Genomic DNA, 140,179 nt, shown 5'->3' with positions numbered 1-140,179 from the left:
CGTACGAGTTATAGTTTCAGTATCACACAGTGTTGCCATAATAAACTATTCTCATGTGTTCCAGCATAAGAGATGCTTAGAAAATATTGGTTGTTTCTTTAATTTTCTTGCAAAAACCAACATAAATGTAGTCCTAAAACAATTTTTAGGGTCTATCAAGTTGTGAGCGTCTTTCATGATCAATTTGCATTTTTAAACTTCATTTTTTCTATGAAGATTTTATTATAAATTTTTTTAAACCCCCTATTTCTCTCGTGTATATTTTGTTTTCAGTTTAATTTTTTTCCTAGAACAAACCGTTGTGACTGTATAAAAAAAACTTTCTGGAGCAACAGGAACAAATTTTTGAGAGAAAGAGAAATTCACCGGTCAACTCAAATTTCAAATTTTGTACTATGCAACTAAAGAAGTTGATAAAATATACAAAAAATTGCCCTGTATTTTTCAAATACTCCCAAATTGGATATTCTAATAAGAATACCGTTTTTTCATATCCATCGTATTTGAGCAACACATAATATTTAATTCCACATCTATCTTGTAATTAAACCGAAAATGAAAATAATGCTGTTCAAACCAGTTTTTCCGACGTTCACCTTTTGCTAAAGTTGATTCGGTTAAATTGAGTAATTCCCTTGATTTTCATAAGAAAAACGTTCCTATTTAAAAAGAAAATTATTACCAATTCAACACATTTAGTCAAACAGTATTAAAAGGCCTATAACACAGTGCATAGTGTAGCGGCGCCATCTCGTGTATACGCTTATCACTAGGGCTTGGCGTTGATTGTATTGCATTGGTAGTAGTGCTGTAATATGGTGCGGTATTCTCTGTCAAAAAAGATGTTTACTAGGTGAAAAGTCGAAGAACGGATAATAATCGGAATCAATATTGTGGCGAACATTAAGCAAAAACCGAATAAACAAATCGTGTATTTCGTTCAATAGTCATTGGAAAAACAATAGAAGAATGTCAAAAAGACGTGGTGAGTAATTAGATGCCAGTGACAAAAGAAATGTGATTTTATTTTAATGTTTTGTCGAATTTATTGGATAGCAACCGAAGTCGTTGTGGCTCGTGGCCGTTTAAAGGGAGCATTACAAGATATAGCAAATGTGAATGACGATGATGATGATTTGGACTCGAAACCGAGTCGTGGTCGACCGCCGAAGCGTGCAAAGAAAGAGCCAACACCACCGCCTCAGCCAACGGTCCAACACAGTTTCATCATGAAATTGTTTGATCGCTGCGTTGACCTCGCCAAATACAATGAAAACACGGCATTGTATCCGATATGCCGGGCGTGGATGCTCAATCAACCACGATCCAATCAAATTATCAAGTAAGTACAACGAAGAAAAATCACAATAATTCCACTTTTACTCACTGCTCGGCCTATTTTGCAGCTACAAAGCGAGAAAAGAGATTCCAATTGTGAAACGTGAACAGAATGATGATCTGTTGGATGACATCAAAGCAGACCGTGTGACTGAAGTCACCGATTTGCCACCATGCAAAAAAGTCGATGTTTCACGAATACCGCCACCATTGCCGTTCCAGAAAAACGCCAACAGCACGGCCAATGTGGATAAAGTGAGTTTGAGCGATTTTTTTCTAAAAATTAAATGTCAATTGAGAAACTAAATTTCACATACACTAAGTGTCTCTGAATCGTATGTTTTGAATCAGAACTTGAACTAGAATCATTTATGTCCTAATCTCTTTTGATTTATTGAAAAGAAATGAGTTAAAAATCATTCAAAACTCCATTTTCTCCACAGGGATTTGACGGTCCAAAACTCGATCGTGAGGAGCTGTTGTCATCGTGGAAAGATCGATGGGTGGAAGTGCGCAAAAAATGGATGGACCACACAAAAGAATACGAAGACAAGAAGCACGGCGTCAATATGGCCATTCTAGAGACGCTGTACAAGAAATAAAAGCGGCTTTGATTTTCCCTTATTCAAGTCATCGCAATCGGATGATGTAGATTTTATTGCCAATTTTAATTTAATCAATCGAAAATGTAATTTGAACATGTGACGAGTGTATTTGCGAATATAAATTCGATATATTTCTATTTGGGTGTTCTCTCTTTATCTCCTTCAGCAAAATGAAAATCGATTTCGATTTTTCAATTTACCTCAATTGATTTTCATTTTGGTGTATTTAGTTTCTCTATGTACAACCGATTTTTATTTTTGTTCTTTGCGATTTTTCTCTACTTCAAAATGAATGTCGACGAAACGGAAAGATGAAACGTACAAAAGAATATAGATTTTTTTTTATATAAATTAATAAAAACTGAACAGAGTACATTTTACATAACTTATGAGCTATTTGTTGTTTTTTATTCGTTGCATTGTGTTTGATTCCATTCGGTAAGAAAAAATCTATAAGATTCCTGGAATGATAGCGCGTCGTTCTTTTGGATAATTTTTGAACGTTCCCAAGTACCATTTGTGTGTAAGCCAAGCATTTTCAATTTGATTGCTAACCACCCATAAGAAGACCCAGATCCATGAGATGTTTGGCAACAAGATGACGGTCAATGCTGTGTACATAACGATCTCCCAGAACATATGCGGCGATGAGACAAAATCAAAGAAACCACCCTGTGGCATCAAATGCTTTTCAGTTACAACGGCACCTGTGACAAACGAATTTGTATCATTAGCGAATAGTACAACATGAATATTATTTTGGAATAGGCTTAGAAATCTCTGAAAAATGCTTATAACTAAAATTACGAATAATCTTCTTTTTTCAAGCCAAAAACTCCTAGCCTATTGTTCTCAATCTTAATGAAGAAGAAAAAGAAAAATTGCAAAATATCCCGCAAAAAAGTTACCTGAGCGATTTTTACGTAGGTTGGCGAGCATCAAATTGGCGCGTAGCTGTTGGAACCATCCCAAGAAGAATAACGTCATCATGGACAAGTGTCTTGGTAGAATCATATCGAACTGAATGTATGTAACGTCTTCTGGGTTTGCATTGTGTACGAATCCCGGTGCACGGCTGATGATAGCAAGGAATGCGCCAAAGTAATGCAAATAACCGACCAAATAGTGTGTAAAGTTGATTTTGGCTTGTTTTGAAAAGACTTGAATGTACTGTGTTTCATAGAAGCGCCGAGCACATTGCAATGTGAGTAAAAATGTTGCCTGGAGTGCGGTGAATGCAGACACTGTGTGGAGTGGGCAAAAAAAAGGTAAACACAAAAGAAAAATCAATTTCGAAATTCGTTGAAATTCGCTGTTATCAATGAATGTTGTACGTTACTTACTGGTTACGCTACGATCTTTGCCGTACAAAAAGTCTAGCGCATCGATAATAAATGCAGGCACAGTGGTGCCCAGCACATACAAGTTAAATGTTAGTCCAAATATTAGAATAGCCCACACAATGGCAAACACATAGAAATGTTTGAAATATGATTTCGGCACCTCGAACGCTTGCACCACGCGTGACGGTTCACCTTTGTATGCATGCTTACCGTAGCGGAATGTTTGCAATAGCACCGGCGATATGTTGCTTTCGCTGATATTTATGCCAATGGCAAACACAACGATTGTGAATGTGAAATAAATAAATATCAAGTCGATCCAACTGATCCAGCTGAACATGATTGGTTTCGGTGTTTTAACGAATGAACAAAGAAAAAAACACAAATCTTCAAAAATCACAGCGTTTGTGAATGAAACACACCCGTGACTGAATGGTGTGTTGACGACAATGTTCCGGAATGCACTGTTGTCCGACTATGATGATCGATCAATCGTTGCGTGTCTCTGTCTATGGAACAAAAAGTCAAATAGTAAATAATTGATTAGTGTTTATTGCTTGACTAGTCACTTTTTTTGGTTAATGTCTAATTGTAATTTATTGCCGGCAATTTCTGTGTTACTGCTGCCGTCTATGTGCCATCACATGAAATTAACCGATTTGCATTTGTCGACACTTAGACACACACACATACACGTATGCATTTTATCAACTATTTCAAGTTCAAATGATAACACATACACACACACAGCCTATGAATGGACAACAAATTTCTCTTGACTATCACAACCGAAATTTTATTCCCACAGTTAATCGACGAGATGACGACGAATTATGTTTCAGTTTTGTTTTGGACTCTGTTCATCACTACATTGTGCCTTTCCAATTCAAACACGCTTGTTTATCTGTTTCTTTCTAATGCGCTACTCGCTTTGTGTGCTGTGCTGTGTGTTTTGTTTGCTTGGTGACTGGCTCCGAAAAAGCGATTAAGACCTAATTTATGTTTTTGCAGAGACACATCTCACCCAAAAACCAACCGACGACTAGACTGCTTTTGTTTTACACGCACCAATCAGCTTTTCCTAACTCATTTGATATTATGCATAAAATCAAATACGACTACGGCTATGGCTCTTTTTCATGCTTGCCACTTTCTTTGACCTCATTTTATCACAGAGATGAGAAATTCTATGTGTGCGATTCGATTCGTTTGTTCGTTTCATTTCTCTACCATTCGGTTAACCGTACGGTATTGCACTAGTGCATGCGATTGTGTGCGCGCGCTCATTCACTAGTTTGTTGCGGCTGTGTTTTTTTTTTATTGCTTTCATTCATAAAATACGCATCACGTTCAATCGGTCAAAATCACTACACTCTCTTATTGCTGCTGTTTTTAATTACCTGCTTCTTTTTTGATATGCTCACGAGAGTAGATATGCTTTAGTTTTCATTCCAAATTTAATTCAATTATTTCCGTTGGTTTGGAATTTTTCCTGTGCAATTCAATGTTTCGATAGAATGATTTTTTGAATTGGAATATCGTTTTTTTAACTGATTTGAGAAAAAATTGGCTCAAATAGAGAAATTGTCTTGATTTTTATTTATTTTTAGATGTTCCAAAATGTTTAAAAATGTTCAATTCTACCGGAAAAAAGGAAATTTTTAATTTTTTTCAAAAGTGTCTGAAAAAAAAGTTAAGAAAATTGATTTTAAAAGGAAAACATTGAATTGAAACAATTGCAATATGAAAAAGTATGGCAAACACTATTGAATTCGAATTTCGATCGAAGACTTGAAGACAATTTTGCGTACTGATTAATGATACGTGACCAGAGTTAGCTTTTTATCCGATTTTCGAACTGATTTATTGGTTCAAACACATTAGATTGATGTTGATTTAAATTCTTGTTCTGATTTTCTGTGATTGATTTTCCCACAGTTCTGTGATTTAGTTGAATGTTTTATCTATTTTGTTTTTTTCATTATTTCATTTCATTCAAGTTGAATGTACCAGAAAAAAAAGAACACAACGAATTTTGATCGAATTATGTCGCTGACTTTTTCTTCTGAATAAATTAGACGATACGCTCAATTGGTCACGTAGAAGAAATTGGCAGAAAAGAATCATGTTTGACCAAAATACGAATTGAGACAAATTCCAGAGAAAAAAATCAATAAAATACATAATCATTTGGCTTATCTGATTCTCGCATCATTTGCTGCGATAACACAAAATTGCGTACCGCCGTCTCTTGTTCCTCTTCTGTTCTAACAATTGTTCTTTGTCGTATTCTTTGTTGCTAACATTTTATTCCTTTTTCTTTCTTTTTCTAAACTGAGGCTCACCCGTGTGAAAAAAATAGTAACTGAGCAGTCAGTTAACTAATTTTGGGCAAAAATGACTTACTTTGATTGACATTTCAGTACAAAGTGTAGTGTAAGTCTATCATAGTTAATTGATATCATTTAAAGTTACAAGCCAATCTAAGTTGCTTCATTTGGGACCAAGTGATTTTCTTAGAACAAAAACATAAATTCAATCAGTCAAAAGTCAACTGAAGTTATAGTCAGTCAGTCATTTTTTTTTTCACACGGGCATGCCAAGTTCGAATTCATCTTGGCTAGGGGCTAGGAACAAGTTGTGAGATTCACATAGATTCGCATATATTCATGCGTTCGTGGCTTTATTATTGTTGTTGTACACTCACTGCGCTGCGAATGTCCCGTATACACAATCACACGAATTCACAAATATTCGTACGGATTCGTCTCAAGCGCTTGTGTTATTACCCCCTAGCATCTTGGTATTTCGATTCAAACTGTACATTTCACATTTAATATTTCCATTCAAACTGTAAACGATTAAAACTTTTAACTGCTTAAAATGTCAACGGCCACTTTTTCGAATAAAATAATTTATCAAATGAAAAAAAATTCTAACACGATTTCAAAATGAAAAAAAATCACAAAAAAGTCCCATGAATTGTCATGACTTTTGTTAACTGTAACGAATAAATAGCTTTGAATAATTACTCCTTGAATTTTTTTTGAATATTTTTTCTGTTAATTATGCCTATAATGTTTCTATTTATTTCACTGAAAAAAAAATTTACTCACCAGAAAACAGTGAGTGCAGCAATAAACGAAACCAAATTATGCAATGAAATCAAAAGTGAATATAGAAATAACAAATGATAAAGTGCATATCAAACAAATAAATTACCGAAGAGTTGAGTATTTGTTCGTGAGTGGCTTAAATCCGAATGAGATACAGTTGCTAGAGAGCGAATTGTGGTTAACGTGTTGAATGTGTTGTCCAAACTGATCAAAATTGAAAAGGTATGATGATTGCCTAGCGACAAATTTAGACGAATACATTAAAACATAATGGCCAAAATAACAACAACCCGACAGAGATAGAGAGAGAAAAGAAACAGAGAAGAGACGAGAAAAAAAACACAACAACTGAATGAGGAATCTCTTTGGTTGTCGTTGTTACATTCATCAGTAGCGCTAATAATATTATAGAGAGGAAAAAAAAAGAAGGTAATCGGCAAACAGAGAGCAAATCGCTTGACATGAGTAAAAGTAGCAAATGGTTGAGTGAAAGAAATGCGAAAAAAATTAGACCGAGCAGCAAATGCGAAAGAGACAACCGAAAAATACAAACGATTTCATCCGGAGTTAGGAAATGATTTCGGTTTCTATTGGATTGTTGTTTGTAATTTGCATGAATTTTTGGGCATGGGCCAGTGTGTTAGCCAGATTACATTCCAGTTGTGAACAACAACAACAAAAACAAAAGATATGGTGATACATATACGATGTGGGCCGACGAATAATTTTTTTTTCTTTCCGTTTCACCCGTAATTCATATTTTGTTAAAAACGAAACAGAAATTTCGATGATTTTTTACATCTTTCGATGCAAATGGCGAAACTGGATTTTTTTTTGGCCATATCATCTATAAATCGTAACTTTTTATTTGTATCTCATTGCAGACGCTTCGAAAACCAGATTTCCGTTCAGGCGTCGCATGAACAACATTAAGAACAACACGTATACCCGTATCTCATTAGAGAATACTGGTAATAATCATTTCTAGTCGATTGAAATAAATTACGCGCAAAATAATCGAAACAACGTTCTAACTGGATATTAAAGAACGATACTACGCAGGGCATAGACGAAGGAGAAAAAAAACGATGATGAAACAAGATTTGATGAAGTACAAATTTCGCAACGGGTCCAATGAGACGAATATTTGAAATAAATATACAAATCCCGTTCAGAATGTAAATGCAATTTTGCTCACGAGCAAACGATGTGTTTATATTGGATATTCTCATCGCATGGCAGCGAAGCACAACAACAAAATTGTTGGCCGAAAATTAATTCAAAAGTCTCCATTCGAAAAATCCTATTTACAAAACGGACAATCATTCCCGCTTACACTACCACAAGCAACTTGAACATGTTCCGGTATAACGTGCTCTCGTCTAAATATATGGACTTCATCTAAAGTTAAAGCAAATGAATATGTGTATGTAATCGAAGTGGAAGTGGTGCATTGGTTTCATACATTTTGTGTTCGGTCGTTGTTTGAGTACATTCCATAATATTGACACCAGGATATAATGAGAATTTCTCATTGAGATATGGACAAATCGGTCAAAATATGCCTGGCAGCAACTAAAAAGTCATTAAGACTATGCGCTAAAGTGCTGTCAAACGGCAAACATCGAGCAATGGACTTTCATTAAAAAAAAAAAGAAAAAGAAATCAAGCACTCAAAACACACAATTCTGACAGAATGATGCGCTGTGATAGCGTTTGCTGTGTATGTATGTGCTCCATCCCAAAGTGGATGCTGCTTATGGTGTAGTTGTGTGCGTATGACACTGTAAGGGATGGATATCTCAAGTGAATGGAAAACTTTACATCTCACCGCACGCAAAAGCTCTACGACCCCTCATTCATTTTCTTTTTCTCAATTTGTATTTGCGTTAAGCGATTGTGTACATCCCGAGAAAATTCATTGTGAACTTGTGCTTTCCGCACATACAACACAAAAAAAAACAACAACAAAAAATCAAACTGAACTAAAAGTGGAAGTTTCATTTCAGTTCAGTTCAAGAGAGGATAGTAAAAAAAAGGTGATTGGAGAGCGACAGCGGAAATTTTCAAGTGTACTTTTTCGATGCGTATATGTGTGTATCTGTGTGTATGTGCGCGCGTGAAATTGTGAATAGCAAAAACACTCGTGCTTGGTCATCATTATCGTCATAACGTATCTAATTCAGCATCATTTTCACTCGCCTGTCACACAAGCATACCGAAAATATACATTTTCTATACTTTCCACTTTTCTCTTCATTTGCACCATTAATTTTCTTTCGGCGACACTTTTTTGTTCTCCTTTTCTTCGAGTGTTTTTCTTTCCGATTTTGGTTCTCAATCTTCTTGCAATTCATCGTATCTTCCTTCTGAAAATCACGCTTTCTTCGCAATTTTTCACGCGGTGGGCTTTTTTATTCGGTTTATTTTCGAACGGCATTCTCTTGTGGAAAAACACGAGCGACTGTATCGCATTGCGCCCAAACAATTAAAAAGATAATAAGGTACAAAAAAGAAGAGTAAGAAACAATAACCCACGACACGAACATGAATCGAAACGTTTAAACCAAAACCGTTCAGTTCGTATCGCATCCGACATTTTCTAAATCACCCAAGACTGATTTCGTAAGAAAAAAAACAGTTTTTCCCGCACCGCGAATACAAAGCGGTGATTCACTAGTCATAAGCTATACAAAACAAAAACAAACAATTACTACTAAAATCGAATTTAAATGGAGCGTAATATATCAGCCGAAGAAGCAACCATTCTATCCTGTGAACGACCAAAGGTAAGAATTTATATACAGTAAGAAATAAACTGAAGGTGAATTAATTTCGATGTGATTCGATATTGCTGTTTACTAAATTTGATGTTTTGTTGGTTCGATGTCACACAGCATGGGGCACATCTGATCGATTCGTATTATGATTGTCCAACGTGCGCTTATTGGCTTGCCGAAGCAGTGTCCCAGTGTAATGAGAAAACGTGCCGGAAATGCATCTCACCATTTCGCAATGAGTAAGTGATTTCTAATTTACGTAGGTGACTAGATATTTCAATTTTTGTACAAAATTTTTACCATGCTATTAAATGACCGTTCGCTTACATTTGATTCATTTCTTATTGAACTCACAAGAAAATTGAAAATGTGAACATTTTCACAATTAATCTTAGAACAAAATACACGAGAAACAGAAACCAATCATACTAATTGAATTTCCATTGCAAACAGGCAATCAATTCCATACTCGCCGGTGAACAGTGAGCAGAAATCACTGAATAACGGTGGCGGCAGCGATATACGATCGGGACGCGAAAGCTATGATGTGTTGAAATGTTGTGACAATATCAAAACAACAACCGAATCAAATTCACCACTGAATCGATGCATGGTCCGGTATCGAGACGATGACTACATCGATTGTAAGTTTTCATCATGCGGTTGCAACTTTCGCACCACCGACTTGAATCAGATCAACATTCACAATGACGAAAATGTTCACCGTCATATGAACGTAAGGGGAATTTGTATTTTTTTGGGATTCGTTTTTGATTTTTTCTTGTGATTTTCTACACTGTTTTTTGATATCAAAAGTTTCACATTATTCAAATTTTCCATGCAAATTTGTTTTTTGTCTAATCTTGAATTTAAATTTAAATTTTTTTTGATAAATTGCCCAATATTTGTCCAACTTGCAGATGATGTTGATGCAAATCACGACCAATTCAAATGAGTTGAAAACATCGTTGCACTCATTGAACAAGAATGAGATAGAAAACCATCAAAATGGTTCGGAAGCGTGTCCATTGGAGATGAAAAAGATGCATGACCGTGTGGCATCGCTGGAGAAAGAGTTGCGCGATTACAAGTTGGATGTAAAGCGTTTAACTATGGTCATAAGTAAGATCAGTATTTCGAATTTGCGTGATCGTTTCGGTACATTGGTGTGGCAAATCGATGATTTTGAAACGAAAGTGCAAACGATGCTCACCAATCCAATGACAATGTTCTACAGTCCGGATTTCTACACCGATCCAAATGGTTATCGATTTTGTGGCCGCATCAGCATTTCTCAAAAATCAAAAGTAAAAGACACGCTCAGTTTCCATGTGCACATGATGCAATCGGAGAATGATTTTCACTTGTGTTGGCCATTCCGTGGGTGCATTCAAATCTTCATGATTCACGATGACAGCAAACAGACGCAACGCGATAAAATCATGACCAACGAAAAGAGTACCGCGTTTCAGCGGCCCAGCAGCGAGATCAGTGCACACAGCTTTGGCTTTACCGAGTATGCCAACATCAATAATATCATCAATGAGGGATTTTTAATTGATGGCAAACTCACCATTAAACTGCACATTAGCATCGTATGAAAGTATCCAACATGTGAACTCTGCTCGAATTTCGATTGAAACAAAAAACCAAAAATAACGTAGAAAAATGTCTTTTTGTATATGCTTTAGTAGTCTCTAGTTGATAGAAATGAAAGAAAACCAAAAACAAAAAAAATACTTTGAGCCATTATGCTCGAAAATTTGTAAGTCAAATTGATCGTTTTTTTAACACGTTGATGGAATCGACGTTTCTGATTTTGTTGCAGCGAAATACCGAAAAACACTCAATATTATAGATGTTGTTGTTCGGATTTTCATAAACTCTACCCGTAGCTAATAAGTAGACAAATGTGAGACATTCTGTTTCCAAAGACCGTCCGATGTGTGAAATTATTTTTTGTTTTGTTCTTTCGTTTAGGCAAATTATCCCGAGCACATGATATATTATCTATTTACATATATCAATTCCCCGTAGAAAAGCTGCCAAAGAACAATAACGCAGTTGGATGAACAATACAATTTCTAGAAATTTTACACGACAAAATAATGAACATACAAGCTATTATTAATATCCTCCCGACGCCATATTGTAAATCTGGGTGAAATTTAATTCAACACAAAATTAGTAGCAGTCTTTTTTTTTAGAACCACACGAACCAAACCAAATTCCATTAATGGAATACCTTGTTCTTGCTGTGTGTATCCATTTGAGACGTGAATAAATGTCATTGACACAGAATGTTTTTGTCGCGCCACATGCAATACGTGTTTGATTTTGAAAAATTTCCAGCTTGAATTGTCGTGCTTCATTTTTTTTTTTGAACAGTTGCAGCGATATTATTTTAAAACCCTTTCTTTAAGGTAATTAAAACTAATTGGATAATTCAACTTGCATTTTTGAGTTGACAAGAATTTTTGGGGAAAAAAATTTGGTCTAATCGATTTTTGAACGGATTTAAAGTCTGTTTTTCTGTAAAGTTTTCACAAGTCCAATTGATCAAAAATTCAAATTTTCATTTTAAAAAACTCACTCAAGTTAAAAAAAAGAAGCGGTCAGATTTTACATCTGGCACATTAAAAACGATCAAATTCAAAATTATCAGAAAAAAGTACAAAAAAGGAGACAAAAACTGAAATTTTCCCCGAAAAAAATGAAATAAAATTTGATGAAATGAATGTGAACAAAAATAAAAATCTCTCTATTCCCTTCAAAAAAGATCCCCCAATCAAAACGTTTGCAAACGTTGCTTTTGAATAATTTTCCCCTGTTAATTGTTTAGAATGAAACGAAATGTTGTTAAGTTTTTTTTCTTCTTGGTTACAATGTGTGTGTAATCAGAGATTTATTTGAAATGACTCTCAAATGCCATGTGAATGGTATGCACAAAAAAACATTAAAATTGGAGCATTGAAATTGATTTCGGTTGCTGTTCAAACATACATTGAATGTGTGTGTGAAATTCATAGATCAAACGGAGATTTCATTGAATTGTGTACACAAGTTGTGAAGATTGAAAAAAAAGTGGTTGAAATAAGCTATCCGTATTACCTAATTACTTAAAACAAATGTGTTTAATGAACGACTGGACCGAGTGGTTCGCTGCGAATGGCTTGAAAATCCAGCCGGCTATCGATTGCTTCGTCTATTTGTCCGATGATGGCAATGTTGTCACCGCGAATGATATGCAGCCCAAGAACGACTTGTTCGATTCCGTTTGCCGTTGAGAACACACGTTCGTGTGATTCGTCCAATATTACGTTAATCGTTTGATCGAATCCTTTAAGTGTGCCAACAAAATTGCGACCATCGGCTGTTATAATTGACACGGTGTTGTTGACAAACGAATCAAGAGCCGATGCCATCTTACTAAAACTGATGTTTAAAAGAAAACTTATCATTCGAAGAAAGAAGGAGAAAATAAATGTAAATTGATTACCTGCAGAAATCTCAAAAGTAATCCTCGTGCTGTGGATCAAAATTAAATCGAATTTTCGATGAGCGAGTGTGTGGAAAAAAACAAACTGCGACTTTGTTTGAGTCGTTTGAGGCTATGTACAGTTGACAGACGGTTTACATGACGATTAACCGCACGAATAGCCTTGAATAGGCCTTTTTCCGAAACGTCATCGGTGATAGTTCCATTTCATACGAATATGATATACGACAACGGAGTGGGACATACATATCCGTGTGAATTGGGTTTTTTCAATGAATTGTTTTACAGTGAGACATTGTAATCGTCGTGAAACTAGAATTTATATTACATGAATATTAGCTATTTCATTTCGATTCGAATTGAATTTGGTGCAATTTCAAAAATAAAAGTAGTATAGTTGTTGGTTTTTGTTAATTCGTCGTTGTTTTCGTGGATTTTTTTCTAACATTGAGAGAAAGAAAAATATTTTGGAGTGAAAGATAACATAACATACACATAAAAAAACAGGTAAAGCACCCAAAAAAAAATGAATGATGACTATGTGTGCGACGTTTGTTTTCATCAAAAATGCTAATCATTGAACTAACATCTCTTTCTACGCGTTAATTAAACGGCGCCACTCATTAAAATTTCAATGTTTTTCTTCCTTGATTGCAGAGAGATTATTGCATCCAATGAATTAAAATCAGCAGAAAAATGGATAGTGTCGCAAATTTTCGAAATGCAACAATTAGTGAGCCGAGAGTGTTTGGCCCTCAGCAACAAGGCATACAGACGGCATTAGGTCGAGTGCCAGTGACAAACACGAGTAGTTCAATTCAAAACAGAGCAACACAAAATATGGGTGCACCACCCGTTCCACCGAAACCCTATTCCAATACACAACAGTCTTCGATGTACGGCTCACCAATGGGCATGTATTCAAATTCATACATGGGTAGCGCATATTCACCCTACGGCATGAATCCGTATGGAATGAGTCGATATGGAATGTACGGCGGTGGCATGTATGGTGGAGGTGGAGGAATGGGTATGTATGGCAATCAAATGCGCGATCCATTGGATCCAGAAAGTCGATTCATTCAGCTGGCTGAAGAGAGCTCCCGCCCGGCATTCCAAAGTATCGAATCGTTGGTCATGGCCATCGGTAACATTGCAGCCATGCTTGATTCCACATTCTTTGCACTGACCAGCTCGTTTCGAGCGATATTGGGCGTTGCAGCCAACGTTGGCCAGCTTCGTGGCGTTTTTGCACAGTTTTGGTCCACATTCGCACTGATACGAGGTGTCACCTGGCTGTATAGAAAGTATGTTTGTCACCTTCTTCTTCACTTGACTCTCCTTCATTTTGATTTTTCTCTATTCCATTCGCTTTTGGTCAGATTATTGTATTTACTTGGCTTCAGTAAAGTGGATCCATCGACGGCACGATTCAATGAAATCTTTTCAGCAGCTGCAAAAGGTACCCAACTTCCAGGCACATCGGATGCCAGCCCACCAAAGAAAGTGTCCGCTTGGCCAATTCTCACATTCTTAAGCCTGATATTCGCCACACCGTATCTCATCATGAAATTAATCGGACAAGTCTCAACAACAGCCATTGAGGAATGTAAGTTGATCTCAACGAATTTATCAACATGTTTTTCGTTGATTTAGTACGATGCAAAAAGAAATTAGAACTAAATTTTACTGCTTTTCTTTCGATGCAATAATTTTTGATCATGTAAAATAGAAATTATTAGAAAAAAAAAAATCGGAAAATTGAAGGAAAAAATTACATTCAAAGAAAAAAGAATTGGAATACTTTCAAATTTTGTTAATCGAATGACACATATTTTTTTGGGATATTCATAACGACTGGGACCTAGAAATTTTTTTCTGTTCGATTTTAATTTGAAGAGAAAAATTCAAATGAAATTTTTCAATCAAAATTGGCTTTTCTCATTGACTTTTCCTAAATTTGTGTATTTCTTCAAATAATTTTCAAATTCAATTCTTTTTGCATCGTTTGTCCAATTTTCGATTAAAATTTGTGATAATTCGACCATTTTTTTTAAATAAATTTATTTCATTTGCTACTTTTTTGTTAGTTTTGCACTGAAAAACTAATAAATTTTCCATCTTATTGTTTTCTTTTTAGCTCGTAATCCGCAAACATGGGTGAAACCATATGCTGGTGAAGCCGTTTATAATTATAAGGCGACGAGTCCGCATGAGTTGAGCATTTATGCTGGACAATTGATTCAGTTGGCACCGCGTGAAGTGCAGCAAACACACAAACTTCTAAATACCGGATGGGCATTGGCAACTGTTGACGATAAGACGTCTGGATTGGTGCCAATTAATTACGTTCGACGAGTAGAAGCAAAGCAATTTGCCACACCATCACAAGCAGCGGCAACGGAGTCAGAAGCCGCCATAGTAAATCAGCCAGATATAAACATTGCTGCACCTGAAATACCATGTGAACATGTGATGGAAAAAGATGCCGAACCAATTCAATCGAATTTCATCGAAACAAACCGCCAAATGTACGACAATAAATTGCCATCAAATGAAATAATCAACGAGAGTACGCACATAGACCCTGTGATACTCGATGATATTAAAGACCTTTGAATTGACGATTAAAATTTGCGGTGGCATCTATTCCAAAGCACGTTGGAATATCCAACGAACATTCCGACGATAAACAGAACAAATGTAGAATATTTTAGCATTGGGTGACAGTTAGCTAAATGGCTTAGCATTTGATGACAAAAAATAATTCATCAGCTTAATTAATTTGGTCACAAAAAATAAATTGGAATTGGATTTTATTCACACTCTCGTTCTTGTGTAGAATTAAAAAAAAATCTATTTAAATAGGAGATAGCTTTGCTTAGGAATAATGTGATTCGCAATGGATTTGGAGCAAACGGAGAAAATATACTGGCATTTTTTTATATACAAATCTTGTGATTGTTATTTTCCTTCAATTTCTGGTCGTTTTTCCTCAGCTGTTGGTGAATCAGCACGGTCTATTCATGAAAAGGTCTATTTGGAGATGACAGGTTAAAATGGAAAAGAGCCTTTACTACGTGAATGTCATCTTACAAAGGTAGAGAGGCCATTAAATTCGTTATTTCTATCCATTGGATACACTGAAAATTCGCGTCGTCCGCAAGCTGGTCTATCAAGTGGATTCTGAATATTCTAACACAGCATCTCTAATTTCAAATAATGGGTTCTAACAATGAATCTTCTTCAAGTGGTGTCGCAACGACGTCGTCATCTTTACCTCTGCCTCCGAAAAAAAGAAAGACATCAACAGATGACTCTCCAATCTCAAACTCAACTTCTGATTTGATTGATAAACTTGCCACTTTTTCTGGAGAAGTGCGCAAAACGGTTTTATCGTAAGTTATAAAAAACAAAATTACATGAGCAATTCATTTCTACCCAAGGAGCGATTGTTAACGCAAATATATCCATTACCAGCGTATGTAAACGATTGAACAGAAGCTGGTTAGCGTTCCGAATGTTCATACAGTTGGTTTACACTGAAATTTCATTCCATTTAAACGGAAAAAAAGACTAAAAACGTTACATCTTTTAACGTTAAAAATGACTAAATTGCAATCTTCTAATTCATTTCTACACATTTGATATTTTTTCAGAAAATCAAATGAGGCGAAATTAGACAAATTGATTCGATTATTGCACACGGCGGATTTTGCAACTGAAACGCTTCAAAGAATTTGGTACGATGAGAATGCGAGATTTTTATGGAAAGGTGAAATATTATTTTTTCTGTTTTGTTCTTCTTTCCAGTAGTATGATCGAAGAAGTGAAAAAAGGAGTGGAAGAAGAAGCCCCGGTCGATTTGGAATCATTTTATCAACTGGAAATGAAATCTTCACCAAAAAAACAGATGTCGGAGAGTGCCAATCGCATCGCTGCTCTTAACGTTAGCATTGGAATTTTCTTGGGTGTTGTAATTACCGAAGTTATGTAAGCCACACAATATTGTTCGATAAAATTCAATTGTCTCTACAACATTGATTTCTTTTAGTCTATGTACCAAAGCAGAAACTAAATCAATGTGTCGGGGAAAAAGATCGAGATTGGAACGTTTGTTAGAATATACCGAAGACTATTTGCAGGCGTTAAAACCTGATTCGTATGTTATGAAATGGAATATTCAATAGCTTCATTACTACAATTCTTTTACTTCCACTTTATAGAGAAAAAATTCAGGCTGCAATGAGAAAAATTGATCAAAATTACGCACCAAAGCGCTTTTGTTCAAATCTAGTGCTATCGGGCGAAGAATTGGAGACAGTTCAAATGATGCGTGAAAAACCCCAATCAAAAAAACAATTTAAAGAAATACGCGATTATTATAATAAAAAATGAAGATGACGAACCTTGATCAGAAACATATCGAACCAATCCAATCGAATTTCGTTGAAACAATTAACGAAGGTACGCAAATACCTGATGATAATAAAGACCTTTGAACTAAGGATTAACAATTCCGACAAACAAAACAAATGCAGTGACAGTGAGCCAAGTGGCTTAGCATTCAGTTGTAGCATAGGCATCAGCTTCAGTCACAAAATGAACAAAGAAATTGAAATTGGATTTTATTTACGATCTCTCGATGTAGCATTTATAGAAAAAATCATATTGTATTTAAATAGGAAATAGCTTTGCTCAGGAATAATGTAATTCGCAACGGAATCGGAAGAAATGATGAAAATATACTGACATTTTTTGTACACAAATCTTGTGATTGTTGTTTTCTTCCAATTTGTGATCATTTTTTTCTTCAGTTTCTGGTGAATCAGCTCGAAAAGCCGATTCATGAAAACGCCTATTTGGAGATGACAGGTTAAAATGGAAAAAAAGCCTCTACTACGCAAATGTCATTCCTTTTCATCAACACTGGTGCTATAGAGCACACGTTTTCAGTGTTTTGCTTCAGTAAAATTGTAGTTTGAGCCTCTGAATTTTCACAAAATCAACTCGTTTGCGATACAAATCATCAACGAATCATCAAAAATGGTAAATTTTATTCAAATTTTCTATGTTTACCTCGGCATGTGTTAGATTTATCAAATTGTTTACTCGATGGTCAGCCAACATGTGTTATCATAACCACAACAAATGTTTACCTTCCGTTCATTCGACAGTAACAATAACACGTTTAGCATCATTTTTGGTCGATTTTAGCTATTTTTATAAGTTTAAATTGAAAAATAACTAACATATTCGATCTGTTGTTCTTTCTAGCCGAAAAAGTCGAAGCGTTGTTTCATCGACAAAAAGAATGCGGTCACATTTCATCTCGTGCACCGTTCCCAACAAGATCCATTGATTGCCGATGAGACAGCACCACAGCACGTTCTTCTTGAATCCAATGCACAACCGACACAAGTGAAAAAGAATGAGGTAAGGTTTTCCCATAGGAGAGGATTTTATTTTGAAAACGAAAATTGATTCGAACCAATTCTAAAGCGCAATGCGTTATTGCCTGGTTCTTCTATTAATCAATTGAAACTTCACATTTTTGCCAAAATACATTCATTCATATTTATGTGCTTTAATTCCATTTGCTTCATTTTCAGACACCAGAGGAGCGCAAAAAGCGAAAAACCGAAGAGCAAAAGTATGGCATTTACTTCGATGATGACTATGATTACCTTCAGCATTTGCGAACGAAAGAAGAGCATAGTGATGTGCACTGGGAATATATTCCGCCGGCAAATTTGAAGAACAAACCCAATGAGGAAGGTGAATCGAAAGCAAAATCTGTGGGTTTTGCATTGCCATCGTCGGTGTTTGCTTCGGAATTCGAGGAAGATGAAGGTTTATTGCGTAAGGCAGCTTTACATGTGGGTCCGCGACCCGATTTGGATCCGGACATCGTAGCTGCACTTGATGACGACGTTGAGTTCGATAAGCCAGACGATGACATCGATGATTATTTCATGGAATTGGCTGCGGGTGGCCAAGAAGGGTGTGATGATTACGAAGAGGGTGATTTTGATGGTGATTACGATGAATATAGCGATATGGATTCAAATTTTGATGGTCAAAGCTTTGACGGAGATGAAGATGAAAATGGTGATCGCTTAGCACCGCTTCGTGGATGTCGAATGCCAAACTTCGACGATGGCGAAGAAACCAAATCCCGTTTCACCGAGTACTCAATGTCAAGCAGTGTGATTCGGCGCAACGAGCAGCTGTCATTGCTCGACGATCGCTTTGAGAAATTCTACGAAAACTATGATGATGACGAACTTGGTGCATTGGACATGGAAGAAATTGAAGGTCACGTTGAAATGTCGGACGATCTGCTGAATCAATGCATGGTTGAATTGAATCGTGATGGTAATGAATTGCCCTATGATAAAAAATGGGATGAACAACGAATCAAAAAGATGCTTGAAGAAGAATCGTCCGAAGAGGAAATGGTCGAGCTGGAAGTTAACGAAGATGAACCCGGCAAGAAATGGGACTGTGAGAGTGTGTTGACAATGAACTCAAATGCATACAATCATCCGAAATTGATCAGCGAACCACGTCGTCGCAAAGGCTCCAAAATTGTTATCAATCCGAAAACGGGGGTACCAATGAACGTGTTCAACGGCGAAAACACACAATTGACACTCAAATCAGTGGCCAAATTCAACACAGATAATATGTAAGTTGAATATGACATTGACTCTTCCGCAAACAACGTTTGTTTCCTTTTTTTTACTTTGAAAAGATCGAAATTTATTGATTGCATTCATTTTTCAATTGAAAATTAAAATAAGAATTGAAAATATTCAGAAAAAAATTGGAAAAGCTTGAAATGGTCCAGTAAAAATAGTAAAACACATGGATGAACTATAATTTTTAAGTAATTTTTTTTTACCTCTTTCCACAGAAATAATGCCTCAAAAACGGGACCCAAATCGTTATGTGATCAAAGCGTATTGTCAACCCTAAGCGTATTATCGATAAGACCAAAAGATGAAGCGCCAGAGGAGAAGCGTCAACGAAAACGTTTGTTGAAGGAATATCGAACTGAGCGTCGTATTGAGAGGAAAGCAAACCAAGACGCCTTCAAGGAGGAAAAGAAACGTCAAACTCAAATTGGCTTGAATAATAGGAACAATTTACAGGGCAACCGAATACTGTAAATCGGGCCATTTCTACCTCTCGTTCCATTTTTTAAGGCTACAATAAATTTTACTATTATTTAAAGAAAAACAAACTCTTTCATTTATCCCAGAAACAAAATTCGAATGAAATACCCATCAATAAGCAACCAAGATCCAACCGAATAGTTGAAATGACAACATTTTTTTGGTAAATTTAAACAGATGTCATCTGTCAGATGCTTTCTAGTCAAATGGAAAATTCTTATTTCTGGTCAGATGCAAAATATGGAGATGATTATTCGATAAATGATTCGAAAACCATCAAGTCGATACAGTCTTGAGAAGTGAGATGGCCAGCTGTTCGATGTAAATTTTCATAGATATTAGCATTTTCTTCGCCCAAAAATGAGTCCAAAAATCCTTCTTACAACACAAACTATGGCTACCTGGTATAGCAAGATGTGTCAATTATCTCGAATAACAACGAATTTTTCAACCAACAAATTTGCATCTGCCAATCCACTGTTTAATTTAATATGGCATTATTAGAACATTACCTGTAGATGAAATCCAGCGATACTGTCTGAAAAAATGCACCAAAAGAATAATTCAACGAAGGGAAATAAGCTCAATACAAAAAAGAGCAGACGCGAATGGTTTTTTTTTTTTTTTTTGGTTCGTTACTTTTATATTTGTTGATTTTTTGTAGTTGTTTCATCTTTATTTCAATTGTATTGTGATTTTTTGTTTTTACTTCTTTTTTTTTGTTGGTTTTATACATGCAGCTCTATAGTTATTCATAAATTTTGCATTGTTATAAGTAATATTCTAAATTAATGCGATATTTAGATTTGTTGTTGTGTTTGCGCCATATAATTCATGTCTATTATTTTGTTGTTGCTATATACCTTATTTGAACCCGTGAGCATAAAAACGAATTACAAAAAAATCCCCGATCAAAATGCAACATAGATTTGTCGGCGTAACATACCAGTGTACAATTTGTTCCGAATTGAACGAGTAACAAAAAGGTGTTTGTTTAGCTTTGTTCGGTGACGTTTTTATAAGTCATTTTTATGCGCACGGGTTCATTTAACCTACAAGTTAATTTGTTTTTATTGGTTCAGCACGTATTAAATTGTGTGTTTGTGTGTTATAAATCTGTGTTTAGTTGTTGTTGTTGCGACAGCTGTTCGGCTCGTAAAACGTCGTTTAAGTTGGTGGATTAATTATTCGTCTTTCGTCAAATGTTATTGTCAAAAAAATGAGTGAGAGCTTGATCTATTGAAAATAGAACATATTTCAAGGGAAGATTTGTAATGCATTGAGTTGTGGCTCATGGCCAGTGGCAATGCAACTTGGTTTTGCCTGTTTTATATCTCTCTCTGTGTGTGTTTTATTTTTGGAGGCTGGGGAGAATCAGTGAACGCAACAACAGTACCTGATGTGGCTATAACATCTATATGTTTCACATTTAGACCACTCTTTCTCTCTCTCTGGTTTCTTCTCACGCTCATCTAGACGTGTCTAACGTTTTGTTCATCTATCAAATGTCATCTGTGTGGTGTGTTTTTCATTCATTTCCTTTACATTCCTACGACTAAGTATCATGACATACTTCATATAAATATATACTCGTAATATTGATTTCATTTCCATACTAAAATTCTACGATGTTACACATGTTCTCTTTAGGTTTTTTTTTCGCTCCGTCGAGTGGGTTTTTCTATCGATCGTTTGCCGCTACGATCACAGCAATGCTATGCGTCGATTGTTGATTGTATGTCGGTTTGTCTATGTGTTTTTGCTACATCGCGCAACGTGGAAGTGCACACACTCGACACAAGTATATATCTCTAGCTTACGGGGACAAAAAATTTCTAGATAAATTTTCAAAGCAAATATCGTATAACAAACGTTGAGATAAGAAAAGCTACCGAAAAAAAGAAATGGAAGTGATTGATGACACATAGAAAATGTAATAAATAGTTTCTATTATTTTCTTCTTTTTTTCCTCTGACTAGGTCGTTTCATTGATCACTACGTGTGTTGTTCTTTTCTTGAGGAGAGGGAAGGGAGATGGGAATTGGTTATATTCCATTTATTTTTTTACTCTTTATTTCCTTTTCGTTTTTCTTCATTCAACACAAACATTTTTAATTCCTTCTTCTTCTTCTACTTCTTTTTTCGTCTTGCCGAATAAACAAATTCGCATTCACTTTTCGTGGCAATAATCACAATGGCTTTTATGCACGTATAAAAAAAATGAAACACTAGGTCACTAGCGTACTATTCACATACAGATTTATCTAACCGACTAAAAACTTCACAATTGATTGGTTTTTTTTCTTCTTTCATTTAATCTCTCTTCTTCTTCTTTCACTATGCGATTCTGTTCGTTTATTTCGTTTCGTTTTCTTGTTTCAAATTGCGTCGCAACACAAATCGCATTTCATGCATCGTTTCATAAGTAAAAATATCGCAATTTTCTTAAATCAAAATGGCATTTCTATTAAAAATTATTAGTGATTTTTGGATGTGTGTATGTGTGGTTTTTTTTTTATTGTTGTTGCAAAGCTTCAGAGAGGTTTGCTATTGTTTTTATTTGAGTCAAATGAGCTTAAATCACTTAAAAATCGATTTTTGTTATATATCTAAAATGTTTATTCAACGATATTATTTTTGGGGGAGAGAGGCCTTCTCCAAGAAGAGGAGTGGCTACTTCGATTGTGTGTTTTCTTCTTCGACGGAAGTTAAAAGTTGTGTTGCATTAAAAGTTGAAAGCATACCATCAAAATGGACTAGGTGTCCGTTTTGACCGAAGGATTCATTTCATTCGCCCTTTTTACTGGCCGCGGGTTGGGGGAGAGTTTATAATTTTGAATTTTCTTTCATTCCTTCATCATTAATTTTGAGATAATAATTTAAAAAAGAAAAACAAACACATTCTTTCACTTGTCTATATCCTAAAATCTATTCCGTTTTACAAATTCACTCCAATTCCAATTGTTATTCGCTTTTTTTGGTTTTTGTTCCGCTAAAAAAAAAAAAAATATGAAAAAGATCAATGCATTCAGGAGAGAATTTTTTTTTCTTCAATTTTGTCAATTAATTTCCCAAAGTTAAAAATGTTTTATCAATTTCGTTTTGTTATCACCGAATATCACCAAAAACTTAAATGTTGCATATTTTTCTCGTTATAATTCGCATCGCGCTTTGCTTTTCTTTTATTACTTCTTTCCATATCCTAATTAAATTCCATTGTTAATTACTACTCCTAAAATGTTCCTTTAGTTAATCACTGTTGAGGGCAGTTTTTGTTTTTCATTTATTTATTTTTATTCAAATGGGAAGGGCTCTAAGAAACTAACAAGCATGGCTTTTTTTTTCTTAAATTTGCCTTACGGAGATTTGATCATCACATACGACTATTTTGCATTAGAAGAGTTTTAAAGCTTTTATGCAGATTTTCCTTTTCGGCGGAGCTGAACATGTTTTGACCATTTTGACGAATTGATTTTGATGCCAGAGTGCACAGTGACAATAAATGGCAACAGTATTCAGTGCAAAACCATTAAATTTAATTATCTCAGTGGGCAAAAAATCGCATTTCAGTACGAATGTGCACTACTTTTGGTGTGGTGGTCATAATAGCAAGCCTTGATGTAAATTTTGGGTCAAAAACTAACTGCTGAGCGTTTGAAATCAAATTGTCGATTCCATTAAGGTTGCCCTGTCTTCTTAGGGTAATCTTTAGTAATGATTGACATCCAATTGAAATGAATTGATCGCTGACATTTTTTCTTAAATCTTGTCAATATGGCTATGGTCGCGTTTCGCATTCTGAAAATAGGTAGACTTCCTATCATAAACGTTGAACTTAGAATGGGCGGAACCGGTCTCCTTTCAAAACTTTTTTTTTTCTTAATTTGCTGAGAGTGTTCTAGTCCTAACTTGGCATTGAGTTACGTTATCGATAAAAGACTGGGAAATTAAAAAGATTGTCAAATGTGAAGACAACTTAGAAACGTGTTGAATCGAGCGACAAAAATACTTTGCAAACTATTTTGTCATTCAAGCAATCTAATAAAGTGAAATTTGATACTGAAGACGCAAACAACTTTCTTTTGAAAACGTTTTGTTGTTTACGTGCGGAATTGTAAATAATCACTACAATTTTTCCATTGCACATCCTATGACAGCCAACGGGATAAGTGCAAGGCTCGCACTGTGAAAACAGTTGAAATTTCGTCGTCTTTTCAATGTTACGATTCTATTTTGTTCCAAATCAACTCAACCATCCGCCTCAATTTAACACAATCAATTTGTTGCATTTTCTTTGTCAAACATCAAAACATTTTAAACATGAAATGGAAATCTGCGTAAGAAATGAATATGGCACATTTAAAATGATCCTCTAGGATAAATGTGAATCCTGTTTAATACAAGCCTTCTATGTACAAATGAAAACAAATCCAAATATACATATTGTTTAACTATTTCGATGAAAAAAACGTGAGATTTGAGCTGACATTTAAAAAACATTTACAGCCAGCCAAGATGCTTTGGTGTGCGGTTCGGTAATTCAGTGTGTGTGTTTATTGAAATTTAAAAAAAAAAATCACCTCTTCCCATTTTTGTGATAAAATCACAGCGATAAGCTTTTTTGTGCTTGAATTCTAAATGGTGCAAATGATGCACTGTTTTAAGAAAGAAATCACAACTGCATTGTTTGTAGGAATCATAATGTTCACCAAGAAAGAAAAACAAAATTCATAAATTTCCAATTAAAATCAACTGCATCTCTGTACAGAGAGTGTTTGAGTGAGTGTTTGTGTCTGCTTTGAGCATAAACTCTCGATGCCATTCAACATTTCTATATCCGTTCCATCACAAAATGTTCCGAACGAACAACGGAAACAAAAGTATATAAATATCGTTTAATTCAAATAAATTTTCTTTTCGAGAGATCGAATTTCCAAACTGAGACAAAAGCAAATTAAAAATGACTTATTCCAAACGTGTTGTGTCCGTTTTTTTTTTCTTCTTCCCTTTTTCATTAAAAAGTAGTAAAACATGAAGTTGCAAAGATCTCAAGCGTTTTTGCCCCTTGAAAAATGCTGGGGCCTAAAATGAATAAATACAATATAATTCAATTCAACTTTTTTGTTTTCCTTTTCTTTTCTTTGTTTGTTATTCTTTGTTATCGTGAGCTATTCGCTTCTACCTTTCCTATATGCCTTCCTATAAAATTTCTTCTTTTCTTTTTCTTTTCGTTTTTATTTTCGTTCGTGGTTCGCTCAAAATAATAATTAAAAAATTTAAAAAAATAACAGCTTTCTATATATCTTGGATGAAGGAGAAAGAAAAACAAGAAGAATGAAATGAATAAATTTGTCGCACGCATATCTTTCCGTGTGGGAGACAAAGAAAAATTGCGATGAGTTTGTGTTGTGTTCAAATTCGATTTTAAGTTTAAATTTTGAACGGAAGAGCTATTTTGCAACACATACAAACACGAAATGAAAAAAAAAAAATTATTTTATCAGTTAACAATTATTTTACCCGTGATATTGACTCTCATTTCATTCATAATATGAATTGGGCGGCCACTTAAGTGGCCACGCTTCATTTTCTATTTGGTGTGCTCGAGTAGTTGCAATTATATTGAGTACGCAATGCATTTCATTTTGGTTTCATTTTTTTTTTCATCTATTTATTATCTCTAGAGTGTGTGTTTGTGTGTAAAACTGTTTCGCATAGTAATTTTTTTTTCATCGGTAGCTCTATAAAATGTTATAATGCGTATTTGCTTTCGAAAATTTTCAATGGTTGCTTGCGCTTTTGTTTTTTTTTCCTTTTTCTTTTTCTTCTTCATAAAAACATCCTTTCATTTTCTTGTCTCTTCAAATGTTGTCCGTCATTTTCATCAATTATGTTTTTGTTTTTAAAATTTTGACCATTTGTGTCATCGTCAATGTGATGGTCACTGGTTTTGACGCAATTCTACAATACATTACAAAATGAACAGAAAAAAATGGTTGATTTTGTTCAGCAATAGATCTAAACTAGATAAACATAATTCTAATAGACTAACGTAGTTTTTGTTGTTTGTTATTATTCAATATATTTCTTATAAATACTCGCGATCGGACGCGATTTAAGATTTTCTCTCTTTTGCTGCTCGTCACATTGGTTTTTTTTTTGTCAGCGACCATTTGTCGCATCCCGTTTTGCCGGCTCATTCGATAGAGTTTACAGGGGGAGTGGTTTGGAATATTTTGCTCGTTGGTTCAACTCGAACCAAAGTTGCTTGGTTTCAGTGCGTTGATGTTCGATATGTTGTGCATTACGGTCATTCTAAACCAATGTGGTGTTACCTATTTTCATTGTTGCCCTTTCTATTTCTCACTTGGAAGAACTGATGGCACATTTTTGGTGTAATTTTACAATATTTTTCCCGTTTTATTCTGCATTTTTATGGTCAGATTAAGTCTTGATAAGGTGTGAGTTGGTGTATGGTGTTCATCTATTTACTATTGACAGTATTACTGTATGTATGTGTGTGATTGGATATTTGGAAGTTTGTGATCGCCGCTTTTCTGTAGAAAAAAAAAATCCCTGCTTGAAGCGCCTATGCATCGCGTTGCGGCTATGGCAAAATTATTTTGTATTTACATTGCCAGCATTTGTACGATCCGGTTGCATTGGCGATGCTATTTGCGCTCCACTCAACTGCTGCAGATCCGATACGTACCTGGATGTTAAGTGAAAATCAAATTTAAAACCTGGTTTTTGAATGGATTCATATCCAATTCGAACAGAATATCATCTCATTTTCCAATGTACCTTAAGTCACACACTTGGCCAGTGGCCGCATCATAAACGGTACCCGTTTCCGATGTGGCATTGATTGTTGATCCCATATCGCCCGCTGCAACACTATTTATCGTTGCGATGCTATTCGCTGTTGTTCGATTATCACGATGCACTCGATTGTGGTGTCTGAAATGGAACAATTTTTTTTTGTTCATTAAAATGTTGGTTTTAGCACAACCAGAAGTGCCTTTGCATACATGATGTTGTACAATTGTATACTTGAGTATATTTAACAACTTGTTAATAACAACCTCAAAATAAAACGTTGGACACATTAATTTTCAATTCAAATAACACCGAAAAAAACAACAACCGTCAAACCTTTTTTCCAAAACTTTCATTTTCCAATTAAATGGCATTAAAATCTACATTACCTAATCAAATAGCTATCCCGTATGAATGTTCGTCCGCAAATGTTACATTCGTAATTTTGACCCGCTGAATGTGTGCGAATGTGAACGGCGAACTGAGCTTTGCTCGTGAATGTCATGGAACAACGATCACAGCTTAAAGGTTTTTCAGACACATGCGACCATCTGTAAATGCGAAATGTGTTTGCGTTAGAATGATGGAATTGAAAGTAAATTGACATTTTTTGTAGTCAATATTTTGTATGATATTCAAAATAAGAAGAAAAAAAAGAGGCAATTTTCATGACGAAAAGTTGTCAACAAACGAAAACTTATTTTTTTTATGAAAGAAAAAAAAAACTTTTCAATTTACCAGAAATAATTCTGAAGATACCAAAAAATTGATCATAAAATTAATAAAAGGAAATTTATCATAAAATTGATCAAAGACTCACCTGTGAGCAGTCACATAGCTCTTAACGGCAAATGTTTTATTACAAATATCGCAGGCGTACGGTCTCTCACCTAAAGTAGTTTGATGCGAAGTGGTTGGGTTTGGTGTGAAATAGAATGGAAAATTGATCAATGTTTATGTGAAAAATTGATTGAAAGGAGGAGATGAAGGGCGGTGTGCATGCATTTGGAAAAACAAATTCGAATGATTTAGTAAAAAAAAAAACAGGATTTAGAGGCACGCGGCGTGTGTATTAAAGTTGTAGCGGCTGATTCTAACCATATGAGAATCTCAAATGAAAATCATGTTAAAAATAGTGAACGAAGTGTCATATGTGGAAGTAGAACTAAAGTCCGCGACATGGTTTCAAATATCAAGAACCCATTTGGAGGAGAGTTTTTTTCTCTTCCTTTTATTCGTTTTCAAATCAAAATAATAACGACGATATTGATTCTAATATGTTTAGAACGTTTGTGGCCTTTTGCGGTAGCAAATTTGCATGTGATAAGATTAATTGCATTTGCGACCCGTATCCATGAGCCGCTTGTCTTTTTTTCAATTTTTTTCTGTAATATTAGAAGAGAGAGAGAGGGAGGTACACCTGCCTGTATGAATTCGTTTGTGAATGTTCAATGACGATTTCTGCGTAAAACGTTTATTGCACATCTCGCATTGGAAGGGCCTTTCGCCAGTATGGATTCGCATATGGATGTCTAAATACGGTTTTCGACAAAATGCGGCCGGACATTGCACACATTGGAACGGCCTTCCTTGCACTGCATGCCGTTTTTGGTTCGGTTTTATTTGTTTTGTGTTTTTTTTTTTGGGGGATGTGACGGCGTTCCAACGGTTTGAGAAATATTGTGTTCGGAGTTTTTTCAAGTATTTGAAAATGTTTGAGCAAAGTACAGACAGGCCCACGGAGAGTATGTGTGTGTGTGTGTGAGAGAGAGAGAAGAGAGAAAGAAATGGAGAAAGAGAGAAAAAAGAGCAAAAACACAGAAAAAAAATCATAATTAGTTGTTTTTTTGTGGTTGAATGTCTTTCTAAAGTGAAATTTGTTTCGTTAAAACAATTTGAATTAAGTGAAAAAAAAATTATATCTGTTATATGTAAGTGAATGGTGGTGGTATGCGTTGGAACGAAATTTTCTTGCTTCGATAATCGTTTTTTTTTCTCTTTAATATTTGAATCAATTTTCCGGTTTTGCTTTGTCTTTTTTTTTGTTTCTTCATTTTCAATCAATTTCAATGGAAATTTCGATCCAATGCAAGTGTGTGATTTCAAATGGTTAAGATAATGGAGGCTGAAATGAATTGATGCGAATGACTACACTTTTGTGGGTGGGAAGGGGATAATCGAAAAACTCGTCTCTAGACACTGTTTTTCTGCATGTTTTTCCACCTCCTTGAAAAATGCAATCTCACACCAATTCAAGTTTGTTTTCAATAATTTATTTTTTATTCGTTTGGTTGATTAATTTGTTTTTCGATTTTTGGAAGTGATAATTTTGGAAGAGCAGATGATTTACTGAATTTTATTCAGAAAATGAGTGCTAATTATGTGGACATTGGAAAATTTGGACATTTTCTTAGTTTTCCAATGAATATGTCGAAATTAGCACGAAAAAAAAAAATGTAGACAAAAAATGGCGAATTCATATAAATGACACGATGAAAGCAAGACCTAAACTTATAACAACTGATTCAATAATTGTGACAGAAAATACTTTGAGCAAAAAAGAAACAAATAAAGCCGCGAGCAAGTGTAACACAACTCAGCGGAAGAGTAACACTTTTGAGCGGAAAAGCCATTTTTTGCATTTTTAGTGGAAAGAAATGAAGACACCTTGTCTTTGGAATTTTTGAAGTTCTTTTGATGATCTACACAATCCCGAAAACACCTAATCGTTATCTATTTTCAGTAGTGAGAAAAAAGCAACAAAAAAACAGGATTTACGCTCAATGCTGAGTTGTTTCACTTTTGCTCCAAGAGCAACTCAAATGATCCAAGAGCAACTCAAATTAATCACAATAAAATGGTTTTGGACAATAATTGCTGTTATCGTCACAACGAATGTGCCAATATGAGATATGAATAACTTGAAAAAAGAAATAAAAACATAATTCCAAACAGAGAAAGATAAATAATCATCATTAAATCCAATCAAAAAATTTTGCGTGGGCTGAGTTCGCTCTTGGTTTTGTTTGGGAAATAAAATTTCCAATGTCCAATTATACAGACAGATCTTAAACTGTGAGGCAATCGAACGAATTTCGCGAAAAATATTGCCGGTTTCAATAATTATTGAAGCTTATAAGCTATCACCTACTTATAAGAAGGGCGTTGATATACCGAATAAAAGAAAAAAATGAACATTTTCAAGGAAGGATATTTTCTTCTATTTCCAGTAAATCATCTACTTTACGAATCATTGATTGCGTTGGGCATTTGAAATGCGTCAGAAAGCAAAACAAAAAAAAGTGAGAGAAAAAAATTGGCAATTACGTCAAAACTGAAGTAAACAAAGATCGCATTGAAAACAAGTCGCAATTTCGAAGAAAAAAAAAAGCTGAACCAAATTAACGAAAAATATTTCTTTTACTTTCTCGAACAATTTATTAGCGAAAAAAAGAATTCAGATTGTTCTAGACTGATGGTTTTAATTTCATTCGACTGTTGTTGTTTTGTTTTCGGAAAGTAAAGAGAGAAAAAAAAAACTGTAAAAATTGTGTGTTGTTGGTGTTTTGTTTTGTTAGTATTGGTTTGTTTGTTTGTTTGGCTACAATACCCGCTGTATGGCTGAGTATATGCAAATTAAGGGCACATTTTTGTGAAAACGTCTTCAGGCAGGTGGTACACTGGAACGGTCTATGGCCTGTTGATTTGAATACACATAGATATTTAGACATGATTGTTGTTGTTGTTTGCTGTTTTCATTCACAATAAATTTTTGGTTTTTGAAAAAAAAAATTTAATTGTATAATTTGTATTTTCTTTTCTTGATTCCGAATTTCTTTTGTCAAATGTTCCAAAAGTATGTGTGAATGTGTGTGTGTATGTATGTGTCAGCTTACAGCTATGATTTTCTTTATATTAGTTTAATAAATAAGTGTGAAAGAGAGAAAAAAATATTAAATAAGGATTTTGGAGAAACCAGTCTCTTTTTTTTCTCGGAAGGCTTGAATTATTATTTTCCACATTTGTTTTTTCTTTCTTTCTTGAATAAGTACGGATTTCTCATTGTCGCAAAGTGGTGTGAACATTTCACAGATGAAGAGAGAAGAGAGTGAGAGAGCGTTGAAGCCATTTTTGAGAAACCAGCCATTCATGCCACGAAAAACAAAGAACTTTACAGGCAATAAGAAATGAATAGGTAAGAAATGTGAAACAAATAACCAATTGAAACTGATTTACATTTCAAATAAATCATTTCATTCAAAGATATGGAATTGAATTGAAGCAATACGACGGCCATCGGTTTATTGAGACAATAGAAACTTCTTTTTTTTTTGAATAGAAGTGTTGAATTTATGTTTAAACTTGTAAATATATTTCAAACATATGCATGTTCACGTGATGCATCATGTTTGAAAACATGAATGAGTTAAGAAAAAACCAAAGAATCAATTCGAATTGTTGAGTTAAAAATCGAATCATTGACCATTGTCAATAGGCAATTCATTTCAAATTAAAATTGAATCTAGATTTAAAGCGGGCAAATTGAATGTAGTCCAAAGGTCGTCTTGAAGTGCCGAAGATCCTTGTGTATTGCCTTAGTATAATTATATAAATTAATACCTCTGTGAGTTGCAAATGATTTAAATGCCATTCAACATATTGAATACAGTCAAAATTCACAGTCAGTGAAGGAAAAAAGCAAGGAAAAATGAATCCGGTGGAAAAAGAGAATCCTGCAAACCATTTATTTATGTGACCAAACACCAACCGTAACCGCAACCACAAAGCCGATGACCGTTTCAAGTTTCTTTTGTAAACTCTGTTGTCTGTGTGATTCATGGACAATGAATCATGGTGAATTACTCGTTTTAAATTCCATTTTTCCACATTATTTGGACCAAAATGAAATATTGAACAGTTTGATTTTGAATGAATTTGCACTGAAATCGACGTCTCCCGTGAATTCCCAAAAATTGGTGTATTTTGTGTGTATTGGAAAACAATTGAAAGGATAGAAGTAGGCAAAACGAAATACATATTAGAATCATATCGATGAAAAGAGACCAACTAAGTCATTGATTGGTTAATAAACTGAAGCAAAATCAAATGAGAAAAGAAATGACCAATAAATGTGACCAATAAAAAATATGATTATAATCTATGTCTGTCTTACGGAAATCACGTGGATTTGGTCGTTTGAACAAAAACAAAATTTCGATTTGAAAAACTAAAAACTAAACGAAAGTGAAAAAATAGATGTGTGTAAAAAAACCGAACAAAATTCTACCAAAAAGAAAAGATACGGTGAAGTCAATTTGTTTGGATCGATTGTGCATTGCAAGCGGCGCACAATATAATGTTTCATGTTGCTATTGTTGTCGATGTCAATTTTCATACGTGATTTTTTTGTTTGTACTAATATCATTATTGTTCGAAAGCTACAGAAGCAGCAAGGCAATAAAGATATAGTGAAGAGAGGTAGAGAGAGAGAGAGAGATAATAACGCTAGATGTGGTGGGAACGAAAGGGTTGGAGAGAGTATGAGTGTGTATATATAGAGTGGAGGGTATGAAGGGAGGGCAAATGGTAAAGGAGTCAATGGAATAATGTAATGAGCATTGCGTGACTGACCTGTGTGAATTCGTTTGTGAATATTCAGCGTTGATCTCTGCGAGAATCGCTTTGAACAAATCTCACATTCGAATGGCCGTTCGCCAGTGTGTGTGCGCTGATGGATATCGAGATACGGCTTACGACAAAATGCGGCCGGACACAATTCACATCGAAACGGTCGATTTCCAACTGCTCTCATCGAATTTCGTGTTTATTTTTCGTTTTGTTTTTCGAGTATGTGTTTATGGATTGTGGCGTGGCGGTGGTGAATGCAGAAAAAAGGTTGACCGGCAAGCGTATGAATGGAGTTATTTATTTCATTTGTTTTGATTCGATTTAAATACCAAAGCGATAGTAATTTAGCATGTTTGTCGCGCGCATGCATCGATTGAATCAGTGTGTGTATATATGTGTGTGTATGTGTGTGGTGATTAAATGCATATTATTTATTTTTTTGGTTTTGATTTTAAATTGTTGATTAAATTGATGATTTACGAATGATCCGATTACGTGAAATGGTCCGATGTCACCCGAAAAGAGCATTGACGGTCAGCAAAATGATCAAACACACCCGAAAAAAAAACAAAAGAAGAAGAACAACAGTTTTAGTAAATCAGAAATTGAATGTAAATCTATTGGGTTTTTGATTGTCTATCTGCTGATTTTAATTAAGCTATTTGAGCGCTATCACTTTTGTGAGCTTTTTTCTTAGTTCTTCTAGCCTAGTTTATCCTGGATATGAATGAGCTTGATTCCGATTTTGTTTTGATTTATCGTCAGAAATGATTTTTCGATCTAAAATCCATTGAGCTGAAAAGCGACTGAAGCGAAGAAAAATTTGAAACGACTCAAGTGTTTCCAAATTGAAATTCTTAAATTTCCAAATTGAAAGCTTCTCAGTGCACAATTAAGGTAAAGAATTTTAATTCAAATCCGATTTGTTTCCCTCTTTTGGCTTTTGCTCTGAATCAAAAATCTTCCTTTTTCCCTATTATTTTATTCTTTCTTTTGATATTAAATTATTTCGCCTTTTCTTTTCCACCTAATTCATTCATCAAAATGTAAAACGATTCATCTAATCATGAGTTAGTTCCAAAAAAAAAACTGCTTACAATCTAAAGCACAATGGAAGAAAATGCATAATCTCAACAGAAAAAAAGTTATATAAAAAAATGCTTTTGTTTGGTAAATAGTTTGTTTACAAGACTGACCGGTATGTATGGTTTTGTGGATGTTTAGCGACGATTTCTGTGTGAAACGTTTTAAACAAACTTCGCATTCGAAAGGTCGCTCACCGGTATGCGTTCGCTAGAGTGTCGGTTAAAAATAGATATAGAGAAAATTAGGAAAAACGGCAAAAAAATGAACACCGAAACGTACATGCAGTCAGAAGTACGTATGTGACTTGTATAAAATAAAAATGACAAAACGAAAAAAAAAAGGTTTGATATTGAGAGAAAAATGGTTTTTTTTCGGAACCGGACGTACCATGTGTATATCGAGGTAAGGTTTGCGCGCAAACGCAGCTGGGCACTGTTCGCATTGAAAAGGCCGTTCCTGAACTGTTCCACGTCCAATACCACACAAAACAATAATTCATTGTAAATTTCACTTGGTTCAAAGTAATTGTTTTTTTTTTTAATTTGATTAAAAAATGAAAGAAAAAAACTTATCGACTAATCAATTTTGGGGGAGAGTAGAATGTAACAAGTCAAATGGCATTCGAACAGAAGCAGACAGTACGTATGAGCATATATGATGGGAAAAGCTTTGCAAAGCATTCAAGTTGCGTCGTTGTTGAATTGACGATGTGTTCAATGAACTGCACTCGATGCATTGAACGCATGAGGGCAGTGTGTTGCATGCATTTCAAGTCAATCGAACAAGCACTCGAAACACACCGAATAAGCAATCAAAAGCTATTCAATTTTTAGTTAGTAAATGATAACATCACAAGTAAATGAATGGCAAATAGCAAGCAAATGAATATGTGTGCGTTTGTGTCGTTGTTTGAAACAAGAAATAAGTTTGAGCATCGCTAGATAATAAGACCAAACGATTCGATATACAACAATGATTTATTAGTAACATTGACAACCGACAGCGTACAACTTGATTCAATAACTTCAAATGGCATTCATTTTATACACATATATCAAACATTCATGCACAAATTTAACATTCAAATGCGCTATTGATGAACGAAATGATTTTCGATTTACTGACGACAGTTATGGAAACGCTAATTCATAAAATCGTACTAACTACATGTTGCAATGAATCGTAACTACTCGGCAAGTTGCTTCCATCAATTTTCTAACTGCACTTTACCTCTTAACTAACAAATAGTTGGACATTTCAATGAGCTTTTACTTGAAAAACCTCTTTTTGGAGGGGCTTTTTCTGAAGTGTCATTCAATTTTACCAATTTTCCTCTGTCCTTTGATCTAATATGTTCAACGTGCAAAGATGAGTTCAAAAGATCTTCAAAACTTCATTTCTTTTTGTTTTAAAAGCGTTTTTTTTTTTTCATTAAAATTCCTTTCAGTTTGGTCCTCTACTTTTTAGAGTAATAATGATATTGTTTTTCACCGATCTTCCACAACAATGTTCACTGTTCAGTTCATGTGTTTTTTTTTTTTTGAATGAGCTATTGAGTTTCGAAGTGTCTTTTCATTTGCTCAATAATGGTTTTGAAGTTAAAATGCCAAAGGAAAGCTCCCAACTTGAATACAACAAAATCATAAATGTTTTTGATCAGTTGTTAAAACTAGCACTAAAAATGCATGCAAAATCATTTTGAATTCAATGAAAGTATTTTAGCTTCAAAATTCTGTAATCAGTTCAGTTTTCTTTTGGGACCGGGTTTAATTTCAAAGAAAAAAATCTTGGTGAACAATACGAGTAACACGATATCTTAAACTAGAGTTGAATAGTAGCCCATGAAAAAAGTACAGCCATGTATGCGCCGTGTTGATGGTGTATATCAGGTGTGAGCCAAGATTTGCGCCCAATTCACACCACACATCAAACATCATACACCACTGAAATGTTTAAGGCTCGGCGCAAATTGGTGTGAGCTGTCGTTCCAACGTCCATTCATATTGGATGAAACGATTATGACGGCTCACACCAATTTGCGCCGAGCCTTATATGTTTTCAGTTATGTATGGTGTATGGTATGGATTGAGCGTAAATCTCGGCTTACACCTGGTGTACACCATGTCAACATTACGCATATACGGCTGTACATCTGATGTACTTTTTTTCATGGGAGAGTCTAAACTAGATCTCTTGAGTGAGATGCATCAAAATACCCGACTCAGGTTAGGCTGAGATATATCAAAATTTGTGGAGAACGCGATTGAACTGCCTGATACCTTTGAAGCCAATATACTTAATCAACTTCTAATTGTAACAAAGAGCATGAAGCAATGATGCCAATTACATCTAATCAATGAGCACAAAATGCGTATGAATGACATTCAAACAGAATTACATGTAGTGTGCAAAAATAAAGGCGAAAACTAATGAAAAAACCATCTTCTCACTAATCATGTCGCTAGCATATAAATACGATATGTACAACAAAAAAAAAACGAATTTGATTTGTGAATGAACTTGTATCATTCCAACGATATAAAGAAACGAAAAAAAAACATAGGTGATAGAGACACCGTAAATAAAATTCCAAAGTGAGTACAGGGAAAATGCATTAAAAACGGTCAACTAACCAGTGTGAATTCGCTTGTGGATATTGAGCGTTGATTTTTGTGTGAAACGTTTCAGACAAACTTCGCATTGAAACGGACGTTCTCCAGTGTGGATTCGCTGAAATATGCACGAAAAGACATAGAGAAAAAGAAAAGATGGAAAAAGAGAGAGAAAAAAAAACATTACGAACGGGAAATCATTAAATGCTGTAGGGGAGATCAACCCGTTAACGACCAAGCAAAAAACAAACACATGTCTTTTTTTCTGCAGAAAAGCCGTCCAATGGAATGCGGTGGAGATTTGTGTATGTGTCTGCGTGTAACATAATTCTTTGATCGCAAATGGGTTAACGGGAAATTCGGATCGAACGTACCATGTGTATGTCAAGATATGGTTTCCGGCAGAATGCAGCATTACACTGTGTGCACTGGAACGGTTTATGCATGCTCCAATAACCTGAAACACACAAAGAATTTTTATATCGAAAGTGATGGAAATAAAAAAAAAACGGACCAACGTTCAAATACACACATAGCTAAAAACAAATGACGAGCAAATAGAGTATAAGATATAAGCATGATGTGAGAACCAATTTGCAAAACACAATCAATTTTTTTTTTGTCTGATATACATATAGATATTTGTTTGTTTGTTTGATGATGATTTGGATGTTGTTGTTGTTGTTGTTCGTTCATGAAAAATACACCGAAATAAAAATAAAAAAGAAAAATTATACATGTGAACGAGATGAAATCAACACAAATGAATGAACAAATGCACGAATCAATGAGCGTTTTCAAAAGAACACACCGAATCAATAAATTATCCAGCCAAATCAAATGCATAACAAATTAAATGAGTGAAATATAATACAAAGAGATTCACGCAATTCAGCCGAGCGACAATTTTATCACACGACGCCGGCGCTCTCTTTTCACAATGATGAAGACGACGATTGAATTTGGCAACGAAAAAAAAAATTATTCTGATGATGATGATGGCAAATAAAGCAACCGATAGATTCAATCCCAGTTCAACTGTTTCACTTGAGGGTTTGATTTTTTTTTCTGTCTCTTCAAGTCAATTGAGAAAAAAAGCTATTTTTTCTTCCATGAATTCATCCTCCCAAAAGCTAAAGCTTTGAAAGTAATACAAATGTTTATTGCTTTTACTCAGCTTTTGGCATTCTTTTGATTTTCTTTCCTTTTTTTCCTTTTCATTCGTTTTTTTTTTTCATCAATTAATGATGAATTTATTGGTAGTTAATTTACATTCACATTGATAAAGCATAGAAAGTTCGATAATTCCAACCAAATGTACCCCCAATTGATAAATTGTAATTGGTACAAAAGTCGGTTTTTCTTCCTTTCTAATGAATGAATGAAGAAAATGGGTACATCAGATGCATAAGCGAAATGGAACAGTTGAATTGGGATATAACACCGAAAAAAAAGTTGTTTCCAAATGATGACCCTGAATAAACGTCTAAACATATGAACATGAGAAAATTAGTTAATTTGATCAATAGAACAAAACCAACCGAACAGCGCGGCGAAATGGTGAGCCATAATGAAAGATTGAAAAAATCCATGGACTGTTAACAAGAACGTTAACTTGAATGATAAACAGAAACATTTTCGAATCAGAAGTTTCCAAAGTTTAACTGTAAACAATGCTGTTTGCGACAAGTAGCTTGTCCTTCAAAAGTAGCTTAGCTACTTCGATCAATGTCTCTCTCGTTTTCGATTGATCAAATCATTTTAGTGAATTTCATGGCAATGTTAGAAAAAAATAAGCCGATGCAGTCGATAAAAAAGCGAGAATTTGAAAAAAAAAAACCCATAAAAATCCCATGTTAAATCAAAAACTGGTCACTAAAATAAATTGATATTGTGATGTGAAATGAAATTTACAGCGAATATCGTCTATAGCATTGCTTCGTATAAAATTGGATGATGGATACAGAAGGTGTACAAAACATGAGACGAAGACTGTGATCGGATGTCAACCGAAAAGTTATCGTCTCTTGACTAGACACAACAGCAAATTGAGTTATGGCTACCACAAATCAGATGATTTCGAGCACGAACTGTGATTAGACACATTGGATGCGAGAAAATGACAATGAAATGTGTAGAACGAAAAACGAATAATGAGCGTTTGCAGTGAATGAACACGAAATGAACGATTTGTTTGCGAAAAAAAAGTGGCGAAATGTAAAGAAACTCAAATAGAAAAACAATTTAAAATTAAAATGACAAATGTGTATGTGTATGTATAGGTGTGTGTGTGTGTGTGTGTGTGTGTGTGTGTGTTCAAGAAGACGATTAAAGCAAAAATGAAGAGAGAGAGAGAGAGGGAGAGAGAGAGAGAGTGAGATAAAAAGACAAATCTTTCTCTCAGTTTTTGTTTGAACAAAAAAATGAAATAGACGAAAATAAATAGAATCAAACACCGTAACGAACCCGTATGAATTCGTGTGTGCAATGTTAGAGCGCACTTCTGCGTAAATGTCTTCAGACACTGCCCGCACTGGAACGGTCGTTCGCCTATCAAAATCAAAATAACACAAAATTTGTTGATTTTTGGTTTGTTGTTCGACTTTTTGTTGCTAAGAATTTGGTTTTTCTAGTTTGTTATTGTTTTGTTCTGCTGTTGAACTTCTGCATTGCAAAATTTTATATTTGTATTTGATGTTAGAATTTGTTTTTTGTTTTTGGAATAAAGCGTTTATAATTGATGATTCGTGTTCTAAATCGTTTACTGACTCCAGATAATAATCATTTTTTTTTTACTCTTAATCTATGCAAACGAACATTAAAATGATAAATAGCGAAAATCGCAATCGCTTAACGTTGAAAATAAAATCAATCAATTCACAAGGAATTGCAAATTCGAACAAAAAAGATGAATCCAACTGAAAAAAATCGTGAAAATTGTTTTCGGAGAAAAAAAAGTTACGGAATTTTGTTTTGTTCGATACGAACTAAACAGAAATCGAAAAAATCAGCGTATAATAATGTTGAATTGACGTTAATAGAAGAAAAATTGAATGAAACTCAATTCAAAACGAAACTCAAGAAAAACAAGGTTGGTTCCTAAAATTCACGTAGATGTTTGTGTATGTTTGTCATTAGCGTAGCCGTGGTTTTTTTTTCCTCTTCCTAGTAACCAACTCTATCAAATTGCAAGACTTCCGATAGCTCTGCGCATCGTTGGATACAAGATGAGGGCAGATAATGGATGGTCTGCCCCCATTGGTTCAAATTTTGGTTAAAAATTGTTGACTGACCTGTGTGAATCCGTTTGTGAGTATTTAGCGATGATTTTTGACTAAATCGTTTCAGACAGAGATCACATTGGAAGGGTCTTTCCCCGGTGTGTGTTCGCATGTGAACTTCGAGATACGGTTTTCGGCAAAATGCAGCATCGCAAACCTGTTGCCGAAAATCGAGATCAGAGAAAGAAGAGAGAGAGAGAGAGAGAAATCGAATTACAATTTTCATTTGGATATGAATGCCCTCGCATTTGGAAAACCGAATCCACGCAATTTGCGTAGCGAGCGAATGAAACGGAGTAAAAAAGGATGATTTTTTTTTGTATTTTCCCGTTTGGTTGTACATACTCACCGTACAAGCAAATGGTTTCGTTCCCGAATGCAATTTCATGTGCACATAATAACTGCTGGCCGATGACAGCATTTTGCCGCACACTTTACACGCTTGTGGCTTGCTTCTTGTATGCGTGGCATTCGTTTGCGGCGTTATCGACATTTGAAGACCAGTATTTATTTCTTGTTTGGTTGCATCCGATGCCGAAGACATTGGAGTATCCGGTGGTTGCGACTATTCAAAAAAAAAAAAAAACAACAAAATCAAACGGATTGATATGATTAGTGCTGGTTTCAATGTGGACGAAAATCAATCTAGCGAAAAACGAACAAGCATTTCATTTGAGCGCATTTGAAACAACATTTCGAACCGGGTTTCCGAATCGAATCACATTTCAAAATTGCCATTTTCAAAGGTGAACACTCGCAGCTACGCCTCTAACAGAAAACACAAATGGTTTCTCCTACAACAACAATGAACTTTTTTTCGAAAAATAGTCGATTGTAAACGGTATCATTTTGGATAGGAATTACCTCTTCGTTTGTTTGCTCATTTTCGCCTGGAAGTCGATTCCTCCAATCCAGTGTGGGATTTTGCTGTAAATAATTGATTCAAGTTTATTCATTTCAGGCAATGTCTAAATAAAACCAATCGAAACAATTGGCAATGCAATTTTAATGCGAATGCTCGACACTTACGAGAAGCAATTGTGCGGGTATATCTTTCACATGTTGCAATGTTAAATTTGTGATAACCGTTTGCTGAGGCTGTTGTTGTTGTTGTTGTTGCTGCTGCTGCTGCTGCTGTTGTTGTTGCTGTTGAGGTTGCTGCTGTTCCGTGCGAGAAAGACGCTTTAAATATTAAATTGCAACAAGAAAACCATTTTAAAGTTAAAATCGTGTTTTATCAAAATCACATCCCGACGGATTTAAGAAGCAATGCCGAGAGTGGCGGTGGAAATGTTTGAAATTGGCCTTTACGTCAGATGAAAAACCAAGTAAATTCGATTAAATTGGCACACAATTATTCGATTTGTGAAGAAAAAAATGTTCTTCATGGATTTCAAACTTCGAAGTATTCTTCCTTCGATTTCGAGGTAAACGCAACAGATTGCTGAGAAATATTCGACGGTAACCTCAGAAGAACATATATTTCAGTCGAAAAAAAATTATTTTCATAACAATGTCAACAATTAGGCGGGATTTTAACACGTGACACAATCATGTTTGTATCAAATATGGGGAAAATGATTGTCACGAAGTGTCACATACGTTTAAAAACGTCTCGATTCGTGAAAAATATCTCGTCACACAAATATACGTAGAAATTAGTACAATAAAAAAATGTCTTACCTCCTGTTGCTGTTGCGGCTGCGATTGTTGTTGCTGCTGTTGCTGTTGCTGTTGAGCCTGCTGAGGTTGTTGTTGTTGCTGTTGTTGTTGTGGAGCCATAGGCTGAACCATCTGAGGTGGTGGTTGTGGCGGACATGTCGTTGTCGAATAGAATGCCATCGGTTCAGCTTTGATTTGTTGCTAAAAATTCGAATTGGAACATTAGATTTCATTGTTGTCTATTGTTTGTCAAAATTTCGTTGCGATTTTCGTTCACGATGAAATTATCATTTCGGATGGTTAGAAAAAAGTTCAAATGAAATTTGTCTCCAAAATGACGAAACAAATCTTCTTTAATTTGATTCCAAATTCCATTTTCATAAATTGCGGTAAAAATGAGGATGAAAAGAAATAGCAACACTCACCTCAAACATTGAGATCGTGGCCAGCAAATCGCTGGTTGGGGGGACGGGCACACCATGCCTGCCGACCCCCCAGTGCGCTGGAAAACTAATTTTGAAGCCGGGTATATGTCGATCGCCATAAAAATTCGATTGTTCGATGGAAATTGCGCATTTTCTTACATCAACACATTTGTATTCGTCACCATTCAGTTAGTTTTGCGTCGTTTGTTTATTTTTTCTGTTTGTTCAATAGAAAATCGATGTTAGCTTATAAAATGGATGATTTTTCTTTTGGCCAGATGTCTTTTCTATATGGATGTGATATTCATATCTGATTGTTAACTATGTTCCATAATTAAGTGTACTGTGTACTGGGAACTGTGAAGAGAAAGAGAAATACCATATTAATTGCTAAGTGGCGTGAAACATGAAGAGTAGATATGATTTGTTGTGTTTGACAGCCGGTGAAATTGCGTCGTCAAAAAATTCGAAGCTTTTAATCTTCCCCTGTCTCTTTCTCGCCACAAATTGTCAACCATATGATTAAAAGAAATGACGCATAAAATACACCACGAAATCCATTTAACGAAAGCTTTGAGACACATCAAAACGAACTAAGACATAAAAATGTATGTGTGTGTTTGTGTCTGCTTGATTGGATACTTCAATTAATAATAATCATAATAAATGCCCGATGCAAATGAACGTGTACATGGAAAGTGGCCGCCGGAGGCAGACGAGGTAGACATATACAACACGTAGTTCGATGGATGTGTAGCTGCAGCAGAAACGGTGGCACTAACGACGACAACATGGTCGTGTATGTGTATAATAATGTTCATATATTTATTGTTGCAATACCGGTAAGAGAGTCAGTCGCGTTCAGACACATCACTCAGACGACCTTGACAACCACACAAAACCAATAAGTACACATGCAAATAATACACATAGACGACGACAACGACGACAACGACGACAACGACGACAACGACGACGACAGCAGCAGCTGGCTTCCCATTCATAACACATAACACACCATAATAATATCAAACTTCAATGATTACAAGGAATTTTGCATCACACAATGCACAGTGGACACGCATCGTCACTTTCTTTTTGTTTCTTTTACAGCTTTCGGTTGTGCTCTGTGTCTTTTTCACATTAACTCACTCCTTCTTGTGAGAATATCCTTTCATTCGATCTTACTCACCTTTGCTCTCTGTCTATTTCTCTTTCTTTCACTCGCACATACTCTTTCTCTCACTTTTTTTCGACGCGTTTTGAAATTTGGCCTCAGAAATGAATCAATCGTCCAAAACTATCCGGCAATTGTTCTATTAACAGAATTTGAGTAAAAAAAAAAGTGTTATTCAATTTTGACAAACATTTCGATGTATGCATAACCTCACACAGAGTCTTTTTTCTTGTTGCCCTGCTTGGTTCCATGTCTATTTGAGAATCATCGGCGCGAAAAAGGCCGACAAACTTTTTATTCGATGATTTGAAATTAGAAAAACGGGCCGAAGAAGTAGAAGGAGAAGCAAAAAGCACTCGAACAGAATATTCGTTGAATCACAAGACACATCAATTGGCTGTCGCAACAACACATTTCGCAACATGCCCATTTCCACTGCTCATCCAAAAGAGAAAGTTTTCACAGGCTTCGTAAAAGTGCATAGTCTGCCTCGCTGTGTCTATACATAAAATCACATGAAATGTATGTATGTGTGTGTGTGTGTGTGTGTGTGTGTGTGCTGGCATGCACTAGGACTATTTTTAGATGGAACATGGTTCTCGACCAATGGATTTTCATCAATTTAAACTGTTTCACAAAGTGTGTTTTTTTTCTGTGATGGGCCGAGTGTCGGTAAATATTGGAAAATTTTGCGAAAATTTACGGTGAAACGATGAGAGATATTGTCATCATTGATTGCATAACCAAGCATATTGGATGTGCTTTGGAATAAATTTGCGTTCATTATCAGTTTGACTAGAAACACACAGTTTGGGACACAATTTTTGGAACACACAGATGGAGAGAGACACCGGTGACATTTCGTCGGAAGTGGTACTAAGAGTTCAAGCTCATCGATTTGCCGAAGTCGGCCTAAAGTCAATATTGAATCAATGGGATATTTTGTTGGTATTCAAATGAATAACCTTTTCGCGGAAAGTGGTCTTGTTTGCTTGGAATTTGCATCATTCACGCGAGTAATGCTATGCAATAAGTTTTGAGAGGATGAGGGAGAGAAGGAGAGCTCACATGAATCGACAGCCAAAATCATTTCTAGACACAGTGTTTTTTGCCCCTCATTAAAATCGATCGAATATGCAAAAATGCTCGAGACCAAACGAATCGAAATTCAATGAGACGTAATAGACATATAGACCAAAGAGAATAGCCGAACAGAAGAGACAAACCGACAAAAAGCCAAAATCATGTGCCATAATTATTGATTGTTGACAAACCCAAAAAGATAAAACAAACATAAAAGTGGACGAGACTCAAATCGTATAAATAGAAATGAGGCGTTTCAATGTGCTGCTTTTTTTTCGTTCGTTTTCTTCTTCTCTAGTTTTGGTTTGTGTCGAGAGAATGAGAGAAATCGTTAATGGTTTGATGTGGCGTCGAAATCTTTGTGCTTGGTCACGTCCATGGAAAATGCGGTCAGTTTTTGGGGGGTTGATTTTGGCCACATAATTCCAGGAAAGCCAAAGTTAATCTCTTCATTTATTACCACCACTTTATAGCTTGAGCTTTTCATATCGTCGACTCTCTTTGTCATCGCTTTTTTTTCGTTGACACACACACACACACACACACACACGGCCACTCTCGCAGTTTCTTCTTCGCATTGCCTCGATCTATTGAAATGTTGGGCTGAACCGAATTTTATTACTTTGCGTCTAGTTCAATTGGATCTACTTTTCTGGTGGTGCCGATAAATTTATTAGGCCAACCGGAATATTTTTTTTATTGAGCCGCACGCATACGCAGCGTGTCATAACTAAATAGCGAAAAGCGGCACCGTTTATCAAATTACATGAATCATATACGATACAAAATGATTTGAAATCGGTTGCTAAAGGCGAGACATGTTCGATAATTGTTCGTCGTATTTTAAGATATGTGATGCGATAAAATAATGCAATAATAATCATATTCTCGCTGCCGAAACACCAATCGACCGTGTTCATTGACCGAAATCGATAAATTTTTGGTGAAGAAGACAGAAATTATCCCAAAAACAAAGCACTAGAATTCAACTGTTGCCGCACAGTTATTATAGCTGCGGATATCTTAAATTTTTAGCACGGATTTGTTGTAATAGCGTCGTTTACTTTTTTGTTGTCAACTATTTGTGTGGATGCGGTGCGCAGAACTGGTGACAGCTTGAGGCGCAACTGTGATGTCAAGTGCAATGTACCTGTTTCATGCTTTGCGGCTACTAGATTCACCAGATTAGTGAATGAAACAAAAGCTAGAGATGAAAAGAAAAAAACTCCAATGCAAACAAAAAAAATTTGACAAATAGACAAAAATCCCAAACGATGCCCACTTGCTACTTGGTATTATACCGAAATGTTAAAGACATTTCATTTCGATGGATCCAATTTTCGAGAACTGTTAAATTGTTCTATTCGAAGGTGAACAAGTAGAAACGAATGATTTTGAACGCTATAGAAAATTAGATTTCAATAGAAGATTACATTGAATTTCGAAACAAAAACAAAATGATTCGCGGCCAATGTCAATGCTAGCATTTCAAATAATCCATGCTTGAAATGTGAGCATCATAAAAAGAAGAAGCTTTTTGAAGCAAACAATTTGTGAGCCATTTTGTGGTGGAAACATATTTTCGCAGAAAAAACCTTGTGAAAACAAAATGAAAGCATTTTTCGGTAAAAAATAATTTGTTCCAATGAAAATCGCTTTTGTGCGTTTTTCTAGAAAAGAATGAAAACAAACCAGGATAAAAAAAAAATTATCAAGCGATAATGATTTGAATTTGGATCAAGTAGATTTATAAATAACGTCATGATACCACAAAAAATGGTTCGATACAATATGGTAGAACAGGTGATAGAGACTATATTATAGATATGTAGATTATAATAAAATTACGTTTGTTTCTCCATCAATTCATGTCATACAAACACATAAATCGATTTAATTATTAACGCTCAGCTTGAAATTATTCATATGGTTCAGTTTCCATGCTGAAGCATTGATTTTTTGTACATTTTACTTTGCTAAGAAGAATTTCCGGCTTTATCAGCTGATGAGTGAATTCTACGATCGACAAAAAAAAAACCGTTCATTGGTTCTCATGGAAAATGAGTCGCGTCCTCGACTGGGATAGAGAGAAAAATGCGGAACTTTTATTATGTGGCCAATTGCTGTGTACCCGTACTGGTCTTAAATTTTAAATGAGCCGACGGAAAGTTTTCAAAATTGAAACTACTGCTGCGTGGTTGTCTACTGAGCGAATGGGAAAAATCCCGAGCAGTGAGTGAATGAATTTATACTCCAGTTCACACGTATCACATATTAATAAGGGCGCTGACGCAGTATTGTGTTGTAAAGACATGATGCGATGGCTCCTGTTCATCCACATTGCCAGAACCTAAGATACTACAAAAATTACTATACCCCTTCATGAACATGATTTTTTCATCGAATAAATAGCGTCTCGCTTTTTCTGTGTGTCTCTCATATATATAAACTCTTTTTTCGTTCGTTCGCGCGCGCGGTCTATCCATTGAAATGGACACAAAAATGGTTCGCTGTGTCCATGCAGGGTTCATGTTCATGTGCCGTGCGTATGAGTATTGAAAATGCGACGACGACGACAACGACGGAGTCTTGCCACACACAACACATGATTCGGTGTGCATATATACCAGTTTGCCGTCTCAACCGATACACACTGTGAGTCATTTACATTCGTTTATATGAAATCGATTTTTCTTTCTGCTGCTACTCTCACATTCTCTTTCACTTTGCCATCCTTTCTCTCTCTCTCTTCTTTTTTTTCTCCATCTCGCACACTTCGACCCCAAAATGCGACCGGCGTTTCGTTTGAAAAGCGGAACAAAAATAATTATTGAATTCAAAACGAAGTTGTTGTTTGAAACTATGCAATGAAAAGGGATTTTGAGTCTGGTTAAGTGTTCTTTTTTGGTGCGTGTCTCATAGTTTAACTAATGAGCTAATTTCTTTCGAATGAAAGAGAAACAAAAATATCGAAGCGAAAATATAATTAGTAATTATTTCGCACTGACTCTTTGAACTCGGTAAAAGAATTTCGATTGAAATGATGCGGAAGCTTTTGAAATGCATATATGCTTTCAATTTCATGATGGAAAAATTACCACTTGAAAAAAGAAAATGAGGCCGGTTTGCGTGAGCGTACGGGTGCGTATTTTTGGATCGCGTGCTTAGATAAAATTCAAGTTTTACTTACATCGATTTTCTATGCAGATGAATTCTTGTGCGAGAAAGAGAGGGAGAGAGAGAGAGAGAGAGCGAGAGAGTGCCCGCCAAAGAAATCGACGACGATTTGTTGATGAATAATATATGTACGTAAGCAGTGAGGACATTAATTTCCGCCAGATAACTTGAAAATAGGTTTTGGATTCGCCTATGCCTCACCATGTAGTCACGATATCGAATAAATTTTTCAATCAACTCGATTTCAGCGTACCGATAACAAGGCCATCACCAAACCAAAGAATATGTATATAGTTGAATGAGAGACAGTTGATTGATAGCAATTGAAATGGAATGGCATGAATAATCACTGCCTGAAATTAGCGTTGTCAAGAAATCAGCGTCAAAATTGAGTGCGTGTGTGAGTGAATGTTTTTAGTGTGCGCCTGTGTATGAAGGTTTGTGAAAAGCCTGCGGCTGAAATGAAATTGAGTTTGAAAAACCCAGAGCATTGGAAGCCAACTAAATGAAGGAAAATATTCCAAAGATATCAAGGTTTCGCCCCATCTCTCTCACCCACAAACCAAGAAGAAAAAACGAATTCCAAACTAAACAATGTGATTCAATTTCTGTCGCCGATTAGATGAAAGCTTTTGGATCCGTTTTCTTTTTCCATCGACAAAATGCATTTTAATTTTTATGCAAAGATATTCCGGCATTTTTTCTTCCGGCATTTTTTCTTCCGGCATTTAATTTTGTCTGTGTATGCATTCGGGGACTGTGACTCTTTTTTTTCACCACATGTTCTGTGGAAAAATGTCAAAAATATGAAAGAGAACAAAAAACTAGCAAACAAAAATCCATCCGTCGATGATATCTCAATGCTATAGTATGGACCAAAGTGACAGATGTCACACGGAGGATATGACACATTTGGTTTGATTTGTATCGATGCAGTTATACTGAACTTGTAACGTTCATTTTTCTTTCCACTTTCGTCGTATCGTTCACACACTCAATCACAGCATCAGCATCACCATCGATGGATGCAATGGCACACAGCAAAGAAAAAAAAGAACCGAAAGTAGAAGGAAAAAAAGTGTCCAGATTTGGCCATAAACCAGGCAATCCAACAGCACATACACTCTATGTTTTATAATGATATTTGCATTTTCTATACGTCAGCCAGCGTTTGCCAACATGAGCATCAAAAACACGCGAAAACAATAATGACGACAGAATGAGAAAAGATAAAAAAATGGGTATATATGCATTACACAATGCACAGCAGCACATACAAAATCGAGTGGATCAAACACAACACAGCAACAATAACAATGGAAAAAAATAACACTGCTGCACAAAGTGCCCGAAAATAATATAACCAAACAAAAAGTGGATGTACACAATTCGCAGTCTGTTTTTTTTTTAATCCTCACTTTCTCGCACAAAACACACTTGGTCCGAGTTTGCTGTTGATGTTGCCTATATTATTGCTATTTGGTTATGAACACCGCACCGAAAAAAAACACCACTCTCGACACACACACGGCAATGAAAGAGAAACAACATTCGGGAGAAACGAACAAACCGAGAAAAAATAGCGACAACTACACTGTGGTTGCCTGTACCAGCAGCAGTACCACAACCGCTCTTCTGTGCGCCACGACCGAAAGAACGAAAAATTCCGAAAACGGGATTTTTGTATGTAGGATTGTAGAACAAAAGATGACACATACAGTTCGAAACACGGCAAACAAATAGTATGTTGTGTATGCTAGCACAGCATGAAGTACAAACAGTATACTCAGCCGCGTTTCGCTCTCCAGTTGGATAGAGGCGAACAACATCGACGACAACGACAACGGCTTGAGAAAAAAAAACGAGAAATATTTCGGCAACGATGATGTCGGCACACAACGATACACACTCACACACATGCAAACGAATCGGCAACGACAAAAACGCCAAAGCGTCGTTGTAATGTAGGAAAAACCATAACACACATACACACACTGAGTGCCGTGCTGTATATACTATAGAGATATGTATACTACTCTGCGAGAAAAATTCGTAATTTTCACCGACGTGCTTTGCGATATGTCATTTGAACGTTCGTTGTCGAAATGAGACAAAAGAGGTACACAGCTTTTTTTCAATGGGGATGTTTGATACACCGTAGTTCTTTTTTTTTTAAAGGAGACGACGGTGCCATCGAGGTTAACGTGTCTCTGAAAATTAAAAGTCCTCGGTAAAAGCTGTTATCCGAAACAACTGGTCAATTCTTTCTCTTTCTCTCTCTCTCTCTCTCTCTCTCTTTCTATCTCTCTATCTCTGTCTCGCTTTCTCTTTCCGACCTCTGGAGAATTTTGCCGCTTGAAAGGGCTTTTTATGGTAGTTTCTGCTGCTACTAGTGCAGTTACGCTCCACTCTATCTATATAGCATAGAATACATACACCAACAACCAGCCTATAGTATCGTGCATCGCATCACCAACACAACAGACGAGTATGTATACGAAGATAGATTTACATTCTAGACCACGGCACATTTTATCCAAATTTCCTGTCCCAACACACAATCGAAACCAAATGATAGAGAGTGGTGCAAATCTCAGTGTCTCATTTAAGTCTAAGATCGTTGTAATTGTTCCGTTGCTGTTTTCCGGAATTCATTTGTAAAATGCACGATGCGTTTGTTTTTTTCTTTTCGGGGTATTCGAAAAATTTCAACAAATATGCTCTGCTGCTGCCAGACAGGATGTACAACAACATCAAAATCCATTACACAATTCTTATGTATGACGCGGCGGGCCACCAAAGAACGCACATTCCATTCCGATGCGCATACATGCGAAGAAGAACCATCCACCGTGTATACATGTATCTCTATGTATAATATGGCACAATCGCATATTCAGTGTGCAAGGCACGAGAAGACTTGTGGAAAGAAATTCTCTCTTTCTCTGTTTCTCGTCGGTGATTTAAAACATTGTTCAGACGCTCACAAAACTTCATGAGTGTCTTCGGCAAAAAAGCGGCCGCTTTGGTGGAAAAAGGGAAGCGACAGACTAAAAATTGCCGAGATACACAAACGCAACGTTAGTGTATATGTTTGTGTGGATGTATTAAATTGATAGACTGTCCTTTTTTAATTCGTCGTTCGAGCCGGGGTGGTGAAGGGAGTGTTCGATGTAGAAACCGGCCGGACGTATATTTCAGGCAACTTTTAATCAAATTCGAAAGTTTCGCTCTCTTTAGTCTGCCACACTTCTTCCTTCCTTTTTAATTTTCTTCGAGTAATTTCATCGCCAAACTCTATGACCATTCCAACGTAATGGCGGTTTCCATGCGAAAATTTCAACGGAAACTTTATCGCTTTACAGGAAATTTATTTTGTTATTTTGAGCCATGCACAAATGAATAAAATGCGGCCGAACGTTACTGTGTTTAAAAGTCAAATTCAACTTTTGAGTGGGAAAACGAGAAAGAGAGGAGAGAAAGAGGGTAAAAGAGACAAAAGCAGAGGAGACAGATCAACATTAAAGCAACGAAAAGTTCAAATTCAAAGATGTGCCTAACTTTTTGTTACAGACAACTCGAAAATCTTAGCCTATCATTGAATTGTTCAAAAACATTTCAAACAATTAACGCGTCAAATTTTCATTAGAGGCTCATCCAATCAATCGTCAACGTCTACGTATCAATGTAATGGGGGAAGAAAAAAATATTTTCCAGACAAAGTTTCCACTTTATTTAATTCACTGTCGTTTCACTTGCGGCCAAACGCAATCGATGAAATAAAATGAAATGAAAAAGACGCAACGAAGAAGGCAAAGGCGAGGGTGGCAAAGACGAAGCAAAGAGGGAGAACGAGAGAGAAAGAGCATGGTTTCGGCTCTGGTTATCTGATATCGAACAAACAAAAAACCTCCCTTCAGTTTCATTGTGTCAATGGATTTTTCCTCTATTGATGGTACGTACGATGTTAGTATGGACGGCGTTCAGCGTTTGTACACGAATCGCAAACTGTACATTGCTGTAAAGTGCGAAGTGGCGAAAGTAAATAACTCGATTTTCGACTCTCACACTCGTGTACGACAACAGCAGCGGCGGCAGCGGCGACAGCGACGGCAGCAGCAGCAACAGCAGCCACAGCAGTGGTAGTAGCGTCAAGCGATACCATAGTATATAACAATGTACTGACAAATCGATGAAATTTGACCGACACCGATGCCATGCACACAACACACATTGTGTTTATATTGTGTGGAAATACGGTGTGAAGAAAATGTCTAGCCAGAGGGCTTATACATTCATGCCCATCTGTGCTGGAGCGTGTAGCGAGTGTGCAAAATGACATACACACAAACCATCGAAATCGGTATTCGACTACGCGAAATTAGCAACAGCAGCAGTAGCAATATGGATTGAGCATGTGTTTGTGTGTGCAAGAGAGTGAGAGAAATGGAAAGGGATAAAAGTCGCACGGATCAAAACTGAATGGAACAGAATTCTCTGAGCCAATCGCATCATCGATCATTTTTCGCGATAAAATGCGCCACAGGATGGCTAAATAAATAGAAGGGACATTGAGAGATATACCAAAATTCAAGCCTGGAAAAAAATTGTTGCAGCTGAAATGATGAGGTTTCATATAGTTTCCTATTGAATGAATCTGGGGAGAAATAAAAAGCAATTCGAAACATTCTTCGATATTGTCTTGTGCTGCTGGCGTTCATTTTTGTTCAGCTGCCAAGAAATTCTCGCCGTTTTTCGTCTCTTTCTATCGCTCCGCCATTATGAATCATTATTATTCGGTTGGCTTTTTCACATCCACATGCACACAACAACATATTAATTCATTTGATTTTATCGTCAGTCGTTCGGTCGATCATTCTACCTCGCTCGCTCTTTTTTCTCCTTTTCCCACTTGTATGGCTTTCGGGGCTGCATTTGTTTGCCAGGCGATAATAAACGGATTACAACCAAATGGTTTTAATTGTATTTGCACAGTACAAATAAAATGTAAATTCACCATGGAATGCAGTCGAAATCATTAGAAAGATTTTCAAGCAAACACCGAATACCCGTTTCCGAGACCAAACATTTCCATTGCGAGCAGCGGCTGCCATGCAATCAAACGTGTATTTTTGGACACAAGTGGAGAGGTAAAACTATAAACTCCCCCAAAGTATACGTTTCATTCATCTCGCTCACTCATCCACCCACGTTCGTACAGAAAATACTCATTGGGCTACAACAAAAACACAAAGAACGCTTTTACGACAACAAGATGAAAATCAATCAATATCAGCCGACAATTGTCTTTTTCAGTCGTTCACGAAACACTGAAATCAAATTTCAATGAACACAGTTTCGAAATCAATTGATTACGTTTCAATTATTGTGTCGGTTTTTGCTTTTGTTGCTAGATGGGAGCTCTCATGGGTCATGCTAAGTGAACGATTTAACGAGCAGCGGTCGACCAACCGAATTGGTTTAAGTGAGAGACGAGTTTGTATGTGTGGGTGTGTGAGAGAGAGTGAGTAGGAAAAAGAGTGAAGAAGACCCAAAGAGGGAGAAAGCAAAAGAGCGAGGAAGGCTCAGAATAAAAGAGAATAAACGAGCAAAAAAAAGGCCGCAGAGAGCAAAGAAACAAGAGACTAGAGAGCAAATACTACTTCGAAAGGGAAAATACAAAGCGTTTCGAAATTGTAGAATAAAATTGGATTTTTGTCGAGTTTTCAAGAGGAACATTTCTTCAATGGATTGTCTTTGTTGCTTTGAAACCATATTTCAGCAATATAAATTCGCTTGGACCCCCCCTTCCCAACCCAGAAGATTGATGTACCGAAATGTCTTGATTTTCCACATATTTATCTCTTTTTCTCCATTCCTCTTCCCCCTCTCTCTTTCTGTAGCCCTTTAAGTGCTTACCTTTTCCATTCAAGTGATAAGATGCTCCAAGAAAATATTCGCATTATTCTCAAGAGTGGATTTCATTGGGTGTTTTGATCAAGAGTTCCTGCGGTATTGAACGATGTGTTTATGGGGAATGAAATTGTTAGATCGACGAATTTTAGTGGCGATTTCAATGATAGAGATAGAGATAGAGAGAGAGAGAGAGAGAGAGAGAGAGAGAGAGAGAGAGAGAGAGCGTCCTCTACTAAAGTATTCTTACTTTGCACATACACTGAGAGAGAGAGAGAGAATATTCAGTGATTTGTGTACTTGGATTTGACATGGAATGATTCGTCCAGACATCACTTAAATTCATAAGGTTGGATTTGTGGCATGGATTGGTTTATGCGGCATTCTTTTTATCTCTATCACACTCCCAGTCGACGGATATGGCCGAATTCGCTGTAGCGAATTGATGATAATCATAAAATTGAGGTGGTTGCAAATGGTACTTGAGACCATTTTTTCCCTTCTTCTCTATAAATATCGCAATTGCATTGCAATGGAATGGCACATCTTTGCAATTTGTGCGAATTTATGTGCTATATGAATGCGATGGCTGGCCGACAATGGCGTGGGTTCATTCTTCATGTAAATTGTCTGCATTATTTACTGATAAAAGGGTATTTGGTCAAATGAGATGTGCTCTTGAAAATTCCAAACGATTTTCGGTCGGTTGGTCTGAATTCGTGCTTCGTGCAATCGAAGCCAAAATCACATAGCCGACATACAAGGAAAAAACGAACATTTCGAATCGAATCGATAAAACATTTATGGTTATAAATGGTCATTGGTTAAATCTATTAAGGTGTTCGTTTGTCTCAACGAGACGACGATGGGGCACTTTTATCGAAAGCCAGATAGTCATGTCACGCTACCACACACACACATACAAACACACACACATGTCGGACGGACTATTTTGATTGTGTAGTGAAGACTGAATATTATGACCATCGATGTGAAATTTTGACTGGTCATTTTACGTCATTAGACGATGATTTCAGCACGCATTCGGTTTGTGCATTGAATTGAGATGATCAAATGCAAACGACCACCGAAATGTTATACACGCACACAATACACTCAACCGTCTTAGGCATTTTTGAGGCTCGAAAACGACAGACTCGGTCGAAAACGTTGTTGCCATGATAAAACTATTATGAGACCCATAAGCACATACACAGAAAGAGAGGGAGAGACAAGGACAAGAGGTACAGAGACACAAGCATTCATTCCACTTTAGCACATTCGAACAACGAACCATTTATCTCTTTCTCTAATGGTTCCACTTTTGGCTTGTGTCTTTCGGCAGCTCACAGGGTGCGGTATTTACGCGTTGGGTTAACTGCTAACCTCGAACAGTATAAATGACAACGAATTCATATGTACGCAAACATTGACTTTATATGAGTATAAGAAATCTCCACCGACACTTAACCATATTTTCCATGTGTTGGTGTGTTGAAATTCAATTTTTTGTTCACTTTTTCGTCGCTCTCTTCCTCTCTCGGTATATTGTTTCGTCGTTTCATTACGAAATCTCTGTGTGGCAGCGGTTTTCACTCATCCCAAAATGCGGGCGGCAACCGAATCATTTAAGTTTATCATCAGAAATCTAATGCGCGTCTTCTACTCCTTTTGCCCGACGTGCGACACACACACACACACTCTCTCTCTCTCTCTCTCCCGCAAACTAGTGACATTACACACTTAAATGCACATCGCAAACATACAACCGACCAAAAACCATTACGACACACAAATAGCTTCCAATCATAAATAAACGCAAGCACCGACCGAAATGATACGATCGTTGTTGATTCTTTACTGCAATTTTACGTCCCAACGAGAGAGAGAGAGAGATACAATCCATAAATTATTGGATAAATTGTATGCTCCACTCTGCAACATTCTATTGCCACTGTTCATAAATTGAACGGTTGAAATTTTCGTGTCTGCGAGTGTGTGAGATACAATGTAACCAGAGCAAGATAAGTTTCGTGACGATTTAGAAAATTGGTCGTGCTACTAATGAATACGTAGGTGAATCACTGTTATGCGGGTCAGGCATTTTTTTTTGTTTTCATCGAAATCTATAGCATTCTAAATGATTCAATGCTATCTAGATGATACCATGGAATTTTTTATTACCGAAACATAGCAGTTCTCCTTTTTTTCTTAAACGTGCCACGAAAAATTCCATTCCAATTGCACGCTCTCTATGTTTTATTGAGAAAAATTTCATTTCCATTGAAATTTTCTTCAGAAAAATTCGATTTTATCCATATTTTCGTACCTTTTTTTTTGGTCTGGATCCCTTTTCCAGATGACCTTCCGTTTTGAAATTTAATTTGTCACTTTTTTCGCTTTCGTTCTGTCTTTTTTTCCTCATCTTTGCTAGTTTTGCTTTGTTCTAAATTCATTTCCATTCTTTTGTTAATTTTTTCATTGTCCTCTTTTTCATTTTCAAAAAGTCTACTAAATATCGATTACAGTCAGTTGCAACTGGATTTTTTTTGTTTTCATGAAAAAACAAAATTTAATTGAACAATGTAACGTTGTTACACGGCAGATTTTTTTTCTCTTTGCTTTCGCCTTAGCACACAAAAGCTGGTTTGAACTGTCCAACATTGTTGTTGGCAAAATCGTAATTAGTTTGATACCTGACAAAATTGAGTGAGATTTTAATTTGAAAGGTCAAAAATGCCATGCAGCCCAAATAGGAGTTAATTGGATTGAAAGTTCGAATGAATATTGCACAGCTCATCCGGTCACTGTAAGTTCATTATTCAAATGGTGCCAATCAATCGATTGCACTATCGTTCAATGGCGAAAACTTGATTTTGTCTATTTATTTATGCATATTTGCCATCGATACGGTGCTACCGATTTCCGTTTCAACCATTGTTTGTTTTGTTCAACAAATTTATGTATGCGGAACAATGTGCGCAATTTTTTTGGAAACGGAAAAATCCTGACAACAAGAAAAATTGCCAATATCCTTTTTCATTATTATTAATCGAGGCAGAGAAAAAAAACACACACAGTTCCACTCGATGCAAATGTATGAATGGAGGATCAAGACAAAAAAAAAACGCGTATAAACAAATTGAATCAACACATTTGCATTCCATTCGATGGTGTCTGTGTTATTTGAAAGATAATGAATGGTTTGATAAATAGAGAATACGGAGAGGAAAAAAATCGCGGGCGGCTCAACTGTAATTTGTTCAGTTCGAGCATCATTTTCCTACTGCATTTCACCTCACTCTCGCCAATCTGATCAATATTCAATTCGATCTGGATTGCAATTTTCCGTTTTCTGTTTTGTCATTCCACTACTCCTTTCTCATGCACATTTTCTCTGCGTGGGCTTTGTTCTCGCTTCCTTTTTTTTCGATAATAAATTTATTCATTTTATTTGAATGGAACCGTTGAAACCGTTCTTTTCCGAAAACCATTTGGAATTGATTCTTGATGATGAAAACGGTTTATTTGTTGTTGAGTGCTTTTTCACCCTCCCACCCATTTGAATCGCATGAATTTGTCTCGTTTTCTCGTTCACGACTTTTAATTTCAAATTAAAATTGTTCGGTAAAATTGTGATGCAAATTCGCCATGGTGCGATAATGAAAAACTCGAGGACAACAACACCAACGATGGAAAAAACAGGACCAATTGATTTTTGGTCATACAGTGAAAATATCGGTACGAACCCCAACTAAGCGCCGCCGATTGTTTCTCTAATCACTGTCTTCGCAATGCCAAACAGTGGCCAGTTGAATAGATTTGAATAGCAAATGATTTGGTGCACCGAGTGCGCGCGAGGGAAAATACGGGAGACAGAAAGATGCGACGGCAGCAGCAGCAAGAGACGGGCATGAAATGGAATTGATTCTATTTTGCATAAAATATTTGCATTTATGGCTGAGACAAGAGGTCTTTAAAACGAGTAATAATAAATAATGATTTCCCTCGCTCTCTACCATCCAACATTCGCTCCCAATCCAATCGGCGTCGACAGTTTGCGTATGACTTCATATTTTATCGCTTTTTAAGCGAGTCTTACGTGCACACCGCCTGTACACAAATATTGATTTCGAATAATAACGCTCACTCTTTCTCACACCCTATCTCGCTCTCACTCTTTCGCTCGCTCTATGCCGCATCTTTTGTTCTCCACTCGGGGCTCCGTTATCATACCGTTTGCATTTTGTAGTTTCTCTTTTATTTGAAAAATGAAACAACAACCGAGCAACGGCTATACAATTTCCAGTTTGCATAGATGAATTCACAGCCAAAATCCGATGACGTGCCAAACAATGAAAGTCTATTTTGAATAACAACAAATGACGCGACGGAACTTGTTAATTAACAAATGACACAAGAAGGAACTTTGATCAGCCAACAGTTTTTGTCGTCTATCCTTTTCCATGAGTGTGGCTCGTTCTTTCTATTCTCATAATCACCCTCTTTCCCTCGATTTAATTCATTGCTCTCGAATTTTTCCTCCCAAAAAAGCGCATTTAATTCGGTCTGGCTACGATCACCCTAACATTATATGATAATATGCAATTTGAATGGTCTCCATAGTTTTAGACCGCATCACATTGAATTTATGTATATCAGAGGTAAAAACCAACCCCATTTGGCTGCTGCTTTGATAAGACTACTTTGCATTTCACCCACCTACTTTGCATAATACAGACACATAAAACTACCTTTTTTTCCTCTCCCTGTCGCATACCGAAAATGTGACACATCCACGTGGAATTCTTCCAATACTTTTTTATGGACGCGTTTTTTTCTATGAAGAACAAGAATATGAAACTTCGACCAATGTACCCTCGAACAAAATTTCTCCGATGAGAAATCATCAGTCAATCGGTTTTTTGTTCGAATTTCAATCCAAAAATTCGACGCACTGATTTAGTATGACTTGTGACAGCTTTTGGAAATTATCCTAATCCGTTAATTTGTGGCAAAGTTTAAATTTAATTAGCAACCAACGCAAACGGATATTTGAGTCACACCGAGAATTCAGTGGAACTTGAAGTGAAATCAATTGGGTTTACACTTTGATGGTTCAATTTTCAAATAAACTTGTCTCACGTTCGGAAGTTTCCAATTTCTTGGAAATCCATTTCAGACGGGATCGAATCCATTGTACAAAACTTGGCAAATTTTCCATGAAAATCCCGCCCGTGGAACTTTGAGCTCGAGTTTATTGAACTTACGAGAAGCCATTGATTGGCCGTGTGCAAATTGCTTCTGCTGCTGCTACTTTAGTATACTGATGCTACTGCTGCTGCTGCTGCTGAAATTTCATTCGTTCGCATAAATTGCGAATCCATTATTCAATCATGTAAAACATTTGCATTTCATTGATAGTTTATTTGTTGGCGTAAATCCATTCCCCGATGCGCCGGTTTGACCCTTTTCTCAAATGGACGTTTCAAACGGAATTTTCAAAGTTATCAAATCAATTACATAGAAAAGCACATTCACAATATTCACGTTTGAATACACGGATGAGGTCGGAATGAGGATTTTCATAAAAAAAACATTTCTCAATGCAACGCGAAGATGAAGGAAATAAGAAAAACAACAGCAGCGACAGCAGCAGCAGCAGAGTTGAATTGAATTCGTCGGAATGATTGAAATGTACGTATTTTAAAGCTAGAGCCCAGGCGGACAGAATGTGAATCGAAAACGTGAATGAAAGCTAAAACGAGACGAAGATAGTGAGAAAGAAAAATGAACAAAAAAAAAAAAAATCGAACGAAAAAAAGTTTAGAAAATGGATATTTGCGAGCGAGCGAATGAGCAATCGATCGATCCAACGGAATGAGACACACAGCATAAATTTCAATTTAACTGTTGCCAAGTTAAAATTAGTTTTAATTCGAAAATCCAATGCGAATAAATTGATTCGGAGCAATTCCGGCTCTCTCTCTCTCTTGTGGCATTCTTTAACTAGCAATAAAATGCGAAACCAATAAATTAATCAACCAACTAAGCGATTAATGCAGAAGCAAGTGTGTGTGTGCGCCCACTAAATATCGCTCATTTCACTGCTGTTCGACTTGAAAATTGAATTAGATCTCATTGCACGGCTGCATAATAAATATGAAATATTTCATGCTGTCGCTGTAGTACTTAATATATAAAATGTGAGTAATCTGTTTGGAAAGCGGCGAGCATTATGTCGAAAAAGTTTAAAATCTAAATATCACATTCATAATTGAAATGGCAGGGCGAGGTGAGAGAGATTTCTTCTAAATTAAACATGCCAAGCTTTTTGAAATGGCAAACAACACCAAAAAAAGAGCAACGAAACACTTGAATGAAATGAACAAGTGCGTTTTAATTATTTGCATGTGCAAAGAAAAAGACACGAACGAGATAATGATTTGCAAAAGCAAAACAACAACGACGACGACGACGAAAACCGACGCGAAAACAGGATTAATTTTCTTCAGTCAGTGGTAGATTTATGGAAAGAATTTCATCAAATTAAAAAAGCAAATCAATGCCATTGCTCATTGCGTCAAATGGGTGTATTTCTACCAGGGCAATCATTATTATTTAAGCCCTATTTTTGTTACTGTCTCTCACTTTTTTTTTGTTTTGTTTTGTTTGTTTCTTCAATTTTCCCTGTCTGCCGCTGTTGTGACGTGTGTCTTTTTCTGTTTGTGTTCAATCGCATCATCCGCTGATTAGCATCGGCACTTTAGATATAATTCAATAAACAGCGCGCAATGATTTTCGTCATTTTTTCAACACCATCGACCGAGACTGTTTCCAAGTATCATTGTCATTGTGCGGGTGCTCATTTGGATTACTTCAATTGGCTCTAGTGCGATGAGTTTGAGCATATAAGCATTTTTTTTTATACATATATATATATGTTTCATTGTTTTGCTTGTTTGCTACCAAAAAAGCAACAAACAAAGAGTACCGAGCATCAATAAGAAGTAAGACTAATGCTAAAGTGAACGATGTTGCTATAACGAACTGAAGAAGAAAAAATTCATTATGAACGTATTACGTAAGAAAAACAAATCATTAAAATCATCGGATCATATGGAACAGCATAACATTTGGTAGGCCACTCGTCAAACCGGAACAATGTGAGCAAGAACAGGAAGTGAACCAAGAGATAGAACCAAGAGCAAACACACGATTCGGAAAATGACAAATTGCAGCAGCCATTGTAATTTAATTTGATTTTTTTTTATAGATAATTTGAATGGATCTGCTCGATATATGCGAAGGAGAGTCGGATTTTTTTTTTGTCGGAATCGAACCGTGAACTTGTTCACATTTACTGGCAAGCAAGTAACCCATGACGATGATGGTAGCATCTATACTAACACGATAGCAAAAAAAAACTGCCAAAACCATATCGTTTTTTGATCCAACGGCTTGGAATCGATACTTGCTGTAGCGCGAGTGGCAATTTATAAATATAAAAACGAATGAGAGGCGACAATAAACACACACACACACACACATAGGCCAATGTTGTATGGTTTCTGCGTTGGCGTGTCCAAAATAACAACCGAAAAGAAGCTTTTCCATAACAATGGCCATGTATGTGATTGATAGTGCAAAGGAGCGAGCGAAAGAGTGAACGGTAGCCAATCCAATCGCGTGCTGTTGCTCTGATTTCGTAAATAGACGCCACACAGCTGTCGATCAAGCTCATTGATAAAGTGTCAAATTTAGATGAATCGCAAATCATTGAATTTCAAATTGGTGAAATTTGGTCAACCAGTTGATCGAATTAAGCGAGGAGAGAACGAAACGATACAACAAAAAGAGTCAGTGGAACTGGTCTAAATGACGCGATATTTGAATGACGTTGATCTCGTGAACGAAAAATTGCAATAAATTTTTCGGACGTTAGTGTTGCGCGATTGGTTTTTTTGTCTCTTTATTCTTCTTCTCCTTCTTTCTCAGACTGCCTTGATCCATATGACATTTTCAATGATGCTTCGACGAAGAGCAAAACCATATGCAAATTTTATGAGCGAGAGACTGTACTCTGTGTATATGTTTGTCGACGCACGGGTCCAATTACGTCATTACGAGAGAGAGAGAGAGAGAGAGAGCAAAGGCATTAGAAGCGAAAACGCGTTATCGGCATTTATCTGTCATTAATTTGGCAACTGGTATGCAGTGGAAATGTCGAATTAGGACAAATGGCAGACATTGTATGCGATCGTGTATGTTCAATCTCTCTGTTTCTCTTTCTGTCTGTATGTGTGTCTCTTTATCTATTCGGTGCCAATGGCACTCGTCGAATCTCCGTGCATTTAATTCGTTTGTTGATGTTAATGTGTGTGCGCTCGCTCGCTCGCTCGCGATGTTTTTATCTCGTCACTTTTTTTCTCTCTCGCTTCTCTGTATATTTCTATTATTATTATTGTTTGCCGGGTTCTTAATGGTTTTGGTTGTTGGCCGCTTATTACGCTCACCTTGAAAACATTTATCGAACCCACACTTTTTTCGAAGTCAGCGAATACTGCGGTAATCTACGGCGCACTACATGTATGAAACAAAAGGACAGTTTTTCAAGTGGTAATTGTTCGTGGCCAATCGACAAATCGACTACATTTTTTTTGTGTGTCTAGCGAAGCATATACATGTATCGCTAATCGAAACCATATTCAGTTGTGAGCGCCGAAATACTAATTGAATTCAATTGAATGTGTCTGTGCGTTTTCCGTATGGAGGGGGGGGGAGAGCGTGCGCGCGCCCAACCAAGCGCACGTACTCAACTACGCGCTCGAAGAGCCAAGAGACAAGAAACAAAGCACAGAACGCATTTCCAATTACAAGCAATAAAGACATCAGCGGCTTGTTATGTGTATTTATTTTTCTTCGTTCAAAAAAAAAAAAAATTAAAATGTACTCATTCGCCAGGCAAAGACATTCCAGGGGGAGTCACGAATTATTCGCACGTACACAAGCCAACACGCATACACACAGGCAAATCAAAATTCGCATACTCGTGAACATTCGGCCAACCGGTCGTCTTCGCAGTGTGTGCATTTGAAAACGCCTCAGCAACTGTAACTAATTAAAAATAAGCGGCGATTGCGATTCGTTTTCTCTGGTTGAAAAGCACTGCTTGAACTCTAAGACAGTTTATCCCGGTTTGATTTGAAAAGTTTTCCCATTTTGGAAAATTAATCATTTATTTTCGCCATTCCGGAATGAATCTGCAAATTGACACAAACAAAACGTCTATCTCATATTGTGACGGAAGAAAGAGAGCAACAGAGACTCTCACACACATCGCACTTATGAATTACAATCCATGATGTCGCTACATTTGCTGCTGCTGCTGCTGCTGTGGCCACATTTGTTGTATGTGATTGTGCCTCTTCATATGTGCGCCTGTGTTTTTCTTCGTCTCGTTCGCGCCGCTTCGCATTCATAATGCCTTCCAATTCATTTGTGTGTGCAGTTTTGCGTTTGCAGATAGGAGTCTGAGCCTCTACAGGCTCAAACAAACAATGTTTGGCTGTATCGGGTGACGCGATTCTCTTTTCGGATGCCGTTTTTGTTGCTGCTGTTGTTGTTGGCATTTGCAACATTGTTTGCGATTGAAATGTGTGCGCTCTCTGAACTTGTCCGTTTTTTCCTTTCAAAAGCAAACGAGAGAGTGAGAGAGAGAGAGAGAGAGAGAGAATGACAAGCACATCCTCTTTTGTATTCATCACAAAATGAATGTCATTTCGTTTTCATTCGAAACTCTTTGACTCGTTCGTACCCTAATATTCGTGTCTATCAACATTGTTAATGACTATCGACTGGTTTATGACTTTTTCTAGTGCAGTTGACGAAAAAAAAGAGAACCAGCTGCAATCTTCGAAAAATTGGCCGAATAAAAAGCGAAAAACTGCGCCTGATACGCAGATAGATAACGTCGCAATTTCACATATACATATTCTTTCAGTCTAATAATGGCACACACAAATGTGATCGTGTTCCTTTTTTTTAAATTTTGCGATGATTTTTTTTTTATTTATCAAAATGACAAATTGGTCATCTCCTGAAGAACATTGATCGATTAGCGAAATAGCTTTCTTGAAAATGTCATCGCAGCGATGCGGCTCAAAATCAGTTGTCTATCTTCTCGATTTGATCAGATCGATTGTTCAAAACTAATTAAGCTATAACATTTAGATTATTCGTTTCCTTTTTGGCTATTTCGCTTTCGCTCTCCTACTTTGTCTCGCGCGCGTTCTCTTAACTTTTTAAAAAGTTTGTTGGAATTAATGCGTGTTTCGAATCTTGAACTCGTTTTTTTCCGCACTCCCAAGAACAACACAATTCTCGCGATCAGATGAACATTGGAAACGGATGATCGAACAATGCACGGAAATATATATTGTGTATTTTATCCGATCGTTTTTTTCTTCTTCAAATTTTTTGCTTTGTGGTTCTTTCCTTCTCTCCATTTAAACCGAGCTAAATGTTCTGGGGCTTTGTACACACATGAATCGCGTTCAAAGTTTCAACTTGAAACTTAATATCGCGCCAAAAAAAATGATTGTTTCGATTTCACAATATTATCAAAGCCCCCATTGTAATGATAATTCCATCGTTTTACTCCTTCTTTCTCTCTCTCTGTCTGTTTGTCTCTTCCTTCTCGCCAAAATTTGAACACAAACTCTAACACACACATACACACACGCTGTCTCATTCGATAATAAAATTCAGCACAGAATATGCAACCAGATTGTCATCATTCAATCGATAATTTTGTTGATAAACACAAAAATAGATTAATTGATTATTCAATAGCGCGGCACAAGCGTTGAGACGAAGAGAAAAAAAAAACTATAAATACGATAAATTGAATGAATCCTTTTTTCCCCCTTGTACGGCATTTGGTTAAAAAAAAGTCATTTGATCAGTCGATTGGTTGCCTGGTTGGTGGCTTTGGAATTCGTTTGTCAAAGCTTTTTCGGCATTGCAAACACTTGAAAGATTATGCATGTACGTAACAACAATTAAGACGTGTGAAAAGGTTTAGCGTGCGATAGAGAGCATTCGACCGTACAAACCGAGTGCAAAGCAATCGCAACCGAAAAAAACAACAACAGAAACCGAAACAACAACACTGAGTCGAAGAATTTTTCAGATGTTTGGCATTTTACTTAGAAGAACACATAAATTATTGACTGACGTCTGTCTGTTAATACTTACTTTAAGTTAGGTCGTTTCTTTCTCTCTCTCTCTCTCTATCACGGCGGCCTCTATCACGGCGGCTAAACGTCAAAATCGTTTTTTTTTCGCTCGATGAGACAAACTCACAAAGTTGCACCGCAAAATTATTCGTACACCGCGTATAGCAACACACCGATTGAAAACATATCACAAACGAGAGGCGGCAAAAAAAGACACTCGCACAAAATACACAGAGAGAGAATCCACTAAAAAAGAACCACTGTCAGAATAGCGCACACAAAAAGTAAGGAAAAAAAAAATCTGAGCAGTGCAAATTGAATGAATTGAAAAAAAGGAAAAACTTCGCGAAACCAAAGCACTAAAAATTATACGTAAGTGAATCGAAGAAGCCCAGCGGCACAATCAAACACATGTGTTTGTAGCATTTATTTTTACTCGATGTGTTATACTCTCTCTCTCTCACTCACTCACTCTCAATCTTTCTCTCTTTTTTCTTCTGAATATTTGCGTTCACTGTTTCTGCGATTGGTTTGGCGTTGCTTTCTTTCTGAAACTGATGTTCCTGTTGGCCTTTTTTTCTTCTTCTTTTCCTAATTTTGTGTGTCACTTTTCTTCTTTCGCTTTCATTGTCTTAATTTGTCAGTTGTTCCATGTCTCCTTGTTTGGTTGACTGTTGATTGGCCGTGATGATGATAATTAATACAATTCAAACAAGAATGAACCGAGAAAAAAAAACCATTCTCTCGCTCGTCTTATATTTTGTTCTCGTGGTGTCGTTGGCTGCGACTATAATTATTTAGCCGTACACACGTTTGTACACACAATGACACGCGCTTTCAATATAATTCACGCACATGACACAATCATCATCTTTACTCAATGCACACGCATTGAATCACAAAACTGTGCGATTCGTACACACAAAACACTAAACGACCGACAGAGAAAAATTCACTCTCTGCTGCGGATCACAACACACAAGAAAGGCGAAGCGCGCACAGCAGAGAAGAGAGTGAAATGAAGAAGAAAAACAAACGGCAGAACCGAACTGAATTCACTTTCTTCGTCGTTGGCTTTTTCCCTGCGTTTCGAATATATATATATATTTTGCTTGGTTTTTTTCTACTCTCTCTACTGCTGCTGCTGTTCCTTTCTTTCGATTCAACTTCTCCTTTGCGGTAGCTTACACTTTTTTTTATTCACTTTATTTGTTTGGTTGGTCGAAAGGCTCTTTCCTCGATCAATTATTTAGATTGTTAGCGGTATGCTCCCTCTCTCTCTCTCTGGCTCACCGCCTAATTGCCCAATTTGTCTGACTGGCTGAGACAAAATTGTGGCTCAGCGCTTATGTTTATCTTACTTTTTGTTTCGGTTGCTAACGTCTTCGTTCGCTTCGAAAATGCTGTGTCGTTGCGCCTGCTGCCTTTTGTTATTCAATAACTTTATCGGCCGACCATTATCGAAACTGAGAGTGTGAAAAAAAAAATAAGGATTTTATAATATTGCGATATTTTTCCCGTCCACTTTGCGTGAAAATGATACAAGAAATCGATTTCGTTTCTCTTTCTCTCGCCGATGTATGCGTGTGTGTGAATTGTTATTGTGTGAAGGAAGGAATAAAAAAAGAAGATCCGTTCATATGAAATCGCGGCACAGCCAAAACTAGCGATAGGAAATTCAAAACCGAAAGGGAACCAGCAACAGAGCTGAAACAGATACACACCACACACCAAAAACGTTGAACGAACGAAAAAGAATAAAAAAAAATGTTTAAATTCCGAATTCTTGTTGCTATTTTTTTTTTTTTTTCGCTGATGTTATGGTTGGTTGGCCATTTCGTTCTCGGTTTTAGTTCACCCAATGCACACACCACCGTGTGTACAAAAAGGAGAAAAAGGTTATACACACTACACGCCGACTTTTAAGAAATGTATGCAGGAACAACACCGAATATCACCGAAAAAAGTGTGACGAGCGAGCGAGCGAGCGAGAGAGAGAAAGAGCGCGCAAGCGAACGAATTTAAAACCACGAAATAAAAAAACACACACAACAGTGTCTATATAAACGGCAACCAATGAAGATGACAACAACAATATGAAGAAGAAGAAGAAAAAAAATATACCGATTATAAAAGATGGCTGATGATGAGTTTAAATTGAGTGAGACATACGAACAGTAACTCCACACTTTAAATACTTATTATAGTTCGCAAAAATTCTATGTGATTTGTATAATATTTTTTCTTCTGTCTCTATCTGATTCGCTTTTTACTGCTGCTCCTCTGAGAGTCGGCTGCTGCTATTGTTGTTGTTGCCAATCGCGCCGCGTTATGTGTATTCCTTTTCGTTTATTTGATTGCTTTCGTTTTTATTTGACTGTTATTTCTGTGTGATTTTTTTTTCTCTGTTGCTGCTTCGTTTTTCGGCAATTGGTTATGCCGCTGTGTGTATACGGTTTGCAAATTCATTGCTTTGTATGATTAGCATGTGTATATTATAGCACAACTGAATTTGCGACGCGGCTGTGCCTGTACCTTACACAACATTAGAACATCGATGACAGAGAATTCGCAATTTACCGAACAAACGATTCAAACACATGCAGCAAATACACGAAAAAACAACGAGAGATAGGTCTTGGTTTTCGAATCCACACGGCTTTTTTTTCCACGATGCGGTCTCTGCATGAATGACGACACAGGCTTCAAGTGCGCGTATGTATGTGTGTATGTGTGAAACCCATACGATAGACCGAGACAACAAATCTCGACCAACCGAACCAACACGCATCGACTGTGTGTATTTTTTTGGCGGCGGCAACGATGATGGCGTTTTACGAATGTGCAAATTATCGCTCACATTCACGCTACCACGTTCTCAATCACACATATAGAGCGCGCACACTCTAACACATTTGCGAATCATTTTGCGACTTTGCCGAATGACGGCGGCATATTGCACGCGCGAAAAACCGTCCACCGTATGGGATGCTCTTCCATTTAGCGTCGTCATACGTGTATGCGTGGCACGGCGCGCGCGTCTGTATGTGTTTTTGCCAATTTTCGCCGCTCTATACTCCGGCTGTGAATGACAAAGAAAACGGTAGTTTTTTTTCGCTGATGCCTGCTATAAACCACGATGAAAGCACACAATACCATTTTAATATTCGAATGAACGATCCCGCTAACAATGACAACGCTATTTTGCCGACTACAACAATCATATTGTTTGACGACATTTATTTGCAGCGATGTGAACTGAATTGCCGTTTTGTTTCGCTTGGATTTATTGGATTTAGGGAGAGACAGAGAGCGAGAGTGAGTGTGAGACAAAGAGTTTGTGGGCATAACTCGGCAAAATGCGCGAGATATAATGATTGGCGATGCAGCGAGCGCGAATGGGACACGTGATTTACATGACAACGGTCGCATGAAATGATGTGATCTACAGGGTATTCCGCAGATGATTGGACCAAGCGCTTTGGTTGTGCTTTTAAAATTAGTGCCAATTGAAAGAAAAAATGAGCTTGAAAGAATCACATTCCCGCAAAGAAAAAATCGTTTGAAGAAAACAATAATTATTGATGTTAAAAATATTTCCATCTTCAAAATGAAGAATGTTGTTAATCGCTTTCAAAATATAAATACTCACTGCCTAAAAATAAATTTCAAGCCGGCACCTACCGAAAAATACGGCTGCGATCCACCCTTTATTCGCCAATACTGGCAAGAGTCGAGAGAACGAAAAAGAAGCGAACAACAACAAGAATGGTTTTGCTAAAATCGTGTTTGCCTTTGTGACAGATGATGATGACAACGACAGCGGCTATGATGATGATGTTGGGAATAATTCGGCGTAAAAATAATCGCATGCAGTGCATTTGGGCTTGGAGTAGATTAAGAAAGAGTATGCGAGTGCGAGTACGAGTGAACGAGTGAGTGAGAAAGACGGAAAGAGAGAGAGAGAGATAGGGATAGAGGTAGAAAGACAAAGCGCCAGCCCCAGGATACATTCATAATATTTCTCACTCATTTGTGCCTGTATCGCAAATATTTATAATAATCCATGGTGTCGATGGGTGAATGTGAGTTGGCTTTTATTGCTGCCTATGTATTCGCATATCCTCATAATATTCTCCAATTTGATGAGTATCTTTTTTTTTCGGAATACATGCTTGACGAAGCAGACAGACATATGCACATTATGTCATACGGTCTTGCCATGTTTATTTAGTCGACCACTTGAAACTGAAGTAATGGTTGTTGTGCGCCTGTTTGCCAAAAAAAAAAGAAAATCATCCATGCACACTGTCACATACATTTGCCGACCACTACATTGCCAAAAATTGTGTGTATGTCGGCACACGCAATCGACCGGATCCGAATCCGGAGCCGACACACAAGCGAGCAAGCGATCAAGCGACGACGCGGCCAATTGAAAGGGAAATAAAACCGGATGATCTAAAGTAAAGAAGGGGAAAAAAAACGAGAACCATCGTTAAATGAATGAAGTCATATGGAAAGTGGATTTTGTGAAAAGTGCGTTTGAAATGGATTTTCTGGCAGTTTCACCTCTGAGAAAGAGAGAGGAAAAATAGAAATAGAAAACACGGTAATTCTGTTTTTCGGAAGACGCCGCATCGCCGATGCTTCCATGATGATACTAAATTTTTCTATAATTATTTGCAGCTGTCATATGAATGTTTGATTTGAGCCATACCGATATCGAGTGTGTGCAGTTGGCCGAGATGATGCTAATACATAATAAAATTCATGTGCCGAAAATAAAAATGGTTTCCGCCGTTGTTGCTGCTGCTCTTTTTTCTCGTTCGACCATTTCAACAAATCAAAAGAGCAACAACAGCAATGATGCTTCTTCGAGTAACTGCTCATAAATAATAACAACAATTTTTCTCTTTATTTCGTGTTTCACTTTATTCATTTTGTTTCTCATGGACTGACAGAGATTATATTCATCGTGTCTTTTGCTTATAAAATGATTGACTTGGGTTTCACCATTCGCTTCTTAATCCTCTTGTAGGGAAAATTACATACAAAGACAGAAAATTAAAAAAAAAAAAAAAAAACATAAACCCAAAGAGAAATAGATAGGAATTCGAACAAATTCAATTCGCCTTACAAAAAATATGCAAAATAAATGTGTCTCCAAATATTTGACGGTTTGTTTGTTGGTTTTTTCTGTGTTTCATCTTCATAACAATTACAAAAAAGCATTGGATATTATCTGAGTTTGATTAATATTTTCATCTTCTGTTAAATACGAATGTTGTGTTTGTTACGCATGCGCGTCGCACTTCAAACGACCTCCAATTTACCGGAACAACATGAACAGTGATCGACACTATTAGGCACAACTGCGTAATCTTGTCGCAAATTTTTATCCTTAATATCAGTGAGGAGGTTAATAATTTTAGTAGCCGTTTCTCGGGTATTTGTATCATGATGCGACTGTTGGATGTGACTGTGTAGATCCAATTTCGCTGGATGGTCGTGGTCGTGGTTATTATGTTGACAATTATTTACAGTCGTGCTTATACTGTGTTGACTTTCATTGGTTGCTGGTTCTTCGGTTAAACCGTTAACCGGTTCCTCGGTCGAACTGTTTACCGGTGCCATCGCATCGGCAGCATCTTCAGGAACTTTTTCCGAATTATTATTCGTCGTATTTAATTGTGCCATGATCTCTTTGGCATTATTAAATCCTTTTTGCACCAACAGCAGTTCGACCAATTCATTCAATTGACGCAATTTATCCTTCATATCTTCACGATCGGCCGCTATACGTGACAATTGAATATCCTTTTCAATTTCACGTTGCTTCAATAATCGCCGTTGCGTTTGATACAGTGCAATGTATTCACCGATGGTTTCGGTTTCACTTTGCAATTGCGTCACCAAGTGCTCGAGACGATGCTTCTCCTCCGTTAAATCGGCAATTTCATTCATTGTTCGCTTGAAACGATCTTGAAGTTTGTCCATTGCCTCGTTGGTGGCAATGTTTATGGTCGATGTTACCGACACCACATCGGAATTGTCCAAGGCCTCTACGGATTTACTCTCATCATCGTGGTCATGGCTACAGTGTCCACCATGCTCGCTATGATTGTGGCTATGGTCATGCGAGTGTGAATGACCATGCGAATACGAATGATCATGTGAATGTTCGTGCCCGTGGTGATCGTTTTCATGCCCATGCTCATGTTCATGCTCATTTAAATGCTCAGATTCAGCCGCTGCAACACCTTCTCCCAAATTGCTTGGAACGTCATCGCCTTCAGTCGCCACCGATGGTGCCCCTTGCAATTTGGCACGAAGTTTCTTGATCTCCTTATTTGCTGCGTGCAACCGTTTTTGCAATTCCGTAAATTGATTAACCCCATCATTACTGTTGCTATCCAATCTCTTGGTGAGCTCCTGGATTTTCGCATCGAATTGCGCATTTTCATGGGTCAACCGAATCATTTCCTCATCCTTGAAATGCAATTTCTCTTTGATTGACTTCAATTCATTCTCCAAATCGGCAAATCGATTTCGAACATCGCGATTTAAATACACTTCACTCTGCAACTGGCTCGTCAATTCCAATTTATCGTTGCTCTGAAAAAATGACCGAATTTTAATGATTTTTCATTTTCAAATTACTTATGGTCAATGCATTTGTTTGGAAATTGAAGCAATTCATTCAAATTAATTTCTTTTACTTCAATTTTCATTCAAATTAAACGAAATTATTTTAACACATTTTAAGTGTAAAAAAAAAAATTCATATTAATGATGAATGAAAAATAATGCAATGATGAACAATTTGTATCAATGAAAATTGAACCAAATTAAAGGCAGACATTTCATTAAAATTAAATCCGAAAATTAAATGGTAAAATTGAACACAACAAAAATTAATCCATCAATTAAATCGAAAAGTGGGCAATTCAAAAATGAAAATTGGTAGAATGAAAATTAAAAAAAAAGAGTGAGAATTTAATAAAACCGGGAATTGTCAAAGGAAAAATTCACACCAAGTAAATTGTGTATGATTTTCATTAAAACCAACACAAAAAAACACAAACATATGCATTTAAATTGAAGTGAAAAAAAAATTAACTAATTAATTGTACTGGATGACAAAACGTGACTAACCACTTGTACGTAAGCTTGTTGCATTTCCTCCAATTGTTTTCTCAATTCTTGATTTTGGGCCATTGCTCGTGAGGCGGCCACTTTATCGCTTTCAATCGTAGCCAATATGTTTGATGTGTCGGGTCGTTCGGTGCGTAATCGTTCCAATTCCGATTCGATTTCCGAGAGTTTTGCATCTTTTTCCAGTAAATGTTGTTGTAATGTCAACTTTTGTGTGTTATGATCCTCCAAAAGTGCCTATAAAATAGAGTAAGAAAAATTATCAAAATTCCCACGAAATTCTAACGAAAACTTCAAAATTCCAATCACTCACATTCAGATCGGTTTTCTCCTTTTCAATAGCACTCAATTTCTCTCGCAGTGTACTCAATTCTTCTTTCACCTGGGGTGTGGTGTCATTTTGGGTGTTTGCATCATCCACTTTAGGTTTTTCATCGTCATCACGTAAGGCGGCCAATCGTCGTTGCGTGCTAAGTTGTTTTTGTATTTGTTTTTCCAGCTCTTGTACATGGTTGACCAGCGATTCCTCACGCTTGGTGAGTTTTTCATTGGCTTTGGTGAGCTCTTGAATGCGTTGCGTCATTGTTGTCGTTTCGTTGGTCAAATGTTGTACATACGTTTGATACTGTTGTTGGGTGCGATCACGGTCATTCGTCAATTCCGAAATCATATTTTGTAATTCAATCAATTGCCGTTCCGAATCCAAAATCTGTTGATCGTTTTGGTTAGGATGTGTGTTCAATGTTTCATTTGACTGTGTCAAATCACCGCCGGTCAATTGTTCCAAACGTACGCGTGCCATTTCCAGTTCGCTATTCTTGGCCGTAATGACATTTTTCAACTCATCAATTTCCTTTGTTTTCAGTGCGAGTTGATGTTGAATTTCGGTATTTTCATCGCAAGCCTCTAGATGCAAACGTTTCAAGCGTTTGCTGTCCTCTTGCAGAGTTTCGAGTTCGGTGCACAGTACCTGTTGTGATCCATCATATTTCTGATGTGATTGGGCCAATGTGTTTAAATCTTTTTCCAATTCGGACACACGATGCCGTGATGCGTTCAAACGGCCTTGTAATTCAACACATTTTGACTCGTATTCGGTGAGCCGCTGATCTTTATGCTGCAGTTTAGCGGTCAAATCGGATTTTTCGCCCACTAAAATGTTCACAGTTTGAATGTAAGCATTGACTTGCTGCTGCAGCTCTTGAACCGTTTGGCCATTTTGTCGGAATTGTTCGAGCTCTCGGTTCAATTCTTCGATTGTGGAATGTTGTTGGCTTACTTTTACACTTAGCTCATGGTTGCGCACCTTTTCTACCTGCAACAAGTTTGCGAGCTCTTGATTACGCTGTTCGAATTGTGCAAAATCAGCAGCCGCGACACTTGCTTGACTCGCTTGTGTCACTTGACTCTCCTGATTCGGTTGCACAACGTCGTTAAATGCATTTGACAATGGTGGGTAGTATGGTTGTTGTTGCGGTGGTTGGCCAAAAGTCGATGTTTGGCTAAAACTCGTGAACTGTGGAAACGCCTCAGTATGCGACGTTGACTGTGTCAAACTTGCTACGGTATTCGTCGGTGCACCAAACAAATGCTGTAAATTCTGCGACGTTTGTGTTGGTTGTGGAAAATTTGCGATATTATTGACCGGTGCTGTAGCCATATTCAACGCGATTTCCGACTGTGAACCGAGCAAATTTTCAGCCGTTGAATGTTGATCGAATATTTTGGTTGAGCCAATGTTTGGTGCCGGATCAATGGCACCAAAGTGCATATTGATTTGTTGCAGTTGCTGTTGTTGTGGTGGTGGCGTTGGCGATGGCCGAATTTGAGCCTGAATCTGGGCTATCGCATCGTTCTGTATGCTCTCAATGCATGCATTTCCGTTTGTATTTACACTTGATTCGGTTCCGCATGAAGTAACCGTGCTATTTGACGTCGTTTCTACTTTTGCCTTCGATTGGAATTGCTTGAGCTAAAATACGCGAACGAACAAAAAAAAAGCAACAACAGAGAGAGAGAGAGAAAAAAAAAGTCATTGAATTATTACATTAGAAAAAAAAAAATTGTACGGTATTGACGTGTCACAGACACAGCGACGTAGCACAACATCAGAACGCTGTTTTGGCGTTTGTTTGCATTGTATTTGGAACACGACAATTTTCTTCGTCTCTCTTCTATTCAGAGAAATTTTTTTTTGTTCTTCAAAACGAAAATCATGTCACCACGAAACCAAAACGAGGACTACCTACCTTTTTTCGAGCTGCAGCAATTTTTTCCGCCTTTGAATTATCGGACATTATTGTATATTGCACACGGTTGATTCGGTATAATGAACGAAACTTCAAACTACCCGAATTTTATCGTAAAACTGCTACCATTCAATGCAGGAAGTCTGCATACGACACAGACACACTGATAAATTATGGATTAAAAACACGACACTTTTTTTCGGCCAAAATCGAACGGTAGAAAAATGAATAACAGAAAGACAAAAAAAAAGAAAAATCAAAGAAAGAGACGGAAAAAATCCTCCCGTATGTATTTCAGAATGGGCCAGATAGTCAGTGCTTGTGATCCGTGAAAGCAAAAAATTATGAAAACAATCACATTGAAAAAATCAACAGTCACCAAAATATGTCCATGTCGTTATTAATTACAACAAAAAACACACACATCACAATGTTTTGTTGCATATCGATAAATGAACTTCTTTCTCTTTTTGCTTTCGTTTAAGCCGTGTCACTATTCTGTCATACCGTAGTTCACGGCCAGTGGCACAGATAGCGCTCGGGTGCATACATCATCATCACATGACATTTGCTTAGAATGGCGCGCTATTCAAATCTATGGCCCAAATTATGGATGTGTATTTTTCGATGAGTTTTTTTTTCTCGTCATTTTGGATATTTTATTTATTGGAGAGTAGAAACAGAATTTTGTGGTGATACACTACACAAAACTCCGTTTTAAATATCAAACAACGATTTCGGCTTCAACATTTGCTTTTTTTTTATTGGATGAGTCGTAAGCTTTCTCAAAACTTTTCGTGTTTCTTCTCCTCTATCATTCCATGTTAATATTTTTTTGATTTGTTTGGTTTTTTTTCTTCAAATTCCAATTTTGATTGCACCATGCCAATCAGTTATTGATATCGAATCGAGGCTGATTTTGTTTGGTGATGGCATAAAAATGGAATATTTATTCTTTTTTTTCTTCTTCTTCTTCTTTTTCTGATTTAAATAAAATATGCAAGTTGTTGACGTTGGTCGCGTGCACAGAAACTGAATCATGAAAACGCAAAATATCAGGCGATGTGAACGAGGGTAACATAACGAACAAATTGCGATCTAGCGATGGAATTCAAAGGCTTAAATCGGATTTCAACCATCAAACCCACTGCTGCTCATAAAGGAATCGGTTAGTATCATCACCTTTTTCTGTCTTGCACATTTTTCTACACATAATTAGTTTTGAGTTCGAGCTTTATCGTTGCGATTTTAGATTTTTCAAAAAAAAAAAAATTCACGCGAAAGAATTTTACTTTATTGCATATTTTCCGAAGGATTTGAAAAACACACACAAAATGAACATCATTGATTCATTATTATTTGTGAAGAAAAATAGATATTATCGTCAAAAATAAATAAAAAAAAACCGTTAAAAATGCCATCTCATTTGATTTTCAGCCACAAAAAAAATGCTTCAAACGAAGAATGAGCCGTCACAGATATTTTGACATAGCTCATCATCACGCTGGAATGGATGTGAAGTGAAAAAGGCGGCAAAATGAGTGATTTGTTTGTGATTAGTCGGGCGGATATTTTTGCCATTTATCCGAAAATCCTCGCCAATATACTACATGCGGAGGAATTAAAACGTGCCAACGAAGGAGTTTTATCGCGAGATTTCATACCATTGCCAACAGACAGCGATTATCAAGAGCGTGTATACTATCGCCTGCTCACTGTGCAAAAGGGTATCAACGATTTAATCGACAGTGGCATGTAAGTATTTATATCTTATCGGCGCTTAGTTTTCATATCTTACCTTCAGCTAATACCACTGAATTGAAAAAAAAATGAAAAAAAAATTTATATATGAAACGAAAAAGTGGATAAATATGAATGAAAATTTTCCTTCAAAGAAAATATAAGTCAATTTGTGGTGTGAAGAAGATATGCGCTTTGATTTAATGACAAAACTTTGTATATAGACCATTGGAGGAGGTGGTTGCAAAGAAAATCAAGCAACAATGGGACCCGGACGCACAATTGAACATTTCGCCATTATCAACACCAGCGTCGGGCTTTTCATCGAAGCGAAAAAAGTGCATCGTCGACGATCCAATGGATTTTGTGGATGCTCATATGCTGTCCGCTTGGAATCTCAATGACTTGACCAGTGCGGGGAAATTGCTGCGTAAACCTCCGCTCACCTGTCATTTCGATGATGAACATGAAATGCGACGAGTTTATTCAATGATCTACGATGTTTATCGGTGTAAGTGCTTCAAAAGTTTTATCGAACAACTTCAGTGCGTCTCGTTACGCCACGTTTCCACTTGCAATCAATCGAATTGTGCATGCGATTTCAATGGATTTTCTGAATATATCGCGGTTTTAGTGTTTTTTGTCGTCTTGTTCGCTTTTTTCCATTTCCTTCCTCAATTCATCATATCTTTCGTCGAATTTCGTTTTTCTTTCTCGTTCTAATTTTTTTTTTTTACATTTTTCACCTTGTGCATTTTCTGTCTTCCCATTTGTTGTTTACATTTCAAAAACCGTTTTTCCGTTTTTCTTCCGTTTCTTTTCGTCTATTTATCCTTTATTTCGTTTGTTTTTAGAATCAATTTGAGCCTCCCGCCATAAAAGTTATGTTGTGGCTTGGATGTAAGTAGAGCTGATATAGTAATTTCGTCTGATGTTGTTTCAAGTCAATTTGTTATACCGTTTCAAATCGATTCAAGCCGTTTTGTCACGAAGCGATTGATTTTATTGCAAAGTGACACGAAACGAATGAAGATATATTAGCGTCGGTCGTTTTGACCTTAAAAAAAACTGCGCTTTGGCATTCGGGAAAGCGTCGTTCGCTCCGTATTTTCCCAACTAAACAACCACCCACTCGATATCGGTGCAATCGGCCCATTCCAATATCATTCAATATCAACACGGATTGGTTGAATGGTTTTTATAATTGAAAAGTCAATGTGGATCAAACGAAGCGAGGGAAAAAAAACGCGTGCACAATTCGATTCCATTGACAGGGCAGCAGTTGAATAGCACATTTATTAATATATGCACTATGTCATTTAAAATCAAAATCGTTTCGTTATTTCAATATTTTATCGTTGATTGAATCGTTGATTAACTTTTGTTGCTTTCATTTTTATTGAACAGATAAGCATATCCTGAATCAGGCCTTGCATGATGTACATTTTTTCGAACATTTTCCACAGGTTGGTTTCGAGCTACTGTTTCAACAAATGAACGTACACAAATAATGCATGCACGCAACGCTTATGAAAAAGTAAAGGGAAAATAGGAAGGCTCATTTAAAATCACGCTCAACAAAACGACGGCACATTTTATAATTTCATGTCAAACGAGGTGTCGCGGCTATTTTTTTTTCGTTTATCAGTTTTTCGCATCGAATAAATGAATGTAGTTAACTTTGGAACCGGAAAACAAAACGCTTTTTTATTACCAGAATGTGAACAAGGGAATTGTCAGATGAAAAAAGAATTGCAAAGAAAATTAATTTTCAAAATACATTGCAAACGTGTGAACTTTGCATATTTCCTCAGTTAAAAGCCTATTACTTTGCCGCGGTTTTGAAGAAGGTGCGTTTTTCATGCTTTTTGTTCCGTTTGTTGTTCTATTTGGTTGTAAAGTTTATTATCACCGTTGTTGTAGCTGCAGTTGGTGGTACTTTAAGTAAAATTCAATTCAATATTATACACATTCAATTCAAGTATTCGAGTAAATAGTTTTCCACCGGTTTCTTTCAACCAATTTTTGCTGTTGCACTGTCACTTTTATTTCTGAATAGAAAAAAACGTATGAATATTTAAGTTATTTTCTATTTCCTTGGTGATTTCAGCTTCGAGATGATCAAAATCGCGTTTGGCTACTACTGTTCGATTTGCATATGCGCCATTTTCTTAGACGAGACCCAAAAGAACGGGCGAGAGAAAAAGAACTGTATCATGAGTCAGATTTGCAAGGTAACTTTTACACGTTATTTTATACCCGCCAAAGCCATTGACCGAAGTTTCTTCCAACTAAACTCTAACGTCAATGCTTTTCCTATCCCGGTAGCTATCTTCGACAACATTTGGAATAATCGCATTCATTTGGCAGCATCAATATCACGACTTCGAATCAAAAATAGTGCACTTAACTTGATGGAATTGTTGCCACCACATTTGCAGGATGACAAAGTTGCGATTGCCACGGCAAATCCTATTGTTACTGGTTGGGTCAATCCATTTAAGTTGAAGTATGTAACATTTTGATTCAGCGACGAACTCAAGCTATTTCATTATTATTTATCGAAGAAACTTCCGTTGAAGATATTTTTAAACACCTTATATTGACTCGAAATGCTAGTTTGAAAAAGTATTTTGCTAAAGCGGTACCAAAAGAAATCTCATTTTCTATTACAGATCGAAGGCGGAAGCGATCGAGTCATTCCGGAATAATGGATTTATTGAGTCTGAAGAAACGGAAGATGGTGAAGTGGCCCTGAAACAGTGCCACTTTAAGTTTGATAAATTGTGTCCATTATTTGTGTCGTGCATCCCAATGTCGCGCGGACAATTTGCCAAAAGTGTTCTGATGAAAGAGCATCAATTTATTATGCAGGTGCGGGAATTTCATATATTTGGTTTCGATTAATTTCCAAAGATATTTTTTCGATTTAAAAAAAAAATGTTTTATGTATCGTAATTTGTTCATGCAGGATCGTGCCTTTACGTTGGGTCCGGTGATTTTTTCTCGTCTGCTCGAGTATTTCGAAGTAGAAGGTGATGTTATTCAAACACATTTATCATCACCTCGATCGATTGCCTACATGGCAGCCTTATTTCAAGCCAATCATCGTGTGAATGATATCATCATATTTGGGGCTGGCCAACGGCTTAAAGAGTACAATGATTACATGCGTAGGCTCGGTATTAATAACATTCGAATAAGATCGGAGCATTTCAACCAAATGTCAATCCAATCGGTGGTATTGGAGAAAGTTGTTGGTGTGTTTATAACACCGCCGAATTCATATAGTGCCATTAATGATCCAATTGATTTGATCTGTAAGTGTGATTGGTTTTCGGTGGAAATATTTTTTGATACTATCCCTATAGATCCATTTAAATAATGGATTAGCAAAATGCAATACACATAAATTGATATATTTTCACTAGGTAGTCGGGGTGGTGATCTATCAATGCTTGAAGTGTTAACAGAGTCCGAGATGAGTGAAAGTGGAAAAGAGCGCGTGGTCAAAATACTTGAAGAGCAACGTGAATCACTGCGTCTGGCCATGTCAAGACCGCAAGTTCAATTCATTTTGTACGGAACACATTCGATGGTTGAAACGGAAAATAAAGTCATGGTTAATATGGCCATTGAGAGTGTTAATCGGGCAGCTCATGCTCGACATGTGAAAATTTACAAAGAGAAAAAACGACTCGAAGCTCTTGCTGAACAAGATGGACTGAATGCCGAACAATTGGAGAAATTGCAGGGTGTTTCGTCGAGCAAGAAGAAAGCCAAACCAAAAGAAGGGGAAACGAAAAATTTACATGAATCGGAATCGTCGTCGGATGAAAGCGAAAGCGGCAGTGAAATTCTTGATGTTTCCAATTGGAACAATCCAATTGTTGACGATGAATACAGCCATGTTAAGGTATACTTTGACCATATAGAAATTGTGTGAATTAATCCTTTTGTGAGATTCTTCAGCATTTTTTTTATCCTTTTTGAGAAATTGAGAAATTAATCGTTCATTTCATATTGCCCGCATTCGTCAATAACACTAGCTTCTATTATTATCCAACATTCACGTCTTTTTCCTCACAAAATCAACGAATTTTCAAAGGTGCCAAAAACGGACATTTTCGAAATGATTGACATCCCCGACATGTGCTTGTATCAAAACAAGTGCATTGAATCGAAATCGGCTGGTTGCTTTTTGTCGCTAATCAAGCGAAAGAAAATAACACGACTAGATGAAAAGCATTTGATTTTAATGGCAGAAAAACGTGGACTGTTCGGCGATACCAATCCGAAAAAGGAACGGGCACGTATCCAAAATAGAAACGTTAAGAAGGAAGAACGAGTCGATATTCAACCGGTGAAAATCAAGAGAAAGCGAAGCGAAGAAATTGCATTGTTGGTGAGAGCTATATTTTCATTCAATCTATCTACTTTTTTGGGTTTCGATTATAATATTATAACTATTAATTCATTTAAATCGGCATTTTATTGGATGCAAAAAAAAAATATTTGAAAAAAGTGCATGCACAAGTTGCTCTCATTATATTGCATTATGAATCATAGCAAATCATAGTACAAGCTATAAGGTTAATATACTAAAATGTGGCAGAAATCACAGTGTATACATTGTGACGATCAAATATGATTGCACAAATTAATACAGAAGAATGCTTGTCTTATTACAAAATCATTCGAAAATCTTCAATAAAATCTCCATTAATGGTTAATTAACTTCTACATTCCCTTGCATTTAAACAGATTGATCGTTTGTCACAACATACACACTCGTCATTAATTCGTTGTGATAAATCTCGAAAGTCATCGCCTGACCATAAGCTAATACTGTTCTTTCCGCGGCTGTGTGAGTATAGCTATCAACATCACAAAAGACAAGAGGAATGGGTCAATAGAGAGGTAATTATTTTCATTAACATAACATTGGTAGATCAATTTGAAAAAATCAATACTGTGTCTGAATCTATTTAAGTGGATTGAATCATCGTACATGGCATCGATGCGATTCAAGGCGTTGCGAGCGAAAAAATGGTGGAAGGAAACGATGACATTTTTGAATTCGATTCGTGAAACGCACAAATTTCGAACGTCAAACATATTCGATGAAATCGAAAAGAAAAACATTGAACCGCTGCACCTGACACGAATCTCATCACCAGAAACGACAAGAGCATCGGCCAGGAGATATCATCGTCGTGCATATCCACTGTCGACTGGGTGCATTGACTTTGAACAAGATGAAAATCGAATTACACCACCAATTTATGACGATCACTTCGTGGAGCTACAGCGGAAATATCGACGAAAGAACAAGAAAAGGGCTAAACATTTATTTCAATCTCTCACTGAATTGCATCGCATCGAATAAACGAGCATTAGTTCTGAAGGAAATCATTGTTCAAGAAATTGAAAAAAAAAACTCATCGATAGTGAGATTGAATTTGAAAAAAATTCTAAAAAAAAGAAAATATTCTGGTTTTCGAAGTGATGTTGATGATTTTAATTTAGTTTTTTTCCGTTTTCAGTCATAGTTTCCCTGGCCAAAAGTTATCACTCCATCACTTTCGATCGCTATCAGCTGTTTCAAGCTGGTATATTTATCAAATAAATAGAAAAAAAAAATGTTCATTAACTCTTATCGTTGTTTGATTCTGTTGTTTTGATAAAGGGTTGTCTCCAAGCTGAAATTATAGTAAGCAGTTGGTCATAAATCAAGTCCATTGACGTATTCTTTTGTAAGAAATTACTTTTATTTTATTGATTTTTTTACAAGCTCTTGAGCTGGGTGTATTGATAAATGTATGGCATTTGCTCTTTAACGATAAATAAAAAATAAAAACGAAGTTCACGATCAAGCGATTGATTGCCATTGATAACCATTATTTCGATTGCTAATTTCGTTTTCGTTTTTACGAACAAAAAACCCCACTTGATGCACATTGGCAATTTAATCGCGAACTTTCTTATTAATTTTGTCGTACACTTCTGGAAATGCTTCTTCGCATTTCAATTCTCTACGCATGCGATCGTACAAGCGATGATCGAACATTTGACGGAATTCGTCTTTGGTACGGAAGCAATCGGCGTACAACATTTGGAATCCATTCGATTTGACGACAATATCCTCGAGCTGACGTGTTGTGCGTTCGGCATGGAATTGGCCACGTTTCAATTTCACAGTGCCATAAACACCAATATCGACGTACATATCAACCTCGAAACCGGCGGCCGGATGAACCATACCTGGATTATTCCACAAACGGAACGGGCACAACCACAATGGATACACATTCACCAATTTATTGAATTCACGAATGCAATCGGCCATTTTGGACGTTGGCACCAACAAATCTTGAATGACTTGCGTTTCTTCGTATAGTTTTTTCACCGTTTCAGGTTGCGTCAATTTCAGGAACGACACCTTTACGGGCATCAACCAACCGAACAAATAACGGAAAATTGGATGGTTGCCGAATGGAACAATATCCTATTGAGATAGAGAAAGTTGGCTTAGAAAATTTGTTTCTTATTTTTGAGGGAATTTGAACTTCTTTCTCTGCAAAACGAACGAACGTTTTTGCAAACTACTTACTTGGAGCTCCCAGAACAAAGCACGCGAATGACGATGGTAGTAGTCTCTCAATGGAAGATATTCGGTAATAGTTTGACCCTTTGGCACCGTTTTTAGGATGTTTTCAACATGCTTGAAGAACCATGGCTTATACCATTTACCGACATCGTTGATCTATTCAATGGAATTTTGGGAGGAAGCTCATTAAAAAAAACTCGCAATTTGTTCACAGTTTGTTCCAATCTCAAAACCAAATTGGCTTTACCTTTCTGTGATCGACTTCGTGATCGGGCACCATGACCGCGGTCATAATAACAGCTTCATCCAAAGAATATTGCAATCCTTCAACAAAATGATTGTTAGCATCATGACTAACATCATTGAAACGCTTTGCAATGTTTTCCAATCCAAATACTGGTTCATATTCCATGCGGATGTATCTTTACAGCACCATGAGCAGAGGAAAAATGAGAAGCATTTGAAATAATTGAATGAAAATAAATCATCAAGCATCAAAAATGTTCAATGATTCGTCGATGTTTTTGTTTAAACAAATAAACAAAAAAAAAAGAAATCAAATCACGAAAAATTCGAAGAGAATTTCACGCTTACTTTGTGGCTGGTAGAATTTTTATTTCAACAGCGGTCAAGAAGCCCAAAGTACCGTAGCTCCATGGCACGGCATAGAATAAATCGGGATTTTCATCTTTCGAGCATTTCACCACGCTGCCATCGGCCAAAACGAGTTCGTACGAAAGGCAAATATGTTGAAACAATCCATAAATGTGTGAGCTAGATTCAACACCGGTGCCCATAACCAGACCACCTACGGTTAAATCATCAAGTTCTGGTACAATGGCAATGGTCCAGCCAAGTTTTGCCAACGTTTCCGACACTTGATCCATTGTTGCCAACGGTTCAACACGAACCGTTCGCTTTTCCCGATCGACTTCCAAAATGTCAATCAAATTGCATTCGACTTGGTGCATGGTAGACTTGTAAAGTGGTTTACGGAAGCTCATCGTTTGGTAGCCCGGCCGAGCGGTGCACATTTTTTTCGATTTATCGCTTTTATTCCATTCTTGCACCTAAATACACAATCAAATTACTCTCACTGTTTGGACACTTTTTAATCAGCAGAGGATCGGTTTGAGATCTTAGCAAATCTGCTGGCTGCAAAATCAAACGGGAAATTACCTGTTTCTGAATTTTACGGACTTTGTCATCGTGAGCGCGTGGTGCACTGTTCAAGTGGAAGATGATTTTGTTGCGTGTGTAAAACCACAAATTGTACAAAAATGACAGAGGCAACAACAAGAAGCACACAATGACCCATCGGTAGTCAATCAATAGGATCTCCATAAATGTTTCACCCTTAAAATCAATCACTTCGTTTGGATCCATTTTGCAATGACTTAATTGGTTTTTACCACAGTAGAAGGAAAAACCAAAATTTCATCGAAATTTTCCGTGCTCTGGTCTCGTTCACACCACAAATGCGACTGAATTGTTTGATTGACCTTGCCGTTTAAAATGTTAAATGAAGCTCGCAATGTAAGAGGATGGCAACAATGAACGCCGCACAAGAGCAACGAGTACTAATCATAATTCAGATATGATATAGACACTGCCGCGTACGGCTCTCTCTCTCTCTCTCTCTCTTTCTTTCTTTCTTTCACTCTGTGCCTTTGTTTTTTGCGTGAGCAAAAACAATTTGATGTGGCGCCGGTTTGATGACGAAATCCGAGCGATTTTTCTTCTTCTTCTGAATAGCAAAATGTTGGTTGTGTGTTAGTATGTGTTTGGTGTTTGTACCTACATTCATGCGGACTGGCATTAAGTGTACTTGCTGTGTGTGCGCAGCGCATAACGAATTTCGGATTAACAACAATCAGCATGTTATGGCTTCGAATCGTGTGAAACAACAAAACTCAAGAGAACGACGTCCGCCGAGAGATCCATATGCCTACTTGAGTAGAGAACAAAAAGAAATACAAACACAACCCAATCGAACAAATTAAAATGCCCACATTTCAAAACTAATATATACTGCAAATGAAGCAATACCATATGCAAAACGTGCTCATAATTCCAAAAATACAAAACATTTCGTCGAATCGAATGCTCTGCACACGGATTGATTTTGATTCAAACATCACATCTGAAATCATTTGAATGAAATTGAATACATTACTACGGGCGAGAGTTTAGAATAAAATTGTATGCTTCGGACATTCACTCTACTTTGAACTGCGCTTATTTCGCATGTCATAAATACTTAAACGCTTATCATCCCATCGAATCGGTTATAAATTTTTTTGCAAGCACTTTTCTATTGTCAGTGCTATTTTTATGGTTCTGGATGAAATTAACGCAGTATTGATATTGTTTAACCGGCTTTTGACAAAACACACCAAATCATCATAAACGATTGAATACTTACTGAAATGAATAATACATAAACCGAATGTAAAATGATGATGACTAGGGTTTTTAATTGCTTAGTTCTAAATTTTTTTAAAGCTACGAAATCGATATATTATAAATTGTAATCGATAACGGTGCATGTGGACATTCGCTATAGTATGCAATATATTGGATCTGTCGATGTGATTCAAAGGCGAAAATAAATATGATTAAAATGTGATTTTCTCATCATCCTTATGTTTTCACATCAATACAATATCTCATTGCATAAAGCCTCAACCAATCTTTACGTGGAAGACGTAAACTTTTATCTCTACGTTCTCTTATTTTTTCAATACAATTACATGTGATGGTGGTCATAGCAAAAATAAAAAAATTGAATTGATCCATGGAAGAATTTCCCCTCGTCCACTATTCGCGTCATTTCGAATAATTTCATTATGTTAATAAAAACTATTATCTTGCAAACAATGTTTACATAAGTTGAAATAGAAATGATATGATCTCATTAGACGATTTAGCGAATCTCGGCTCAAAATGCTCCATGGCATTGAAATTGAACTATTTCACAGAAGGTGAATTGAAATTGCAATTGTCATGATTGTTGATGTAGTGCATAGTGTGCAATGTGTGCTGCACATAAGGTGATAGTGACCTACATCCGATTCATTGGTTGTAAATGCATCTTCTATCAAATAGAATAATATGCATGGGATTATTTAAATTATACACACAAAAAGCATTTTGCATGCTTATGGCTGCTTTTCGAATGTTCTGAATTGTTTTTTTTTTGCTACTTCGAAATAGACTAACGGTAAGAATAACGTTTTTTTTTCTTAGATGTTGAAATGATTATTCTGTTCCTTCTATTCTCTTTAAATCGCGACTTTTTATTTTAGAAAAAATGCATAGTAATTTTTCGACTGCTACGTTTGAGGAGTTCGTTGAAAAAAGTACCTTTTTCACACGAAAATATCAAGAAACCAGAACTTAACCCTCTAATGCATACAACCGCCTCTAGACGGGCAACATTTGAACGCCTGTAGAATATTTTTTTAATTATCTATGGCCAAAAATCAACCAAGTACCAGTACTGGGAGTACTGGGAAAAATTAATGCATTAGAGGGTTAAGATCTAATATCAAGTGAATTGCATTGCTCTTTCCTTCAAATGCAATCTGCAAACAGATCGATTTAATTTAATCTGCATCATGAATATCACAGCACCAGATGATATATTCAATTAACAAGGTTATCTAGTTAATAGGCTGATATTAATAGATAAATAATGGTTGATAAACATATGAAGTTGTTTTGGTCCAATACTGGCTCCTTGGGTGATCATAAGAATTTAAATGTTAGGTGCACGATTGCAGTCATCAATCTATCAGTTCGCGTTTAGTCTTTGTTGTGATTGCATCTAAAAGACTTGGATGCAGTTTTATTATATTTCTGATTTATTACATTTTACCATCGATGTTAGGCGAAAGAAAATCCGTAAAAATCAGGATAGAATGAGAAACGTTGAATATTGCAAAAAAACAAAAAAGTGAACAATTTTCTCAAGATAAGATGAACTATTTCAAAAGAAGACATTTTCAGTCCTGAAAATCGAAGTAGAAAAACTTTTTTCGGAAGAGAAAATATTTTTTATTCAAAAAAAAAAAATGTCCACCATACGAATAGCGTGTATTCTAATGGTAATAACCGGAACATTAGCATGGATTCCCTACCGAAACATTGAATTTGTGTTGACTGAAAGTTTTCCAAAACAATTGGAAGTGCGAATAAATCAGTCGTTGCAGGTGACTAAGCATTTTTTCGAGCGAAAAGAAGTGGAAGTGACAGTGATAGGTGAAACGAGAATACTAAAATTTGTGCCATACATCGCTCCAATGGTGGCGACATTGCCAGTTATTCAGGATGCAATTGGAACCGATTACCAATGGAAACGGCGTTTAGAATGGGGCATATCGGACGCAAAACATCGAAGAGAAGCCGAACATGATATGCTTGGAATTGAAGCCTCGATGCGAATGATTACGCGGAACATTGCCAATTTGGATCCGAATAAAAACTTTTCGTCCGAGAGTAAAATGGCCATTGTGCATGAAGTTCATACCGGTCTATGTGACATAGTCACTAAGTTTGCCCAAAGACAATCTATCTTTCGAAAGTATCCTCTGGTTGGAATGCCAATTCTTTTGGCACTTTCATCGTTCGTTTCACTGTTCGTGTACATGGAAAGTGCTTTTGTACCCGATCTTGCGAGAGGATCACTGATATCGTGTAAACTCTATAAAACTCTATTTGAATATCGACCCATTACGGTTGAGGCACGATTGCATCGACTGGAAATCGTCGACTCAATGGGTACACCGATCAATAAACGTCAACCGATCAATCAAGTGTTGTCCAAAAGTTTCAGCGAACATTACAATCAAACAATGGATAACGGATCGATTCGGTGCCGCGGAGGATGTCGACCATTCGAAGGAGAATATGTGTATGTTTGTCTTAGAGATCCGGTTGCGAGAACCGAATACGATTGTCACATGCGCCACGAAATGTACGGATGTCTCTTTGGCTACATGGAATACGTTCGATATCGAGTCGAAAGCGCCTTTGCCGATCCCATAAAACTTGTTGGCAAAACGTGTTCCGATGAAGCACGCAATCAACCAGTTCAATCCACTCCAACAGGTAACCATCTGTTTTTTATTGTCATTTGCGAAAATTTCGCATTATCAACACGGAATTGAAGTTTTCGCTTGGAAATTCCCTTTAATTTGAGAAATAATCAAAAATTGATTTCTTTGATGAAGGATACGGTTGGTGGACAATTATGATTCATGGCGCTGAGGCTCACACAGATCTTTATGGTAATGTATGTGATGATTGGGGTGCGTGTGATGCTTACATCAAGGTATTTATCGATGGCAAAGAGGTTTTTCGCACCGAATGCCGTGTGAACACGCACATGCCCTATTTCGGCGAACAGTATCGATCGTCGAGAATGCACAAAGCAGCACGCATTACCATCGAAATGTGGGACGAAGATTCTGGTTGGATGGGCTCACCTGATGCGTTGATGCTACGATGGGAGACAACTATCGATCAACTGGTTAGCAACGGAATCAAATGGGGCGAACGAGGATACTGGAAAAATAAAATTGTTACCGCATCTTCATGGAAGGACGAATATCCCGAAACATTTCACCCAATGATTTTAACTTAGTTTATATGCTCCATGCAATGTTTTATTAATCACAATGTTCAATAATTTACAATAAAATATCCAACAAAACTTTGTCCTTGTACGTTTCAGTGGAACAGCACATCTATGCGTCCATCAAACGCGTAGATGTAGCATTTCACTTAATTTAGCAATTCGGTAGTTGCCGAAATATCGTATATGAGTTCACTCTATATTTCAGGTGAAATCCTAATATTCGATAAGCCGAAGTATGATTTTGTTTACATAGCGTATGTATGACCTATGTTCACTACGATGTCAAAATTAAAGTAACGGAAATGATAATATAATAAAACGAATTACATAGTAATCCAAATTTTTCCACACTGCAGCAATTTTACTTTCCTCATTGTTTGCTTGGAAAATTTTACCCTTTGAGCAGATGATTACCTTTTATATTTGACCATTTTTAAATCGATCGAAATTTACGATCGTTTCACACCGAAATTGTGGTATTTTTTATAATAATTTATACTTTTATAAGTTGGTAGTTCTATTCCAAAGAATTTTACATAGTTAATTTCATAATTCAAATTCTTAGACAAATAGACAAATTTCAGAAGTCCTATATACGAGTAAACGGCAATATTACAAGTAAATTCAATGCGGTGCCAAAAAGTGGCAGTTCGAATATCATTTGTTTTTTGTACTTACATTGTTGACACGCGAATCTACTTTTCTCTGTTGACTCTGTAACGGTAAGACACACGCAATGAACGCTGGGTTTCTTCTCTGTAAAACGGATTATATACGTAATCCAAACTTTTCGGTACAGCAGCAATTTCCCTTACATTTCGCTTTTTTCATTATTGAAAAAAGAGTAATAACATTTAATTCTTTCAATTTTAAGTTTTATATGTAATGAAATATTGATATTTTCTTAATACTATGAAAATCATTTCATTTTAATTAAAAAAAAGTGACAATATTTAATGATTAAGGTTAGTTGGAATTTGGGAACAAGGAAATTCTCTGTTGCTCAATCATATCGGAATCTATGTTTCTGTCTTCGTTGATTTTGTTTCTCTCTAACGATGAGAGGTGAGACACACGCAATAAATGCTGGGTTTTTTCTTCTCTGTATTAGTTTTAATAGATTTAAAACGAATTCGTTGTAATTCAAACTTCCGTGGCGAATTTACCTATCGCTATAATGCTGCCGTTTGACTCGTGCATAGCACTTGAATATTTCTACGAACAGCTGTTTTTGCAAACAGTGGAATTCATTATTATATTCATTATTCAAGTGAATTCAATCCATACTGAATGTAATTCGAAAATTTCCATTCGAATTTTGTTTTGTGAAATTATTTTCGATTGAAATCGCTGCTCTGTTTTTTGTTTAAAACAAATTTGAAAATGAAACTGTTGATGAGCCTGAGTTTTTTGTTCGTGGTTTTGGCAAGTAAAAAATGACTTTTTTTTCCAAATATAAACATTAACTTTATATTCTTCCCTTTCACAGTCGACGGTCATGATGATAGGTCAGATAGCTTTTGCCAAATAATACAAAATAATAAACTGTCCTAACAATAGTGTTTTATTTCTTTATAGAACTTTCAAAAAGTTCGCTTATTCGTATAGCAAACGTTGAAGTTGATCGAAGCGCTTTTATAGATTCCAAAAAATCATTAAACGAGACTGCTTGGAGGGAAAGGTATGTTGCAATACAATGCGCTGAACGAAATATAATCGATTTTGTTCATTTTCAGATGCACGTATAAAAAAGATGGCATTCAAGACATCAACAAAGTTAAAATGGTTAGACAAAAATCGTTGCGCAGTGGAAGCGTTGACACAAAGTGAGCTACAAATTGTAAAAAAATGTTTGATAGCCAACATCTATTTACGTATCGGTTTTATTTATTCAAGAATTATGCAAAGTGTCATCGATGTAAACAAAATAATTGAAACTTTTGTCAACAATTTTAACGAAGCTCAGAAGGCTGAAAATGGAATTTATGATGTTAAAATGTACCATAAGTAAGTTTTAACAAGAACGTATTCAATTATTCCGTGATTTTCAAGCTTTTTGTTTAAATTAATTTTCAGAGATCTAGCGGCACTTGAAGCAGAAGCTGACAAATTATCAAACATTTTTATCACGTATGAACCAATATCATTTTCATAAATTACTGTATTTAAATAAAAGACTATTTTTTATAAAGACAATATTTATTATAGAACTACTGATGCAGATAAACGGACAAAAATCGAAAATATTTGTGATGATCTGTTCACAAATGCGGCAATAATGAGAGCTAGTGTTTTTGTACACGATTGGATAAGACCATCTTCGGCCCTAGTGGCTGGAGTTGCTGGGGCTTTTATCGGTGGTGCTCCATTAGCTGCTGTTGGGGCTGGCGCAGGTTATTTATCTGGACGACATTTTACAAAAATCGATCCATAATTTATGGAACATAGCATTCTAAAAATATGAAAATTCATAAATAAATTCAGAATATTAAATTTGGCAATTCAATTTTTTAATTCGTTGTGGAGTTTCTACTGAAATAAAAATTTACTGGGCAAAAAGCCTTTGTGTGATTGAAAAGCCTGAGCGATTTTGAAAACGGATGACTTTGTCAATAGTATTCAATATATTAACGCCAGAAAATATCAAATCATATCAAATCTTCACTGCAATCCAAGAGTATTTGGTATTCCAAAGTGATAAAAAGAAATCAATCCTTGGAAGGTCATAAATTTATAAAGGAAAACTCTTGAATTCGTATAAACAAAACCATCCAATTTTAAAGTATAAGTTTCATCATTCCATTTTCAGGCTTGCCACTGGTAGGCTATTTCAGCTAGTTTGAAAATCGTAGCTATAGTCGGCTTTTTCATCAAAAATCAGCTTTTCTCAGCTATTCAATTTTTCGATGGAAATTGAAAGAAATAGGGGTGCTAGAACGCCAAAGTAACCAACGTGAATAATCAAAATAGCTTGGAAATGAAAGAAAAACAGTTTTTGACTATACCGATGAATGCGTTTGACTCATCTTGCAAACAGATAATAATAGCCCGCTATAGAATGACTTGTTCACTAACATAGCAAAGATTTCTGCATTTCTTTGAAACTGTCAAAAATCAATGCATATAACGATTCGAATAAAAATCAGTATTCTACGCGAAATTTCATATGATTTTGTTTAGTTGTCTTTTAGGAATGAGTTCAAAGATAAGAAAATTCTGTCCAGACCGGCTCGATCAGTTCAGTTTGATACCAGACGTTATCCACGCCTATAAAAGTAGTGCGAAGGACTATAGAGATTTTAGAAAGGTTGGTAAAGATCGTGCAAAATGTTTAATCTGTTATTTTGACAGATTCAAAGATCTCCGAAAATATTCGAACACTTTTAGCTTATATTTTGCTAATAATGTTCAGCTTAAATTTTTTTGACCATCACAGCAAATTCAAAGTATTTCTGTGTAATCAGCCACAGTTAATGTTAAAAATAAAGGGTATAGTGCACTAACGCAGCATATGGAAACTGATGCATGAATTGCTTATGCTAAAAGACATAAAGGATTAATATCGATGAAATCATTAAAGTGAGATTGTTTCTTATCATTCATCAAAAAACAAAACAAAAACTGTAGACATGATTCATCATTGCGTAAATTTGTCAAATAACATAAAAAAACAGCAAATAAAAGGTCAACGAACTAGTTTGCATTGATATTTTGCCGTTTTATTGGTCAGCTATTTTTGTAGCTATTTGAGTCAAAATTTCATCTTTTTCATCTATATCTTTTTCAAAATTGAGTGGCAAGCCTGCATTTTCATTACAAACACTGAAATATTTAGACTATTCGTTTACATCGAATTACAGGTTGTCAAGCCTTTTTATAAAATAGTTTATAACATTTGAATATTGTTCACAAACAAACAATTCAAAAAAAAAACAATGCCTGTTATTTCCTTGACGTAAAATCTGATACATCAAATACTCATGCGAGTATAATTAGAAAATAAAATTCGAAAACATTTATTGAGGCACTCCAAATCGAAGATATTTATAACAAATTTATAACTTTTATTTCAGTCTCTCTGTTAATTCCAAATAAAAATTATAATACACATATACATAACTTGGCTGTTATGTAAAACTGTTTTTTCAAACGGACAATTCTCTTTATACTGCAAAAACTTGTAAAAACTTTTGTGACCCTGAATCGTCAGCTCATTTGAGCAGACGCTAAAATGAATAAATTATTATAAATAATAATAATAATGTAAACAGTTAAACAACAGAAAACTTTTATTTGCATAATTATTGTCGAGAATTTTCTGATAAAATTCCCAAAAATGCCAATAGAGCGAGATGAGACGAGAATATAAATGTGTGAACACGTTGAATGTTTTTCATTGGAAATTTACTTTGCAAAATTGATGAAGTGTTTTCATTATAATAAAAGTGAAAATGAAGCGGTTGATAACTTTGAGTTTTTTGCTAACCGTTTTGGTAAGTGAAATATATTCTTTTTGTTTTATTTTTTCTATATATTCATTTCATTTTTTGTATTTTTCCAGACTATGGTTATGATGCAAGGTCTTTCCCTCTATCCCAAGATATAACATTAAAAAAAAAATAACAAAACGTTTTTATTTACTTATAGAAGTTTCCAAAAGTCAACTGATTCATATTTTGAACGTCCCAGTTAATGATAAATCCATCAAAGAATCCAGAGAAAAGCTAGATGAAACAGCTTTTAAGAAAAGGTAGTTGGGTTATGTAATACCGTCAAATCTATCGTTTGTTTAATGTTTTCCATTTAATTAGATGTACGTATGGAAAAGAAGAGATACAAAGCTTGGAAAATTCCAAATTGGTTCGAAAGAAATCCGTACGAAGTGGTGTTGATGACAAAAAGTATGCAAAAAATCTTCATACTAATCAAATATTATGAATTTGATTAATCTAATAATTTTTTTTTAGAATAATGGAATGCGTCTCGAATGCAAATGCAATAATTGATTTTTTCGAAAAAAGGCATTACGAAGCACAAAAAAGAACTAACGGAATATATGACATTGGACTGTATCAACGGTAGGTTCCATTATGAACAATATTATTATTAAATACCCATCATTCAATCTTCAATTTTGTAGAGATCTAGCGGGACTTGAGGCCGAAGCTGATAAGCTATCAATTATTTATTTGTCGTAAGATCCGATATTTTCTCATCATACCCTACGAATACACATTAATCATATCTATTTTAGAATTATAGATCCACATAAGCGGACAAAAATTGAGAATATCTGTGATGACATATACGCAAATATGATAAGAATGCGAGCAAGCGTTTATGTACACAACTGGATAACAAAAGCTTCGGCTGCGGTGGGTGCATCAGCTGGAATTGTTTTGGGTGGAATACCTGGGGCCACAATTGGAAGTGCCGTTGGCTACTGGGCTGGAAAACATTTCATAAAAATTGACCCATGATTCAATTAACTTGATTTTGAGATAACTTTCATCTCAAAAGAATTGAAGTAAAGATGATATCAAAATACATAGAATCTGTTTTTTTTTTCTAAATATGGAGTAAAGTATTCATTAGATTGCTTGAGTTTTCATGCATACATAAGCAAGCTTCAATCAGCTTGTGCGATAGTTATGAGGAATACATAATGATATTCACTTTTTTTCTCGAAACTATTTGCCGTAAATGTGAGAGAGTTACCGAAATTATCTCGAAGCATACCGTCAATAACTCGACATCTTGTGTGATGAGACTATCGTTTTTCCATTAAGACTCTCTAGACTCTCAGTAATAATAATCATAGAATGAGCGATTTTTCTTACCTTTTAAGCGGTGTGCAATTTGGCGAAATCGACGAGCATTTTTGCGCTTTCTACAAAATCAAATAGACAACAGTAAATTTTCGCCGGATATTGTTGAAAGTTTGGAAGTGGCCGCACAATGCCTGGAAACGGCATACGATCTACCATCGTTGAGTAGTGATGGTGCTTCGGGTGATGATAATCCATTGAATCACATAGATTTGTACGACATTTACCAGAGCACATGCTGCACCATCAGCCCGGATCGAAAACAAGAGGCGGAAAACATCAAAAATGAGGGAAACCAACTGATGAAAGAGGAAAAATATACGGAGGCTTTGGTCGCATACAATCGCGCACTCAGCATAGACGCAACCAATCCAGTGTTTTATTGTAACCGAGCTGCTGCTTATAGCCGATTGGGCGACTACCAAAAAGCGGCCGAAGACTGCAAAATGGCTCTGAGATACGATTCAAACTACAGCAAAGCATACGGTCGTCTTGGGTAAGTTCACTTTTTTCGAAATCGTTATTGAACGAATGAACGGGTTCTAATGTGAGTTTTCCATTGTAGTATGGCCTATGCAAAAATGAACAAGAACAAGGAAGCTGAAGATGCATACAAGAATGCACTTCGTTTGGATCCAGATAACGCTGATTACCAAAATAACTTGAGTGTCACTCAACAACGCATCCAAGAAGGTATTGGCTGTGGAAGTTTTGACTTAAACTTCTGATTTTTGCGCCTACTTTTGTGAATCCCATCAAAATGATTCAATTTTCCCTTTAAATGGTTTATAAAATCCGAAATTAGTCACTTCAATGGCAAAAATCTGGTTGATTACTCGAATATTCTAGGAATATTATAATATATAATTTAATTTTGTCACTAATGAAACTGAACTTTAATCCAAAAATGCAGCTCAAACCGCAGCACCAAGTGACGGTCTTCCACCAAATTTTGCTGAGCAAATGGGAGGTATAAATTTCAATGCCGCATTCAATAACCCAGCCCTAATGAACCTTGCCACCCAAATGATGTCCGATCCAGCGATGCAAGATACGATTTCACAATTGCGCAATCAATTGTCGGGCATGAACAATATGAATGGTATTTTTGAAATGTGAGTAGAGCACAACTAAAACTAAAACAATGGATCTGAATGTATATTGTTCAATACTCAATAATTTGCTGAGTTATGCAATACACAAAAGTGGCTAATTGAATTTGGTTTGCTGTATGTTTCTTATTAGTGGACGTCAATTGGTTGGACAAATGCGTACGAATAATCCGGAAATGTTTGAAGCGGCAACGCAAGCAGCAGCACAAGCAACACTTGCCAATATGGATCCAAATAATCCGAATCCGAATCCGAATCCGAATCCGAATCCGAATCCAAATAATCCAGACCAACCGCCACCATCGATCTAAACAACAAAAAATCATGTTATTAATTCTTCACATCAGAAAAAAACAACAACAAAAACATGTATTCCTTTTAATCGTCGAGCATTTCGTTTTTAGTTAGATCGATCAGCATTGAACTATTCCTATTTTGCCTTTTCTCTCTCTCTCTCTCTCAATAATAATTCAATAAAAACAAAGAAATGAAACAAATCCATATGGTTGGGCCAAAGTAAAAAAAATTGTTTTTGTATTCTTCCATACACACGAACGCACGATTTAAAGTAGAATTAATTGAGTTAGATTCATATGCGATGCATGCAATTCTGAAAAAAAAAAATCCAACAAAAGTCACAATTGATGTAAGCTAAAAAAAGCTTCTCTTTATTTTTCAATACTAAAACAGAACGTTTACATCTATAAAATAAATAAATGTATTCTTGATTATCCAACAAATCGAAGGACTCTCGTAGTTGAGGAGGTCGGGCTTGCGCAGGCTTAATCAAAAATATCATCGGCAAACAAAAAAATCGAGAGAAAACCAAAAATCATTGAATTTTTTTTTTCTTCAAAAAAGAAAACACGTTCCATATAGAACGAATAACAACAAAAATGTATACTCTTCAATAAACGCTCCATTCACTAAATTGTGTCTATATAAAAAGAAAGTCACCTGTCGTCTGGAGAACCAAATGAATCAAGTCTTGAAATCAAATCGAACGAAACAAGCCACGAAAAGAGAATTCTGAACCAACAGTCTTCCTCTTCGTTACATAATATATATGGGTACAAACATCTCTTATCTCTTCTGTCTTGTTTTTTATTTGTTTTGTTATGCGTATAAATGCGATGCGTAAAAGAACCATTGAAAAAAAAATTGAATAAAAATTCCTGTACCTGTATACAAAATTGCTATATGATTCTCTTTTTTGTCATTCTTATCCTTCTCTCTCTCGCTCTCTCTTTCTCAGTGTATTGTTTGTGTATTTGAATTTGTGAATATTTTTAAATTCGGTGACAGTAGCTGTTCGCACCTTTCGTAAACTATATGTCTCTCGTTCAAATCTGGTTGTCAGGTCTATTGAAATAAAAATGCTATTTCTTCCATGACCCTTTTTATTTTTGTTGTTTCTTTTTGTTCTTTCTTTAAACATATTCAAAGTAAATGCATGCACTCAGCAATTTTCTTATGATTGATTTTCCATTTTCATATTGTTATATTTCATCCGTTAAATGATGTATTTCACCGTATTTTTATTTTGTTCTCTTTCTTTTGTATAGTTATTGTTGTGTGTGTGTGTATGTTTTTCTTTCTCATTATACAATATATGTACTAATATGAATCGATCACCACCTCACTTCAACTAAGAAAAAAACAAACAAATTGGCTCAATCATAAACATTTCCATACCATTATCATCGGTCACGAGGCTATGGCGGATCGATTCATTTTTTGTTGTTCTTTATTGACATGAAAACATGCAACTCAGCCCAGAAGGGCATATACATTGGAGCCTGGTTATGGTCAAAAAATTGTTCCAAAGTTTTTTTTTTTCAACTTATTCCTAGTGTTGGCCGTCGAACAATTTCGAACACTTGTTCGACCGTTCGACAACATAAAAAAAAATTATTTTGTTCGTTCGTTCGTTCGAAAAGTTGAAAATTATTTTTTTTGCTCGTTCGTTCGTTCGAAATTTATTTTAAAAAAATGTTGTTCGTTCGTTCGTTCGGAAATCGCTATGTTCGACCGTTGGGATTTTTTAAATTTGAAATACATAGGAAGCAAATATTTCTTTGGCTAAGACTGAAGGTACAACGTTATTACCGGTGTTATTACTCAGTAATACCACTGGTAATAATTAGTATCGATCTTATTACCGATTAATAAGTAATTACCTTAAGTACTTAATTAAACTTTCTACTTAAGCTTGAGTATGTACTTTAAGTACGTTAAGTACTTTAAGTACGTTAAGTACGTTAAGCACGCTGAGTACGTTAAGTACGTTAAGTACGTTAAGTACGTTAAGTACGTTAAGTACGTTAAGTACGTACGTTAAGTACGTTAAGTACGTTAAGTACATACTCAAGCTTAAGTACAAAGTTTAATTAAGTATTTAACGGTAATTACTTATTAATCGGTAATAAGATCGTTAATAATTATTACCAGTGGTATTACTGAGTAATAACACCGGTAATAACGTTGTACCTTCAGTCTTAGCCAAAGAAATATTTGCTTCCTATGTATTTCAAATGTAAAAAATCCCAACGGTCGAACATAGCAATTTCCGAACGAACGAACGAACAACATTTTTTTTAAATAAATTTCGAACGAACGAACGAGCAAAAAAAATAATTTTCAACTTTTCGAACGAACGAACGAACAAAATAAGTTTTTACAAAACTTTCGAACGAACGAACGAACAAAATAATTTTTTTTTATGTTGTCGAACGGTCGAACGAACGTTCGAAGCCAACACTACTTATTCCCTATTTTCATCAGTATAATGTGTTATAATGGTAGGAAATGGCAAAAAATATATTTGCCTTGTCGACGAAAGGGTAAACAATAACAATTTTTTTTAGCGCACACTGAGACTCTATTGTGAATTTAGGTTGAACTTCTCTTTCAAAATTAGAATTATCGGTCTTTCATCCCAAAAGGTGAGATTTTTTGCCAAAGAAAAATTTACGAAAAAATGGAAAGGGAGAAAAAAGTGAAAATTAGTAGAGATGGTAAAAAAAAATTTGAAAATCATTTCAAAAATGGGATGTCATAAACCGGATTTTGAATTTGAAAAATAAATTTAATGAGCAACAAAGAAAAGAAATAAAATGACTGGCGGGCAAAATGGCGAAAGTTCGTTAATCACTCAACAATTTTGTCTCAATTAAATATTTTGCTTTAGCAGAAAGAAGAAGAGTTGAAATTTTTTTTTTTTCAAATTCGCTCAGTGTGTGCTGTGAATAGTTGAAGATCAAGTGAAAAATGGCTTAAGTCTTATGTTGCATAAGAAAATCGCTTTAGTGATGAGAAGACTTGAGATGAGTTAAATATGGCATAAGCCGTTGTCATGTTAAATTCAATACAAAATGTGTGTGTCCTTAAGTGTATGTATCTCTTATTTCTGTCATTTTCTACCGGAAAACTTTCCCAAAAGAAAAACAATGGCTATAATCAAATGTGGACTATTTCTCATTGAAGCTCATACACTATCGTCAATAATGTCGTCAATTTATCAATTGTGATTGGGAACACTGCGACATCTAAGTCCATTTCTACAGTATATCATTTGTAAAAAGTCATACAAAAATTGTAGAAATTCATTAGAGTGCAAACGGTCCAGCGGTGTTGCACCGAAAAAGAAACGAAAAAAAAAATTCTCCCCGAAAATGTTGTGTCCGAGCTCTGCACGAACGAAAAATGAAATGTGTTTGTGTGTGAATTTTCCACTGGTGTGTATGTGTTTGTGTGTATCAAACGAAATCCCGGTGATTTGTGCGTAAATCTGTATTATCGACACAATGGATGAATTGTCTAACAAAATAAATCATATGATTCGTTTTTTCTCTCCATCTAATTGCAATTACTACGAACAATTTCCTATTTAAGTTTACCCAGTCAATCGTTAGGTTATTTTTTGTGGTCATTTGTTTTTTTTCAGGTTGTTTTTTTTTTCATCATCATCTTTTATGTAGCAACATCCATTGCGATGAAGTGTGTTTATACAGAATGAGGGAGGAAGGGGTGTATTTTTTGTGAGTGCTAACAATACTGATATTTTGTTTGTTCATCACTTCGTCTAGATTTTTTTTCTTCTTTTATTTCATTTCTATCACTAAAACATGTGTATACATTTACATTTATAATGTCTATAGAAAGGATTTTGGGGCGGGGGAAATGTGACTTGCTTTCCGGAAGTAACTTCAGGTTGTCAACAAGAGAGAGAGAGAGAGAAAACAGTTGCAATCTCGCAAAAATACTCTCTCCTTCTCTTTCTCGCCAACATCCGTCTCCAACGGAAGCAGATAACAGTTTAACCCTAAATTAGTATTTCAATGTAATAACTCCACCTCAGTGATTTTTTGTTTAGTCGGCGATAAATGTAAAGTATATATCTCGTTTATGTTCGAATGTTCAACAGAACACGGCTTGTTTTTATTCTTGTTTTTGTTATTGTTAGTAAATCATATTACAATTAATATTATTATTTGTTTTCATTATGCTATGCGTAACGGTACAATTTCAAATACATTCCCCATATTTTCTGTTTTGCATCAAGCAAAATGCTCGCATGCTTCTCATATATATGTATAAATGGGAATTATACAATTTTGTTTTATGCTTTTTGATTACTATTTTTCTCTATCTTGATCTTTGCATCGCTCGAGATCGTCAGTTGTCATGTGTTTTTTGCCGGCCGGCCAGTTCGCTCGCTCGATTGACTGCAAAGCGGGCCCGCCGCTAAAACACCATTCACGTCATAACGTGCAAACGCGTTCCATTTGATCATTCCTCGAATAATAACAGACGATGTTGTGTGTATAAATCTAATTTGTTTTTCTTCACCTTTAAATTGTATTAAGTAGTTTTCTTTTCTTCGATCAGTTTCGACTCCTTACCTTCGACCTGTCTACGATATGGCTTATTTACTTGCTATTTACTTCTTCTTCTTCTTCTTTTTTATTTGTTTCCCTAGTGTATACAACTTTCTACGCCTATTTCTTTTCGTTTTGCACCAATGCAACTGAATTCCATTCTCCCTTCTTCCCCGTCGAAACGAGAGTGGGCCCGAAAGTTTTTACTCGCTATCATTAAGACCGACACGTTTTTCCTCCTCGAGCATCGCATCTAGTTCATCGGTTAAATTGGCCAGCATATTTCCAATGTCATTCAGCACCGATACGCTAGCGTGTTCCGTTTGACTCGTATCTTTTGCCTCGTTGCGACACGGCGACGTGGCTGATGATAAATTTGTAGGCGTATTGTCGGCAGTTGCTGATTTCGACTGTGACGATGATGAATCGTCCAGCGATACATTTGCCGTTGAATGCATTTGATTATACTGATTTACACGTTGCTTTATTGTGCCCGCATTGTCATTGGCAAATGGCAATTGATCGATTGAATCAATGCTCGAGTTTGACTGTGAATAGAACGAAAAATACACCCGTATTAATTTTCTGTTGCGAATTTAAGAAAAAAAAAAACAAATTTACGATATTCCTTGAATATTGTGAAAAATGGATGTTTCTTCCATTCAATTTCGACGGATGGTCTTACCTTTGAATCGTTGCTAGCTGTGAATGGCACCTTTTCGGCATGCACTTCGGCTCGTGTTTGGATATGATTTGTACTGGTCATTTGTATGTTTGGCAGCGATTTTTGTGGATGCATTGCATTCACAACGGCATTATAGTTCGCATAAATCGGTTGCTGGGCCGATGGCATACTCAATGACATCTGATTGCAGCTATCATAGAATGGCATCGAATGCATTTGACTTTGCACTTGATTCGAATAGCTGTAAATGTCCTGTGAATTGAATGCACCTTTGGATGGTTGCCCGCTAATGGACAATGATTCATAATCTTCACAGATTTGATCAAGTGAACCATTTGGTCGGAGTGTACTGTTGGAACAGTGTCGGCGCGGTGGTTCCGGTGCTATCGATCGGATTTCGTCTAATTTCGGCTTTAGCAGATCTTGCTGCTGTTGTTGCTGTGGAATTGCATGCAAGACATTGCCTTTCACCATCGCAATGGGCTTATTCCGTTGCGGCACCGTCATCCCTCGATTTCTTAATAGACTATCACGGTCAATATCACCCGCCAATGTGTTGATATCACGACTGGTGCGGCCACACATTTCATTCGTTGGCGTAATATCACCATCAACGTATTGTCGCCACGATTGCTGATGCAAATGATGGCCCATTTGATATTGACTGCTAACGGCTGACATTTCATGTAACGCCTCTTCAGCTTCTGTTCCTTGGCTGTTATGATGCTGACTAAACGTCACAATCATTCGATTCTCATCCGAATCGTCGGGCGAATCAATCGAACGACCACGTGGTTGTCGTAACTAAAATGATGAAATTGGAACGAAAAAAGGTTTGAAATTTTTCGTATTTTAAAAATGGTTGAAATTGAAATTGACATTAATTCTTGAGTTTTAAAATGAAGTCTGTTCGTAAATGTTGAATTTTGTTTGCAAATTCACCTTAATCAAAACAAAGTCATTATTATCCTTTTCGAGAATGGTATTGTGTGGCATCAAATGGTGCGACTGTTGATAGTTGGGCTGCTGATAGAATTGATTGCTAATACTGCTATCGGTTGACAGAGGCGAGAGATGCGGTGGCATTGCGTTCAGCATGTGCATTTGTTCGAAATATTGTTGTTGATGGTCCCAGTTGAGCATCTGTGAATTGACCGAGCAATCCTATTTAGAAACAATGTAATTGGTTTTTTTTTCGGTACATTGTCAATATGTGCAATCATGTGGAATGAAAATTTTTGCTTGATAAATGGGGCGAGGGAGATGGAAATGTTTATGTGTGTGTGAGTGTGTGTCTTACCTGTGGACTGTTTGCTATGCCGGGCGCAATCCATTTTCCGCTATGTATATCTTTGATTCGTTTAATGGCTAATAGTAATTTCTTTTGATGGCCTAATTTAACGATACCAATATCTTCCATATCTTCCCATGGCAACTGTGTCACATCGCGCACTTGCCGATAACCTTGAGCTAACAATGGCTGAATGTACTCATCCAAACGTAACAAACGCAACCACTCCTCGATTGAACCCTATTGAACAGACACACAGTTGTAATAAGCATTTTTGTCATTTTCAATTATTATTTTTTTCGGCTTTTTCTCTTCTTTCTTCATTCTTTTTTTTTGCTCGAATATCATTTACTTTTCTCATATTCTTCCACATTTTTCTTATTTTAATCTATTTTCTCGTTTTTTTGTTCCATTTTTTCTTTCATTTTCTCCCGTCTCATTCGTTAATCATCGTTAAAAGAATTTCAATCATACTAACCGGAACGTAATGCGGTAAATTATCGGGTAATTGCAATGAGTCAATGTGCTGTTTGATTCGTTCTCGATGCCTTGGCTTTTTTATACCGATCGCCGTCAAATCTTCCGGTGTCATTCGGCTAATGGTTGGCATGTCATAGCCAGCCTCCGAGAATAATGGTGCATACTCTTCCATTGACAGTTCACGCAGCCAATCGCAAATGATTTCATGATCGGTTCGATGCATATCGGCACTGCCAATCGAACACGAACTCACCGAACTGCATCGTGGACTGGATAAAATGCCACTGTTATTCGTGAATGGTGGCACTTGATTGGAAAACGGTTGATATGCCGATGGTTTTGATGCCACCGACGATGATGTGTGATATGATGACGCTCGGCCACTGTCTAAACTGGCCGTTGAATGTCGCGAACCCGATCCAGAACCAGATGAACTACCTGGACTATCTCGGCCTGGGCTCTGTGTTAGATCAATGCCTGGAGAAAAATATTCAAGATTAATTAGACTTTTAGCTGTCATGTTCACAGTTCAATGGGTTAAACAGTTCAAATTGAAATCAAAATCGATGGTGAATTGAAAAATAAAATCAATTAAAAATTGAAGAAAAATGAACATTTAGTTCAGAATTCAAACTTTTAAATTTTCAATCGAAATATACCTTGATCCTCTTGCAATGCTAGCTGCTGGTGATAGTATACTGCTGCTTTATGTGTCAGCGGTTGCTGATTTTGAACGTGAAAGATGAATGCCTGTTGAGATTGTGCTGTATTGGCACTCGATGATGCGTTTCCTATTGGAAAATGGGCGAAAATGAGAAAATAGTACCAAAAAAGCTGCGACTTTTTTCTTCGATCAAAACATTCACAAAGATGAAAAAAGCGAATAAAAAATTTATAGAGAGCACCAAAAACTAAACCCAATATTTTCTTACCGCTAACATTAGCTGCTGGATTGGCTTGTAGTAGACGACTAGCTGCGTTATCAGGTAAATCAATGGATGAATTGCTAGCGTTACTTCGCAATGACACATTTAATGAATTGTTTGGATCGTTAGCAGTGGCATAAAAATTATTCGAACCGCCGCCCATGTTTGTTGTATCGTCACACGAACCGTAACCGGCCGAACCAAATGAGCTACCAGAATGTCGATAAATTTCGGGAACAGCTGGCGGTGTAACTCGTTTAGCTTGCTGCATTCGTTTTGGAAGACGGTTCATGCCTTCCTTATTCACTGTATTTGCGAAAATTAATTCGGTATAAGACAACAACGCCGCAAAAAAAAAAAATTTGCCGCATCGCAATGAAGAATTGGGAAAGAAAGAGAAGAGAAAAAGAGAATATGGTTAATGAAATGCTTTGCAATTCGAATGAAGCGCAAATAGAAAATGGCATCATTCGTAGAATGTATTCCACTACTACTTTTAATCAAAATCATTTAGCCTCGTGAATAAAGCTAAAAAAATTTGTTGTTTCCAAATCGAGAGTCAAAGAAGAACTAGCACTTAATTAGATGTGTACACACACAATGTTTTGTTTATTTTGTCAAATATGTCTAACAAGCAATTCGCATTCTCATGCGCGTACAATGAACATATTTATCACACAATCAAAAACAAAGCACGAACAGAAAAGAAAAAAAAAAGCCAAACATTTTGCATAAATATCTAAAATGCTACATAAACCGAAACAAATTAGGATTAGAATGCGAATTTCAAGGCAAACACTTAACAAAATATTGAGATTAGATAAACAGAAATGATTGTAATTAAAAAGTGCATAGCATCAGGCCAATTCAAAACTAACTCTTAATAGGATAGATACAAAAAATGAAAAGAAACAAAAAATCATAAAATAATAAAAATAAAGGAATCTCACCAGTCAGTTTCCGCATTTTAAATTCTAAATCAAGTGCAAATAGAATTGTGTGTATGTGTATTTGTTTGTACTGTTTTTGGGGGATTGATCGGGATGCCAGTTTTTAAAATAAAAGTGGTTTCGCAAATTTCGCTGGAATTACCAATGAGTTGTTGTCTATATGTTGGATGGCTGCGAAAAACTGGAAACAACTTTTATTTTTGCTCAAATTCGATTTTTTGTCTGTGGTTTTTTTTTTTAAATATTTTCTTTGATTTGGATGGTGTGTGTGCGTTGTGTTGTGCGATAGAAACGGAGTGAAAGAGAATGAGATCGCGCTTCAATCCGCGAGTCTGAGTCTTTCGGTCAGAACGGTTCCGTGCACGAATTCGAGATGATTATGGTGTGTGGTGATAAAACACAACAAAACAATAAAAAAACAACAACAACACAGAACTTTTAACACACATTCAAAATCAACATCAATAGTGTTATCGATGAGCTTAGTTTTTTTGTTTCTCTCTTTCTCTTTCTTTGTTAGTTCAGAAGAACTATACGCTCTCTCTCTCTCTCTCTCTCTCTCTCTGTGTGTGTGTGTGTGTGTGTAATGTATGTGTTTCTTTTTTTTCTTCGTTCGATTTTGTGTGCTTTTTTCTTGTATATTTTTGGTACAGCAGCTGTGGAAGGAAAGAAACAAAATGAAATCAAAGAATGAAATAAAAACATTAAAAAAAAACTAAACTAACACGAAGTAAACGGCTAAAAAACGGTTCGGGGAACTAATTTAAATAACATCACAAATGAAAAGGAAATAAATCAAAGCGGTCAAACAGTGTGTGATTATTGATGTGTATTGTACATTTGTTCATTCGTTCGAACGTTCGTTCGATCATTTGTTTCGGGGCGAAATAGCAATTGCAACGCAAAGCAAAGCAAAGCGCAGCACACGACCGCGATACACGAATCTATATGACAGATGAAAAAGATTTTCAATTGAAAAATGAGTGTCTCTCTGCCTAGAAAAAAAAAATCAATTTGGAAATATTATATATGGTTTGTTGTGCGGTGCACGCGTTTGGGGGCGCTCCTCGCGCGCACGCACACGCCACACTCATAATCATATTTAAATGGCTGGTCGCAACTCGTTTTCGTTCAATATTTCGCGCCTCTTATGAATATATATGTACAACTCCTCTATCAAAGAGAGAGACGAGAATAACAACAACACAAATAGTTAATTGTTTTGTAGTCGTTGTCGCCCAGCACTTAAAAGATCGTAGTTTCGTAAAATCAAGTGATTTAAATGTTAGTTGTTGGATGGTTCGGTTTTTTTTTCCCAGACAGTTTTCTGTATCTCGTACCACATTGACACACAGGCCAGTTACCAAAAGAGAAAAAAACAAAACCAACAACAATAACAGCAGCAGCAACAACAATCGGTTGTCCAATTAGAATATTGCGCGTATGAGTGAATAAGACGGACTTTCTTGCATGATGACGGAGCTATGCTTATATGGATTTTTTTTTGCTCTCTTCACAGTCATTACACATTCGGCGAACACATAATTCTGGTTCTCATTGTTGGTCACATCGACCGATACACACCGACTTCTGCCAAGCAAAAATTAATATATTGTGATTTGTGAGTGCTTGGGCTAGTTTTGTACTGTTTTGTCGTGTTTTTTTTTCTCTTCTCATATTCTGCTGCTACTTTCCGTTCCGTCTTCGTCATAAATTCTTTTTTTTTCTTCTCTGCTGTTACGCTTCTTTTTCTACTCGTCATTTAATTTTAATATTACAGCTATTTTGTTGTTGGCTCAAGTTTGATGGTTTGATGGTTTGTTGTTGTTGTTATTATTATTATTGTTGTCGTTGTCGTTGTTGTTTCATATTCGCTTGTACTTTTCAATTTGGCTCATTGTCAGATCCATACACGAACTGCGAAAGACAGCCAACTGATCGAGATATAATGGACGCACATGAAATAAAACAGTGTAGAGAAAATGATGAAACAAGAACACACATATTCTCTTTTCTCCATACTCACACTCACTCGCTCACTCACTCACACGCTCATTCACAGTCAGACATGCTGCAGAAAAGTAAATATCGAGCGATTTGTTGTGCTGCTGCTACTACTGATGTTGTTGTTGTTGGGTCATTTTTTCTTTCTTGTATTTCGTTTCGTTTCTACATTTCTGTCGTTTTGTTCTTTACAGTACAAAATACACATGACGCGGCAATCTAGCTAATACTTGACAATAAATATTGGCTGGTCTCGCTCTCTTTCGCACTCGTTGCATATGCACGAGATGTATGCGAAAATCAACTTGCGAATCTTACGCACAACTAATCGGTCTAACCCATTAAAGGGCAGGCGACATTCCGGTTGGATATTTCTGTTTTTATTTCGTTCGCTTTTTTCTTCTTCTTTTCAATTATAATTTTTCTTTTCCTTCAATGGGAAATCAGAGTCAGTTTTTATGTTTATGGGATGAACTGCACCATTGCACTACTATGTCTTTGGATTTGAGTCTTTGGTCGTCGCAGTGGATATTGCCGTCATCGTCGTCGTCATTGGTGCAGCCGTGCTGTTCGATTTGGCCGATGAATTGGATCGAATTGGACACAGGGCTTAAATTAACTTTATGACTTTATGTGCTTTACTTAATTATACACAAACAAAACATCTCGACGAATAATAAATGGGTGAGATAGAGAAATAGAGAGAGGGAAGGAATATGAGAGCGTGAAGTGCCGACATTTGTTAAGTTCTTAAATCGCTTATTCGCCAATCGATGTATACACTTTGTGTTATATGTTTGTTATGTTTTTTGTTGTTGCTTTTCTTGTTTACTTTTCCAATTGGCGGATTTGCCAACAACACAGCAAACAAACACATACACACACCGAGGCTAACAATAGTAACATGAGAGCGCGCAACCACAGCAACAACAACAATCACACAGAACAATATATGGATATTTATATTCACCAAATAAACACATCACTGTTATGCGAATAACACGGAATCAAACAGCGGCCGACCAGCAATTTTATGACAATTGCATTTTTTCCGCATAACTCAAGCACATTTCACACATTTCATTCGATTTTAACGCATTTTTTCAGCCAAAAAACCCATTTAAATTTCAATCTGTTCCAAAATTTACCGAGACAATTACTTGGTTGTGTTTTAATATCTAGACGAAGTTCGTGCCATGCAGTCGAAGTCCTAACCAGCGGCAGAATGAGGCGCTCAAGACAGATTGTGGAAGGAGAACGACACAGCACAATCGAGTAACAAAGCAACGGCAACAGCAGCATAAACACAACATGTATGAAGAAAAATAGAAGCAGAAAAAATATAAAACGCGCTAGCGCGCGCGTTTCAATGTGCGATGCATAAAGCAAAGCGAAGAGAGTACAGAAAGAAGTAGAAGAAAAAAAAGTGAACCAACAACCAAGTCCAATAAATGAATATGATCAGGTTTTGTTTTTCATCGCGGCATACATCATGGATTGGTTACTGCTCTCTGTCTCTTTTCGGCCAGTGCTGTCGCCTTCAATGTTGTCGATGTCGTCGTCGTCGCCGTCATTGATGCTGCTGCTGCTGTCGATGCTTGTGCTGTGCCAAAGCAGAGATGATGGAGCATTTACCCATTCATTCGCACTCATGCACGCAACACGTCTGTTTTCTCTTCACTCAAAGCCCAAGTGAATAAGACGATTGCGGTGTGTGCCTTTATTTTAACATATATATAATATGTGAAAAGAAGAAGAAAACACACACTCCAAAGTGATGATACTAAAGCTAATTCTCGCTCTCGTTATGTGTTTGTTGTCTCTTGTGTGCTCAAACCCAGTTAGAGAGAAAGAGAGTACAAGAGAGATTCAAGACGAGAGATGATGGTTTTGGGGCCTGAACAGCCAAAATGCGCCTTTGCTTTCTTTTCCGTGATGAAATTATGCACGACTACACGTAACAACACATTCTCGTAAGCATTTGAGCTGAGAAGTTAAGACGGCGGCGACGACGAGTGAGAGAAGAAAAAAACAACGACTCACACACAAACGGTCGAGAGAAAAAAAGGAACTTGCCGAAAGAAAAATGATATCGTCGTGCCTATAGATAGAGCAGCAGCAAAAACAATGAAAAGAAGCATATATACAGATGACAAGGATCGAATTTAAATTCTCTTTAGCACGATGAAGTGAGAGATGATATGCATTGTCGGATTGTATGTCGGGTACCAGTAATTTTGGCCTGGGCTAGCACGTTTAAGCGAAATTTTCACAGCAACCAGGCAGCCAGCTAGTGGCAACAGCGGCAACAACAACAGAGCCGTTAAGCAGTAGCTGCAAACCACGATCCCACAGCCATTTGTTCGGTCGTTCGTGCGATCGAATCTCATTCTTGTCGAATCGACCACGACCAAAATGCAAATGCCTAACACTCATTAACACATTCGAATTGCCGTTTTATTTAATTTAATTTTCCATTTTGAAAGAAGAAAAAAAAAACGTTTCTACTGCCGTTGCTGTTGAGGCTGTGTACTTTAGCGGCTGAAGTTTCAGTAAACAAACAATTCGAAATTGTTCACTGAAGAAAACAACAACACCACCATATATTCATAATGGCTGTGAAAAGCAGTTCGTTTGTTTGACTAAGTGATGTTTACGCGCATTTCATATTATTAAATAAAACGTTTTGCGATTGAGATTTCGTTGAACTCTCTTTCTCAACTCAAATCAAGACTCTATTTCTTCTCTTTTTTTCTCCCCGGTATTCGTTTGTTCGTTGCTTCTCTTTTATGTTTTATATGGAATTTTGCAAGCGAACGCGTGCGCGCGAGAGCCCTCTTCCCACGAGATTAAACAGAAAAGAATAGAGTACATTCAAAAACCGACAAATTGACTCGAAATCGAAGTGATTTGCTTACAAAAGCTACAAATCTATTGCTCAATGCACATAGTCCGCATCAAAACAGTTTTTTTTTAAAAACATTATGGCTGTTGTGTATGCTTGTGTGTTTTCTTCTCTCTACACATTTTTTTTTCGAACATCATGTTTCGTTTTTTTTGGGAAGAAAGGTGAAAAAAGAGAGTTTTTTTTTCATAAAGAAATGGACGGTTTTGTACCCGTCATACGCACGTACACGCAATTCAATCGAAACAAAACCAACACGACACATGTGAAAGGAAATCTACAAAAGCGACAAATTGAGCTGAAACGAACAGAGAGACAGAGAAGGAAAATAGCAGCAACCGGAGAAAAATATGAAGAAAACAAACTGTACACGAGACGAAAAAAGTAGATAAAAAGAAGTAAGCAAGTAGTGTAGTAAGCATTATGTACAATATCGCACATGGAATACAATAAACATACCAAAGCTCTTTCATTACACAAGATGAACGGAGGAGCGCACGCAACGAGCAATCGCGCATCATACAATATGCGCGAGCACAAAGCGATTTTATTATGACGATTTTTATGGAAATTGAAAAGAAAACAACAAAGAAAATAAAAGAGAAGAGAGAAAAAAAACACAACAAGATAAAAGACAAATCCATCATTTAAGTTGAAGCTGCAACATGTGCGCATTAGCGAGCGAATAGGCGCGCATATGCCAGCTTGTTAGCTAGCTCAAACTCGCTCAGCCAAGCCGAGTGCTCAATTTGCGAATCATACTAATTCGGTCATATTCATCTAAAACCGATGTGGACAGTAATCTGTGCAACATAAATAACGATCGAGATCGCTCCGCGCGCGCAAGAGAGATAGAGAGAGAGAGCGCAAGAAGGAAACGAAAAAAGAAACAAATCCGACGATGTCTTTGGTTCGCAACCCAAAAATGGGCAAATAATAATGGTACACAACTGCAGCGAAGAAGCGAACGAAGGAAACAAAAAATGCACCGTTGAAACGGTGCAAAGAAAAGCTGACTGAGAAAAATGTTTCGTTGCAAAAATGGCATACAAATTTGAATTTGTTGCTCTTGGTTTGGTAAAAGACAAAAGTAACCACATCGCAATAATTGCGCGCAAGAGATTTTGTAGCGCACATGCAATGAGGCAATCGAACAAAGAGAGTTTTGAGCGTGCGCACAGCCGTCGTCGTAAACGAAATTGCAGCCAGCTCGATCGACACTATCCATAACACGATAGTTTACGAGCTGCGAACGAAACGGACCAAATAAAAAAAAGCTAAAAACAAACGGGAAATTGGTGTGTGTGTGTTTTTCATGCTTTCCTTCTTTCTTCGCGTTCGAGAGAGAGATATAGCAAGAGCCAAGTGACATTTTATGGAGGCGAATATGCGCCGTGGAAAAAATAATCTGATAGCTAATCGAACGCCTTAAAATATAGAAGAGATGAAATGAAAAGAAAAAAAAAAACGAAACGATCGTGTAGAAAGAGATGTGGCCGAAATAATAATAGCTGTACTCGGTACGGATCATAGTGGCACGGCAGCAAAATGATCACGGTTTTGGAGCGTTTGAAGAAAAAGAGCCTGAATGAGCTAGAGACCAGTATAACACACATACACACACCCATACACAAAACACCGGGGCCCATGAAAGTCGTGCCAGATGTGGAGTTCAATTGAGCAACAAATTGAAAAACTACGTTGCTGTTTGTGTCTCTTTATCGCAGATAGAGAATAAAAATTAAAAACTAAATAATGTACCGAGAGATATGCACGGTGTACGTATAAATAGAAAGAGAGAAAGAAAGAGAGAGACGGAGAGAGGGAGAGGGAAAAAAACGAGAGGCATAAATCTTTGTCACGAACAGAATTTTGACTGTTTTTGGTTTGATGCGCGCACAACTTTACCTTAACCGAGAGACACATCGAGACACCGAACAAACAAACAAACATACAACGGCAAACACTAAACGAAAAGGAGCGAGAGAGAGCGGCGATGGCAGGAACAGGAGCGAGACGAAAATACACATAAGAACGATCGAAACAGCAACAGCAAAACAAACGCAATATAAATGCGATATGTAGCTATAATAAATGGCGAAGAGAGTGACAGAAAATACGGCGCAGCTCAACAATGAGTATTAAAACCATCATAACATTCAGCAGGCATAGAGCATTGAGCTGTGTTGTTTATCCATATGCTGCTTATGCACTCGACTCGACTCGTCATTTCATATACGGTGGTGTGTGCGCATCGCACATCGATTCTTTAAACAGCAACAACAACCACAGCAACAACAACAGCAAGCAGCGAACAGAGAGAGAGAGAGAGAGAGAGAGAAAAAAAAATTCAAAGGCATACAGAACTCAAATCAACTCAACTCAATACGGCAACGGCGAACCGAATACGAATATATACCCGATTTAAAGTGGAAATGTGAAAATGCTTTGTATGCATCAAGCGTATGCGATTACCGTAGCAGCAGCAGCAACAGCAACAGCATATAGCAGTTTCGTCGCTTGTTTTGGGTTGCTCTCTAAAAATATGCGCGCATTACAACAGGGCATTAAAAACATTTTCGGTGTTTACTTCTTTACGATTGTGTGTGTGTGTGTTGGTGCGCCAGGCGATTGAGTTATATGGTTTAGCAGTTCATTTCATTTTGGCTTTTTTCTTCCTTCGCTCTTCATTTTATTATTTTGTTGTTGGTTTCATTAATTCCACACTTTGTTCTTTTTATCATCAGTCTCTTTCTTTTTAGCTCAAATAAACGGTTTTCTTTCATAATTTTGCTCGCTCTCTCTCTCTTTTTCTCTGGGTTTCCATAAAATAAAACGAAAAAGTGTTCTTCATTTTCTTGCATTTCTATTTTTTTCCTCATTTTGGGATTTAGTTTGTGCGTTTCGAGGTTTTGTGTCGATCGTTTTTCATGTTTCATTTTGATTGTGATCCGGAATAATAATCAAAGAAGAGGAGAGAAAAAACCAACATACACGCATTTCTTTTCATTCGTGCCTCGGATTGACAAAGGCCTCGTGTGCTGAGTGCAAAGCACACACCGTACCGCGTGTGCTGCACAAAACACACCAGTTCATAGTCAATTCTGGTGCCCATTTTTAAAACCTATACATTTATTTCATTTTATTATCGATCTCGTTAACATTAAACAACAATATAACAAAATTTACCGAAGAAAAAAGAAATTTTTTTTTTGTAAAAATCCATGCACCTATATCTATGACGACGACGACGACAGATGTGTTCATTTTTCAATGATTGGGCTTTTGGATTTTGTCTTTTGTGTAACGAAAAATGTTGAAAATTTTACAATAAAACAACAACAACAATTCAATAAGACTTAGAAAACCTGAATAAAAACGGCCCGTCAACAATTGAGAGAGTCGATTGAAATTCAGAGTAGGAAGAGGAACACACACACACACACACACACACACACACACGTAATGAATTATCAAGAACGATCGAAAAAAAGAGAGAGAGAGAGAAAAAAATTATGCGATGAATATCGTAATTTCGACAGTTAACTGTGGCTCGTGCACACACTTTAATGCGGATTGAGTCGGCTGTTTCAATCCGTCTGTCGAATGCATATGGCCGGTTTGCCCATTCACAATGTCTGCATCTGACGCTAAATGGAACGAACGGTGGCCGCCGAGAGCATGAAGAGAGTGAAGAACAGAAACAAACAACAACAACCGGAGAAAAAAAAATATTGGGCATTCCAAATATTTCGTCTGTGGGCACAGAGTCGACACACACACACAAAAAATCGTCAAAAATATGCATTGGGCGCTTAATGCCATTCACTCACTTTGAATGGCCTGGGTTGTTCACGAAATTCAACTGCATTTAATACACTTATGGCATTTATGGTTTTTTTCCTCTCACTCTCTCTCTCTCTCTCTCTCTCTCTCTCTCTCTCACTCGGTATAATGGGACCACTCTCAGAACATACTCATTTACGCATTATATTGATAATTTATGGGCTCAAGTCTCGAAAATCCTCTAGCACCCAAAGAGAGAAAGAAAGCAAGACAGAGAGAGAACGGCAGATCTTGTGCTCGTTTGTTTGTCTGTTCATTGCGTCAAATTTTAATGTGTATTTAATTGGCAACGCTTGATTGTTTGAAATTTCTGGAAATGTACTGCGTGCCTGTACAGCCGAGTTCGGCACATCTTTGTGTCCGTCACACACCACTTTTAATTGCAATAATAGTAATCGGTTGCTTCGGTTTAAATACCGAGAAAAAAAATAGCTCACTGCTTTACACCGAGTGCAGGAGACACTCTCGCACACACAAATGTCATAGTGCCTATTCTATTAATAAGCATTCCAATCAATATTTCAACACTTCCCGAATGAACATCAAGCGGAAAATGAATTTCTACTTGAATACGCACACATAATTTCCATAACATAATATATACATAGAGGCACCAAGGAGAGAGAGAGAGAGAGAGAAAGAGAGAGAAAATAACGTAATGGTCTTGTGTGTTGTCAGTTGTTATATATAATTTTGGTTATGCGAACCATCAAGCAGTTATGTGGACGCTCATTGGCAGCAGCCATCAACATTGATTCCCCCGAAAATGTCCGACCATTCGCATTGACTTTTCCAACTGTCGAACTGACCATTTGGTCTGAATAATTAACCGAAAAATCATCGAATCGAAAAGGAAGAAAATCTCACCCAAGATATGCTCCAACGAGAACACGCGAGAGCGATTGAGAGCGGGGCTGAAAGGCTGAAACATCTAAATGGTTATGTGAATGCTTTAATTTTAATTTGTTTTAAAAATTATCCATCTCGAAAACAGCAACAGCCGCTAACAACGACAACAAACATAAGGCAAATCGAACAATGCGACAAATCGGGTTCGAGAATTGGTCGTTTCTATCTCTCCCTCTCTCTCTCGCCTCTCGAAACCAACCAACAAACACTCGTACAACATGATAATGGCGTGTTTGCTTGATATATAACCAAGCATAAAGCATTCGGGTCGGGTGGTTTTTTGTCGTTGTTGTTGTTGTTGTATTATTTTTCTGTTGTTGTTTTTGGAGTCGCTCTTCATTTTTCGCTCGCTCGTTCAGCTCTCTTATTTTTTTTTTTCATTTGCCTTGGTCTCTCCTCGCTCCTATTCTCGCTCATACCGTCTCTCACTCATTCCTCTTCGGCTTTAAAAGAAAATCGATAATACATTTTCCGCATTAAGCGGAACAAGTAGCATAAAAATAAATACCGACCGAGTGAATAACGAATAACGTAACCACCAACCACCAAGTATTTATATTTTCTTGTGTGTCTAACGGTTCATTTCTCGTCGAATGGGTCTAGAGAATACACAAAGAATCGAGCGAACGAGATGGCAATAGTGGGAGAGAATGTGAAAGAGATAGTGGAACGAACATGAAAATGGTTTGGTTTTGCCATTTTTGGATTGGCCAGTTGGCTGGGTGTGTATGTGTGCTGCGTTTCCTTGCATCGGTCGGTTGTCGATGTCGTTCTCGTCGATCGGATCGGATCGTATAGTCAATTTCAAATAGATTTGGGTGAAAACTGTGATTGTGGCACTTTCCATTACATCGTTTACAATTCCGAAGCGACAGAGAAACCGACAACACATCGAAATGATTCATACACTCTCGGCTCTCTCTCTGTGTGTGTGTCTGTCTCACTCGGTTTCTCACATGAACCATGACACCCCGTTCCATCGAACCCATTCCATTTTGGTCATTTTTGCAAGCATGGCAAACAACAGCAAAAATGTGGATGTGTGTCCATGTCGAACATATTTTGCGCTGTGTGGCATATTTCGCATGTAACCGGATGACACAACTCATTACTGTTGTTGTGAAGCATTTCGTTAGCATCGTTATTTATACTCATCGAATTACTTTATTATTACTGTTGTCATTTTTTCTCATCCGTTTGAATTGGTTTGCACATATATTCCCAATATGAATGAGTACCTTTTTTCCACCCGCCCTTTTCAATTAGTCGGCCGCCACCCGGCTGACAAATGCACTGCACAAGAAGCGAACAACAGCAACAACATAAAATGATCGAACGAATGAACAGAATGAAGAAAATCCCATTTGAATTACAATTTTTACATCGACTGAAACGAGCACAAGTGCGAGTGAGTAAACGAACGCGCGACACTCGCCGAACACCATAAATCTTTTCTTTTATGAGATCGACATCGATATATCACCGCTGGAATCGGCTGATAATCGGTTTTTGAACACAACCTCACCATCTCACTCACTCTCTCTAGCCACACATATATCGGCTTTATTTCGATAAATCGAATTATAGTCTCTTTTTTATGTACACGTAAATATATATAAAAAAAAATTCCGCTGTTATCGATACTTGAATTTGTTATCAGAATGCATGGAGACGGGTTTTTCTCTCTCTCTCTCTCCATCTCGGTTTTGTGTGGTATCGCGCGCACTTGCACCCATGAAAATGTGTAGCATTTTCCATACAAATTGCTTTTCTTCGTCGCGCGAATGACGACGGTAAATAAAAAAAAATCGTTTACATCAAGTGTCTCAGCGATTTTTGGATGTTTTTCATCTTTGTCATCGTCGTCACTGTCGCCGTCGTCATCGTTTTTATTTTTTTATCTTATGCTATTAAATCGAGGACGCCAAACCGCGAGCCCATGACACCGAACATAGTGCTAGATTTATTCGACACATTTTTCGTTCGATTTGTCGCTGTGATTCCAAACAGATTTTTGAAATAAAAAAAAAGACGAGAAAAAAATACACAGTCGACTTTAAGGTTGATAGTGATTATGAACTGGTATTGACATCGAATGAATGCGATTATCATTGAAGCGATTTGTGGTGTGTGTGTGTGTGTGTGTGTGCGAGAGGCAAAGTGAGCGAGCAAGGGAGAGAGATGCGATGAAGAATTCCAACGATGCATGTACGGTAATGCGTTGGCCCCGTAAATGAAACAAACGTCTCGCATTTGAAAATTTCCGTTTTTATCCAAACTGACATTTATAGCAAATGAAAATTCAATGCAATGAACTGGAAAACTAAAAATGGTCATTTGACCAAGTCTAAAAATGCATGAGATTTTTCTCATGCCATGTTGTTTTTTTTTTCGGTTTGGTTTGTTTTTGGTTGGTCGGTCGTTTATTCTCGGTCGTCATCGTCGATAAATTTGGCCAGATTCCATTGAAGTGGAATGTATGCTGTGAACGGGATGCTCATACATATTGCTGTGCGAACTTTGTGTCAATAATCAAGAGATTGAAACAAAAAAGGAGCAACAGCAGCAGCTACAACAACAAAACCAACAGCAAAAAAAAGGTGTCACTTTAAACCAGAAGATAATTTACTTAAAATAAAAGGGAAGACACAGAGAAGAATGGAAAAAACAAAAGAGAGAGAGAAAGAGAGAATCAATTCATTTGTTGTATAAACATTCGGTGCTCATTGTGTGGTACATAATGCCACACAGTGTCAATGTACGCGCATTTTGCTTCTCTCTCTCTCTCACACACACACACACACACACACACAATCACACTCACTCTCTTTCTTTCTCATTTTCTCCATTTGCTTCAATTGCTTCGTAACAAAGCGCATATTTGTCATTCATTGACGTCTTTCTACGGTGTGTGTGTGCATAGTCATTTCGTATGCATGTTCAACTCAATTATAGTGAAAAGACGAACGTTTGCTCGCTCATTCAAACCCATTGAAATGTTAACCTTTAAGAAGTTGGACGAGCAATAAGGATGAAAAATTAACAAGCTAATGATATAAGTCATTAAATCGAGAACTAAGTCGAGACAGGGAAAGAAAAAGAGAGAGAAAGAGAGAGAGAGAGAGAGAGAGAGAGGGAGATAGAGAAAAAGAAAACTTGGCAGACGCATATATGTACAATAATTAAATCTATCAATTTTTCAAAGCCAAATGTTTGTCGTCTGTGGGACGTGTCACATTCTTTAACTGCACCTGGATCACAAACCAGGCAACAACTGCAACAACTGCATCAACAGCCGTAGCCATAGCAGCAGCAACAGCAGCAGCAGCAGCAAAAAAAATATATGAATGCAATCATTTCAATGATTTGCAATTATTGCATATTGGCATACTCTCTGTGTGTGTGTTTCCTTCGATTGTGCGTTGTTTGGCGCCTGTCACTCAATTCCAATGCGAAGCCAAGCAAAGGTTTTTGAAGCAGCAACAACAAAACATCAGCAGTCACAACAGCAGCAGCAACAGCAGGCTGCAGAACAAACGCAGCAGTTTAAGCCAAGTGTTCTCGCCCTCTTTTTATTTGCTCTTCTCTCCACTCAAATTCCAAATGCCGAGCAATACACCGGTTATCAACATCCATATTTACACTCGAGGATATTTCAATTGGACAAAAGCTACTTCTCGCTGTACTCAAACGAATGAGAGAAAAAGCAGAAAAAAAGTGTAAATCGGATGGAGTATGTGCGTGTGTTTGATATATACACGAACCAAAAAAAAAAATTGGTTTGGCGAAACTCGTGTATCGAAATGCTTGAAAATTAATATCCACGTTTCATTCATTCTCGGATTCTATATCAATTAAAATAGATAGCGTTGGCATGAAAAGAAACGATGGCAACAACAACGTTCGAAGCGAACAAAATAAAAACAAAAAGCATAGGGCGAACGGGAAAAACGAATTACATTTTTAAATGTCGCCTACATACGAAAAACTCTTTACTCATTAGAATCGATAGCTAGATCGCTGTCGTCGTCGTCGTCGTCGTCATTGTGCTTGGAGTCTGTTTTGTTTTTATTTCTTCGGTTCTTCGTTTATGTGCGCCTTTCCATTTCTCAATTTCAAGTTTCGTCGCCAATTTCCGAAGCGATTTTTTAAATGAAATATAGCCGAATTGAAAGGGACTACGAAACAACTATTCGCTATGAAAAATGGGTCCAGCCATGCAATATGCAATGTGCGATTCATTTTGATATTTTTTTTCTTCTCTTTTGCTTGTTTGCTGATTCGGAAGGGTTGAGAGCATAGCATAATAATGCAGACATATAAAAACAACATAGACAGAAAGTGCACTTTTGGATTCGCAGCTAGATGCAATATGTAAAAAATATTTTGTGTATGAGATTGTTGTTTCTGATTACACCTACCACATGAATCCATTTAGAGAGCGAGAAGAAGAAAAAAAAAGTCATACACATGAGCGGAACTCAATTAAAACATACAGATGATCTGTGTTCAGCCTGAGTGAAGTCGAAGTACAGCCCAAAAAAAAAAAAAAATCGACAGACGCAACGAAGAGACAGAATTGAACGGAACATGTACACACATTAACCGAATTGGAAGGTAGTCTCATCAAATGGAAAATTCATCACCATCAACTAGAATCTATATATGTGTGTAAGCTATTATTTGCTTCTTCGTCTTTCAACGCCTAATAATTCACCCACACACAATCACGCGCGCTGTGCTGGGCCATTTCACACTTATGCTTTCATGCACAACAACAACATTTGCTCATAGAAAATATTTTGGTTTTGTGTTTTTTTTTTCTTCTCATTTTGCTTGGCCCATCGATAGTGATATAGACAAAATAATGCTGTTTTCCATTGACAAATTTTCTTACTTCAATCGGTCGTGCTCTTTGCCAAGACTACGAATTTTTTTTTTGCTTTTTTTTCTCTTCCTTCTGGACCATTCATTTGGTTAATTGTTTTTCGTGTGTCTATTCGTGGGTTTTATTTTTTCATTCCTTTTCTAAACACTGACTGAAAATGCACACTATACTCATTTACCCGAAGTCAATGTTTATCGCGCAGCAGCAGCAGCAGCACTCGTCGTAGTCGTTTTGTAGTAAAAACGTCGGTGTTTTTGGATGTTATTATGTGTTTTTTTTTCTGCTCGCGTTGAAAATTATCGGAATTAAAAAAATGAGTCGTCGGTAAATGCTGTTTTACTCTTTAAATACGAAAATTTGCCCTGGAAAAATGTTGTCGTTGTCATGCTATGTATATCCACCGTTTCATTTCCATTCGAATATTATTTACTTTTTTTAATTGATTGTTGCGTTTGTGTGTTTTTTCCCTTTTATTTCCAAATTGTTAAATGCACTCACGTTCTATATTTCTCCAGCTGTATTTTTTCTGATTTAATTAACTGCACCACACTAAACTGAATTTTTGTTTTTTTTTTTACTTCTCTTCTCCTTCTTTTCTGTCGTTGTCGTCGAAGCTGCAGTCGAGTTAAATCGGTGTTTCGTTTCGATTAGCACACTACAACAAAATTGTGAAAGAGAATTAGCTTAGCACACTTTAGCCTCAACTAAACCGATTTTCTGCATAATTGCAAAGAGTCACCGAGTGATCAACGTTTTCGTGTCATTATTTTTTTTTGTGTGCAAATGTTTTTCTCTTTGAGTAATTTTTTTTTTCTATTTCACTGCTTCTTGTTTAATGTCCTCGCTTGCGCTTATAATTTTTAACACACAACACATAAGATATGTGTCGAGTCGACCATGAGACAGAAACCGTACTACAAATGCTACGAACAAACAAGAATCGAGAGAAGAAAAAAAAACACTCAACGATAAAAACGACGAAGATGGCAACAAAAACACCAATACAGAGACACACATCAATTCGACACGACACCGAACACCGTGCGCGCAACAGACAGAGACACGCGCTGGAATATATCACTCCATCCGTCTCGCTTTTGCACATACATTCAACATACATCAATTCACATACACTTATGCAACGACGCAACGCACTACGTTTTCTGGAAATTGATAAATGTTTGTTTTTGTTCATTTCAACAACCGTTCCCGAATTGAGTTTGTTTTGGTGTGTGTCGATGCGTGTGTGTGCGTGCGTTTGTTCATTCGCGTACGCTTGTGTATGTGAGTGATGTGTATGCATGCGTGCGTACGTACGTACTATGAAATCGTAGTAACAGCAGTTGTACAATAAAAGCAACAAAATCCATTAATGCAATCGACTACTACGCTCGTTATATGTTTGTAAAAGCCCTATTATGCCGCCGATTCACAATCCAAACGCCTATTGGAATATATATATATATATATATGTAGACGTAGATAGGCATATGAAAATGCCTCTTCTAACACACATTATACCATACCGTACACTTATCATCGAATTCAATCTTAATGACACTGTCATCGTCTCGTATCATTCCATAAATGATTCATGGAAATGCGACTCTCTTCGGTTTCGTCTTTCTTCTAATCATTCAATTTTTTTTTTCGCCGAAATCTTCGAAAATTTTACATTTTAAAATGATAAGGTATTTTTCTTGTTTTCATTTTGTTGCGCCCACGAGAGAGAAGTGATCGACCTGATGAACCCTTAGTATTTCATAACCGCACAACACATGCCTCCAATTGCAATGCATTGACAAAGAACACCCATACCAACATACCATCTAGAAATGGTCGTGTAACAAATGCCGTAAAACCTATTGGATCCCATTCAGATTGTTCGACATTGCCTGAATGAACCGCAGTGTGAAAAGGACAACTAGTTGAGTAAATCAGAACGATGATTATGACGACGATGATGATTATGATGATGAAAAAGGCCCATTCAAATGCAGGCCTCTAACATGTAACATCAGAGCAATTGAGAACGAGATTTTCTGTTGACACACTGCCTTTTTTCGTTTCAAATATTTATGAATTTTCGTGGTATCGACAAAAGAATGACTGAATTAATAATACTCCATTATTCAAGCAGTTGCACGGTATAAGCATTTTATGCTTTGATTTTCTTTGTTTTTGGTTTGTGCTGCTTTGTTTTATGAAACTGTTCAAGTAGCACACCATTAAACGGGAATATCCCTTTGATCCTTTCATGATTCCATATGTTGGTAGCTTGTGATTTTTACGTTTGAATCACTGATTCACAACGCTTACTATTGTTGAGTGCAATATTTTGCACTCTGGAATGCATATTGAGGTGCTTTTGAACATTTTATACCACACGCATGAATATGGTGCGAAATTTATTGTTTTTTCGAACTGCTGGGATAGTTTTTTTTATAAATATTTATTTTTAGTACTGCGAATTTCATGTGAATTGGTCTATAATTTTATTTTCAAGGGAATTTTCGGCTCAAGATCTCATTTAAAAAGTCAAGGTGTATTTTATTTTGCACACGTCTCTTGTAGTTCGCATACTGTTTTGATGTTTTATTTTGGATCAATTCTTGGCATTGATTCCTCTCAAAGAAATCATTAAAATTCGTGCATTTATGTATAGAAAAGGCCGACTCACAAAAATCCAACCTGTTTTAAAAATGATGTTTTAATTATGACGTCGAATGTGTCTATTTTTTCTTTGAATGCTTTTATTCTTTTGTATAAATTCCATCAAAACTATAAAAAATCATTCATTATTTTACGATTGCTACCGTTTGCTTGAGCGACTTTTGAAGATAGATTCGTTTGAAACGACTTAAATTTTAATGATCATCGAGCAAAGTGAAAGAAAATATCATCACAAAAACGATATTGAGCTGAGCATGAATGAGCTTTGAATATGAATTGTCGCTTTGATTAGTGAACTGAGATAATATCCGATCAACTTTCAAGCTCATATCTTTAGTTTTCTATTGAAAAGATTTACGGATTTACAACACAATTTATTACACAATTAATATGGCTTTGACAGGCGATGCTTGTTCACATTTTCTATTTCTTCCGTCAGTTTTTCTTCTTCTTCTCCTTCGTTTTCAATGTGGTTATCACTTTAAAGTACTTGCTTTTTAAACAATGTGATATTTTTATTATCCAGTGCACTTATACTAGAAATGGGGCAATCAATCCACTTGCTTTGTATCGTCTTAGCCCACGACCTATTGAGATTCTCCAGGAATTGAGAAATTTCTGCTTTATTCTATCAAATGAATTTTAACCGCAGTTGTTCAACGTTTCGATGTCTCACGGATGGCTTCAATATGTTCAAAGGTCTAGTTGACTTCAGTTGAAATTTTGTTCGCGTGAGCAAAAGAAAATGTTGTAGGAAATTGTTCAAATCGTACCCAAAACCATTTTCGGGCGAAATTCCGAAAAAAAATCGTTTGAAATTTTGTTTGTTGACACCTCTGAAGACAACGAATTTACATCGGTCCGAAGAAGGGTGAATTAATAACACACGTTTCACGGCAATGAATTTTTCGCATCAAATTGTGATTGCTGTTAAACATATATAGTTAAATGAAAATGGGATATTGTTTGTGGGGACTTTGTAGACACTTTAAATGGCGACACAAGCAATCGCCTGGTCAGTCAGTGAGAGAGAACAAGAGAGAACAACTCTTCAGAACATGTTCTGTGATGTGCGTGCGTGCGTTTGTTTATAGCGGTTGACTCATTACGGCTTGTTGTTTGCAAAAGTGACGAATGGTGTTGGATAACGGTGTCTGCAAATGACGGCGATTTAACCGATATTAAATGCGGTTGGAATCATCGATCGATTTGTTGGTTCGATGATGCTTCATCTACATGATTTTCAACTTAATTTTAGCGCGACACTTCACATATTCACACACCGCATGCTGGTTGCAATCGGTTGTTTTCATTAAATGTGGAGCATGTTTATCGGTTCTTAGTTCGTATGCCTTTTTGGGGTTGGTTTGCTTTATGTGATATGATATTTGCACTATGTGCGTGTGCAAAAAGTCATCATAATCACATTGCGCAAGCATCGATTGGTGCTACCATCATTTTATCTGGCCGAACAAAAGCTCAAGCACGCCTGGTCATTCTGAAAGCAATCGAGAAGTTTTGTATAAAAGTCGAATGCAACTGTTCGCTGTGCCGCATATTCTCGGCGAAGCTCAACAAATTCAAATCGACAAGTGTGTACGGACATTTTGATTGAATTGAGAGAAGAAAGTGTTTAGTTATTGTGTGTGCGTGTGTTTTTATGCAAGATAAAAGGGACACAGAAGGCTTTTTGCAATATGAAACTGTTACACGACATTCGGAGATTGCATTTGCTCAGCGAACAACAACATCATACGGCCATTTCATCGATGCTGGTAATTTTATTTATTGCCTGCTTTCACGTAATTACCACTAATGCACAGCAAAAAGGCGATGAAGTGTGCGAAACGTTACCATCCGAGATTCATCTAATCAAAGGTACATTCATATATGAGATTGAATTATTTATGAAACAACTGATTTACGACACAATTGATTTGTTTATTTTATTTCTCATCCATTTCGTTCGGCAGAAGAGTATGATGAATTGGGTCGTCTGCAACGTACATGCAACGACGAAGTGCAGGTCAACAAGTGTGAAGGATTGTGCAATAGCCAAGTACAACCGTCGGTTATTACACCAACTGGATTTCTAAAAGAGTGCTATTGCTGCCGTGAAAGCTATTTACATGAGCGCGTTGTCACTCTAACACATTGCTACGATCCGGATGGATCACGACTCACCGCACCCGAAATGGCAACCATGGACATTCGTCTCAAGGAACCAGCCGAATGCCGTTGCTTCAAGTGCGGCGATTTTTCACGATAATTTCGATGAAAACCAACACACACATTTACGCGCTCTCAATTTTCAATTGATCTTAGTCACGTGCTTAACATCGGTGAATCAAATACCTTGTGTGAAACTGTTCGTTTGAAATTTATTGGAAGAAAATAAAGAGCATTATTGTATTGAAATAAATATACGTATTTTCATTCGATTTTTTTAGCATTTCTTTTCTGTGATTTTCAGAAGATTTTTTTTCATGCTTCGAACGATCGAGTCCATTTCACTTGTAGATTATGTTCAAATCGGCAAAGCTTTACTAATTCATCAATTGAACCACTAATTGGAAATACGGTTAAATATCTGGTTGCAAAAGTAGGTTATTGGAAAACGATCTGAATATTTCCCAAAACAAAATCGTACCGTATCGAATCACTGTTCCTTCTGAAACATTCGATTTCGTCTGACTAGAATATTCATTGTATGCCACAATTGCATTGAAACCGCCATCCTTAGCGACAGTTTAGACCAAAATGGTGGATTTTATGCTAGGAAACCTATTATTATGGTTGGAAAGCATGCATTGTGCATTAAATTATTACCGAGTACATGACGATAGAAAAGCCAAATGCTTTTATGCACAATGCCGCTAAATCAAACATTTATTTATTAATCTTATTTTTTATTTAATCATTGATTCACATGTACAATATAATATTTGAAATAGAATACTCCTATACAGTTCCTATAAATATACAATTTTGGAGCCAATATTTTAATTTATTCTTAATACAGAGAATTCTTCTTAAAGGTGATTAGTGTTATTGAAGCTGTTTCCTTCTTTTCATGCAGTTTTTCATTTAATTTATTTTTCCTGGTATCATCGTAAACATAGGACAAATTTGGTTTTTATTATTGAATATTTGATAAGACGTTAGTTGTTTGAGCTTTTTTTTTAAAGAGTTGATTGACTCTTGATTTCGCAGCTCAATCGGTAGCATGTTTCACTCGACAACAATCAAGCGAGAAATTAGGTATTGGTGACTGTTTACGTGAGCATAGTGAATGGATGTGAGTGTGGATGAGTCAACTGTGTTTCCTATTCCATGGATGATCCCAGATATATGGTTTATTTTTACAGCTATTTTATCAATATTATCTTCCCAGTGGAGAATTTCTTGTATAGTAAGTCCGAGATAATCGAAAGATTTAACTTTTCATTCGAAATAAATCCAAACCAACTCCTTGAGATCGTTTCGTGGAGCTCCAGTATTGATTCAGCTATTTGCCGCTACATTCAAATGAGAGAAAAAATTCTTCACAAGAAATGTTGACTGCACTAATCCATTTAACCGCAACTTTTGGCCCGTAATTGAATGATTCGCTCCGCAAAAGTGCATTTCAAAAGCTTGAGCTAAAGCTTAGCACGATTCATTGACCCGAAGCGATAAAAATGGTCGAAATCGGCATTGGTTTTTGCGTTTATCGTTCACAATCGATTTGTTTTGGCATCAAAGGGCTCCCTCTTTCTCACTCATTAGCGTTAACACTTTTTGAAAATTGGCGTTGGATAGAGTAACGTGCGCGCAGCATGACATTGATTTTATGTGTATTTCCAATAATTGAAATCCTGTGTCCAGTCGATAAAAATGGGCACAATTCGCAATTTCAGTGGAAAAAAGTCGTACACACGTTTTTTCGTGGCTGCGAAATGATGCTGACCGAATGAGTTGCATGCAAACCCACTTATTCAGCGACGAGCACAATGACGACGACGACGACGAAGACGTTAGAAGAAATCGTTATCGAAATAACGTGTCTGTGGCATCGAAAGAAGCCGGCTCCAGTAGTGCTGATCATGATGTAAAAGGGTTTTGTGCGTGTGCGTGTGCGTGTGTGTGTGCGTATGCATGGCCGCTTGTTAAGTGGAAAAGCGCTGCGAGCCGGAGAATTTTGCATGAGCACAAGATCACAGTGTGTGGGACCAAGTTGGAAAGAGAAGGAGAGAAATGTGTCAGGAGTTGATTATTACAGCCGATTGAGATGGAAATCGCCGATTCATTTTAGCCGCAACGCATGCCTAGCACTCATCAAAGAAAAAAAAAACGAAAACCAAATCTATATAAAGTCGAGAGCATGCCGCTTTTCGCACTCAATCTCGTAACGGTTTTTCGATTCAATACACTTGATTTCTTCATTTTTCGTTCCATTTTGATTTCAACTTTGATTTGACGAACACTTTGACTCTTAAGTAGAACTGTATTTTGTTGTTGTTGTTGTTGTTGATTTGGGGGGGCACAACAAGTGATACGATATCGTGAGCTTTTGCAGTTGTGTACGCAAATCGAAAGAAAAACAAAAATGAACAGGCCACAATTGAATACAATGTATAGATCAATTTTAATTGCTTTAATTTATGCGTGTGCTATTGGCGTCCATCAGACTTCGGCACAGAATGAAGTGAAAGACCAAGCGCGAAGCGGTGACGAGTGTCAAGTCACACCAGTGATACATGTACTTCAATACCCTGGCTGCGTACCGAAGCCAATTCCAAGCTTTGCCTGCATCGGACGATGCTCCAGCTATCTTCAGGTGAGACAATTTTTTCAAAGCATCGATTAAATGAAATTGCATAGCACACGTCAAACCTTAGAATAAATATCATTTGCAAATTATTATAAACAAATAGAAATAAAAATAAATAAATCCGAGAAATGAATTACTAAAAAAAAGAACAGAAAATCGTAAATATAAAATCGATTTGGAATAAGTAGATGAGATTCAAACGTAACGCGATCAATTTGAATGACACTATTTTACCAAATTGAAAAAAAAAACAAACGAAATAACTAGAATTTTGAAGAGTAGAAAAGAGATTTGTTTCGCCCTTTCTTCAAAATTTAAAACGAAAATGTCCAAATACGTTCATCAGATAAGAACTATTTTATATAAGAAGAATTTTTTTTTTTGTCAAAATTGACCACTTCCAAATAGGATACAATCAATAAATATTGTTTTCTCTTCGATAATAGGTTTCGGGTAGTAAAATCTGGCAAATGGAGCGTTCCTGTATGTGTTGTCAAGAGTCTGGTGAAAGAGAAGCGGCCGTTTCGCTATTTTGCCCGAAAGCCAAACCAGGCGAACGCAAATTCAGAAAGGTAACTTTTTCTCATAGCCTGAAATCCAGGCCTTTTGTTTGATATTTTTCATTTTGAATTTCCAAGAATATGTTTCAATTACCTTTGAAGTTTCGAATTCTTCCATCGAATGATTCATTCAGAATGAACCAAAGAAGTTCAGTTTGTTCAGTTACTCACCATATGGATTGATGTTGATATAAACTACGGTGCAAAATCAAGTTTGAATATTGTTCTACGGTAAAAACTTTTACCGTCCAACTTATTTCTTCTCTTGGTTGCCTTTCAATCAAAATTCCAGAGACTTGTTCCATTGTGACATTTTCCTTTTATTTTGATTGCTATATTTTTGGTCAAAAGATGAAGTCCATCAAAAATTTTTACATCCAACGTGAAGAAATATTGCATAAACTCGAAGAGCATTCCGTCTCAATGTCTTCCTCATATTAGGCGAAAATACATCAATGTTAATTTTTTTGTTCTTTCTTCTTTTCTCTTTTTTTCCACATCTTTGTGAATCCTTTTTTTTTTTAAAGAAAAATGTTGTTTGATTTAATGGAAAAAGTGAAAAACAAAATATTTCAATATCTCCAATACTGAATTTATCATGAGAAAATTCAATGATTTCATCTATACAGACGTAAAAAGAAATCGGAAATTCCTAAGAAAAAGTCGAAAATCAAACGATTTTAATATAATTCGTTACATTTTCGTTGAATGATCAATTTTCTAAATTTTTTGTAAAATTTCCGTATTGGTTTGCAGGTGTCAACAAAAGCGCCATTGGAATGTATGTGCCGTCCATGTTCGGGTGTTGAGGAAACGTCAATCGTGCCACAGGAAATTGCCGGCTACACCGATGAGGGACCGTTAAACAATCACTTCCGAAAGGCTCAACTGCAATGAGATGCGGCTCGGATGCAACATTACATTCGATAAAACAATTACAAACAAATTCCTAATTATATGATTGTGATTTTGGTTTTTAGTGTTCAACTGTGTTCTAAAAATGAGAAATGAATCATAAAAAAAAAACACAACAAAGTTTATTTAAGCTATAACACTTACACGATAGAAAAAAAAATTTATGATGATCACTCCACATGCGCCGTGTGTTGCCTCTTTATCAAACATGAACAAACAAACGAAAAGAATAAATCAAGAGAAAAAGACGTTGTCCGGTTTTTATTGTTATCATTTATTATCGTAATAATTTCTTATTCCGTAGATTTTAGTAGTTTTTTTTTTTTAAATTACAATACGTTCACAAACAAATCAGAGAATTTTCTTTTTTTCATGTTTCACCATTTTCTTCATATAAAAACGCAAATCGAGTATGAAAATACTCCGAAATAGAGGATAAAATCTACTGAAACAAAAGCGTAATGAATTTTCTAATCAGAGAAAAAAAATAGTGGCTAATTTTTCGTATTCATTTTCATCCAAAACGCGCTTAAATTTTTTTCTTTTTTTTCGCACACAACAAAAATGTATCACCAATATTAACTAATTTCTAGGATCTTAAAGGATTTTTCAATTATTTTTCCGATGAATTTCTTTTTACAATGATTTTTTTTCCGGGCCAAACAAAACTTAGTGGCCGATTACAATAATTTGATTGAAATGGGATTCGATATATTCAAAGAAAAAAAATGAACGAAATACGAATTGAGAGAAAATGCTTGGCTTTTTCATTCATGCAACCAAAATATTAACATTTTGCTTTGTCCGCTCACATATTTTGTTGTCTATTGCATCCAAAGTTTTTTTTTGGTTTGTATTTCATTTATCTTTCTTGTTTGGTTTGGATTTAGTCCGTTAAATATTTGTTTGTTTGTTTTTTTTCTTTTGATTTTTCTTAATTCGCATATTTTTTTGTTGTCCTTTCGTTCCATCCATCAATAAATATATGAATCAGCTCATTTAATTTGGCCACCTCTCAACGGCAGCTATGTTTTTATTTCCTTTGTTTTGTTATTTTTTTTTTTTTATTATTATTGAAGAATAGGCTTTTAATTCGTTTTGATAAAATAGGAAGTGGTAACAAGAACATAATTTATACTTGCATGTGGATTATTCTCTCTCTTTGTGTTTTCTTTTTCTCTGTGTACATATTATCTACTGGATCTTCATAAATATATTTTTATACAGTCATGGACTAAATTGAGCGTACGACTACCAGAAAAATGTATCGCGGACTATTTCATGAACCTAATTTATTTTTTTCAATCAATTCTTTGCACTGTTTGTTGCGTAATTATGTGAACTAATAGTAACCGAGAGAATTTTGAATTTTTTTTTTGGATTTTGTGATTTTTATTGAAAAATGTAGATGAATGTCATTTTTGTGCTGGACAAAATTGAGCGTATGGTCCGTTTAGTATTTGTTTAAATAGAGAAAATTCATGGAAATTGAAAAAGTGGGGATACAGTATGATGCACAAGCTCATGTTGCTTCGAAATGGTATATATGTTTTGCTCCACCGAACCGTTGTTTGGGAAATGGAGACGGTTAAACTTTTTTTTTTCACTTTCATCACCTTCAACACATATGAATATTTCTTGAACCAAGAATGATATTGAAGCATCTTAACCGGCGTTTGAAAGCTTGAGGTTAGACCAACGAAATGCAATAATAACCAATCAAATATTTCAAGTACTTTAAAAGATACAGCCGTGAAAGTATGACAGCTGATGTCGAAATAGCGCCATTTATTTGACATTTGAGGTTATAACTCACAAATGGTAAATTATTTTGACATCTTGTCTTGATCAAATTTACTCTACTCATCAAGTGCTACAACTATGCTGAACATGTCAATCCCAAAAACTAACTCTCTTAAAAAATAAACGCTGAAGTACCACAATGTGGAGTCCATGTAGTATACTCTTATATGGATCATTTCGTATTAACGGATTTTTGGCTGACAAGATGTTGTTTTTTGTAGATGACTAGAAGAGATAATTTTTTGTTCACATCAAGAACTGGAAATTTGCTCAATATTTTCTAGCAAAAAATAACATCTTGTCAGCCAAAAATCCGTTAATACGAAATGATCCATATAAGAGTATACTACATGGACTCCACATTGTGGTACTTCAGCGTTTATTTTTTAAGAGAGTTAGTTTTTGGGATTGACATGTTCAGCATAGTTGTAGCACTTGATGAGTAGAGTAAATTTGATCAAGACAAGATCTCAAAATAATTTACCATTTGTGAGTTATAACCTCAAATGTCAAATAAATGGCGCTATTTCGACATCAGCTGTCATACTTTCACGGCTGTATCTTTTAAAGTACTTGAAATATTTGGTTGGTTATTATTGCATTTCGTTGGTCTAACCTCAAGCTTTCAAACGCCGGTTAAGATGCTTCAATATCATTCTTGGTTAAAGAAATATTCATATGTGTTGAAGGTGATGAAAGTGAAAAAAAAAAGTTTAACCGTCTCCATTTCCCAAACAACGGTTCGGTGGAGCAAAACATATATACCATTTCGAAGCAACATGAGCTTGTGCATCATACTGTATCCCCACTTTTTCAATTTCCATGAATTTTCTCTATTTAAACAAATATTAAACGGACCGTACGCTCAATTTTGTCCAGCATAAAAATGACATTCATCTACATTTTTCAATAAAAATCACAAAATCCAAACAAAAAATTCAAAATTCTCTCGGTTACTATTAGTTCACATAATTACGCAACAAACAGTGCAAAGAATTAATTGAAAAAAATAAATTAGGTTCATGAAATAGTCCGCGATACATTTTTCTGGCAGTCGTACGCTCAATTTAGTCCATGACTGTATATTTATAGATTAGTTTATTAGATAGATAATAATTTTTGTTTTTGTTTTTGTTGTGGTGTGTGTGTGTGTGTGTTTGTTAAATATCTCGTCTGTTGCACTGTGTTTGGTTGGCCGTTTGCAATTGTACCGAATGACCAAAATTCGGAAAAGTTTTGGTCATGAGCTGTTGAATGCTGGTCAAAATGCGGAAAAGTTTCCATTTCCAAGCAATTAGAATCTTAGTTGCTGCTTTGCATTCGAATTCAGACGTTCATTTTTCAGTATTCATTTAATCACACCGAAATAGTCTTCATCAAACCAAAACTTTTCATCAATTTGGAACCATTTTCTTCTTCCACCTCTTCTTTCTCCTTCTCCTTTTTCTCTATCTTCTTCATTCGAATTCGATATTGTTTGTGTGTCACTTGGACTGTGCATTCAGACGAGCATATTTGTGGAAACGCGCGTCAAAACGATGATCTATATAATTTATATATTTTCTGAACATCATCTGCATTCTTGACCCGCCACCCAAAGTCACAATAGTAGTAGATAAGAAATTCAAAAATAGCGATACGGAAAACGGCTTTTTTCTTCTCTTTCTCTTTCTCTCTCGTACACATAATTCTTTATTTTTCTTCACATTTGAGAGAGTAGCTATTTGAATGCACCATTTCTATTCATCTTAAAAATAGTCTAAATAACTACAGATTTCATCATTTCTTCTCGTTTTTTTGTTGTTGTATGTGTTTATTGCGTGGATTGACATTCAGTATATACGTATTTGTTGCTGTTGTATCTTCATCTTCATTCTAAATTGTAACATTATAATAATTGCATTTTCTGTTTTGCTTGAGTTACGCTTAAAAGTTGAGAGATTGGGACAGGAAAAATGCATTGAGGCCCCTCCCCCGCCATCCTCCGTCAATACCATATCGATGTAGAAAGTGTTTTACTTTATTTTCTTGCATCTATTTTGGGCCTTCAATTCAAGTCTTTTCTCCATTGGTTTATCTTTTGTTGTTGTTGTTTAAACTTAAGTGTACGTTTTCATTTGTCCGTTCCGTTATGATTAGTATAAAAATTACAGCAATGTATATATATATATATTAAATATTTTCGACTTTTTAAATGAATATAAATAATTTGTCAGTAATAAGTAACATTTTTATTAATTCTTTTTTTAGTAATTTGTTGTTGTTGTTGTTGTTGTTGTGTTCTTGTTCGGTTTTACCACTAAATGCTAATTTAATACTTTAAATTTGAATGCTCCTCTGTCTCTCTCTCTCTCCATAATTGATATTTCATAATCCCATACGTTCATACATGCAGGTTTGTGTGATATTCCTCCCACAAAGTATCACCGCCTATCATATTACGTGCGACACAATAATCGACATCGTCAATAGTCTCTTAGCCGAAGGGCCAGTTGATCCAGCCTTGTTTCATTCACAGAAAATATAAATATTCGGCACCGTCCGATGTGTGTGTGTGCGTTTGAGTGTGTCTGATTCGCTCATAATTCCATATTTTCTTCAGAGACAGACAGAATGTTTCTAGCGCACACAGTTTGTCACTCACATTACCATTTCACACGTAATATGCATGCCATGTGATAAAATTTATATGCGATATACATATATCACATGATGAATATCACCTAAAAAAAGCAAATGTGATGCATGAATCACTTTTAATCACGGAATATATATGGTATCAGACTTTCATTTGTTCTGGGTTTTGTTTCGATCTTTCTTTTTTAAGATGAAACAAAAAAAAAACAACACATTTGACATATTACTATAAAACCGTTGCGTTCCGATGTTCCATTTGTTTACGTTCGTTCCTATCATGTTTGTTCAGCAGCTTATTATGTTAAAATAGAGATAGCCGGTACGGAAGAAAGTTTGTGATATATTTTTTTTCTTTTATTCGGATGGAAAAATCAACAATGAACTTTGACAAAGGAGAGGTGCAATGATTCGATCAATTCGATTTGAGCTTTAGCTACTGGTGAGTTTGGAAATTGGAGCCATTTGCATTTTGGTTCACGTTTTTGTTCGATGTTGCGTGAAAGACTTGGAAATGGTTTACATTAAATGTTTCCTTGTATGATTTTCATGTTTTTTTTTCGTCAAAGAAACTTTTTTCAACATTTCGAAGAATTCGAGTTGAAGTTCATTCAAGACAATTCTTTTCAGTCTAGTTTATTTCATTCGCATCGTGTCGAACCAAATGCTTGGCAATTTTGCCTAGCGTCCAACTGAATGATCGTTCTTTCATGTCCGTTCAATTGCATTGTTGTGGAAATGAGTCATGGAAATTAACTTTTTGTCTTTTCGTTGCAACAAAAACATCATGTGCGGTTACGCACTTTTACAATCTATGGTTTTAAGAGAGACATTTTTTTTCAACAGATTTTTTTCGCATTTTATTTTCAAAAATATGTGGATTTATTTGATCTGCGCATCTTTTTACTATAAATAATCAGTCAAGATGTTTTTTTTTGTAAATGTTGCGGTTCTTGTCATTCTACACATGTGTGTGTGTGTGTGTTTGTTTGTTTTGCTTCATCATTTCAACCTTGCCTTTGTCAAAAGGCCTAAAATATCGCATCCATATTTTGTTGAAACACTTATTCATTCGTATCATTAGACTTTTTTTCTTTACGGAATCAAATGAAACGAATTTTGTCTTTCAACTACGTATTTTGAGACGAAGATTATTTACGGTGAATTCACTACTGAGCACAGTTCCTGTGCTCACAATCCAAACAATAAAATATGTGGGATTGGAAGTGAAAACATAAAACGACAGGCAGAAACATAGGCTCCAAATAAAAAATGACGGATGATGATTTGAGGTGATCGTCTCCAAACAAAATAACTCAAAATATGGGGGGGAAAAAATCAAGGAACTGACGAAATTTTCGACCCCAACAACTTTTCTTTCCATTAAGTTTAGTAAACGAAAGAAAAATGGTTGAAAAAAGTTGGTTCATTTTTTTGAACGAAAGAAATTTAATTGAAAATAAAAGAAAATGAAGAAGATGCTCACAATGGTTGCGCCTTACATTGGACATGAATTCATTTCAAAATGAAGAGAAAAAAAAAATGGTTGATGGAAAAAAATTGATTTGAATCGAAAAATCCATGGTTTTTTGTCAAATAATACACGAATAAAGAAAATGCGCACAAAAATGAAATCAAATAAAAACCTCAGTGGAAAATTATAAGCTTTTTATTGAAGCGATAACTTGCGATTCATATCGTCCCAAAGAGCAGTGCTTTTTGAAGAGCAACGCGTTCGGAAGAGCAGCGCATTTCGGCGTTGTTATTTCGTTGAAGAGAGCGCAATTTGAGTACAGCCGACTGAAATGAATATTTGATGCGATTTGTTGTAATCCAAATTGAATATCATATTGAACATGCTGTGTGTTCATTAGCGAAACAAGGAAAAGTGATTTTAGTCGATGTGCACAAAAAAAAAAACCTACTGAGCTTTTTTTTTCATTGAGTGTGATGCGGCGCATGAAAAAAAATGAATGGACACAACAGTTTTTCTTTTTATAAAAATTAATGGAATTGTTTCAAATCAAATTAAGTCTATAAAAATAAATCGTATCGAATGGGGTCGATTGTATTTCCTCTTGTGAAAATCTGTTGGTTTTTTTTCTTTGAGTTTACCAATTTTGTGTTATTTTTGTTCATTTTTTCATCAAATTCGATCCAAGTGATGAAATGCCTCGCTGAAAGCGAATGATTTGCTGCAGAAAAAAGTTCATTCAATTGAATAAGCGGCCAATTTCTCGCATTTTAGCAAACAAAATCGTTTTTCATACTTGTTCCGTTTCGATTAAAAATTTTGAAATCATTCCAATTGAATCCAATCCGTCCGCATCAATTTCGTGTAATTTCACAAGAAGAAGAATGTTCCGAATAAGAAACAACCAAAGAGTTCCCAAAAATTAAAACAGAAAAAACAACATAAAAATCATTTGAAGTGAGAGTAAATATTTATTTATTTAAAAAAAAAAAGAAACACACGAATAGTCTTTTTTCTCTAGAAAGTTTATAAAGTCTCTGTTTATCATCTATATTCCTCTTTAATATAATAATAAATTGTATTTGTTTTTTTTTTTATCTTTATTTACTTTGCTTTATAATATTTCTGTAATAGGTTTTTTTTTGTTTTGTTTTTTTCTTTTATCGTATGTGTCATTTTGAGCCGAATTTCGGACTCATCACTTTCCGTTATTTTTTTTAAGTTTTTTTATGTTTTTTTTTCGCTACTTATCGCTGTGTCGACATAACATTACCAAACAATTGAGATGGATGGGCCCAAGCTGGGTACACAAATGGTCCATCTTTAACAATTGCTTCTTAATTTCCATTTTGCTCCTCTTTTCTGAATCAAATGATTTTTTTTCTTGCTCTTGCTGTTGCTGTTCATCTCTATTAACTAAGTATTAATTTATGTTTCTATTTATTTGCTCTGTTCATCAGTTTTCATTAAATTTCGTCTCTCTGATTTCATTTCTCTCAATAAGAATAATAATTTATATGCTTATGAATAAATATATTTAAATATATATATAACGGGATTCGAAGGTTTGTGCATAGTGAACAGACAGTCGAATATGCAAACTAATTGAATGGCAGTAGTTGTTCGATTGAATCGAGTCGATCATTTTTAGCACTTTATGAGATGGCAACTCATTGAGATGGCAACTCGTTGAAATGAAATCTTAATTGAGATGCACCACGTTCAGTTCGTACACTGCCATCATCTATCGACTATTTGCCATCATCCGTGAATACGACAGATGCGTCAATAGTTATCATTCCCTAGGCGAATTGCATGCCTTATTGGTCTTAACGAACGTAACGATCTTAAGGTCTTAACGGTTCCAACAATCATCCTGGTCGGCACACCGCTTGTCCGATCACCGATCACAAACCTCCTCGTCCCATATTTATTATCAAAATAAATAGATTTAATATGTTTTTATTCGCGTAAATAATTTAAATGATTCAAACAAACACAGAAAAACTATCGATTACAAAAAATAAGAAGAATATAAAACTAAAAAAAAATGATACAGATGAGAATGCGTGTGTGTGTGTATGAGAAAGGGAAGGAGGAGTAGTTGAAATAAAGCGTTTTGAACAAATTTTTCCCATTCGTTTCGAATAAATCCCATAAAAAATTGTATAAAAAACCATTGTATTCGTTTTTATATGTAAACGGATAAAAAAAATAATAGAACAACTTCCATATAGCACACATAAAAAAAAAATTAAACATAAAAAAAAACGTCTACAGATTACAAGTTAGGTGTTGCTTTTTTTTTGTTTCTTACGATTAAATCTCAATACAAATAGGTAAAATGGGCTTGTTTTATTGTTTGTCACACTTTTGCTGTATTTCGCGGTACAGAAGTGTACCAAGTGAATCGATCTATAAAATTTTCCGCAAAATTTTAGTCGGATTTTCATGAGTTTTTTTCTCGAAATGAACTAAAAGTTGTAAATTTGGAGATTACCTCCAAAGTGTCATTATCTGCTTACTAAACAAGCCTTGTTTTTCTCGTCTGTTATCTTAAAAAAATTTGCTTAGAAAAATCATTATTCGAATGGAACAAATGAAAATGACTGAATTTCGTTCACGGTTCTCTGTCTGTTCATTGTCATTTTGAAGAGTTGAGATGAGCAAAATGATCACCGTCTCTCCGGTTTGAATACGGCAAAAGTAAGAAGCGCCAGCATATCTAAATGTAAATGTGTCTGTGATGCAATCGATCTAGGAACCGAGGCATCATAGAAAACATGATGACACACTATGGTAGTATCTTAAAAATATTAAACATGTTCATTTATTTCATCATCTTCATCTTGTCAATGAGAATTTATATTAAATGTATTTTTTTTTTCTCTTCAGTTTCATTAAATCTAAACGCAGTTATGATTGAGTATCAGTTACAAATGAGAGACATGAATTAATGCTAACATTATTGTTCGATTTATGTCATTGTTTGTCCTCACATTCCTTTTTTTTATGCTTGTGGTTTTTTTGCTTGCTTTCTTGTTACAACATACTCTCGATTTCACTTACACACTAAAATTACGGTTACAATCTAAAATATTGTTGTTGTTTTTATCTTAGATTTTCGATATGTATGGTAGATTTAATAAAAATTAACTGTTTTTTTTTTCTTTTCACTTTGCCTCTACGTGTTTTTATTATTCTTCTGTTTTGCTTTTTCACTTTGTTTTGTTGCTAAAAATGTCAGCATTTCACGAACGTTTTGCTTTATTTCCGTTTTTAATGGTTTTAATTTCGTTTTTTTCTTCTTCTTTATTTTGGTTTATAATGTGTCGGCTGATGAATGTGTCTTTTGTTCAAATGTTGGATGACGATTGCTGATGTGTCTGAACGTGCAAATTTAGTTCTATGAGTATCAAATGTAAATTTTCTACGAAAAACATGGGTTCAAACTCTTTTTATTTATAATTTTTTTTTTTCTCTCTTTTTTACCTGCTTATCTCACTTGTCTTTGGTGCAACTTGTGTCAATAAATTTCCAATTTCATTTACTTTACTTCTCTTTGTTAAGCGTAATTTCAATTTCAACTATTGCCAAAAACAAAATCAATTTGGTTTTCATTAGATGCCTTTCAATTTAACTAGTCGGAAATGGGATGGCATTTGGACGAAATAACATTTAAACTTAAGATTGGGCTCTCAGGGTGATAAGAACTCAGTTTATTGCATTTTGAAGATTCGAGACATTTTTCGTGCGTTTTTTTCTTCTGTTCAAATGTGAGAACCTATTCGAAATTTAGGAATAATGGGAGCGAATCGTTCCCTATTCGGCGAATAGTATTCGCCTAGGAAATCGCGTATGTAATAAAAAGTTTACTCTCTCTCCCTCTCTCTGCTTTTTTACACGGTCAAAAAAATCAATTTCACTTAAATAAGGGATAAAGCTTCAAGGGTTTTAGCGGTACTAAATGGAATTCGAATGAAAACTAATTCAAAAACTCTAATTGAAAAAAAAACTGAAGTAAAACTTTCTTTGTTCATTGTTCAATGGAAAAACTGTTGGAAATGCCATTTAAATGGAATTTAAAAACGATTTCAAATCTACAAATGATTTACAAAAAATGATTGGGATGAAAAGTCGAAGTTTTGAAAGATACTTTTGATTTTAAACATTTTGATGGAAAAGCCAATGTGAATTTGAAAAAAGCTGCAAAGCACTGAATATTCGCTAATTTCAATGGTAAAGACACACTGAGCCACCGATAGCGGTGGCCTGCTTATCAACACAAAGACAATCTTAACCAAGAACTTGGTTTGGCCACAAAATCGAGTTACAATTTCTGGAAACATTTAAATTCATTTTGAACATTTCAAATTGACATTTTTTTTGTGTGTGAATCGATCTGTTTGAAGAGTCAATCAAATCGAAAACACGACAAATGAGATCAAAATCATTCAGATCGTAAATTACGACTGTCACAACCAAGGGGCAATTCACTAAAAAGTTGTATTACTTTTTTCACGTTTTATTACTTTTTCAGCAGCATTGTATTACTTTTGAGTGATTTACCCTTGGTTACAACAGCATCTTTAAATGAAACATTCGCACGTCTGCAATTGAGATCATGGAAATTGGTGCGGCAACGATTGGGACCATCAAATGATAAATACTGTTCGAAAATCTACACTTGTTTTATTTTGTGCACTCAATGAAATGAACTGATGTGGATGAAATATTCTGACGATTGACGAATTAATCAACGAAAAACAAAATGCATGCAAAAATGATGAAACTGATGATGATGTTAAAATGAAGTGTGATGATGATTTCTGTGCGGAATGAGAGTTTCTGTGCAAAAAAAAAAAAACAAAATGATTGCTGAACATTTTCACACGTTTTGTTGATGTTATCATTGAAAAAACATGAAATGAATGCAAAAACAAAAACACGAGCTTTTCATGGCAGTTTGATTCACTGCCAATGATTTTTCTTTTGCTTGTCTTTATATGTGTTGTTCGGTTATTATTTTTCTGGTTTTGTCATATGTCCAATGTAAAACAAAATGATTCAGTCAATCGATCAGATATGTATGACATAAAAAAAGGAATGAGCATGCAATTATCCTTCATTTCCGTTGTGTGAGTGTGGATGAGTGAATGTGTGCACTGTGCATGAATGGTGTGTGTGAGTGTGTGAGTGTATGAGCGATTTTTCGTGTTGTTTCTTCATCTTGTTGTTTGTTTTTATTAATAAAAATGATAAAAAAATATCGTTTTTTTCCTTGTCGTCTTAATTTTTATTTAATTTTATTCCTTCTTAGACGCACTAAATTGTTATTTCCCCTTTCGCTTTATTATTTGTTTATTCATTTATTTTTGTTTGCTTGCTTGTTGGTTTATCGTTTAGTTTACTCTTTTTTCTTTTTCTTTTTTTTAATTTTCTTTTTTTCCCATTTTACGAATTTTCTTGAATAAAAAACCATTCACTAGAAAATAAATTACATTTTGTTTTGTTGTTTTTCTTCTTGTTCTCTCATTGGTTTGTGTATAGTCCTTTTATTGCATTAGAATTTATTCGTCGTATTCGATACATGTGGTGTCCGATTCAGAGGGAACCGAAGCATTTTGACCGTGCTTACTATCATTAACGGGGTCGTTCAGCAGAAGAATAATTCATTGTGTGTTGTACTCGTCATGTAAATTGCTGCTGGCCCCCAAAACGATTTCTACGTTTAATTGTCGGTTTGTGTGCATGTGGTTTTTCCGTGAGATTCGGTCAATGAGTGCAAAGAATGTGAATGATGAACATCGCCCTACTGACTCGGAGACATCTTTTTAATACTTTACAATGGACACAAATGCGGAACTATGTATTTTTGCGTGAGAAAACCCAAAACGATGGTTTTTTTTTTCTATTTCTGCTCAATTTTCATCGTTTCGTCTAAAAAAGATTTCGTCGTTTAAAATGCGCGTGTATTAACAAAGTATTTTTGTGTGTGATTTTTCGTTTGTTCAACTACAGAAATGGAAATTATGTGAATATTTTCAATGGGAGCAGTGAATACAATCACTAGATGGGAGAGATCAGTTTGAAATAATTCAGAAATCGACTCGAAAATATGATCGAATGTGAGTTTTGGTGTCGTTGCACACAAAAGCGCAGCAGGTATCGAGTTCAAAGTAAAGTGTTTGATGGAGAGCACCGTTGCGAGCGCCAGTGCGACAATATTTGCATATTTTAATATTAAATATCATCGAAAAGTCAGTTTACACTGCTCCCTGGCGAGTGGAACGTCTATGCCTATACATTCAATAAACTGCTTCCCCTCCACATTTTCCTCTAACATTTTTTCAATAAACAAACTATATGAAAGTTGTATGGACTCGCTAGGTGCCGCCACAAGTACTACTTTTTTTAATCATTGTCTCATTGCAAGCGCAGACATTTTTGGCCGCAAACATTTTTGAACTATGGTCATTTCCTTCAAATAAAAGGTATTAATAACCAATACGATTCACGATCATTTCGAATCAATCGATTCACGATAAATGATCATTGAAAACCACAATATATCACCATAACGTTAAGGTTTTATATTCGATTCACGGTGAAAGGAAGCGTTTTCGAATTGTTTTCGATTCTCTTTTCGAAACAAATTCGAAAAATTCAGTTTTGATCGATGCAAAGTCCAAAGATCTACATTGCTCCAGTGCTCCGCATTTAAATCGTTTGTGTGTAATTATTTCTCTATAAAAAAGACCTAATGATCCGTAAATGGTCATTGTGGAAGTGCATGTGTAGAAAACTTGCGCATGATTTACAAAAGATTTTGTTGATTTGTTTTTTGTTGTTGTTAATTTTCAATTCTAAATTTAATTTAAAAATTTCGCATAAAAAACACCAATTCCAAATAAGTTTTTGTTTTCGATAAATAACACCCAATTTAGCTACATGATTTTTGGTGATTTCAATTGTTTGCTGGTTTTTTTTTTGTCCGTTTTGTTGAATTTTTTTAAATATATAATTTATAATACCCGATTTAGCGCGTGTCAAAATATTCGAAGTAAAAAATTCGAGAGGAAAATTCTCGAACTACTTGCCACAGACAAAATTATTCGATTTTATTTTATGTAAATAATTTCAATTTTTTTTTGCTTTACGTTTTTCATTTTAACCGTTCATTTTGTGTGTGAGTGTGTGTGTGTGTGTGTGTGTGTGTGTGTGTGTGTGTGTGTGTGTG

General features: G+C 36.1%; 17 protein-coding genes and 1 long non-coding RNA gene across 49 annotated transcripts; 12 read left to right on the top strand and 6 right to left on the bottom strand.

Moving 5' to 3' along the window:
• Nucleotides 1–824: 824 nt before the first annotated feature.
• On the top strand, nt 825–1,962 carry LOC129574638 (protein lin-37 homolog). Its single transcript, XM_055456927.1, has 4 exons — nt 825–985; nt 1,057–1,342; nt 1,407–1,593; nt 1,782–1,962. Exons 1-4 carry the CDS (start codon nt 970–972, stop codon nt 1,938–1,940), a joined length of 648 nt encoding a protein of 215 aa, XP_055312902.1. The 5' UTR covers nt 825–969; the 3' UTR covers nt 1,941–1,962.
• LOC129574636 (polyprenol reductase) lies at nt 1,953–3,626 on the bottom strand. The gene is made up of 3 exons (XM_055456924.1): nt 3,287–3,626; nt 2,852–3,187; nt 1,953–2,650 (listed from the first exon to the last, which is right to left on the bottom strand). The coding sequence occupies exons 1-3, from the start codon at nt 3,624–3,626 to the stop codon at nt 2,394–2,396; spliced, it is 933 nt and encodes a 310-aa protein (XP_055312899.1). The 3' UTR covers nt 1,953–2,393.
• Nucleotides 3,627–7,231: 3,605 nt separating this feature from the next.
• On the top strand, nt 7,232–11,501 carry LOC129574635 (TNF receptor-associated factor 6). Its single transcript, XM_055456923.1, has 4 exons — nt 7,232–9,191; nt 9,300–9,421; nt 9,636–9,918; nt 10,103–11,501. The coding sequence occupies exons 1-4, from the start codon at nt 9,135–9,137 to the stop codon at nt 10,781–10,783; spliced, it is 1,143 nt and encodes a 380-aa protein (XP_055312898.1). The 5' UTR covers nt 7,232–9,134; the 3' UTR covers nt 10,784–11,501.
• A 700-nt stretch (nt 11,502–12,201) lies between these two features.
• LOC129574642 (U6 snRNA-associated Sm-like protein LSm8) lies at nt 12,202–12,607 on the bottom strand. The gene has a single exon (XM_055456932.1). The coding sequence runs from the start codon at nt 12,605–12,607 to the stop codon at nt 12,317–12,319; it is 291 nt and encodes a 96-aa protein (XP_055312907.1). The 3' UTR covers nt 12,202–12,316.
• A 283-nt stretch (nt 12,608–12,890) lies between these two features.
• Nucleotides 12,891–15,634, top strand: LOC129574632 (peroxisomal membrane protein PEX13). 2 transcript variants are annotated; one of them, XM_055456917.1, is made up of 4 exons: nt 12,891–13,188; nt 13,339–13,988; nt 14,064–14,290; nt 14,822–15,634. In XM_055456917.1, the coding sequence occupies exons 2-4, from the start codon at nt 13,378–13,380 to the stop codon at nt 15,298–15,300; spliced, it is 1,317 nt and encodes a 438-aa protein (XP_055312892.1). In that variant the 5' UTR covers nt 12,891–13,188; nt 13,339–13,377; the 3' UTR covers nt 15,301–15,634. The 2 variants fall into 2 exon arrangements, with proteins under 2 accessions (XP_055312892.1, XP_055312891.1); XM_055456916.1 differs by having other exon boundaries at nt 12,957–13,188; nt 13,343–13,988.
• Nucleotides 15,635–15,756: 122 nt separating this feature from the next.
• Nucleotides 15,757–17,450, top strand: LOC129574637 (uncharacterized). 2 transcript variants are annotated; one of them, XM_055456926.1, is made up of 5 exons: nt 15,757–16,079; nt 16,341–16,424; nt 16,498–16,674; nt 16,736–16,843; nt 16,908–17,450. In XM_055456926.1, exons 1-5 carry the CDS (start codon nt 15,904–15,906, stop codon nt 17,077–17,079), a joined length of 717 nt encoding a protein of 238 aa, XP_055312901.1. In that variant the 5' UTR covers nt 15,757–15,903; the 3' UTR covers nt 17,080–17,450. The 2 variants fall into 2 exon arrangements, with proteins under 2 accessions (XP_055312901.1, XP_055312900.1); XM_055456925.1 differs by having other exon boundaries at nt 16,495–16,674.
• A 124-nt stretch (nt 17,451–17,574) lies between these two features.
• LOC129574630 (protein LTV1 homolog) lies at nt 17,575–19,930 on the top strand. The gene is made up of 4 exons (XM_055456913.1): nt 17,575–17,730; nt 17,959–18,117; nt 18,294–19,372; nt 19,601–19,930. Exons 1-4 carry the CDS (start codon nt 17,728–17,730, stop codon nt 19,854–19,856), a joined length of 1,497 nt encoding a protein of 498 aa, XP_055312888.1. The 5' UTR covers nt 17,575–17,727; the 3' UTR covers nt 19,857–19,930.
• Nucleotides 19,931–25,536: 5,606 nt separating this feature from the next.
• On the bottom strand, nt 25,537–67,669 carry LOC129574628 (zinc finger protein OZF-like). 24 transcript variants are annotated; one of them, XM_055456886.1, is made up of 21 exons: nt 66,090–66,518; nt 63,985–65,431; nt 41,376–41,732; nt 40,972–41,151; nt 40,318–40,449; nt 40,153–40,215; nt 39,638–39,853; nt 39,301–39,445; nt 38,474–38,557; nt 36,382–36,464; nt 36,031–36,125; nt 33,783–33,870; nt 33,506–33,602; nt 32,313–32,483; nt 30,292–30,378; nt 28,106–28,276; nt 27,502–27,571; nt 27,071–27,232; nt 26,667–26,822; nt 26,496–26,574; nt 25,537–26,419 (listed from the first exon to the last, which is right to left on the bottom strand). In XM_055456886.1, exons 3-21 carry the CDS (start codon nt 41,382–41,384, stop codon nt 26,366–26,368), a joined length of 2,142 nt encoding a protein of 713 aa, XP_055312861.1. In that variant the 5' UTR covers nt 41,385–41,732; nt 63,985–65,431; nt 66,090–66,518; the 3' UTR covers nt 25,537–26,365. The 24 variants fall into 24 exon arrangements, with proteins under 24 accessions (XP_055312861.1, XP_055312865.1, XP_055312867.1 ...); XM_055456890.1 differs by having other exon boundaries at nt 40,318–40,446; XM_055456892.1 differs by having other exon boundaries at nt 33,783–33,856; nt 36,029–36,125; nt 40,318–40,446; nt 66,090–66,517.
• A 10-nt stretch (nt 67,670–67,679) lies between these two features.
• On the top strand, nt 67,680–68,885 carry LOC129574643 (uncharacterized). The gene is made up of 3 exons (XR_008688713.1): nt 67,680–68,050; nt 68,153–68,577; nt 68,655–68,885. It is a non-coding gene; the product is annotated as an uncharacterized LOC129574643 (long non-coding RNA).
• LOC129574625 (golgin subfamily A member 2) lies at nt 68,874–74,384 on the bottom strand. 2 transcript variants are annotated; one of them, XR_008688712.1, is made up of 5 exons: nt 73,373–73,877; nt 71,437–73,095; nt 71,124–71,360; nt 69,106–70,583; nt 68,874–68,999 (listed from the first exon to the last, which is right to left on the bottom strand). XR_008688712.1 is itself a non-coding variant. In XM_055456877.1 (4 exons), exons 1-4 carry the CDS (start codon nt 73,418–73,420, stop codon nt 69,282–69,284), a joined length of 3,246 nt encoding a protein of 1,081 aa, XP_055312852.1. In that variant the 5' UTR covers nt 73,421–74,384; the 3' UTR covers nt 68,874–69,281. The 2 variants fall into 2 exon arrangements, 1 of the variants encoding a protein (XP_055312852.1); XM_055456877.1 differs by having other exon boundaries at nt 68,874–70,583; nt 73,373–74,384.
• LOC129574626 (uncharacterized) lies at nt 74,377–80,765 on the top strand. Of its 2 annotated transcripts, XM_055456878.1 has the most exons (12): nt 74,377–74,540; nt 74,810–75,127; nt 75,337–75,623; nt 76,520–76,578; nt 77,223–77,346; nt 77,441–77,621; nt 77,788–77,986; nt 78,084–78,432; nt 78,544–79,028; nt 79,221–79,517; nt 79,877–80,032; nt 80,106–80,765. In XM_055456878.1, exons 2-12 carry the CDS (start codon nt 74,910–74,912, stop codon nt 80,499–80,501), a joined length of 2,751 nt encoding a protein of 916 aa, XP_055312853.1. In that variant the 5' UTR covers nt 74,377–74,540; nt 74,810–74,909; the 3' UTR covers nt 80,502–80,765. The 2 variants fall into 2 exon arrangements, with proteins under 2 accessions (XP_055312853.1, XP_055312854.1); XM_055456879.1 differs by lacking the exon at nt 74,377–74,540 and having other exon boundaries at nt 74,582–75,127.
• A 99-nt stretch (nt 80,766–80,864) lies between these two features.
• LOC129574629 (delta(24)-sterol reductase-like) lies at nt 80,865–83,299 on the bottom strand. The gene is made up of 5 exons (XM_055456912.1): nt 82,902–83,299; nt 82,317–82,792; nt 81,970–82,144; nt 81,726–81,878; nt 80,865–81,620 (listed from the first exon to the last, which is right to left on the bottom strand). The coding sequence occupies exons 1-5, from the start codon at nt 83,106–83,108 to the stop codon at nt 81,081–81,083; spliced, it is 1,551 nt and encodes a 516-aa protein (XP_055312887.1). The 5' UTR covers nt 83,109–83,299; the 3' UTR covers nt 80,865–81,080.
• A 2,340-nt stretch (nt 83,300–85,639) lies between these two features.
• Nucleotides 85,640–88,546, top strand: LOC129574631 (uncharacterized). Its single transcript, XM_055456915.1, has 2 exons — nt 85,640–86,834; nt 86,957–88,546. Exons 1-2 carry the CDS (start codon nt 85,799–85,801, stop codon nt 87,367–87,369), a joined length of 1,449 nt encoding a protein of 482 aa, XP_055312890.1. The 5' UTR covers nt 85,640–85,798; the 3' UTR covers nt 87,370–88,546.
• A 152-nt stretch (nt 88,547–88,698) lies between these two features.
• Nucleotides 88,699–89,861, top strand: LOC129574640 (uncharacterized). The gene is made up of 7 exons (XM_055456929.1): nt 88,699–88,788; nt 88,853–88,871; nt 88,942–89,044; nt 89,100–89,189; nt 89,260–89,370; nt 89,440–89,493; nt 89,572–89,861. The coding sequence occupies exons 1-7, from the start codon at nt 88,747–88,749 to the stop codon at nt 89,795–89,797; spliced, it is 645 nt and encodes a 214-aa protein (XP_055312904.1). The 5' UTR covers nt 88,699–88,746; the 3' UTR covers nt 89,798–89,861.
• Nucleotides 89,862–91,614: 1,753 nt separating this feature from the next.
• LOC129574639 (uncharacterized) lies at nt 91,615–92,907 on the top strand. Its single transcript, XM_055456928.1, has 7 exons — nt 91,615–91,856; nt 91,925–91,943; nt 92,011–92,113; nt 92,175–92,264; nt 92,331–92,441; nt 92,504–92,557; nt 92,618–92,907. The coding sequence occupies exons 1-7, from the start codon at nt 91,815–91,817 to the stop codon at nt 92,841–92,843; spliced, it is 645 nt and encodes a 214-aa protein (XP_055312903.1). The 5' UTR covers nt 91,615–91,814; the 3' UTR covers nt 92,844–92,907.
• Nucleotides 92,897–95,496, top strand: LOC129574793 (small glutamine-rich tetratricopeptide repeat-containing protein beta-like). Its single transcript, XM_055457259.1, has 5 exons — nt 92,897–92,920; nt 93,185–93,687; nt 93,757–93,884; nt 94,105–94,306; nt 94,437–95,496. Exons 1-5 carry the CDS (start codon nt 92,897–92,899, stop codon nt 94,612–94,614), a joined length of 1,035 nt encoding a protein of 344 aa, XP_055313234.1. The 3' UTR covers nt 94,615–95,496.
• Nucleotides 95,497–98,707: 3,211 nt separating this feature from the next.
• LOC129574627 (uncharacterized) lies at nt 98,708–118,983 on the bottom strand. 5 transcript variants are annotated; one of them, XM_055456880.1, is made up of 9 exons: nt 118,246–118,983; nt 103,516–104,171; nt 102,572–102,871; nt 102,299–102,430; nt 101,638–102,116; nt 101,169–101,399; nt 100,811–101,032; nt 99,869–100,672; nt 98,708–99,731 (listed from the first exon to the last, which is right to left on the bottom strand). In XM_055456880.1, exons 2-9 carry the CDS (start codon nt 103,529–103,531, stop codon nt 99,387–99,389), a joined length of 2,529 nt encoding a protein of 842 aa, XP_055312855.1. In that variant the 5' UTR covers nt 103,532–104,171; nt 118,246–118,983; the 3' UTR covers nt 98,708–99,386. The 5 variants fall into 5 exon arrangements, with proteins under 5 accessions (XP_055312855.1, XP_055312859.1, XP_055312856.1 ...); XM_055456884.1 differs by having other exon boundaries at nt 100,811–101,011; XM_055456881.1 differs by having other exon boundaries at nt 118,566–118,983.
• A 3,170-nt stretch (nt 118,984–122,153) lies between these two features.
• Nucleotides 122,154–128,221, top strand: LOC129574924 (uncharacterized). Its single transcript, XM_055457591.1, has 5 exons — nt 122,154–122,618; nt 122,714–122,992; nt 125,447–125,559; nt 126,000–126,125; nt 126,870–128,221. Exons 1-5 carry the CDS (start codon nt 122,438–122,440, stop codon nt 127,008–127,010), a joined length of 840 nt encoding a protein of 279 aa, XP_055313566.1. The 5' UTR covers nt 122,154–122,437; the 3' UTR covers nt 127,011–128,221.
• Nucleotides 128,222–140,179: the final 11,958 nt, after the last annotated feature.

The sequence above is a fragment of the Sitodiplosis mosellana genome, unplaced genomic scaffold (assembly GCF_009176505.1).
Source record: "Sitodiplosis mosellana isolate CC-2019 unplaced genomic scaffold, AAFC_SMos_1.0 Smas_scaffold_6165, whole genome shotgun sequence".
NCBI classification, from domain to species: Eukaryota; Metazoa; Arthropoda; class Insecta; order Diptera; family Cecidomyiidae; genus Sitodiplosis; species Sitodiplosis mosellana.
Note: the sequence above shows the minus strand (reverse complement) of the source record. Positions and strands in the feature narration are given on the sequence as shown.

Bases quoted from the DNA above. Each gene is read 5' to 3' on its own strand.
- LOC129574639 (XM_055456928.1), top strand. From the start codon at position 91,815: ATGAAGCGGTTGATAACTTTGAGTTTTTTGCTAACCGTTTTG. The intron at 92,442-92,503 runs GTAGGTTCCATT...TCAATTTTGTAG, and splicing joins GACATTGGACTGTATCAACG to AGATCTAGCGGGACTTGAGG. The intron at 92,558-92,617 runs GTAAGATCCGAT...TATCTATTTTAG, and splicing joins CTATCAATTATTTATTTGTC to AATTATAGATCCACATAAGC.
- LOC129574638 (XM_055456927.1), top strand. The intron at 1,343-1,406 runs GTAAGTACAACG...CCTATTTTGCAG, and splicing joins CGATCCAATCAAATTATCAA to CTACAAAGCGAGAAAAGAGA. The intron at 1,594-1,781 runs GTGAGTTTGAGC...TTTTCTCCACAG, and splicing joins GCACGGCCAATGTGGATAAA to GGATTTGACGGTCCAAAACT.
- LOC129574629 (XM_055456912.1), bottom strand. From the start codon at position 83,108: ATGGATCCAAACGAAGTGATTGATTTTAAGGGTGAAACATTTATGGAG. The intron at 82,793-82,901 runs GTAATTTCCCGT...TTGTGTATTTAG, and splicing joins TCCGTAAAATTCAGAAACAG to GTGCAAGAATGGAATAAAAG. The intron at 81,621-81,725 runs GTAAGTAGTTTG...CTATCTCAATAG, and splicing joins CTTTGTTCTGGGAGCTCCAA to GATATTGTTCCATTCGGCAA.
- LOC129574625 (XM_055456877.1), bottom strand. From the start codon at position 73,420: ATGTCCGATAATTCAAAGGCGGAAAAAATTGCTGCAGCTCGAAAAAAG. The intron at 73,096-73,372 runs GTAGGTAGTCCT...CGCGTATTTTAG, and splicing joins TTGCTGCAGCTCGAAAAAAG to CTCAAGCAATTCCAATCGAA. The intron at 71,361-71,436 runs GTGAGTGATTGG...TCTATTTTATAG, and splicing joins AGGAGAAAACCGATCTGAAT to GCACTTTTGGAGGATCATAA.
- LOC129574636 (XM_055456924.1), bottom strand. From the start codon at position 3,626: ATGTTCAGCTGGATCAGTTGGATCGACTTGATATTTATTTATTTCACA. The intron at 3,188-3,286 runs GTAAGTAACGTA...CACTCCACACAG, and splicing joins CAAAGATCGTAGCGTAACCA to TGTCTGCATTCACCGCACTC. The intron at 2,651-2,851 runs GTAACTTTTTTG...CGTTTGTCACAG, and splicing joins CCTACGTAAAAATCGCTCAG to GTGCCGTTGTAACTGAAAAG.
- LOC129574642 (XM_055456932.1), bottom strand. From the start codon at position 12,607: ATGGCATCGGCTCTTGATTCGTTTGTCAACAACACCGTGTCAATTATA.
- LOC129574631 (XM_055456915.1), top strand. From the start codon at position 85,799: ATGTCCACCATACGAATAGCGTGTATTCTAATGGTAATAACCGGAACA. The intron at 86,835-86,956 runs GTAACCATCTGT...TCTTTGATGAAG, and splicing joins AGTTCAATCCACTCCAACAG to GATACGGTTGGTGGACAATT.
- LOC129574793 (XM_055457259.1), top strand. From the start codon at position 92,897: ATGATATCAAAATACATAGAATCT. The intron at 93,885-94,104 runs GTATTGGCTGTG...CCAAAAATGCAG, and splicing joins TCAACAACGCATCCAAGAAG to CTCAAACCGCAGCACCAAGT. The intron at 94,307-94,436 runs GTGAGTAGAGCA...GTTTCTTATTAG, and splicing joins ATGAATGGTATTTTTGAAAT to TGGACGTCAATTGGTTGGAC.
- LOC129574626 (XM_055456878.1), top strand. From the start codon at position 74,910: ATGAGTGATTTGTTTGTGATTAGTCGGGCGGATATTTTTGCCATTTAT. The intron at 77,622-77,787 runs GTATGTAACATT...TTTCTATTACAG, and splicing joins GTCAATCCATTTAAGTTGAA to ATCGAAGGCGGAAGCGATCG. The intron at 79,518-79,876 runs GTGAGAGCTATA...GCATTTAAACAG, and splicing joins GCGAAGAAATTGCATTGTTG to ATTGATCGTTTGTCACAACA.
- LOC129574630 (XM_055456913.1), top strand. The intron at 18,118-18,293 runs GTAAGGTTTTCC...CTTCATTTTCAG, and splicing joins CACAAGTGAAAAAGAATGAG to ACACCAGAGGAGCGCAAAAA. The intron at 19,373-19,600 runs GTAAGTTGAATA...CTCTTTCCACAG, and splicing joins AAATTCAACACAGATAATAT to AAATAATGCCTCAAAAACGG.
- LOC129574628 (XM_055456889.1), bottom strand. The intron at 28,277-30,291 runs GTATTGTAGCCA...AACGGCATGCAG, and splicing joins TATACTCAGCCATACAGCGG to TGCAAGGAAGGCCGTTCCAA. The intron at 26,575-26,666 runs GTACATTGGAAA...CTTAACATCCAG, and splicing joins GGCCAAGTGTGTGACTTAAG to GTACGTATCGGATCTGCAGC.
- LOC129574637 (XM_055456925.1), top strand. From the start codon at position 15,904: ATGGGTTCTAACAATGAATCTTCTTCAAGTGGTGTCGCAACGACGTCG. The intron at 16,080-16,340 runs GTAAGTTATAAA...ATATTTTTTCAG, and splicing joins GTGCGCAAAACGGTTTTATC to AAAATCAAATGAGGCGAAAT. The intron at 16,425-16,494 runs GTACGATGAGAA...TCTTCTTTCCAG, and splicing joins GAAACGCTTCAAAGAATTTG to TAGTATGATCGAAGAAGTGA.
- LOC129574635 (XM_055456923.1), top strand. From the start codon at position 9,135: ATGGAGCGTAATATATCAGCCGAAGAAGCAACCATTCTATCCTGTGAA. The intron at 9,192-9,299 runs GTAAGAATTTAT...GATGTCACACAG, and splicing joins TATCCTGTGAACGACCAAAG to CATGGGGCACATCTGATCGA. The intron at 9,422-9,635 runs GTAAGTGATTTC...CATTGCAAACAG, and splicing joins ATCTCACCATTTCGCAATGA to GCAATCAATTCCATACTCGC.
- LOC129574924 (XM_055457591.1), top strand. From the start codon at position 122,438: ATGAAACTGTTACACGACATTCGGAGATTGCATTTGCTCAGCGAACAA. The intron at 122,619-122,713 runs GTACATTCATAT...TTCGTTCGGCAG, and splicing joins CGAGATTCATCTAATCAAAG to AAGAGTATGATGAATTGGGT. The intron at 122,993-125,446 runs GCGATTTTTCAC...ACCAAGCGCGAA, and splicing joins ATGCCGTTGCTTCAAGTGCG to GCGGTGACGAGTGTCAAGTC.
- LOC129574627 (XM_055456880.1), bottom strand. The intron at 102,431-102,571 runs GTAAGAAAATAT...ATTTTCCAATAG, and splicing joins TCCAGCAGCTAATGTTAGCG to GAAACGCATCATCGAGTGCC. The intron at 99,732-99,868 runs GTAAGACCATCC...TTCTATTCACAG, and splicing joins CAGCTAGCAACGATTCAAAG to TCAAACTCGAGCATTGATTC.
- LOC129574632 (XM_055456917.1), top strand. From the start codon at position 13,378: ATGGATAGTGTCGCAAATTTTCGAAATGCAACAATTAGTGAGCCGAGA. The intron at 13,989-14,063 runs GTATGTTTGTCA...GCTTTTGGTCAG, and splicing joins GTCACCTGGCTGTATAGAAA to ATTATTGTATTTACTTGGCT. The intron at 14,291-14,821 runs GTAAGTTGATCT...TTTTCTTTTTAG, and splicing joins AACAACAGCCATTGAGGAAT to CTCGTAATCCGCAAACATGG.
- LOC129574640 (XM_055456929.1), top strand. From the start codon at position 88,747: ATGAAACTGTTGATGAGCCTGAGTTTTTTGTTCGTGGTTTTG. The intron at 89,190-89,259 runs GTGAGCTACAAA...TATTTATTCAAG, and splicing joins AGTGGAAGCGTTGACACAAA to AATTATGCAAAGTGTCATCG. The intron at 89,371-89,439 runs GTAAGTTTTAAC...ATTAATTTTCAG, and splicing joins GATGTTAAAATGTACCATAA to AGATCTAGCGGCACTTGAAG.